This window comes from Saimiri boliviensis, chromosome 15 (assembly GCF_048565385.1).
Source record: "Saimiri boliviensis isolate mSaiBol1 chromosome 15, mSaiBol1.pri, whole genome shotgun sequence".
NCBI classification, from domain to species: Eukaryota; Metazoa; Chordata; class Mammalia; order Primates; family Cebidae; genus Saimiri; species Saimiri boliviensis.
In genome coordinates this window covers 81,710,281-81,852,794 of record NC_133463.1, presented here as the reverse complement: position 1 = coordinate 81,852,794, position 142,514 = coordinate 81,710,281, and the positions used below count along the sequence as shown (strand labels likewise).

The window sequence follows — 142,514 nt, the reverse complement described above, 5'->3', positions numbered from 1 at the left end:
TCACGTCTGTAATCCCAGCACTTTGAGAGGCTGAGGGAGGCAGATCACAAGGTCAGGAGTTCAAGACCAGTCTGACCAAATAGTGAAACACCATCTCTACTAAAAACACAAAAATTAGCTGGGCATCGTGGTGCATGCCTGTAGTCCCAGCTACTTGGGAGGTTGAGACAGAAGAATCTCTTGAACCCAGGAGGTGGAGGTTGCAGTGAGCTGAGATTGTGTTACTTCACTCCAGCCTGGGCAACAAGAGCAAGACTCCATCTCAAAAAATACATATATATTAACATGAAAATAGCAAAAAGTCCAGTTTTCCTCAGGTTTTAAATTTAATTTGCAAATTCATTTAAGCATAGACAATACTTACTTGCAAGAAGTCTCTTGGTCAATGTTGAAATAAACTTAGCTAACTTCAAGCAATATCTTCAGGTAACAACTCAATTTGTTAAATTGTCCCCAATGTTTAAAATGATACAACAAGCAAAGATAGTCAAAATATATGGCACAGCAGATGGGCGTGGTAGCTCATGCCTATAATTCCAGCACTTTAGGGTTAGGAGGATTGCTTGAGTCCATGAGTTCCAGACCAGTCTGAGAAACACGGTAAGACCCTCATCTATATAAAAAATTTTACAAAATTAGCTGGGTTCAAGTCGTTCTCATGCCTCAGCTAGAGGCACATATCACTATGCCCAGCTAATTTTTCTGTTTTTAGTAGAGACGAGGTTTCACCATGTTGGCCAGGCTGATCTTGAACTCCTAACCTCAGGTGATCTGCCTACATCAGCCTCCCAAAGTGCTGGGATTATAGGCATGAGCCACCACGCCCAGTCAAAATCTGGTAAGGTAATAACTAAACTTACAGGTAGAAGGACTCTTGAGTTCTTTTAAACAATGAAACCTAGTACTTTTTCTAATATTGTCTTTAATTTTTTTCAATGAAAAAGCATGTCTAAATTAAATTTCTACTCAGTTACATTTTAAACGGCCACTATGTCAAGAACTTTTTAAAAAAATTACACACAACTCAAATACCAAACATAAGCTGATTTCTTGCACAGTGTTATTTTTGTGATTTATTTTCTAATCTCTCTATATAATTAATTCTAAACTGTCCTAGCGTGAAAAGATAAACAAGTTATATTTAACATCACAAGAGAGTTTCATTCTGAACTCAGGACCTATCAGGCTGAGATTTTCTGCTAGGAGACAGGGTCTAAGGTGTAAGTACAATTTTTTTCTTCATCACAGTTAAGCACAGTCAGTCTTCTCTTTAGTTACTTCTAGTTACTATGACAGCAAGAAACTCCAAGTCCACACATTACAAATAGAACTAGTTTTTGCACCCTTGTCCCTGATCTAAGTTTAGTAATCTAACCCCTCTTACCTTGCAGCACAGACTGCCAATTGTCCTTTCAATGCCAGTTTCCCTCAGCGCATGAGTTCCCAGGATAAAGACTACACTTACCAGCATCCCTTGCAGCTAGGCCACCAGGAGCAGCCTGAGGGATGAAATCTAAGAAGCAGTGTTGTGAGCAATCTGTAAAAAATGTCATGAAAAATAAAGATCATCTTCCTCTCTCTCTTTCTGAGTTCCTGGAATAAAGATTTGATTGCTGGAACTGCAACAGCCTACTTGAACAATGAGGTAAATTTGGGCACGAATAGTATTTATTATTTACTATTGCAAAACAACAAGGTGGATAAACCCTGAGTCCCTGGAACTGTAGAATGCCATACCAGCCACATCTACCAAGACTTATGAAAGGAATAAATGAATTTCTAATTAAGCCACTCTTATTTTGAATTTTCTGCAGCAAATCTAATCCTCATGGCTGTAGACAGTATCACATGATTTGTAGAGATGAAATTCTGAGCCTTTCCTCCCACTCCCCACAGGATTGCTCACTAGTGAGCTGTTCTACTGCTTGGCACCCCTCCCCATGCCTGGCTATAGATCACAGTCCTAAGGCACATTAATAACTTAAATGGTTTTACCTTACTGATATCCAAAATCAGTGGCAGGATATCACATCTCCTAGAACTGGGGACATAGCACCCAATATAACCTCAATGTAGGGTAAGGCCCTACAAGGTTGTGGGGTGTCCCCTATAGCTGTGCTGAGGCACAAGATCCGAGAAATAAAGAGACAGGACACAGAAGGACAAAGAAAGCTCAGCTGGGCTCAGGGGGCCATGGCACTTACAAGCAGAGACAGGCGAGGCCCTGAATGTCCAGAAGCATCTGTATTTATTGGGTATAGGTTAGGGGGCAGGGTAGTGAGGTCATCTTAAGAACAGTGATAGGGTCAAGACAATTACTTGTGCAATAAACAAAGGGTCCACCCCCATTAGGTCACCCAGGCAAGGAAGTGGGCCATGTGCAGCGAAGAGGGTGCAGTGTACAATGTCTCTTATCTAGGGGCAGGCTACTTCTAAGGAATTCTATAGGAGGATGCTTTGAGTAGCAACAGCTGACAAGGTCTACAGCCACCTGCTGACAGCTTCCAGTGATTTCTATAGGAGGATGCTCTGAATCAGCACGGTAGCTAGAGAACTGACAAATTATACAGTCACAAGGTGCCCTCAGATGCTCATGTTTTAAGCCCTCAGATGCTCACGGGATTGCCGGGCTGAGAGCAGCCTTCCACAAGAACTGGACGCAAGGTACTACAACTCCTTTTTCAGGAGGAGACGCTGTTGCTCCAAACCTGCCATGCAGCAGGTATCTTTACGATACTGAATGCTGCTGCCTGGGCCATAGATTCTTGTCCTGGTATAACTGTTTTTCCCTTAAATCATGTTCTGCACCACGTCTGCTCTGGACATTCCTCTGACTATAAGTTGCTTATTCCTTAGATCATGCTCTGCACAATGTCTGCTCTGGACATTCCTCTGACTGTGAACTAAGATATAATTATATATATGTGGAAATAACTGAGTAGTAAGATATTCTTCAGGTACTAATTGTTCTGACTATAAACTAATACATGATTATATATAAAGGATTATATAAAGGAAATAACTGAGTAATAACACTAGAAACTAAGATATTCTTCATGCATTAATTCTGCCTGGGATCTGCTTAGCTCTCCTTCCTCCATGCCCAGATCAGGGTTACCCACACTTCAAGGTAGAATTAGCTGCCTCCAGAATCATTGAATGCGGATCATTCAAGGCAAGAAGCTAACATTATTTTATGTTTTGTGTGAGTTTGCAGTTCAAAATTTGTAAGTCAACACCAGAATATTTGGTAAATCAATACACCTAAAAATAGCTATAGCCGACTTACTGGGCACTTACTTTGTGGCTGGCTCATTTAATACATCAACTTATTGAATTTTGCAACAGCCTTAGACAATTCATTCTAGCATCATCCCCATTTTAAAGACAAGAAAGCTAAAGCTAAAGCAGGCTGGACGCGGTGGCTCACGCCTGTAATCCCAACACTCTGGGATGCAGAGGCAGGTGGATCACCTGAGGTCAGGAGTTTGAGACCAGCCTGTCCAACATGGAGAAACCCCATCTCTACTAAAAATAGAAACTTAACTGGGCATGGTGGTGCATGCCTGTAATCCCAGCTACTTGGGAGGCTGAGACAGAAGAATTGCTTGAACCCGGGAGGCGGAAGTTGCAGCAAGCCAAGATCCTGCCACTGCACTCCAGCCTGGGCAAAAAGACCAAAACTCTGTAAAGAAAGAAAAAGAAAGAAAGAGAGAGAGAGAAAGAAAGAAAGAAAGAAAGAAAGAAAGAAAGAAAGAAAGAGAAAAAGAAAGAAAGAAAGAAGGAAGGAAGGAAGGAAGGAAAGAGAAAGAAAGAAAGAAAGAAAGAAAGAAAGAAAGAAAGAAAGAAAGAAAGAAAGGAGAAAGAAAGAGAGAAAGAAAAGGAGGGAGAGAGGGAGAGAAAGAAAAGGAGGGAGAGAGGGAAAGAAAGAAAAGCTAAGGCTGAGTATCTTGCCCAAGTTCCTACAGTTCTATTGGCAGCTTCATTTAACAAACCACTAAGTGAGAAAAGTACTCCTTTGCCTGGACATTCTCTTTATGATTTTAACTATCAAGAAAAGTGAAAGAAAATGGTTTGAAGATTGAGTCTCAAGGAAAGTTAACCTATTAAACTGTAAGACATCCACGTAAATTCTTTTCCAGGCCTCTTTCCTTTTTTCTTTTTTTGAGATGGAGTATCATTCCGTCACCCAGGTTGGAGTGCAGTGGCACGACCTCAGCTCACGGCAACCTCCACCTCCCAGGTTCAAGCAATTCTCCTGCCTCAGCCTCCTGAGTAGCTGGGACTACAGGCCTGCAGCACCAAGCTCAGCTAATTTTTGTATTTTGTTGTTGTTGTTGTTGTTGTTGTTGTTGTTGTTACAGAGTCTTGCTCTGTCACCCAAGCTAGAGTGCAGTGACGTGATCTCAGCTCACTGCAACCTTCGCCTCCCAGGTTCAAGCAATTCTCCTGCCTCAGCCTCTAAAGTAGCTGGGACAACAGGCATGCATCCACCACTTCTGGCTAATTTTTGTATTTTTAGTAGAGATGGGGTTTCACCATATTGACCAGGCTGGTCTTGAACTCCTGACCTCATGATCCACCCACCTCAGCCTCCCAAAGTGCTGGGATTACAGACGTGAGCCACCGCGCCTGGCCTAAGTTTTGTATTTTTAATAGAATAAGGGTTTCACTACATTGGCCAGGTTGGTCTTAAACTCCTGACCTCAAGCTATCTGCCCCCACAGTCTCCCAAAGTGCTGGGATTATAGGCATGAGCCACCGTGCCCGACCTCTTTTCTTTTTCAACAGCATATATGGATGGTGTCAACTTCATTCTTTTTGAGCATGGAAATCTTATTTCCCAAATTTGGATATTCATGCTTGGTTTCAACTGGGAAAAAAATAATCTGCTCTCCTTTGCAAAAAATAAAGGGAGGGGACAAGCTCACAGTTTTAAGGCTGTCATCATGGGCTCATATTGTTAAAAAGAATCACAGGGCTTCCTTCTCCAGAGAGGTGCAGTTGGCCTGGCAGAATTCTGATACTTGGCAACTCCAAACTGTGTAATCTTCCATTCTCCTTTATAAAACATTTGCGGGGCCAGGCATGGTGGCTCAAGCCTGTAATCCCAGCACTTTGGGAGACCAAGACGGGTGGATCATGAGGTCAAGAGATCGAGACCATCCTAGTCAACATGGTGAAACCCCGTCTCTACTAAAAATACAAAAAATTAGCTGGGCATGGTGGCGTGTGCCTGTAATCCCAGCTACTCAGGAGGCTGAGGCAGGAGAATTGCCTGAACCCAGGAGGCGGAGGTTGTGGTGAGCTGAGATTGAGCCATTGCACTCCAGCCTGGGTAACGAGAGCGAAACTCCGTCTCAAAAAAAAAAAAAAAATTTATGGATATGTTGACAAGCATAACGCATATAAGCAAGATACTAAAATTAATAATGACCATAATTTATTGAGTGCTTACTGAGCATCTGGCACTGAGCTAATAACTTTTTCTATATAATCTTTCTTGAAATGATTGAAATGACTGAGGCAGGCCGAGTGCGGTGGCTCATGCCTGTAATCCCAGCACTTTGGGAGGCAGAGGTGGGCAGATCACCTGAAGCCAGGAGTTCGAGACCAGCCTAACCAACATGGAGAAACCCGGTCTCTACTAAAAGTACAAAATTAGCTGGGCGTGGTGGTGCATGCCTGTAATCCCAGCTACTCAGGAGGCTGAGGCAGGAGAATAGCGTGAACCCGGGAGGCAGAGGTTTTAGTGAGCCAGGATTGATCCACAGCACTCCAGCCAGGGCAACAGAAGTGAGGGAATGTGTTCTCTTTCCGGGTCCACAAGGGAGCATAGTTTTAAGCGCAAGAACTTCCCACCACGCCCCCCTCCCATTTCTCTCCATCCAGGAGATTTAACGGTTTCTGTTTTAATTTTTGTGCCCTGGAAAGAGTCAGAAGTCAATCACTCCAGCGGAAGTTCTAAGGAACTCCTTTCATTGGCCAGAGGTCTTGGGGAAGGTGGGGATTCCTCCCAGGTTAAAAGTCCCCTTCTTCCACACCCCTTTGGAACTCCATGTTTGGACCCCCTTCCATGAACGCTCTCTCGTGGGAACCTGTCTTCCCCTCCTAAACTCCATCTCTCTCCCTCAATTTCCTTCCACCCAGTGTGGAAGCTGACTTTCTCTCTCCTGGATTTTCCCTCTGGAGTCCCCTTCCACCCACTCTTCATGCAAGTTTTCTCTCTTCTCCTTTTTTCTCTTTCTCTACCTAAATTAATCACTTTTCTGCAACACTTTTGGGGTCTGGTATTTATTTTACGAGCGCACTGTGCCATGGTCTCTTCTCCCATTCTTGAGAGAGTGATAGACCAAGAACCTGGAGAAATGTCCTCTCAGGGAAGCTGAGGGCTCCTCTGCCCCCTGAATCCCTACAGAAGGAGACTTCATCTCTCTCTCTCTCTCTTTTTTTTTTTTTTCCTTTTTTTTGAGACGGAGTTTCGCTCTTGTTACCCAGGCTGGAGTGCAATGGCGCAATCACGGCTCACCACAGCCTCCGCCTCCTGGGTTCAGGCAATTCTCCTGCCTCAGCCTCCTGAGTAGCTGGGATTACAGGCACGCACCACCATGCCTAGCTAATTTTTTTTTTTGTATTTTTAGTAGAGACATGGTTTCACTACGTTGACTAGGATGGTCTCGATCTCTTGACCTCGTGATCCACCCGCCTCGGCCTCCCAAAGTGCTGGGATTACAGGCTTGAGCCACCGTGCCCAGCCTGACTCCATCTCAAAAAAGAAAAAAAAAAAAAAAAAAAAGAAAAGTAGATCACTTGGCCGGCACCTCTGGTGAGCTGCTCAAGCACGCCTGTGTGAGCTCAGAGTTCATTCCCAGCCTCTGTGATCTGCAGCTTCCTGTACCAGATAGAGCTGCATTTCAGGTTTCTCTGTCTGATCGCTCACTCATTCTTCCAGGTTAAAGTGCTAATTTTTTAATGTCATGAAAATATGATATAGAACGTTTTTGACCCCTGAAGAGCCCCATAATACATTTTCAAGAATGAGGGTGGTAACCTTGGGATCTTAGACAGATTTAAAATCCAGTAATTGCATTCTGACTGAACAACCTTATTTAGAGGTAAAATCATAGGATTATGATGTCCTTCTATGATTTTACCAGTTGCAAGTTTTCCAGTTGCGAAAACCCTTATTAAGGGCACCTAACCCAGTGTTTTCCATCCTGAAAACAGTTTGTCCAAATGGCAACCCAAGCAGAAGTGCATGCGCACGTGAACACACACACGCACACACACACACGCACACACACACACACACACACAAACACAGAGTTTCAGCCATCTTTGTCTGCAGTTGTGCTTTGAATGTGAGTGTTTTAGTAAATTTCATATGTTGGAACTTGAACCAAGGTGATGGTATTATGAGGTGGGGCCTCTGGGACATGAATAGTCCATGGAGGTGGCGCCTCCTGCATGGGATTCTTGCCCCTACAAAGGGACTTTGGGGAGTGAATGCGTGTCCCTGTGTCCCTTACACCACATGGAGACACAGAACTGTCTCTTTCCTCTCTTCCACAGTATGAGGACATCTAGATGGCACCATCTATGATCCGGAAAGCAGGCCCTTGCCAGATGATGAATTTGTCATTGCCTCACTCTTGCACTTCCCAGCCTCCAGAACTGTGAAAAACCAATTTATGTTGTTTATAAACTACCCAGTCTCGAATACTTTTGTTATAGCAGCAGAAATGAATGAGGATATTCATTGTCTCTTACCTTTTCTCACAGCACCTAGTGCTTCTCCTTTGAAGCATCTTTCATAATGATTATTATTATTGTTGTTTTGAAACAGAGTCTCGTTCCGTCTCACAGGCTGGAGTGCAGTGGCACAATCGTGGCTCACTGCAGCCTTCGCCTCCCAGGTACAAGCGAGTCTCCTCCCTCGGCCTCCTGAGCAGCTGGGATCACAGGTGCCTGCCACTCTGCTTCTTTAATTATTTGTATTTTGCAAAGATGGGGTTTCACCACGTCGGCCAGGCTGGTCTTGAACTCCTGACCTCAGGTGATCAGCCCACCTCAGCCCCACAAAGTGCTGGGATTACAGGCGTGAGTCACTGCACCCAGCCCCATAATGATAATTAATCATTGATTTTGTGATTCTTGGTCTTCTCTTCTAGACTGTCGCCCTCTGAAGCACACACGGTGCCCATCTGGTATGCTGCTTCATGCCCACCATCTAGTCCAGAGACTGCCATACAAACAATCATTCAATGAATACTTGCTAAATTGATTGAGGCAGATGAGTGTCCAATGTGGAACCCCTCAGGTTCCACAGAGCATGGTTGGAAAACACCGCTGTAATGCAACCTTCCCATTGTACCGATGAGAACATTGATGTTAGAGGGAAACCATCCGAAGTCAGCTGGCTGCAAAGTAGCAGAGTGAGGACTTGAAGCTGGAACATGTTAGCAAAATGACTGCCTTGTCCCTTTGGAATTTATGCAGGGATGGCTGAGGACTGGACTGTCTGTGAGTGTGGTCAGCCCAGCCCCTATAGGCATCACAGAAGGGACTTGTTTTAAAAAGGCAGATTCCTGGACTGCACTGCAGGTCTGCCGTTTTAGGCTTTGTGCTGCTCTAACAGACTACCTTAGACTGGGTAATTTCCAAACAACAGAAACGTACTGCCAACAGTTCTGGAGGCTGGGAAGTCCAAGGTCAAGATGCCAGCTTATTTGGTGTCTGGTGAATACCTGCTCTCTGCTTCACTGATGGCACCTGCTAGCTGTGTCCTCACACCAGGAAGGGGTAAATGAGGTCCCTTGGGCCTCATTTATAAGGGAAGTAATTCCATTCTGCTCTCATGATTTCCTCAACTCCTAAAGGCTCCACCTTAATGCTATTGCACTGGGAATCAGTTCTAAACATATGAACTGGAGAAGGACAAAAACATTCAGACCTCAGCATCTACTGAATGAGAATCTCTTGGAAAAGGGGGTCAAGGGTTTATATTAGAATAAGCCTCCTAAAGTCATTCTTGTGCACGTTAAGGTTTGAGAACCAGGATTCTAAGAGTTTCCTGTCTGACTCCAAGAGGTAACTAGAGACTCAGCCAACTGAGATCCTCTGCCTTGGGCCTGACTGAAGAATCACTGACCTGGGGAGTTAGCGATATAGAGTCCTGTCCTTGAAGGAATTATTCATTCCATTAGCCTTTCCTGTGAATCAGCATGTCAACAGGGCCCCATCCTTGGCCCTCTTTGCATTTTCTGAAATATCTCCAGGCAATCTCCTCCACACCTGGCTCCACCATTTGTTGACTGTGAATCCGGTCTGGATCCCAACACCTGAAAAGGCAGTTGCCTGTGGCTGTATGACTTTCTAAAGCATGGCCACAGACTCTTTGCCATTCTTCCCATCAGAAGGAATACAGTTCAATAAAGTGAAGCTGCATTACTTCTGAAGCTAGGCCATAAGAGGCATGTGGCTTTCCCCAGGTTCCCTGAGGAAGCTCCCTCTTAAAATCTAGCTCCCTTGCTATAAGGAGTCCAGGGCATGTTACGGGGCCACATGGACGTGCTCCAGTGGGCAGTCCCTGCTGGGTCCAGCCTCACGTAAGCTCATTCCTGATCCTAGACACAGGCGTGAAGAAGCCTCTGGGTGACTCCTGCGAGTTACCCTGAGCTTCGAGTCTTCCCAGATTTGGTGGGAAGAGACAAGTTATCCCTGCTGAGTATCATCCCGATTTATGACCCACAGATTCCATGACCAAAATGAAATATCAGTTTTATTTCTCCAAATTTTGGGATGGTTTATCAGGCAGGATTAGTAACTAGAACCAGCTGCAACTAAATGGTGCAAAGAAAGCTAAAATGTGACAAGTAAAAATGATACTGCCTCCTCCGTCCTGGCAGATGTCCCGTTCTGGAGATTGCCACCATCCACCGAGTGTCGGTGAGGGCTGTACTTGGGTTGCAAGTAACAAAAATCCTCCATGTGATATCTTAAAGGACTAGGACTAGGGCTGAGTATTGTTGCATATTATTTTTCTTTTGTTTGTGAGACAGAGTCCAATTCTATCACCCAGGCTGGAGTGTAGTGGCATGATCTTGGTTCACTGCAACTTCCGCCTCCCAGGTTCAAGTGATTCTCCTGCCTCAGCCTCCCAAGCAGTTGGGGTTATAGGCATCTGTCAAAATCCTCTGCTAATTTTTTGTATTTTTAGTAGAGACACAGTTTCACCATGTTGGCCAGGCTGGTCTTAAACTCCTGACCTCAAGTGATCCACCCGCCATCAGCCTCCCAAAAGTGCTGGGATTACAGGTGTGAGCCACCGAGCCCAGCTATTGTTGCACATTTTCTTTCACCAGACAAACAAAAGATCCCCAGATAAGATGCTGTTGGCATTGATTCCAATGCTCAAGCATGCCTTCAAGGACAGAAGAGCTTCCTATCTTTTAATCCCGTATTTCTCATGCTGATCTTGCCACAGCAGATGGATGCTACCTCTCCAATACCACATGCGTGTTTAAAACAAAAATTATTCTGTTGCAAGAAAGAAGAGATGGATGCTAGGGGGAAGTATAATTAGAAATACCACTGCTTGCTCTCATAGAAAACAGAAATACAAGCTTCTCCTTCTCCTCTTGCCCCTGACCGATATGGTTGTGATCTATCTATTTCACCTTCTTTGAAACTCACCTACTTCTTTTTACGCTTCTGCTACTTCCTTAGGTCAGAGCCCTGGCAGCTTTTAGATGACTGAAATTACGGTCTCATTGCTCCTTGTCTGGACATATGGCCACAAGGCTGCCTGAGGTGTCTGTCCAGCATGCAAATCGGCCAATGCTCACCATGTAAAATTCTCCGAGAGCTTCTCAAAACAGAGGCAGACTCTGGCTCACAGGGGTCTGCTGGCTTAGGGAGGTGCCACACACACTGGGCTCACACAGCACACTCTGATCTCAGTGAAAGCCCAGGGAACCTGACCCCAGAGGAGGTCTCACTACACCCAGTTGTTACTATATTATAGCACTGCCTGAATGTGGAGAAATAACTGGAAATTTGTCAGGTCCCTGCCAAACAGCGGATTCCCTGAGGCGAGGAACTGTGTCATGCCCACCTGCACGTCTCCAGCACTTAGCACAGTATCTGGCACACAGCAGATGCTCAGAAAGTTTCTGCTGAATGAAGGAAGGAAGGGAGGATCGCACGTGTCCTTCAGGGTCTGTCCATCAAACAGGAAATAGAGCCTGATAAGCACATAACTGGAAAGGAGCAAAGTGGGGACCGACTTTAAGAGAAAACCCAGCAGGGAGAAGGGGAAGGGATGAGGGCTGCACAGGGCCAATGGCAAAGGCCTCATGTTGGGGCAGCCCTTCCACTACCCAGCCCCACTCCTCCACTGCCTTGAGGGGAGCTGTGCACATTAGAAAGGAGAGGATTCGGGTGGTGGAGACTTGTGGTCCATATGCAAAGCCGGGTGGTGGCTCTTCTAGACGGAATGGTGGGTGTTCCATTAACTGATGTGTGTGGAACACAGGTGCAATAGGTATGGCAGGACACTTCCAATATTCATTGTGGTTTTCATTCCCTACAGATCGGGCGTCCCCAAACTACGGCCCTGCGGGCTGCATGCGGCCCCCTGAGGCCATTTATCCGGCCCCCCTGCCGCACTTCAGGAAGGGGCACCTCTTTCATTGGTGGTCAGTGAGAGGAGCACAGTATGTGGTGGCCCTCCAATGGTCTACGGGACAGTGAACTGGCCCACTGTGTAAAACGTTTGGGGACGCCTGCTATAGATGCCCATTTTCCCCATTTCAAACCTGAAGTCAGGCCCGTAATGTTTCCTTGCCTCGAGAACTGCTGCCTTAGGGAACATTAGACGTTGCTGAAGGTCTGGCTTCTTGGAAATCAAACTTAAATCCATTTACATGAAAAAGGGGGATAGGAGTCTGCTTCTGAGAACACCAGAAATAAAAGGATGAAAAGGCTTTCCAGGGCTGGCCATCAGCTGGCGCTACGGAGAATGGAGGCCATCTGCTCAAGAAGTGGGCATGGAGATATCGGTACCCCTGGTTTAGTGGGTTGAATAATGTCCCTGAAATATTCATACTCACCAGAAAACTCAGAATTTGACCTTATCTGGAAGCAGGGTCTTTGCACATGTAATTGGTTAAACAAGTTAAGATGGAGTCATGTAGAAAGGCATGGAACAGTTCCTCTCTGAGTCTCCAGTAGGAACCAACTCTTTCAACATCTTCATTGCAGCCTCCTGAACTGTGAGAAAATACATAGCTGCTGTTTCTGGCCACCCAGTTCGTAGTACTTGGTTATGGCTATCCTAGGAAATACATATATCTGGGCCAGCTGAACCCTAGAAACCATGATCTTTACGGATCTCGCAGACCAGGAAAGTACAGAAGCAGTGAGGATTGCCAGGAGTCAGGGTTTCCTTACACTAGAACCTGAATTAGCCCTCTGGACTTGTATATATCTTGGGGGCTTCACCAGCCCGGCAAGATAGAGATCTCTGCTGATTTTAAGAATGTAACTTATAATTTGACCAGAGCTTCTGGGCTGAGTCATGCCTGCTATTAAAGTGTTTGTAGAGAGGAGTATTGGAGGGAAACAAGTGAGAAACCTACATTGGGACCACACCAAGGAGGAACTTACCTGCTGGACTCAGAACTCTGGACTGACATCCCTAGGCAATGGGAAGCCACAAATGTTTTAAGGGTTTTGAGCTTGGAAATGACTTGAGAGGGGCTTTAGGAAAATTAATCTGACCATCATTATCAAGCGTTTTTCTGCAAGTAACATAATTATGACCTAAAGTGAAGTAAGCAAAATAATTTTATTGACTCACGAAACAAAGTCCAGAATAGACTTCTGTCTGGAATAGGGTGATTAGGACTCTGAACCTAATGTCTTTATTTGGCTTTCTTCATGGGCACAAAGATGTCTCCTAGAGCTACTGTGCTAAAAATGCTCTCTTGTTCATGTCCAGTTAGAAATAAGCTATATCCAGGGCTTACTCTTAGAATTTGTTTTCCCTAGAAGACTCAATATATTTATCTCTTTATCTTGGTGGTCCAAGTAGGGATTAAAGCTACTCATTCCTGAGTCGATTTTTGCCAAAGAGATTAAGATGGGCATGATGGACCGAGACTAATCAGTTGGCTTAGCATAGATTTTGGGTCTAAGACAGTCCGGAGTGACTTAATGATAGAGACACATTACAAGAGAAGTGTCATTAGTCAATTTCATGGTTACACAAACCTCACAGAGTTCACTGTAACACAGCCTCAGGCAGGACCTTCAGGATGTGTTCCAGGGGAAGGCACTGTTACTTTGAGGGATGACAGCTCTATGCATGTTATTGCCCCTGAAGACCTTCCATGGTTCAAGATGTGATGTGAAAGACAAAGATATTGATGACTGATTCTGTGTGGGCCTAAGCTGATGTGGGTGTTTGTGTCTTAATTTTTAACAAAAAAGTTCAAAAAGTAAATAAATAATTTGTAAATAGAAAAAAAAGCTTGTGGAATAAGGATATAAAGAAAATAATTTTAGGCCAGGCGCACTTTGGGATGCTGAGGTGGATGGATTAGGAGTTCGAGACCAGCCTGGCCAACATGGCGAAACTTGACTCTACTAAAAACACAAAAATAGCCAGGCATGGTGGCAGGCACCTATAATCCCAGCTCCTCAGGAGGCTGAGGCAGGAGAATTGCTTGAACCCGGGGGGCAGAGGTTGCAGTAAGCCAAGATGGTGCCACTGCACTCCAGCCTAGGTGAAAGAGGGCAACTGGTCTCAAAAATAATAATAATAATAATAATAATAATGCAGCTGTTCAATGTGTTTGTGTTTTAAGCTAAGTATTATTACAAAAAAGTTAAAAAAAGTATATACAGTAAAAATTGTAACAATAAGCTAGAGTTAATTTATTATTGAAGAAAATCAGTTTTTGTAAATTCAGTGTAGTCCAAGTGTACAGCATTCATAAAGTCTGCAATAGTATATAGTCGCATCCTAGACTTTCACACTCACTCACTCACTCACCTAGAGCAACTTCCAGTTACACAAACTTCGCTTATGTTAAGTGGCCTATACAGGCATACCGTTTTTATCTGTCATGCTGCTTTTCTATGGTACCTTTTCTATGTCGTAGGTTTAGATACATACGTACTTACCATGGAGTGATGACTGCCTACAGTATTCAGTACAATAACACGCTGTACAGCTTTGCAACCTGTGAACAATAGGCTAGACCTCTATAGCCCAGGTGTGCAGTGGGTTTTACCATCTAGGTTTGTGGTAAGTACACTAAGATGTTGACAATGGGATGAAAACACCTAACAACACATTCCTCAGAATGTATTCCCATCACTAATCGACTCATAACTATGTCCATGGTAGGTTGCTTGCTTCGTTTGGTTTTTCCTTCTTTTTTTTTTGCTTTGAAACTTCAGCTCAAAGGTTGTTTTTTAAATCCTGAATTTGCTTTTAGACAGATAATGCACCATGAACTTTCCTCTCTATTAGCGAAAACGTTTAGGTTTTCCGGTCCATATTTTCAAACTTCTTAAGGAGCTTGTTGGAGTCTGAAAAAGTTTCTGCTAAACCCTTCACTGTGAATATTCTTAGGAGTTCTTTTTTTCTTTTTCCTGCAGTTTCTTTTTCTTTTATCTCTTCTTCAGCTATGCACTCCTATTCCAGTTCCAACAGCAACCCATTAGTCAATTCCTCAAGAACCCCCTCTAGGAATTACTCAATGTCATCCTCATCCATACCCAGGTTAAAGTTGTTGGCCATCTCAACCACAGACTTCTTGATTCTTGCAACTTTCTCATCCTTCGCAAAGTCTTTGAAGTTATCAACAAACCTCGAGTGTCTTCTTCCAGGTGCCATGCCTACAGTCCTTGGCGACACACCCCACGCCTAAGCAAGGATCTTGACACTGTTCAGAAATTCGTCAGTGTCTTCTCAGTGTCTTCCTCCACTGCAGTATAAGCCTGGGCAAAAGTCCTCCCTCTTCAGGTAGTAGATCTTAAAAGCTGCTATAACTCCTTGATCCATCGTTTGGATCAAGAAATATCACTTGATCCATCCTTGATCAAGAAATATCACTTGATCTATTGTTTGGATCAAGAAATATCACGGCAGGAAGAAATATCACTTTGATATTGGGATGAAGATCACCAATAAAAAGAGCATGTGTGGGAGCATTATCAACAATAAGCACAATCTTGAAAGGTGGATCATTCTCCAAACAGTCCTTTTCCTTTCCCTGGTACAGCAATGCAGGATAGCATTCTGGAAGAGGAGCTGCATCTGTCATGACTTCTCACTACTCCTGTGGTCCACTGGCAGTATGTGCTTAGTGCTATGCTTGAAGGCCCAGGGGTTCTCACTGCGTCAGGTCACCAAGGGTTTCAGCTGGTAGCCTGCACCATTTCCCCCAAGCAAGACTGTTACCCTGTCCATAAAAGCCTTGAAACCTGACGTTGACTTGGCTTCCTTATGGATAAAAGTCATTTCAGGCATCTCTTTCCAAAATAGGGAGGTTTCATCCATATTGAAGGTTTTCTCTGGCAAGTACATTTCCTCCACAGTCAGCTTATCTACAGTTTCCAAAAATTCTTCAGCTGCCTTCACATCAGCACTCACAGACTCACCACTCACTTTCATATTATATAATAAGAACGATTCTTGGGTCATTTAAACCACCCAGAGCTAGCAGTAAATTCAACATCCTAGTTGAATCCAGCCTTTTCTTTCAACATCACAACTTTCTGTTTTGGCTGGGATCGTCATGGGGCTGGGAGGAATAATACACATGTGTGTCTACTCTTCAATCCGGGTCATAAGAAGTTTCTCTATATCTGGTATAGGCCTTTCTTAAATTGTTGACAGTCTCATTGCCATCAATGAAGCAGATCGTTTAAACTTTTATCACTTTGCTTTTGTTCTCCAAGATCGTAGCTATGATGGAATGCAACCTACGTGCACGGCAAGCAATAATGGTCACCAATTTTCTACCTCCCTGGTCTTTAATCACTTTTAATTTCATTTCCAGGTCAATCACTGATATGGTTTGGCTGTGTCCCCACCCAAATCTCATCTTGAATTGTAGTTCCCATAATCCCTATGTGTCATGGGAAGAACCAGGTGGAGATAATTGAATTATGGGGGCAATTTCCCCCATCCTGTTCTCATGATAATGAGTTAGTTCTCACAAGATCTGATGGTTTTATAAAGGGTTTGTCCCTTCAGTGGGCACTCATTTTTCTCTCTCCTGCTGCCGTGTGAAGAAGGATATGTTTGCTTCCCTTGTGGCGGTGATTGTAAGTTTCCTGAGGCCTCCTCACAGTGCTGAACTGTGAGTCCATTCAACCTCTTTCCTTTATAAACTACCCAGTCTCAGGTATGTCTTTCTTAGCAGTGTGAGAACGGACAAGTACAATTACTCAATGTGGCCTCTCTTTGGCAACATTAGTCATGGATTCTGTATGCTTAGGAACCATGACGAACAAAACCACATGAAATTGAATCAAGCACAAGAGAAAATGGTGCAGTCAGGAAAAAATGAGTTGAATGAGGCCACTGCCAGTATGACACAGAATACGGTTTTATAGTAAACGCTTCGTTTTTATAAGCAGAAGAAGCACACTCTAAAATAACGATTAAAATTATAGTACAGCAGCCAGGTGCGGTGGCTCACACCTGTAATCCCAGCACTTTGTGAGGCCGAGGCGAGTAGCTCACCTGAGGTCAGGAGTTCGAGACCAGCCTGACCAACATGGAGAAACTCCTGTCTCTACTAAAAATACGAACCCGGGCGTATTGGTGCATGCCTGTAATTCCAGCTACACGGGAAGCTGAGGCAGGAGAAGTGCTTCAACCCGGGAGGCAGAGGTACTGATGAGCTGAGATCGTGCTACTGCACTCCAGCCTGAGTGACGAGAGTGAAATTCTGGCTCAAAAAAAAAAAAAGTATAGTACAGTAAATACATAAGCCTGTAACATAGCTGTTTATAGTCATTATCAAGTATTATGTACTGTACATATTATATGTGCCATACTGACAGTGAAGTAAGTTTTTTTTATATAGGCATCACCACAAACACAAGTAATGTATTGAGTTGATATTACGCAGGCTTCGTTACTAGGTGACGGGAATTTATCAGTGCCATCAGAGGGGACTTCTGTCATATACACATTCCTTTGTTGACCAAAACGTCATTATGCAGTGCACGACTGTACATGTGAAGTGTAGGTTACATGGGTTCTGCCAGACAGCTCTGCTAACTCAAATACCTGCCAAGATCCACGTCAGAGGCAAAACCACACCTCCCACATCGCCTCTAACGCAACATCTCCTGGAGGACTGTCCTTCTTCTCGATTGTTCATGGGGGCAGGGCTCAGGCTGCCTGGGCAGGCTATTCAGTGTTAGGTTGGTGATTCATCACCCTGTAGTTGAGGCCTGTCAATCAGATTCCCCTCCCGGAAAAACTAAAGCACCTGGTGGAACCACAGTGGGAAGTGTGGCTGAAAAGATCGTTTCTATAATTGGCACTATGCAGAAAGGCTGGGACCAAAAACATGCAGAAAACTTTAAAGCAGACCCCAGGATTTAGCAAAGAAAGCCTGTGGGCAGGGAGAGAGTAGAGCACAGAGGGAGGGCAGGCAGCGGTGGGGCCGTGAGGGAGGCAGAGACACAGACACAGGTTCGCTCTCTTCCAGCTTCTGTTTTCAGCTTTGGTCTGCACATCTCTACATTAAAACGCTTTTTTTCTAAGGAAACTTGAGCGAGCTCCTCACGGTCCCAAGAGCCCTAAGGAAAACACTGTCTAAAACACAAAACACCATGTGCTGTGCCCAGCACTTCTGAACTCATCTCTGACAAGTGAGGCAACCCTTTTCTTTTCTGCACAATCACCCAGATGGGATCAGAACCCATTAGGATCTTTCCACTCTGCTGTGCCAAGAAAGGGGGTAGGAAACGGATGAAATCAATTTCCTTAACCATCATTACTGAGTGCTTTGCTGGTGCTCCAAAAAGGTAGGAGGTGGCACAATGTGCTAAATCAATGTCAGTGCTCTCTGGGCACCCACTGTGCAGACACTCCCAGTAATGATGATGACTCCTTGTTCTCCGGCAAGGGGTGATGGGAGACACACTCAGGGTGACAAGGAGGAATGCATGCATACACTTCTGATACACAGCCCCTGGAAAGGGTCCTAGGGGGTGTTAAGAGTGCTACTGGCATGGAATGTCACAACTCTGAGAAAAAAAGGGAGAGGGAGAGGCTGTCCCTGTTATCTGGAAAGAAATGTAACAGGAAGGAAGTGGGGCTTTCAGAAAATGTCTTGCCCAGGTTAACCCTTCAGAGATTGGCTAAAGATGCATCTGATGTACAACCTTTTATTCAAATAAGGTGATGATTTATATGTGTTTCACCACAAGGCCAATTAATAAGGAATTTCCATCTCACTATAGAGTCATCCAGGGGAATTTCCAAGACATGGTCCTGAAGCCTTCCTTTAATCCTGAGAACCTTGGTGGGCATTTGAGTTAGCAGAAATGTTGTGGCACAACACATACAACCTACACTATTCACATATATAGTCATACACTGCCTGACATTTTGGTCAATGATGGAGCACATGCACATAAGACAGTGGTCTCAGAATATATTAATGTAGCTGAAAAACTTCTGTCCCTAGTGATTGGAACGTCAGCTCAATGCATTACTCATGTGTTTGTGGTGATCCTGGTCTACACAAACCTACTCCGCTGCCAGTATTGCATATACAATACGTACAGGAAGAACTCGGCCAAAACTGAGCTGCTCTTTGTTCTTGGCTGCAAAGACCCGCGGCTCCTTACTTGCCAAATCTGATCCTCTTTCCATAAAATCGACTCGGATATAGTGGTGTAGTCTTACATGAGCATAGCATTTCCTATTTTTCGAATATGTTCCCATACATTATTTGATCCATACAATAAATAACACTTTTGCCATTTCATCCAAAAACTCTTTATTGGCCCAGATGATATTCCCAGCCACAACTCCGGTGGTAAAAGTCCGGTGCATGTTAGAAGTTCATCTTTGCTGAAAGACGCTGCTGCTGAGGGGACAGTAGCTGATGCAAGTAGAACTCTCTGCCCCCCTCCCCCATGCACACAAGCAATCTGGAGAATACCAGGTGCAGTGCACACCTTGATCTGAGCTTCAGAAACAGTAAAGCCCACAGGATGTGTCCAGGCAGACAAAAGGGGTCACCCCTTCTCTAGAATGGTATCAGAAAGTACCGGTGTCAGGCAAGAGGTCTCAGAGTAAAGCACCTAAAAGACTCCTTATCTTTTCCTTCCTGTTCTAGTAGTTGTTTTTCTCATTCTGTCTCCTCCCCCTTTTAAAAGTCAGTTTCTCTTCTACTTTTCTCATCTCTGAATATCTCTACTTTTCTCTCCCAAGTCCCTGAAGCCTTCCCCAACACCCTAGCCCCCATTCTCTAGGGCAGGCAATTTTTCTGGTGTGGGCAGGAACCCGGAACTGGAGAAACCCACCATCTACACAGCTAATTTAGTACATCTCAAAGACAGTTCCTGCCGGGCGGTGGCTCAGGGCTGCAATCCCAGCACTTTGGGAGGCTGAGGCGAATGGATCACGAGGTCAAGAGATGGAGACTGTCCTGGCCAACATGGTGAAACCCCGTCTCTACAAAAATACAAAAATTAGCTGGGCATGGTGGCGGGCACCTGTAGTCCCAGCTATTCAGGAGGCTGAGGCAGGAGAATCACTTGAACCCAGGAGGTGGAGGTTGCAGTGAGCCGAGATTGAGCCACTGCACTCCAGCCTGGGCGACAGGGCAAGTCTCCGTCTCAAACAACAACAACAACAACAACAACAACAACAAACAGTTCCAAAGGTTCTACATGTACTAATTCACTTACTCATCACCACAACCTCATCAGATAGACACTTCTTAGGCCGGTTCTCACAGGTGAGGAAACAGAGGCACAGAGCCACCTAGGCTGAGAGGGTCAGTCACCAGCCCAAGCTCATACCTCCATTGTATGGCAGTGCAGGATTTGAACCAAAAACTGTGACCCTGCGTGTCCTGGCCTGAACCCCTGTACCACAGCAGCCCTCTGATGAATCAAAGGCTGGGGAGCTCTCCTCCCTTCCACTGCAAAAGGCTGATCTCTCTCCAGCTGGAGCATGAGGCGGTAGAAGGATGCAGTGACCCTAAGGCCAAACGGTGCCTCTTTCCTCTGACATTCCTCGGAAAAGTTGCGAAAGAGGTAGTCTCACTAAGGGGCTAAGAACCATAAAAGCAGATGTACATGACTTGTGTACTTCATTTAGCATCCGAACCCGCTCGGCCATTCAGCAGATAAGTCTCCGCCGCCCCGGCTTCCCGGTGAAAGAGGGAAGGCTAAACAACTGCAAGCCTAATCCGCAAACCCCAAGCACCAGCCTCCGCGTCTGGGAGGAAAAAGCGGCGGCAGGCGAGCCAGGGCAAGGGCTGGGCCAGGGCGGACGGCGGTGCCCGGCTCTGTGGCTCCGAACGCGGTTCTGGACGCCAGTGTCCCCCAGCCCAGCCACGCTCCTCCCTTTCCCCTCCCTAAATCCCACCTCGAGTCCCGCGCCCTTAGAGGAAGTGGGTCGCCAGCAGGGGATCGGGCCCTTCTCCCCACCGTGCCCCCGACTCGAGCTCTTCTGGGCGCTGCCATCCTCTCGGTGCGTGCCAGTCTTCTTTCTGAAACGGACCCCAGTGGCTCCGGCCCGCCCGGGCGCTCTTCCTTAGCCCCGCCAGCTTGAGGGCGGCGTCGGGGGAGCGGGGAGCTCCTCTAGGGGCGCCGATTAGGTCCCCGCGCCGCCGCCGCCGCCGCCGCCTCCGGCGTCTCCCAGGCCCGGCCTGTGCAGAGCCCGCGGCGGTCCACGTGGCTTGGCAGAGCTAAATTCGGCTCGCAGGAAGCCCGGAGCCAGGGGAAAGCCGAGCCGAGCCGGGGAGGGAGGGGGCGAAGGCAGGCGGGGCCGGCAGGGGCGGGCGCTGGGCGGAGGCAGGGGAGGGCCGCGCGCGGGGGAGGCGGCGGCCGGGCTCTGGCGCGCACCCGCTCCCGGCCCGGCCGGCCAGGGAAAGCGGCCCCTCCCCGGTCGCCCCGCCTTTCACTCCCGTTACACTCGAGGGAAGGTGTTCCCGAGCCCGCGTCCACCCTCACCCCGCCTCCCCGCTTTCCCGGCTCCAGTCTCCGCCGGCGGAGCCCACTATGCCAGACAGTTTCGACACTTTGCAAAGACAAAGAGCCCTAGACCGGAGGCAGGAGGAGGAGGAAGAAGAGGAGCGGAGCGAGAAGGAAGAGGCGATGTGAGCCTGGAAGGGGGCGAGTGTCCGGGACACCCACACCGCTTTCTTCTCCTCGGAACCCCCTCATGTCCGAATCCCGGAAACTCCAGCGTGTCTCCAGCCGCGGTGAGTGCGCGTGCGGAGGCGAACCCTGCTCGGGGTGCGCGGGGGCTGCGTCCGCCGGAGTTGGGGCTCCGCAGTTTCCTGTGGGTTCTCGGAGTGGAGGGTTGATTGTCTGGACCCGGGAACTGAAGGAGTGTGGAGGGGACTCAGAGGGTGTGACAGTGGAGGTGGGACTGAAGCCCCTAGGATTCTAGTGGAAGACACTCGTAGGGAAACCCCTTCTTAGCCAGGGCGACCGCCCGGGGCTCTGGGAGAGGAAGAAGGTCGGGGTGGAGTTTCGGGCTTAGGGGTGTTCGGCCGTCTCTGGAGGAGCTGCCTGGAGCTCTGCGGGGAACCTACGCCAAGTCCCGGGCAGCGGTTCCCGAAAGCAGCCCCAGTGACATTGCACCCGGCGCCGGGCTGGGATCTCCCCGGCTGGGGCCGCCCGTGGGAGGAGACCTCGCTGGGTGGCCGGGCTCAGGCGCTCTCGAGCGGATCTGGGGTCACAGCCTGGGACACCGTGGAGGGCGCCAGTGATCTGGACCAGCGGCCGTGGGACAGTATCCGGATCGAGTTCCCCAGTCTGCTGCGAGCAGGCGCAGACCCGGGAGGTGGCTCTTGGTGCCCGGGTCGCCTTCAGCGCGCGCTGCTCCGGACCCGGGGGTGAAGTTGGCACCCGGGACGAGAGAGCTGAACGCGGCGTGGTGGACAGTGGGGGACGCGGGTGGGCCAAGGGGAGCACGGCCGGAGTGGTGTTAGTGGCAACTCCGAACTCCGCATCCGCCCCAACCCCGTTAGGCGACGCAGCTCCCGAGAAATAATCTGACAAAAGTTAGCAACTTGCCTGTTGTCTGTCGCCTGTGTGACCTGCGTGGGGCAGAGCCACCCCTTCTGGGAGCGTACGGGGGAGGGCAGCGGTGACACTGGGGCGAGGCGCCCCGGTGAGGGTACAGTTCGTTTGGAATCGGGACAGTGGCGCAACTTTCAGCTCCTCCTATCTCTGCGCGAGTGTTTGAGCGTGACCTTGCGGGAGGAAACGCGGCTGAACTGAAGATGGGGGTTGAGCCTGCGCCCCTGCTGGGCACAGAGACGCCGTAGCGCGCCTTCATCTGGCCTTGCAGCCGGGTCTCCCGGGAAGCTTGTGGGGATCCTCTGGCTCTGTTCTCGGCCGGAGCCCTGACTCGCTCCTCCCTCCTACGCCAGGGTCCCCGCCGGCCATACCACGCGCGTGCGTTCGGCTCGCTGGTGCGTTCGGCGAGGCGACCCGTGCACGCCCCGAAGCGCGCAAGTGGGTGGGGGCTGGGCAGGTGACTGCGTCTCTTGGGCCCGGCGAGTCCCGCAGAGGGAGACGGCCGTGACCCTGAGGGCAGTGACTAGCTCGTCGCGTCCCCGCAACAGGCATTCGCCTGGCTTTCTCGTGATTCTTCCCGGGCACCCCTGGCCTCTCCCTACTTCTCCCCCTCGCGTGTCCCCATGCCCCTCAAATTTGCAAGGAGCTGGTTCTCTGGGGAGACAGCGAGCGCCCACCCCCGCTCTGCGGCTGGTTGTGTGTGGTGAGAGGAAGAGATGGGAGAAGGAGGCAGGCTAGCCAGCGAGGAAAACGGGGTGAGAAGGGAGCCGGGTTGTCCAGAGGTCTCCAGGGCGCCTGGCACGTAGTAGGTGCTAAGCTGTGTTCCTTGATAAGGCCCCAAGGTGGAAGGTGCTGGCAGGGGCCAGGACACCCCCTTCTTCCCTTCCAGTCTCTAAAATGGAATTCGTATGTATCGGTCAAGCCCTTTGTGCTCTAGACGTGCCTGGAGCACCTACTACGTGCGGGCTCTACTCCTGGCCTGTTCCTAGAAGCTGCGGGCGGAGCTTCCTGGTTTTCTTTCCCTAACGCTGTCCCGGCGCCACGAGGCTTCAAAAAGGCAATGAGCACTGCCCCCTGCCGGCTGTTATGGAAACTGCCGCTTGGCTCCGCGGTGGGAAGGGGCGCGCAGTGCTGGGGTCCCTCCCAGTGCCTTCCTGCACTTCCCCTTCCTGCCCCAAACATCAGGATCCCGGACGACTGTTTTCCAGTTGGCTGAAATGACTGTTCACCACTCCATGCCCCCGGCCTCTACCAAGATCTGGGCACAGCGTGGGGGCCTTTTCTAGTCTCCCGTCTCTCTGTCTCTGTCTCTCTTACTTTGGTCGTGAGACTTAACCTCCTTCAACTCTGGGCGTCTTATTTTCCACATCTTCAAAATGAGGCCAATAATACATTCTCCAAAATACGTTCTGCAGAGTAGACAGTGCGTGGATCTAATACGTACAAGTGAACGTGTGTATATACAGGTAGTTCACATCCTAATGTGTGTATGTACACATGTATGTACACACTCTAATGTGTGTCTATACCTTGAGGGAAGGAGTTCCATCGTACAGTTTTTGCTAAACAAATAAAGAATGAATAGAGGGCTCCTTCTGCCTTTTCAAAATCCCACAAAGCCTGAAATTTGTTTCCCCTGCTTTTTCCTGGGCTGGCATTTGCCGTTTAGGGGTCTGATTGGGCAAGGCCTGGACTTGAGCAGGGTCTTTGTCGCCTACCTCCCTGGCTGGGAGGCCACAGCATCCCCCCCGGGGGGGAGAGAGAAAAACAGGAAGTGTTGCTAGAAGTGATGGTAGAGGGTTTCTTACGGGGGACGGAGGCTGTTCTTCGAGGCTCTGCAACCGCCTGCAGAAGCTGCCTTCTGAGCAGCCTTCCTGCTCACTGAAGACAGGGCTACGTTCTCCCCACTTCCCTGGCGATGTCACCGGCACTCCTGACCCACGCAGAATTAGCCGTCACTGATCTAGGAGCCCTTGTTATGGAGATGACACTGACTGTGAGCTGGTTCCAGGCACTTCTAGGTCTGGGATCTTTGGGGGTAAGGTAGAGCTCTGTCTCTCCTACCCAGCAAGCAGCCCCCAAGCCAGCTCACCACCCAAAAGCTGGCAGCTGACATTGCCCAAGGAGGGTGCCTCTCCCATGTGTGACTCCAAGCCCTCTGGTCAGTTAACCTTGCTTGAATCAGCTCCTGTGTAGAAGGCTGCTGACTCAAAGAGTTTATATTTGGGTAGAGCTTTGGCTGCGGATGGAAACTTGACCCTCACCTTAGGCCCCTCCCACACCACAAAAAGCAACCAGGAAAGCAAAACATAAAATCCACCAGTCATCTTGTAAAGGCTTTCCAGTGAGTTCTGCGTGCCTGTGTGCACACACTCCGCATGCCAGTGAAAGAGCTGACCTGGTTACCAAGAATTCTAGAATAAGACTTACATGCAGCTTCGTTCAGTTGTGCAGCCTCTGTGGAAACTTCAGCATCCCCGCTTGCACACCTGAGGATCTGAGAGCTCTCTTCTGCTGTAGTTTGGTCACAGGAGCCGGAATGGGGCCCTGTGAGAGCCTGCATTCGAGTCCCAGTGCCAGCGCTCAGGCACAGTTCCTTTGCAACTCAACTCCCAAACGATTCCAGGCTCTGGGTCTCGGTTTCACTCTAAAAATGAGAGGCTTGGCCGGTCACAGTGGCTCACACCCGTAATCCCAGCAGTTTGGGAGGCCAAGGTGGGTGGATCATTTGAGGTCAGGAGTTCAAGATCACCTGGCCAACATGATGAAACCCCACCTCTACCAAAAATACAAAAATTAACTGGGTATGGTGGTATGCACATGTAGTCCCAGCTACTCAGGAGGCTGAGGCGGGAGAATCGCTTGAACCCGGGAGGTGGAGGATGCAGTGAGCTGAGACCATGCCATGGCGCTCCAGCCTGGGTGACAGAGTGAGACTTTGTCTCAAAAAAAAAAAAAAAAAGAGTCTGTAGAGTTCTGCTGCCCATCACTGTGGGTCGTCCATTAAAGCTTGTCTTTGTGAAGACAGTCCCTACCTCCACTGCTCCAGCAAGCATCACCCTCAAAACTCTCCCAGTATCACAGACCGCCCTGGCTGGGGGCGGCTGGACTGTCTGCTACCCCATGCCAAGGGCGCCTGACCTCTCACAGAGGGTCAGGACTATTCAGTGTTTACCACACTCCCTTGGCAAAGTCATTTTTCAGCAGTTCTCGACACTAGATGTTGAAAGCAGTCCCAGAAGTTTCAGACTCTGAGGTCACAAATCTGACAGAGCCAGGGTGCCATCTGGGGGGACTGCGCAATGGTACATATTGCAGAAGGAACCCCAGTGACCTCACTAGGGCCTGTTTACTTCCCATCTACAAGCTAAACATGACCTTAGAAGTCAGTTTGGTCAACCCTTTCACTTTAATGCAAAATATCGAAGCTCAGAGGGGAAGTCACTAGACTGTAAAATCCGGGGTTTATTGATTATTTGGTCTTGGTGGTAGTGGTGGTGGTTGGATTGTTTTGGTTTTGATTGAGCCAGCATTTATTGGGAACTTATTACCTTCTAGGAGCACCATGCAAGGTGCTGAGATACAGATAGGAAAGAATACTTGGTCCTTGTTCCCTGCTGTCCTAGAGGTCACAGTGCCCTGGGGAGGGTGACAAGGTCATACCCAGTCAGGCTGCTCATGGAAATACACAGGTGCTAAAAATTAGCCTGTAATCACAGCTACTCGGGAGGCTGAGGCAGGCAAATCACTTGAATCCGGGAGGCAGAGGTTGCAGTAAGCCAAGATCTCGCCATTGCACTCCAGCCTGGGGGACAAGAGCGAGTCTTAAGTCTCAAAAACAAAACAAAACAAAAAGAAATATACAAGTGTTAAGCAAAATGAGAACAGAGAAGGGAAAAGTTCCCTCCACCTTGAGGGACCCACAGAGGGCATTCTAGAGATGGGTGAGTCAGACTGCGAGAGAGCAAAGGTATCTTCTTGAATACATTCAATATCGAAGCGTCTAGTGCCCTGTGTGTGCAAAAAAAACAATAATGATAAAGTAAATAAAATAAATACATAGATTGGCTGTAAGCCTGTTCCGCATAGTTCTGAAGAGTTAAGGGCACTGAGAATTCTAGAGGTTCAGTGCTTTGGCCCCGTTTCCCTCCGAATATCCTGATCTCTGGTTTGTTTGTGTGGGACGAATCGTTGCCCCCAGCCAGCCTTCAAGCATTGGAATGCGCGTGTATAAAACAGAGTGAGGCCCAGCGTGGTGACTCACACCTGTAATCCCAGCACTTTGGGAGGCTGAGGCAGGCAGGTCATGAAGTCAGGTGATCGAGACCATCCTGGCTAACACGGTGAAACCGGTCTCTACTGAAAATACAAAAAATTAGTTGGGCGTGGTGGCACGTGCCTGTAGTCCCAGCTACTTGGGAGGCTGAGGCAGGAGAATGGCTTGAACCCCGGAGGCAGAGGTTGCAGTGAGCTGAGATGCCACTGCACTCCAGCCTGGGCAATACAGCGAGAATCAGTCAAAAAACCCAAACAAACAAAAAACACCCAGAGAGTGTCTGCTTTGCGTCTGCTTTTTCTAAAAATAATAATAATAATAATAAAACTTAGTGCTTTATTATGAATGCTTGTCCGTATACTTTATCTCAGATTTTAATAGTTAATTTGGGAGGGTGTGTTTAACATGGCAGGTGTGGGGTAGGAGAAAGCGCCCAGGTTTTCAGGGGGACGCTACTCTATGAGCTGACTGGGTGAGCTGGACATGTCCCCGCACCAGGTTTGAGGTGCATGTGGGTGATCAGGGGCCCCGGGAGGATGAAGGGAGGTGATTCTGGGGAGAGTTGTGCATGTGGGAGGCCCAGAGCCTCCCCGATTCCAGTTGCGTTTAGTCTGTTTATAAGAGAAAGTGATTGCATGGGGCACTCCTCAGGACAGAGCCCGTGGGAAATGGAGGAGTTGACTGAAGGCAGGAAGTTTTGCAAAACTCCTGGAAAAACACTTGAAGTCAGAGGAGGCTGAGTTTTAAGTAAAATGGTTTGCAAATGATCCCCCTGGAAGCCGCAAGGTCTAATGACAGTGTTGAGGGTAGTGTGTGCCTCTCATTCCTAAGAGTTGTGTCAAACTTTTGACTTCTTTGTCCCTAGGGCAGGACTCAGAATTACTAATGAGCCAGAACCCTGACCTAAGAAGCCACACAAAGCACTGTTATTTGGAGAAGGAACGCAGGAGGGGAGTGGGGGCAGCGTACGATGGTCGGGGTGCCCAGCATCATGAACCCGGCTGCCTCGTGGGGGCCCTTCCTGTGTGGCCTGGCTGGCCAGCAGGGATGGGACTTGTGTCAAAGTTCAAGGCACCTGCAGTGGATGCTGTTGTGGTTCCCACCAAGGACAACTGTTAGAGAGGGCTCTGGAGTCAGGGTGTTTTCTACACCGCCAGGGAAATCCCTGCAGGGAATCCGCTGGCCAAGGACACAGAACTCCTGGGCCCTGGCCCTGACCCATCTGCTCCTGGCTGGGGACCTTGGGCACATCGTTTAACCTCTTTGACCCTTCAGTTCCTCAATTAGGAGACTGTAGTATCAATTCCCACTCCCTCTATCACAGGAGACTCAGGAGGACCCCATAAAATGAAGCGCAGGAACATGCCTTATTGACGAGAATTTTAGCAGCATCTACTTTTCATTGCTTAGTGTACGTCCAGCAGTGCAGAGTATTTTGAACAATTTATTCTGGGGTTCAGCAGGAAGCATTGAATGGAAGGTTTGAATAAAGCTGTTTCCAGAGATGGTGCCAGCGTTTAGAGAAGTCGGCAAGGGATGGTCTATCGCCTAGGCCCGGTTACCACCCCCAGGAGAAGTGGCATGGTGGGGGATGGGATAGGATAACTGGAATAGCATTGCAGTAGTTGCCAGAAGCCTCTGGAAGAGAGACCACAGGCCCCTTCCTCAACCTGGCAGGGCAGGAGCCAGGAGGATCAACCCTGCAACCTTGCTGTCCTCTGGCCTGACCTTCGCAATCCTGTGCCACCAAGAGCTGAGCCCACCCACCAGCTGAGGGCAAGGAGCTCCTTGATGGAGCTCCCAGAGCAGGGCAAGATGGGGGTGCATTAAGAGCAGGTCTGAAGGGCACATTGAGGACACACACACACACACACACACACACACACACACACACACAGCTCTCATCTCGTTTGATTCTGCAACAGCTGGGGGTGGGGAGGGGGTAGCCACAAGATTTACCAGTTGGCAGGTAAGATGCCCAGGAACTGGAGGGTAACCCCCTTGCCTAAAGCCACAGAGCTGGTAGGAGCCCACATTTTAACCCACTTTGTTTTATCAGCCCTACTAAAGTAAAAGCATCAGTTGTAAGATGTCACGAAGCCCCTTAAATTGTTATCAGTGGCATCTTAATGAGAAACAGAATAGTTTAAGTGTGAAGGTTTGCCAGGGTTTCAAACGGTGGTTTATTACTCATTCAGTGACCAAATTACTGACCTTTTCTGTGTCTCATCTTCCTCTTCTGTCATGAAAGCACACTTTGTACAGTTGATGTGAAAAATGAAACAAGTTTATTCAGTAAAGGTCTCTCAACAAATGTTAGTTTTGATTCCTGAGAAGGTCAGGATTTAGAAAGGGCCATGTGGGGTGTGTGGTGCTCCAATGTGGCCTTTTAACCTAGTCAGCCTTCAAATAATAGGATTTCAATATTCGTATGTTAAAAGTTCCTTCCTTCCTTCCTTCCTTTCTATTTTGAGGATGTTTGGATCATTTCTTTGACTCTGTGTGTGTGTGTGTGTGTGTGTGTGTGTGTGTGTGTGTGTGTTTTCTCTTTAAAACACATGAAAATGCCAAAGGATAAAATAACAACAAATTTAAAGACCTACATTAGCTTTATTTTGATTCTAGAATTGGGCAACACTTCGTTTCACAATACGGAGTAAGTTTTCCAGTGAGCTGAGCAGAGGAGGTTGGCTTTATAAACAGAAGGACTGAAGAAACCAGAAGCAATGAACTAAGAGTGTACTCGTTCCATTTAGACAGAACCTAGAAAAACAACTGATTAGTTAACATCCAGTGACTTTAGGCTGCTTCTTTTTTGCTAAGGATTAAAGCCAAGGGAACTTCACGGTCATACTGATTGACAGTTTAATCCCGCCTATTTGGGGAAATTGACTCTCTCCTGATTTCTTAGGAAGTCAGATGACAACTTAGTTTTGTTGATGGCTGTTGTAAAACCTCGGTGCTTGTCTGCTTAGTTTAAAAGAAAATAAACAAGAGACACACAGCAAAGGAGATGCATTGTGGAGCAATTTATTGCAAAAGAGGCAGGGTATTCTGAAAGTGACGTGCCGAATAGACAGTACGCTCTGAGAGAGTATGCAGGGCTGGCTGCTTGCGAGGATGGGACAGCATTGACTTACTGGGGGACTCCCTTTACTGGGGCCTTACAGGGTTATTCATAAGGAAGTTGGAAGAGGTGTTACTACTAAGCATGTTCTGGGTGGTCCTCTGGGTGCACATGGGCAGTAGCTGTACATGCTTGCTCGTACGTCATGTCTCATTCACATCTGAAATCTCCACCCAGGGGTGTGTGTGTGTATGTGTGTGTGTTTGAGATGGAGTCTCGTTCTTTCGCCAGGCTGGAGTGCAGTGACACGATCTCTGCTCACTGCAGAGATCCTGTGTTCAAGCAATTATCCTGCCTCAGCCTCCCGAGTAGCTGGGACTACAGACACCCGCCACCACGCCCAGATAATTTTTGTAATTTATGTAGAGACAGGGTTTCGCCATGTTGGCCAGGATGGTCTCAAATGCCTGACCTCGTGATCCACCCGCCCCAGCCTCCCACAATGCTGGGATCACAGGCGTGATGTGTTTTTTCCCTATTTTAATGAGCAAAGCTTCAGTCTGAGAACAGGTAAAATCAAAATGTACATTCTCTTATGGGGGAATTCCTTACTGGAGATAGCCTGGCTTGAATGAAGTGGACTACAGTGTGAATGCAGGGGCTTGTTGTGTTGACCTTCGGGTCGCCATATCATGGTTGCCACGTCCCTCGGACATGGTTCCCTTTTGGACGGCCCATCCTGCCTCATTGTGGGCTTGGGGACCTGGAACTTTAGCGTGGGTAACTCCATTTTGATTTGCAGTCTGGCCTGTTGGGGCCTAGTGCAGAAACTTGGTCCAAAACAACGGCTTTCTGTAATTTTTACTGAACAAAGCTTATCTAATCATGTATGATTCGAAAACCCTTAAGGCAGTATAAAATATGACTTAAAAATTACTTGCAATAATTCAGAAAAGTTGAGAAGAAAAGAACATTAGTTCTAGATTATTTGGCAGAATTAAAAAGGGGGTTGCAGGTGACTTTTGGAAAGTACACATTAAGGTGTGCAAGTAAAGTACTTTCTCTGAATTTAATTAGCTACATTACGAAAGAAAAGATCAAGCCCAGATAGGTAGCAATGTAATAGATTTTGCTATGTTAAAAAAAAAAAAATCCATTGAATCCACGGTGAACTAAAACACCAGAGTGGCTAAAAATTCCCTTCATGCCTATTTACTTAGCAGAGAGCTCTTGAGAAAAACCTAACCAATAAACCTCAAGCAAAGCAAATCCAGCTACTTCTCTAGCTGAGAGGGTGGAATGACTCCAACATATTGTTTCAAAACGCTGAAAACAAGCCCACATAACAAACAAAAATCCACCTAATTGAGCATTTACCTTTTTGGAAATAAAAGGCCCAATGGAAAAATAAATAAATAAAAACCCTTTTCTTAGATTCTTAGAAGACTAGACTGGAGCCCAAAATAAATCCCCTGAGTTTGGCCAAGTAATAAAGGGCTCCATTCTCCTTCCCTTCCTTTAGCACACTGGAGACCTAATAAGGGCAAAGAATTCCCGGTGGTCAAGAACTCAAACACGTAAAACAACCCAGCAGCATCCACAGACACCAGCATCCACAGCCCTGATCCGACTTGGCCCTCAGTTCAACTGTTCCGAGAGTCTTCCTGATTTTGCAAATAGAGATGTGGATTCAGGCCAGGTGCAGTGAGTAGCTCGTGCCTGTAATCCCAGAACTTTGGGAGGCCGAGGTGGGTGAATCACTGAGGTCAAGAGATTGAGACCATCCTGGCCAACATGGTGAAACCCTGTCTCTACTAAAAATACAGAAATTAGCTGGGGGTGGTGGTGCACACCTGTAGTCCTAGCTACTTGGGAGGCTGAGGCAGGAGAATCACTTGAACCCAAGAGGCGGAGGTTGCAGTGAGCCAAGATTGCACCATGGTACTCCAGCCTGGTGACAGAGTGAGACTTCCTGTCAGAAAAAAAAAAAAAAAATATATATATATATATATATATATATGGATTCAAAGGGGAGAAGTGACTTATTGGCCAAGTTCACATGAAGCCCTGCCTCCAGATCTTCTATGTGTCTGAAATTGTCATTTATACTTGGTGGGTCTCTCTTTTTATTTTTATTTTTGGAGACAGTGTCTCGCTCTGTTGCCCAGGCTGGAGTGCAGTGGTGTGATCTTGGCTCACTGCAACTTCCGCCTGCTGAGCTCCCACCTCCTGAGTAGCTGGGACTACAGGTATACGCCACTGCAGATCACTCTTGGTGAAGGAATAAGCCTTGCAGTTCTGACACGCTGGTCCTTGGTGTATGCCTTTAGAGCCCCTATCAGCTTTCCCACTCTGAACTCTAGAGAGGTATGCAGCGCAGTGAGGTCAGCCTCTGCTCAAGTGTCTGGGAAATGGCAGATCCAGGTCTCGAGCCCTGGTAACGCTACAACCTCACTGCCTCCACCTCACCTCCGTGTGTCCTCCCTCCTTGGCTGAGCCTGAGAACACTGGCTAAAACAACAACGTAAATCTAAGTCTCTACGTCCTCATTAGATCCTAGACTAAGCTGATGGAGCCCAAATTATCAGCACCACAACATAACGTAACACATAACGTAATGCAACCAACAAGACCACCATTTACGGTTCGTCTAAAATAGGAGTGAACCAGAAGCAGAAGCTGACTTGGCCAAGAACCGGCTTTAGCATTAGGTAGTCAGAGAGCTCAGCTGCCACCTGAGAGGCTGGGGGGAGGCAGTGGAGGGTTCTGACGGTGAGACCCAGGTATGTGAGTCTCAGTGGACTCTCCAGAATGCTCAAGGAATTCATGGCACTCAGAGACATACAGTTGGGGGGTTTGCCCATTGTTTAGTTATTTTGCATGTAAATCTTCTTGCAAAGGTGGGAATCAGCTACTAAGGAGATGGAGTCAAAGTCAAGCAACAGAGGCCAGAGGGGAGGAAAATCCTCCAGACAGTCTGGGGACAGGGGATCCTGTTTGTACATTTTCGGGGGCAAACTGATTACCTGGCAGCAAACAAAAAGGTGGCTCCAGGCAAACCTTGAGTGAGGCTTCACAGAAAATAATTTCAGTTGATTGCATTTTCTAGAAAACTTTGAGTTTAACTGTGTATTCTACATGAAAGGCTATCTGGTGCTGTCTGCCCGGGACCTACCAGCAGCGCTTCCACCTGGGCTGGGCCGGATTGCCTGCTTTCTCTCATGAGAGTTTCTCATTCATTTTATAGGAGATCCTAGTCTTCATAGTGACTCTCTGTAAAATGCATGTTTTCACTTTTTTCTTAATCTCATTGTATAGATGTGGAAGCTGAGGTTCAGAGAGGTTAAGTCACTTAACCGAGATCCCTTAGCAAGAAAGTGGCAGAACCAGGATTTATGAGCACGGCATTTCTGTCCGATGCCTGAGACCGATGCTATGTAATTCCCAGGTTGTCCCATATCCCAGGCTCAGTGGAGACTCTGGAAGGGAAGGGAAGCTTCTTTAAGGTTCAGATAGGAAACTGGTCATACCAGGTGCCTGGCCCCCAGCCCAGTGCACAAGATGTGCCGTGAGGTGGCCGTGAACCCGTGCTCTGTAACATCCTTTTGGGCAGTTCCTGACCTTTCTCCACCTGGTGCTTTCCAGGTCTCACACCAGCAGCTTCACTCTCCCAAAGGCTCGGGCTCTGAGTCTCCTTCCTGATTCCCCATCACTGAGTGGGTCCATGGGTTTATTTAGCCTGCTGCCGTCTGGCTTTTTTTTCTTGTAAGCTGCTCAATTCGTAATCATTTATTACACAGCAATAGATAATACACATGAAATGCAAATACTTTTTCTGTTATAAGTTGTCCTGTTGATGGGAGGGATGGTATTTCGTGTGCGTTTTTTATAAAACTGATGCATAGTCATTGTACATATTTATGGGGTACATAGTGAGTTTCCATACATGCAAGGCAGAGTGATCCAGTCAGGGTAATTTGCATATTCATCACCTCAGACATTCATCATTTGTGTTGGGAACATTCAAAATCCTCTCTTCTCGCTACTTGAAAATATATTAGAAATTCTTGTTAACTGTATGCCAATAGAACACCAGCACCTATTCCTCCTTATCTGTAATTTTGTATTCTTTAACTGCTCCGCGTCCATCCCTGCCTGGCTGCTTTCAAGAACTCATCTTTGTGGCTTGCTGGTAGAAATTGAATTCGAAGAGCCCCAAGTTGCCTGGGGATTGAGGGAGGCAATGAGCCACTTTGAGCCTGCCGGGGGTTTGGAGAAAGGACTGAGCAGAAACGTTAAGGCTAAGTTTGCAATCAGGCATGTAAACTTAGCCAGCTCCCTAGCTAGGTGGGTGCCTCTTGGGGGCAACCTGCTTCACGTAAAACGAATCATCGGCGTCGCTGTTGCAACCTTGGAAAATTCCCTCCTAATAACATCTTCACAATGGAGAGAAAGGTTTGTTGTTGTTCTTCGTACTTGAAAACGCTGTTAATCCTACCACCTGGTGGAGAGTTTGATGAATAAAGACTGTTGCTCAGGAAACATATTAGCTGCCACGAACAGGAATGTCTTTGTGGGGAGTATTACCGGTTGTTTCTAAAGCATAATCTTATGTTTTAAAATTCAGTCTTTTGCCAAAAAAAGAAAAAAAAAGGAAATTAAAGTGAAGGGTAGAGATTAGGCAGACAGTACCGCTGTTCTTTCTCTCACCACCTCATGGAAACTTCAAGTGGAAAACACACGTTTCAGAGTGAGCTGAAGAACTGGCTGCAACCTAAAGCCTGCTGCTATTTTTCTGTGTCTACCTGTGACATGGAACAAACTGAGCTCAGCAAACATGATCCTTGGACCACTGTAAGTCATTGCTTAACAACAACGATAGGTCCTTGGAAATTGTGAGTTCAAGGGAAACAACATAAAGAAAACTGATTTCACCATAGGGTAATTGATATAAACAAGGGTTAAGTTTCTCTGTTATATTTATGTTTATAAAAACATCACCTAGCTGGGTGCAGTGGCTCACACCTGTAATCCAGCATTTTGGGAGGCTGAGGTGGGAGGATCACCTGAGCTTAGGAGTTCAAAAGACCAGCCTGACCAACATGAAGAAACCCCATCTCTACCAAAAAATACGAAAAATTAGCTGGGCGTCATGGTGTATGCCTGTAATCCCAGCTGCTCAGGAGGCTGAGGCAGGAGAATCACTTGAATCCAGGAGGCAGAGGATGCAATGAGCAAAGATCGTGCCATTGCACTCCAGCCTGGGCAACAAGAGTGAAACTCCAAAAAAAAAAAAAGCGTAAGAAAGAAAGGAAAGAGGAAGGAGGGAAGGAAGGAAGGAAGGAAGGAAGGAAGGAAAAGAAAAAAAAAGAAAAGAAAAGAGAAGAAGAGAAGAAAACCCATCACCAAACTTCTAAATGAAGGCCCAAAACGGCTTTGCAGGTGGTCAGAGCCTGTCTCAGTGGCTCAGGGCACACACACACACCCCACCTCCAAACATACACACAAAACCACACTCACTTGCCCTGGGACCATATAAACACAAGTTCACCTGACATGCACAGCTTTTTGGAGTGTGGGAAACCAGAGTACCTGGAGAAGAGCCATGAGTACACGGGGAAAACTTGCAAACTCTCCACACACAGTGGTCCTGGCCAGGAACCCATCTTTTTCTCGTCAATGTTATAATGAAATGGTGTTATTGGAAGACCTGCTGCATAGGATTTTATAAATTAAACTGATATTTATGCAATGTCAGAAATCCAAACAAGTAGAATAAAAGCATGCTGGCTGTGGAGACAGTTTTGAATATCAGAATACTTCTGCACTGTCAGAAACCTGCCTTGGATGGCGGAAAGGGGGTTTTCTCCTTTTTTCTGGCCACGATGTCATAAACTTTAGTCACCATTACTTGCAAGAGGTGGGGGAGTATGGTGTGTTGATTGAATAATTAGTTACAGAGGTTGCATATTTAAATAGCGTCAAAGAATTATAAAATGTTAACATTTGCAAAGAGTCTTAGCAGTGACCTTATTCAACCTTCTTTTACTGAAAGATTTTAATTATCCACCTACTGAGTCATTCATTGATTCCTTGATTCACTCAATAAAAGTTTTAGCTCTGGCTGGGTGTGGTGGCTCATGCCTGTAATCCCAGCACTTAAGGAGGCTGAGGCGGGTGGATCACCTGAGGCCAGGAGTTCGAGACCAGCCTGGCCAACATGGCGAAACCCCTGCCTCTACTAAAAATATAAAAATTAGCTGGACGTGGCAGTGGGTGCTTGTCATCCCAGCTATTTGGGAGGCTGAGGTAGGAGAATTGCTTGAACCTGGGAGGTGGAGGTTGCAGTGAGCCAACATCACATCATTGCACTCCAGCCTGGGCAACAAGAGTAAAACTCTTTCTCAAAACAAAACAAAACAAAACAAAACAAAACAACTAGCTCTGCCACTGCCTAACTGCATGTCCTTGAGCAAACTGCTGAACATCTCTGTACCTCCATTTCCTCATCCATAAAATCTGGATAATAATAGGTCCTACCTCCCCGGAGGCAGTAAATAAGCATTCAGTGAGTTTATACTTGGAAAGTCCTTGGAAGAGTCCTTGTGAGAGGTATGCCGTGGCTAACACATCATCATCATCAATTACATTCTTTTTTTTTTTTTTGTACTTGAATGCCATTTATTTCTTCTTCTTCTTTTTTAAATCTATATTTTTTATTTATTTATTTATTTTTATTATATTTTATGTTTTGGGGTACATGTGAAGAACATGCAAGCTTGTTGCATAGGTACACACGGGGCAGTGTGATTTGCTGCCTTCCTCCCCTTCACCTATATCTGACATTTCTCCCCATGCTATCTCTCCCCAACTCCCCACCCCCCCGTCCCTTCCCCATTTCCCCCCAACAGACCCCAGTGTGTAGTGCTCCCCTCCCTGTGTCCACTGGACAGGGAAAATGTGGTACATATACACCATGGAATATTATGCAGCCATCAAAAACGATGAGTTTGTGTCCTTTGTAGGGACGTGGATGAACCTGGAAACCATCATTTTCAGCAAACTGACACAAGAGCAGAAAATCAAACACCGCATGTTCTCACTCATAGGCGAGTGTTGAACAATGAGAACACATCAGTTACATTCTTATTCTGCCTCCCTCGGGCAGCAGTTTTCCTCACTGAGATTCTACCATGTGGTTGTCCTGTACCTGCTTGGTCACTCCCAGTGCTAGGGAGCTCCGTGCCCCACACTGGCTTTTTGACGTCTGGGCAGCTTTGTGGTTTAGAAGGCTCTTTCCCATTCAAAGCTTCCAACCAGAGAGAGCTTCCTGGAGCGGGTGGCAGGGTGGTGCTTTGTGGAGCCATCTAAATTTAAGGATGGGAAAGTTGTCTGGGCTATAAAGCCAGAGTGTCATTGCTGGACATCAGAGGCAGAAGAGACATACCTAAGATTTTAACCATGAGAGATTTTAGCCTGAAGACCCCAACCTCTTTATTTCACAGCTGAGAAGACAGCTCAGACAGGGCCTGGCTGGTGCGATGGCTGTCTATCATCAGGCAGACCCTGGATAAGAGGCCAGCCCATGGGGCGATGCTGCCAAGGCCTGCATTGCCACTCAGTTCTCCTCTGGTCCTGTGTCCTCCTGAACCAGAGCAGACAGAAGAGCAGCTGGGACCGTGGGTGCCAGGTCTCCTATGAGGACCCCATGGTGGCAGGCCTTGGTTGATAGATAATTTCCCCTGTATTTACACCACAGTCTCCTCTCTCCCTTCAGACCTCAAGCTTCTATTGTCTTTTGTGAATTCTAGCACCTGCCTCCCCTCTTTTCCTTCCTGAGGTTCTGCCCAGAAAATACCACATACTGGTCATTCTAGACCCATTCATTGCCTGAGCAGGGCTTGGAGCTCACTGGTGCTATCAGTGTTTTACAGCTGAGAAGGCAGGCTTGCTGAAGTTGGCCATTGCCCGAAGGTCTCCCAGGTTGGGAGAATCGAGGTGGGGGGCTGTCACGTAACCCTCTCCACCATGTCACAATGTTCCCTTCTAACACATGCAAGCATGTTGTACAACGCCTGAGACTCAGTGTGTCTGGTCTCCCTGCCTGCATTAAGAGCGCCTCTGCCAACCTCCCTCCCACTTTCCTCCACTTCGTTTTATTATTTAACAGACCAAAAGAACAAAATGTGCCCCCTCCACCGCACCATATTTCAAAGGGCTATAAATAGGACAGTTAGTGGTGGCACTCTGGGTCACATTTGCCAGGGACAGACTTTATATGATGTCAGCCGTGTCCTTGGGTCCAAGGGTTCCATGGTTAATAGTTTCTTTCTCCCTTCCTTTCTGTTTTTGTTTCTTCTTTTCCTCCCTCTGTTTCTTCTTTGTTTTCTTTAACCTGAAAGTCTTGCTTAAAAGTACATAGTTATGCAGCCTTCATGAGGTGAGGCTGCCTAGAAGACAAACAGGTCCACGTTTCACAATTTCTCCCAGATCCGAGAAAGGAACGTGACTCTGAGCAGACAGAACAATGCATGCTGAGCCCAGAGGACAGCTGTACAGCCTGCCAGCATCTCACTCCTCTGAAAGCAAATTCAGTCCATCCAAGAGCAAGACCAGGGGACTGTCTCCTGTCTAGGAGGCTAAGGCCAGGGGGAGGAGACAGGCTCTGGAGTCACCAGGCCGGCGGTTGATCAGTGGTGAGATCTGAGGCAAGTGACTTCCATGTCGGAGCCCAGTGTCACGCATTGTGCTCCGGGGGTGACAGCAACGCATCATCCTGGGTGAGGGTTGAGATTTTAAAACAAAGCAGGAGTTGGTTGGGAACAGCCCCAGAGAAGAGACGGCCTTCAAGCTGGGACTGGGAAGATGGTGGGCCCTTCTGACAGCAGCAGTGAGCTGAAGAGAGCACCCCGTGGAGGAACCCACTGCCCGAGCCAGGCACCTGCCCACTCCTGTGACTGGAGGGAAGAGGTGGGAAAAAGGGCAACATGGAGACCCCAGTTGGGTGGGTCCTAAATGGCTTGATCCTTTCAGTAATGAGGTGCAAGCAAGGTTCCTTTTCCTTCCTGCAGAACAGGATTTCATCAGACCCCTGATGTTTTAGGAAAATCATGTGGCCCGGGTTCACAGTGGCTGGAAGGGCAGGACCGAATGTCCCATGGATGGTACGGGCGGGAGTTGCTGTGAGCTGCATTTGGAGTGTTTGCTCTAATGTGAGAATTGGTGACTTCATCTCTGGGGTTTGAGAACAGATTGCACCACGGTGCTGAGAAACTACACACAGGAAGTGACTTGGAGATTTTCAGCCTGGTGGCTGAGAGAACTGGGGAGCCACAGATGACAGGAGGGAGTGGAGCCACAGAAATACGCGCCAGGGAAGTGTGCTGTTCCTCCCATTACAGACCTACCGGATCTGAGATGAGGGAGATGAACTAAAGCCCAGCCAGGCTGAGATGGGTGAAGAAAAAACCAAGGCAGAGGTGTGGCACTCAGTTCAATTCTGGAAAGACTGAGCAGTCCCCTGTGGAGGTGGCCTGCTTCTTCCCCAGGCAGCATGGACACAGGCAGGAAATTCCTTCCTTTCCCTTGTCTTCCCAGCCCTCAGGGTGAAGTGGAAAAACCCAGGTAGGCCAGATGCAGTGGCTCACGCCTGTAATCCCAGCACTTTGCAAGGCCGAGGCGGGCAGATCACAAGGTCAGGAGATAGAGACCATTCTGGCCAACATGGTGAAATCCCACCTCTACTAAAAATACAAAAAAAAAATTAGCTGGGTGTGGTGGCGCATGCCTGTAATCCCCACTACTCAGAAGGCTGAGGCACAAGAATTGCTTGAACCTGGGAGGCGGAGGTTGCAGTGAGCCGAGATTGCACCACTGCATTCCAGCCTGGCAACAGAGCGAGACGCCATCTCAAATAAATAAATAAATGAACCAAATAGATAGCTGGACCAGCACTTGGGAGGAAAGCACGTGTTCAATTAAAGTTTCTCCAATCTGAATTAGACCCGCAGTAGCAAGTGTGAAGAGGAGGAGGAGGCGATGGCCCAGGAGAAGGTACCCCCGCCTGCTCACGCTGAGCTGGTCCTGGGCAGTCAGTGTGGTCCTAGCCTTCTTGACAGTTGACATCCTTCATCTCATGGACTAAGGATGAGAAAGGCCCCATCTCCTTTGATTCACAGTTCTCACTCTCCAGCCTTCAGCCCCTCACCTGCCTGCGCCTCTACCTCTCACTGTCAAGGGTAGAATTTTGGAACACCATTGTCAGAGGGTCAGTGGAATGGATCCACCCCCACCCCTGCGGTGTAAACGTGGCTCATTCATGTCATTTGCTGCAAGGGAGCCTGGGGTCGGGGCAGCCAGAGAGCAGACAGATGGTCATGTGCATTCAGATGTCTTCCAGAGTAGCCTGGTGACTTTCAGCAGGTGATTGCAGACTCTGAAAAATAGGTCTAGAATTTAACTCATGCTCATGGTTGCAAAATTAAGTTTTGGAAAAGTACCTGGCACGTAGTAGGAGCTCAACAATGAGGAGTGGTCCTATTCCCTGAAGACAGAAATCCTCCACCTTTGATGAGAATCGGAAGCCGCTGTACGGCCCTGATGGGGTGCCTCTTGTGGAAGGACCCCAGTCCCAGGGCACTCAGTGCACAGTCTGCAGAAGCACTAAGGCCCCGGACTCCTCTCTGTACTCTTCTCCCTTGTGTGTCTTGCTCCTGACCCCCTTAGCACCCTGCCCACTGGGTCCTTCTGGACCCTCACTGTGGGGCCTCTTAGATTTCCCCAACCTATGTTGTGAACTTTGTTCTAGGACCTGATGTCCAAGCTGTTGGCCATCTCTAGTTTAGTCCTAAGATGGACCCCTAAAGGTGGCACAGGTTGCCTGTGGACCTGTTCACTGCATGATCCTAATCACAGCTGATGTTTTCTGAGGGCCCCATGCTTTATACTAAGTGCCCTCAGATGGTAACAGAAAGGATACTTGCTACCACTTCTTGACAAGCATACCAGGCACTGTGCTGGGCTCCTGTGTACGTTTTCTCATTCATTCTCATAACTCCATGAGGTCAGGGACTTTTATTATTGCCATCATCAAAAGAGGAGACCCAGGTGCTGAGTGATGAGATAACTTGCCCAAGATCCTGGTCAGTCGATGGTACAGCCATTGGCCAAGTCATTATTGTGTTTGTTCCTTATGAACAGCAGGCAAAGTGAAGTGCTCATCCTCGTCTTCCCTCTTCATGACCATCATCAGCATTTCCGCGTTACAGATGAGAAAACTTCCAGAGGCACACGGGCAAGGCTGGTGAAGCAGGAGCTGGGATCTAGGGGTTTGGATGTTGGGGTACAGGAACTCATCCTGGGGTTGAAGGTGGAGAGAGCCCAAAGTTGGTTGTCTCATTTCTGCTCATGTTCTGGTTTCACTGAGTCTCCTCACTGCCCATGTGGTACTTAGAGCTGTTGACAGCAGAGCAGAGTGGAGCAGGGTGGGCTTTTTATGCAAACAGGGGTCATGAACTGGGGTGCACAAAGGGTTGGATGGTGTGTGCTTTAAGGTCATGTCAACCCTGGTGCTGTCTCTGAATTTGAACTCAGTATCCTTTGAGGACAAAGGGACATTGTGTTAGAGACAGATGTGGCTTTGAGTCTCATCTCTGCCAATTTCTAGCTGTGTGGCCTTGGGCAAATTATACTCTTTTAGAATCTTAATTTCCACATCTGTGAAATGGGAGTATAACTACCAGCCCCAGAGGACTGCTGTGAAATTGAATGAAGTCATGCACATGAGATGCTTTGCAGGCTGTTGGCTTCATTGTCCATACTCAACTCATGGTTGCTATTGTTGATGGTAATAGCTCTTCCATTGAAGCAGCCAGACCTCAGCAATTAGCCTTCAAATTCAGAAATGCACTTCATTATGAGGAATCCTGTGTGTTGAGCTCCTTTCAGAGAGAGAGAGGTTATTTACTTACTCATTTTTAAAATTTTTGAGACGGAGTTGTTCTCTATTGCCCAGGCTGGAGTGCAATGACACGATCTCAGCTCACTGTAACCTCTGCCTCCCAGTTTTAGGTGATTCTCTTGCCTCAGCCTCCTGAGTAGCTGGGATTACAGGTGTGTGCCACCATATCCAGCTAATTTTTGTATTTTTTATAGAGATAAGGTTTCACCATGTTAGCCAGGCTGGTCTCGGACTCCTGACCTAGTGATCCACCCACCTTGGCCTCCCAAAGTGCTGGGATTACAGGCATAAGCCACTGTGCACAGCCAAGAGAGAGGTTATAAGTGAGAACAGCTTTCCTAGCCTAACAAGTGCATGTACTTCCTGCCCAAAGTTCTCACTTTTACTTTCAGATCAGCTGAATTGGCCTTCTGAGTCCCTGGGTCTCCATAGAGGGTAATGCCACCACACCCAAAGGGGCTGCACCCTCTGAATGTCACTGCTCAGTTTGCTCACACGCCGGCCTGAGCCATATCATTCCTGGTTCACACCCGGAATTTCTGCCCGGAAACCTGGTTCTCGACACGCAGCCCAGCCAACAGCTCTGCTGTGGCTTTCCGGCACTTACACCAGATGTTTCTCAGTCCTCTTCCCATTCCTCACTCGCCTCTGTGTCTGCTCTTGCACTTTCCTACTTCTGGGTCAACTGTCCCGTTTGCAAACTGCTCCGGTCAGCCTCTCTCAGTCCTGATCTCATTCTCCATCAATGTCATGTTCCAGATGGAATCTAGATTAAGAAACCACCCACTTGCACATTCATGATCCTCCCCTGGACACAGTGGTGTGGTTCCTTGCTGGTGGACCTGTGTTCTCTCTACTTATGCAGTGGGCTTTTCTAGGACAGAGCCCAAAAGCATACTGTTGTCTCCAGCAGGGAGGAACACAGTGCTTGGCATAGCCCAGGCCAAGGCTGAGACAATGCTGATGGGAAGTAAACTGTGTTAGTCCCAGAGTTTACAATAGAGTAGAGTTAGGAATTAGTTTATTATTCAGGCTTCAACCTTTATCAGTCACATGACCTTGAGCAAGTTACTTAATCTCCTCTAGGCTGCCTTGACTCATCTTCAAAATGATGAAAATAATAGGACACACATTCAAGGACGATTGTGAAGATTAACTGAGCTTTTGAGTATTAAAGGGCTTAGTTTAGCAAATGCCAGTAAGTATTTTAAAAATGTTATCTGTTATTACTACTGCTAGTTTAAGTGTTATCTGTTATTGCTATTACTGGCATCAAAGTGATTTCATGTCGTTTTATATTCACTTTTTTTTTTTTTTGAGACAGAGTTTTGCTCTTGTTACCCAGGCTGGAGTGCAATGGTGTGATCTTGGCTCACCGCAACCTCCACCTCCCAGGTTCAAGTGATTCTCCTGCCTCGACATCCTGAGTAGCTGGAATTAGAGGCATGCACCACCACACCTGGCTAATTTTGTATTTTTATTAGAGATGGGTTTCTCCATGTTGGTCAGTCTGGTCTCGAACTCCTGACGTCAGGTGAGCCGTCCACCTTGGCCTCCCAAAGTGTTGGGATTACAGGCGTGAGCCGCCGCACCCAGTCCAGTATTCACTTATTTTTTAGCAGAGCCCTGCGAAATAGTTGAAGCAGAGACAGTTCCATTTTATCAAAGAGTTAAGTAAAACTCAGAGAAAGGCTGCTTTTCTAAAATCACACAGCTTGACTTGACCAGTCTCCCCTGGGGCACACCTAGAAGCAGGCCACACTGTTTTGGGTGGAACATGCCTTGCCCACAGGCCTCAGAAATGATCCCTGTAATTAAAAAATGCAGAAATGGTATTCAGCCAGACCCAGTGGTAACAGTTATTCAGACGAGTATTCGCGTGGAGAGGAAAGGCTATGATATATTAAGCAAACTGGCCCTGCCCTCCAGGAGTGGTGTCAAGCTTCACTTGTAGTTTGCTGCCCTACTCCAGGAGACACAAAACTGGAGAACACAGTCTCTTATGAGTTATTGTATTATATTATGCAGTAGAAAGGAGCCTCAGGTGGCATGGGGGGGCTATGGACAGCAGAAGCGCTGATATGGGCCAAGAAATCATGATTTATGGATTCAGGACAGGAGGAATGAGAGCATAACTGTGATTTGTTTGACTGGAATTTGTCCCAATCTGTGCTCTAGCTGGAGTAGGTAGACATTTTTCTTGCTTCCAAGTCTCCTGGTTTAAGCCTGGCAGTTCCCTGCTTAGCTCCTAGATTGGTGCTAGTGGCTACCGGTTGGATGGATGGAAAGGAAAGGGGTGAATGGGCTGGAGTAGGATGAAAGTGATCAGTTTGGTATTGGGAAGAATACTGACCCCCAAGTCTGAGGCCCTCTGCCTGTGGTCCAGCTGCACTGCTCTCCACTGTTCATAGAGGAGCCACTCTCTTGGCCCTGGTTTCCTCCTTTGTGGTCTCGGAGAGTCACAGGACCTTTTTGGAACCTCTCCAAAAATGGGGACACTTTCCGATTTGTCTTTCTTGTATGGCTGGTGTGTATGAACACACTTCACAGATGTTTCAGCGGTAAGAGTTTAGTTGTTGCTCTTAACTGGAAGTAACCTTGGAAGGGTGGGGAAATGGGGATTCAATATAGAAAGAGGCATGACAGCAGAACACGAGTGAGAGAGAACTGGGACATGGCTCCTGTTAAAACCAAAAGGTAAAGAAAGGGTAAGGAGCTCATCAGGCTGTTCCTGGGATCTGGGGCAGAAAGACAGTGGAATGATTGCCTTTCCTCTCCTTGAACATGCCAGTGCTGCATCAGAGAAGCTAAGAAGCCAAGGCTGTGGAGGGGAAGCCTCGCGTGGGGTGCAGTTCTAGTTTTTAAGATAAGCCTCCAGGTTGCAAACTTGTCAGCTGGGATTTGGAATCCAATGCAATTGCCAACTTATTTTTTTTCAAAGCCTGCTTAAGACCAATGAAAGAATTGGTTCAGGATGTGAGGCATTGCTTCAAGAAGAGGCTTAGGCTTTAACTGAAGATCACACTTAGCCACAGGTGCCAGGCTATAGAGTCAGAGGCTTCATTCAGAGCAGGGCTCCATGTTTAATCTGATTCATACATTACCCCCTTCTATCTTATGGCATAGAACAGTTACAGTTTATATCCTGACACAGGCATGTATACATGCAGGTTTTTATATTATGAGGATTATCAACTATTTAGTAATGTAACATACCTAAGGCTCAAACTTAGTAATAAGCTTCTGCACAGCCATAAATCAGCCAGATACTAACTGATTCTCTGAGATTTATCTGGTTGTTCACCCATTTATTCATGGATTTACTGATCATTATTTAGTGCATCTGAGAGCCAGTGGGGGTGAGAGTGGGGAAATCTAGTGATAAGTAAAACACAGCCCCACTTCCCTACCTCTGAGAGGCTCATTCTAGCGAAAGCAACCAACGGTAGGATTGAGGTGATGCCTAGTGCTTAGTAAATTCTTGCTAAGTGGAAAAATGAATGAATGCACACGTGAATGGAGCCATGGGTGCTTCAAGGTAAGGCCCTAGCCCAGCTTCAAGTTTGGAAGGGGGTGTGTCAAAGAAAACATCTTAGCAATGTGATACCTATGTTGTTTTGGTCACTCTCTCATTCAAGAAATAGGAATAGAATTTCTCCCACATCCTGGTGGTGTGTAGGGCAGACATGCCCTTACCTTTATGGAGTTAACATGGTGTGATCATACTTTGTAGGAATGCAAAGAACACTGGAAATTTAGAGGGGCAAGGCCCAGCCTCATCCCCAGAGACAGTGAATATGTCTCTGGGAAGTGCTGTCTACACTGAAATCTGAAGGATGAGTAGAAAATACAGAGGGAATGGCGAATGTGTGAGCCAGGGATGCAAGGGAGGGAGGCCGGAGTTACACTTTGCAGCGATCCCCTGGCTGCTGCTAAGAGAGGGAGATGGCATTAGAGGCGATGGCTATTGCAAAACTGACTAGGAGGTGGTGCCAGTGAGCATTGTGCCTTAATTCTCATTTCTGAAAAGAAAGAGTTTCCTTCCTATATCTTTCCAAGACCCTGAGCCCTAACTGTGCTGACTCTGGTCACGTTCATGTATCTTCCATGTAAACATCCTGCCCCCATCAGTAGGTGCCAAATAGAATATGTTTATAGTCAATGCCACACATGGTTTCCAGAGCCAGGCAAATGCCTTTAGACAACTCTGGGCTCAGTCAGTTGCTGAACGCTGCTGTTTCTCCCTCTAAAAGAGCTCTTGAATCTCCCACTCCTCCTTTTGACCAGGGCTCTGCCCTCTGGCCCTCATTATCTCCTGATGGTCACCAACTCAACAGGGGTTGAACTTTCTTCCTAACACACAAGTTTATCCTCATATATCACCATTGCCAGCAGTATAAAGATACCTCAGTGGTTCTATCAGTCAGCTTTCACTGTGTAACAAACGGCACCAAACCTTAGTGCCTTAAAACAGTAGATATTTACGATTTCTGTGGGTGGATGGTCTGGTCTGCACAGCTTGTGTTGGGCTGATTGCATGTGCTGGCCCATCCACACCCCTGGGGGCTGAGCTGGGGTGCCTCAGCCTCTCTCCACGTTGTCTGTCATCCTCCAGGGGGCTACCTCAGGCTTGCTAATGTGGCAGAAAAATGATTTCCTGCAGCAGCTGGGCATGGTTGCTCATCCTCAGGAGCTTGAGACCAGCCCTGGCAACACAGCCAGACCCTACATAAAATAAAAATAATTATCCTGGTGTGGTGGCATGAGCCTGTAGTTCCAGCTACTTGGGAGTCTTAGAGGGAGGATCGCTTGAGCCTGGGAGGTCGAGGCTGCAGTGAGTGGTTGTCATGCCACTGCCCCTCCAGCCTGGGCAACTGAGTGAGACCCCATATCAGAAAACAAAAAACAAACAAACAAACAAAAAGAAGAATGATTTCCAGCAGCAAGAGAGAGGAACTCTTAGGCATAAGCACTTTTAAAACCTTTATCTGTGTCACCTTTGCTATTGTACCATTGGCTAAAGCAAGTCTCGTGACCAAACTACGATTTCCTCCATGCTGGGAAGGGAGGCAAAGCCACACCGCGGAGTGTGCGTGCAGGTGGCCTGAGCAAATTGGGGCCATTTCTACAGCAATGGTTTGAGGGATTGAATGGAGACGTTTCCTGTGTGGTCTCTTCTCTGCCACATACTGCTTTTGTCCTACTGGACAGGTTCACTCGTAAGCTCTCGAAGCCTCAGCTGCCCATCCATACAATGGGGATAGTCCTTGGGACCACCTCAGTGATTTCATGAGAGCATCAGGTAAGAAAACTGAGCATCTGCGCATCTCCCGGTGCTTGGGGCCCAGTAAGAGCGGAGAGTTTCTGTGCTGTTCTTAACGCCAGATGAAGTCTCTCTTTTCTTTCTCCCTGAGACAGAATCTGGCTCTGTCACCCAAGCTGGAGTGCAGTGGTGTGATCCCAGCTACTGCAACCTCATCTCTCAGGTATAAGAGATTCTCCTGCCTCAGACTCCCAAGTCCCTGAGACTATAGGCACGCACCATGTGCCAGCATACATGGCTAATTTTTGCATTTTTAGTAGATACAAGGTTTCACCATGTTGGCCAGGCTGGTTTTGAACTCCTGACCTCAAGTGATCCACCTGCCTTGGCTTCCCAAAGGGCTGAAATGACAGGTGTGAGATGCACCCAGCCAGAGAAAGTCTTCAGAAGCCCTTTCCTATGTGGCATCAGACTGGTTTATCCTAACCCTGACATCACATTTTCATATTCATGTCTTACATATTTCTTTTTCTTTACCCTGTGTTTTGTGTTTTTACTAAACAGCACCTCCTTTGTTTAAGGAGCAGCTAAAAATATCATCTCCTCTTCAAATTCTTCTTCCATACTGAGTTGGTCATTTCTCTCTCTCTATTTTTTATTTTTTAGAAAAGAAAAAAAAACTTAATCTGGCATTAAGAACAGCACAGAAACTCTCAGTTCTGTCTCCCAGGTTGGAATGCAGTGGCACGTTCTTGGCTCACTGTAACCTCCACCTCCTGGGTTCAAGTGATTCTCCTGCCTCAGCCTCCCGAGTAGCTTGGATTTACAGGTGTGCACCACCACGCCTGGCTAATTTTTGTATTTTTAGTAAAGACTGGGTTTCATCATGTTGGCCAGGCTGGTCACGAACTCCTGACCTCAAGTGATCTGCCTGCCTTGGCCTCCCAAAGTGCTGAGATTACAGGAACCCAGCCCCTCTGTATCACATTGCCCTGAATTGTTTGTGTATTTTTCTGTTTTCTCCCAGTGTGAACTCCCTCAGGAGGGGAGTTGTGAGTTACTCACCTTCCTATCCTGGTGTGTGGCTCTGTGCATGGAACAGAATAGGAGTTTGTTTAACAGATAGCGCTATATAAATAAGTGGGTGTGAGTGGAATAAGTGTTTGAATATCTTTTCCTTATCTTGAGTCATCCTAAAAAGGCAGAGGATGGACTAAGTGTCAAAACTAACTTAAACTTTTCTCCTCTTCCCTTCCAGCTGGTACCATTTTCAGATTTCATCTTCCTTAACGGGAAATGTCAAGGAGAGGAAATTAACATCTTCAAGAGCTGCAGTGAGCAAACGCTGTGAGCTTGGGCCAGGGTAATTCCATTTGGGGACCAGAGGTGGACAGTCACTCAGCCTATGGAGGTAAGTGACAAATCTCTCCCCAGCATGAGTGAGATGTGCTGTCTTTTCTGTTTTGTTTTGTTTTGTTTTTTTCCCCCATTGATTATGTTCCATGGAGGATATGGAAGTTATTCTCCTGTTTCTTGGTGTCTGAAATATGTCCTGCTTGCCTAGAAATGTGCTATTAAGAGGAGTTCCCATGGAAGGGGAATACAGTGTCCCTCAGGAGAAAGATGCAAACAGAGTATCTAGCAGCCTTTCTTTTCCTTAAGTGGAGAGCTTTCTGAGCTCTCATGAACAATGGTAAGTAAAAACCTGGATTCAAACATCCTTTGATGACAAGTGCCTGTCATCCTGAAGAAGGACTGTCATAACACTCCAGTGTGTGTTAGAGCAAGTGTCAGCACACTGTGGCCTGTGGGACAGGTCTGGCCCAGCCTGTCTGTAAATAAAGCTTCACTGGTACCCTGCCATGCTCATTTGTTCAGGTGTCATGTATGGTGTATGGGTGTTTTCACACTGTGACAGCCCCATTGAGTCATTACCATAGAGACCATGTAGCTGTGAAGCCTCACATATTTATTCCCTGGTCCTTAACAGAAAGGTGTTACAACCTCTGGTCTACAGCTTAGCTGTCCACACAGAGCCACTCCAAATGGAGATATTGAAATTGTAATTAAAATGAACCAATATGAAAAATTAAGTCCTCAGTCACATCACATTTGATGTGCTTAGTAGCCACGTGTTGCTTATGGGTACCCATGGATAGTGCAGATAGAGGACATTTTTAGCAGTGCAGAGTTAGCTTGGGCAAAATTGACATCACCCTGGATGTGTCACTTCACTCTGCTGGTCTCTAACCCAGCTTGGGCATGATTGCAATCATTGCAGAAGAAGGAATGTTGATGTCTGTGAGTGTGTATAGCTATTTTCTGTACGATTATTGGCATATTGGCAAGGACCCCCCCCCCCCCACTCTCGTATAAGAATGAAGTAACTTTTCAAATTTCTTTGGGAGCCATCTTCTGGTCTCTGTATGTGACTCCATGTAAAACAAATCCACTTGGACCTTGAGGTTTACTGGTTTTATTTATACAAGTAGATATGGATGTGAGCTCGAGCTCTTCTGGGATCACAGGTAGGTCAAGGGCCATGTGGGGCCTCCTCTAAAGGGTAAGAAACAATAGTTTCCATGTTCCCAAGGGGTAAATATATGGGCAAGAGTGATAAGAAACAAGGAGAGGAAGAAAATGAGCTGAAGATATGGCATTCATGAGTCTTAGACTAATGAGGAAGAATGGAGACAAAAGACAATATGTTTCCTGGCTATGGTCGTAGGTTTACTCTGAAAGAACATGTTGAACAAAGTCATGATGCTTGGGAATGTACCACATCTCAGAATTGTGCTGAACACAGGCAGTGCTATACAGTAGACAGGTAGGGTGGAGCCCTGGACCCGGAGCTAGGCTCGCTATCTTAGATGGAACAAGACTGGGGCCATGGCAGGAGGTTCTCCTTGGTGCATTAGCCAGTGCAAGTGGGAATAACAAGGGCTGATCATTGAGGTGAACAGTTTGTTTGGAAGAGACCCAAGAACATAGAAGAGACTCAAGATGGTCAACAGGTCTGGGCAAAGGCCCCAGGTTTAGCATTTAGAAGTCGGACTTTCTTATCTTTGGGTTACCCAAGCACAAGCAAGAGCAAAGCAGAGACTCCACTGATGAGAACAGACCCAACTGATATGTATTCTACACATCTAGATGTGAAACGGCTCCCTGCCTCTTTCTTCTGGTTGGTCTTCAAGCACCTCACCATTACAGAGGAGTGCTGCATGCATTTTAAGCAGGCATTTCTATAACCTTCAAACAACGGAGTTTAATGCAGATATGAAGTAATTATAAGTAACACAAATAATAGTATTCATGTTTTAGTTCTTTCTTAGAACCAAGCACATCAAGAATGATGCTAATGATGCTAATGATAATAGTGATAATATTTTTTGTCCATTTTCAGCTTATTGTGTGCCAGGTGCACTGTTCTACTAATAATTATTATCATTATTACTACTAATAATTATTATAGCTTTAAATTATTGGGCACATACAATGTACAAAGTAATATATTGATTTTTTTCTCAATCTCATGAACCCAGAGCATTCTTTTCCATTTTTAATTTTTTAAAATTGTTTTATTTTTATATAAATGCAAATTTATAGGAAAGTTATAAGAACAGCCAACAAATTCCTGAACTCCCTTCATCCAGGTTTTTAAATGTTCACATTTTATTATGTTTATTTTTTCTTTTTTCTCTACCTTTTTTCCTGAAATCATAAAGTTGCATCTTAGAATACAATTTTCTAAGTCAGAAACTTAACATTGATTTGAACTATTATCTAACCTTCTGATTTCTTATTCAGATTTCACCAGTTGCCCCAGATAAATTCCTTCATAGCAAAAGAAAAGCCACTTGGCATGTATCTTTCTTGGAAAACTTTCTTAATCTTTTATTTCAACATGTTAACCTTTTTGACAAGTTCAGGCCAGTTATTTGAGAGAATGCCCTCAATTTTGGCTCCTCTGATGTTTCCTTGTGATTAGATTGGCAGGACTAGCCCAGAGATGATGTGTCCTTTTAAGCACGTTGTATCAAGAGGCACCGGTGTGGTTCTCTCCCATTACTGGTGATGTTAGCTTGGAACTCTCAGTTAAGGTGGTGTCTTCCAGGCATCTCCACTGCAAAGTTACTGTTTCATCTTTGCAATTAATAAGCATCTTATGGGGAGACGCTCTGAGATTGTGTAGATATCTGATTAGTCCTCAGTCTGTCAGCCATTAGTTTTAGGATCTCTTGACGATTCTTGCCTGAATAGGTTTATTATTATCATATTTGCCAAATGGTGATTTTTCTAATTTCACTGTTTTATTTTTCATGTATTTGTTGGTTTCCCACTATAAAGAAGGAAATTTCTTCCTTTGTTATCTTTTTTTTTTTTTTTTGAGACGGAGGAGTCACTGTCAGCCAGGCTAGAGTGCAGTGGTACTATCTTGATCTTGGCTCACTGCAACCTCTATCTCCCGGGTTCAAGCAGTTCTCCTGCCTTAGCCTTGCAAGTAGCTGGAATTATGGGCATTCGCCACCATGCCCAGCCAATTTTTGTATTTTTAGTAGAGATGGGATTTCACCATGTTGGCCCCACTGGTCTTGAACTCCTGACCTCAAGTGATCTGCCTGCCTTGGCTTCCCAAAGTGCTGGGATTACAGGTGTGAGCCACCGCACCTGGCCCTTCCTTTCTTTATGTAAGTGTGGACGCATGGATTTTAACTTTATTCAGTAAGTTGCAGTCTTCTGTTATCATTAGTCATTTTGATATTTATGTTGCCCCAAATCTGTCCACTAGGGCCTGGCTCCGGTCTCTGACATTTCTCCGTTGTAATTTGAGCGCTGCTTCCTTGCTGCTGCAGGAAGATATTCTAGCCTCATCTTGTACTCTCCTCACCTCAGCAGTGCAATCAACATAGGTATGAATTTAGAAACCAAGATCTGGCCGGGCGCGGTGGCTCAAGCCTGTAATCCCAGCACTTTGGGAGGCCGAGGCGGGTGGATCATGAGGTCAAGAGATCGAGACCATCCTGGTCAACATGGTGAAACCCCGTCTCTACTAAAACAAAATACTAAAAATTAGCTGGGCATGGTGGCGCGTGCCTGTAATCCTAGCTACTCAGGAGGCTGAGGCAGGAGAATTGCCTGAACCCAGGAGGCGGAGGTTGTGGTGAGCCGAGATCGCGCCATTGCACTCCAGCCTGGGCAACAAGAGCGAAACTCCGTCTCAAAAAAAAAAAAGAAACCAAGATCTGGCCGCTGGGTGTGGCATTGCTTCTAGCAGACACAACTGGGGTGTGTGTGTGTGGTGTGTCACACAGATACCCACCTTTATATACATACATATGCACATTCACATGTACATCCATACATCATTCAGATTATTTTCAAATTGATGTATCTGTATATTAAAATCACCTTTGAGTTCACACTAATGATGCTAGAACATTCTGGAAATTCACGTCTATCTGAAGAATGCTGAACAGTCATCCTCTCACTCTCAGCGCCACCACCAATGACTGTTCAGGCCCAGTTTCAGACTCTTTTCCTTTCTGTTACTTCTGACATCAACTTAGTGGCCGAAGTACAGATGAGCAAACTGAGACCCCGGAAAGCTAAATCACTTGTGCAAAGTTATACAGCTGGTAAGGCAGCAAGCTTATAGCGAGCACCTGTTTGCCCCTTGGCTTTTGATCAAAAGGCCTAGGGAGACACCTCTGTCTCAGGACAGAGCTACCCTGCTGACAGCAGCGTCTGGCCCTCACAGTGCAGGCCAGCCAAAGCATGCAGACCACGTGTATGGTCTGCGCCACTCAGATGGAGTCCTGTTAGGAGGTGTGTTCGGGGGCACTTGGTGCTGTGTCAGTTCCATGCAGGAGAGAGAGTTTCTGTGGGGGATGTGGGGCTGCCGTCCTGTCCTCGTGAGGACCTTGATCAGGTTGAGGGTGTGATCACAGAACCAGGCCTCTCTGCAGAGGGAGCATTTCCTCTCTCGCAGGGTGGTTTCCTTGGAGAGCCGCTTAAGTGTGGAGGCCTTAACTTAAACACTTTCGTATTGCCAGCTCCTGGCAAACATGCAGAATGTGTACTAGATAAATGCTGATTTCAGGCAGGCATTGACAAACATTTCTGAGCTTCTTCTGTCCCAGGCACTGCTCTAATCAGACAAAGATCCTAGCTAGGGGTGAGGAAGAGGAAGAGATCCACAGTAAAAAAAACAAAACAAAAAAATTAAAAATACATATATATGGTATGGGCAGGGGCTCCTCGGGCAGGGCATAGCATGGATGTGGTGGTCAGGGAGGGTCTCTTCCAGGCAGGAAATGTTTCTAGAACTAAGTCCCATGACTGAAAGGAGAACGCAAACAGGGAGATGAGAAGGAGAGCAGGGTCTGTTGATCAAAAGACAGGCAGGGACTGATTCAGTCCTGTTCAGGGGCTGTGGCCTCCCCCTAGAGAACCAGGCCGCTTCCTTCTGGGCAGTGTCACTTGGGCAGACACTCTCCCTTGGAGCTAAAGCATTTCCTCCAACAACAAAACATTATCAGCTGGCCCAGAGGCCGCCTGCAGGCCAAGGCACTCCGATTAGATAAGAGGACATCCTGCTAGTCATCAGCTATGCTGATGGGCAGCAGCGAGGCGCTGTTGGAATTTCCGTTGCTGATAACCTTTAAGAAAACAGCAGCAATGGCAGAAACAGGGTTTGTTTGGGGTGAGAGGTGGCGGAGACTTGGGAGCACTCTGGAGTATCTGAAAGGCTGATGGGGAGAGTAGGATTAGCGGATTAATGTGTAGAGGGTGATTTTGAGGATGGATCCAAGGGGCATAAGAGAAACGAAGAGGGAGAGAGCTTCTCATTAAGGCTGTTTTTCCTTTCTTTTTATTTATTCATTCATTTAGCAAATACTCACTGAGTGCCTTCCAGCTCACTGGACTTGACTCAGCACTGGAGGTAAAACAGATGAAAGTTATGTCCTCAAAATGTGAATAACTTATTTATTTCCTTATTTTATTTTCTTATTTATTTTGAGACAGAGTCTCATTCTGGCACCCTGGCTGGAGTGCAGTGATGCCGCCATCACGGCTCAGTGCAGCCTTGACCTCCCGGTCTCAAGCAATCCTCCTGCTTCAGCCTCCTGAGTTGCTGGAATATAAGCACGTGCCACCATGCCTGGCTAATTTTTATATATTTTTTGTAGAGATGGGTTTCACTATGCTGCCCAGGCTGGTCTGGAACTACTGGGCTCAAGCGATTCACCTGCCTCAGCCTCCCAAATTGTTGGGATTTCAGGTATGAGGCACTATACGTGGCTGACGATAATAATTTAACGGGAGAAACAAACCAATTAATAAATCAGTGGTATGTTTAGGTGCAGTTCTGGTTCTGTGGGTTCTGAAGCTTATACGGTTTGGGAGTCCTCTTTAAGGAAAAATAATGCAAAGTTATGATTTTAAAATAAAATGCAAGCCCTAGATAAGTGGGGTGCAGCCGAGGGGCTGGCGCTTCAGCTTTCTGGACGTGCCCTGGTTCTTTGCCGGGTTTGCGAGCTGCACTGTCAGCCAGAGTGCCTTCTCTTAGTGCCCCCTGGGTGAGCTGGCCACAAGGGGACCTGGGAATCCTGGTGCTCCGTGGTACAGTGAACTTACGTGCCTTCTGGATCCTCTGAGTCCTTGCGCTTGGGCTCAGGGAATAGGGCTAAAGAACTCTGTTCTTGGTTCCGCTGGGATTTTCAAAGGCACGTTCCTGCACAGTTCCGCAGGCTGACCTGTGATCCCACTTCAGGAACTGCTTTCTCAGGAATCAGCTGAGCTCCAGGAGTCCTGGGGCGGGTGGAGTGTTTGTGAGCACTCTCGCAGGGCTGGCTGTGGCTCTTCAGCCTTTCTAACAACCCCCCACATCTAGATTTCACCCCACAGCTTCCCTGAGAGCCAGCTGCTGTCATTCCCTTTCTTACTGAGACCCAGGCACAGACTGGTTAAGTCATTTACAGTCTCACAGCTAATAAGTGGGGGGCTGTGCTTTGAAGACTTACAGAGTCTCCAGAGCCAGCTAATAAGTGGGGGCGGGGTCTGCGCTTTGAAGACTTAACTTGTCTCCAGAGCCTAGTGTACTTGCTGCCTCCCCGTCATCCTCACTGCCTAATTCCTTTAAGCAATATGCTAGATATACACACAATGTCAAGATTAAGAGATGGGCTAAATCCAGTACAGCCGCAGAATGGAATAATATGTGTTTGAGCCACACAAGAAGGTTTTAACCAGGACAGTGGAATGCTCTGATTTTAGGTGTGAAAGTGGGATGTCTAATTCCGAATACACAGAGAAAGGAATACCAAGTGCTAACAGTGCTTGAATTGTCTCTCAGCCTTTTGCACCCTCTCCTGGCCAGCTATCACAGGTTCACTCACTCACATGTGCATTCAATAGTGTTTTGTTTTGTTCTGTTTGAGACCGAGTTTCGCTCTGTTGCCTGGTCTGGAGTGCAATGGTGCAATCTCAGCTCACTGCAACCTCCACCTTCCAGGTTCAAGCGATTCTCCTATCTCAGCCTCCCAAGTAGTTGGAATTACAGGTATGTGCCATCATGCCCAGCTAATTTTTGTATTTCTAGTAGAGATGGGGTTTCACCATGTTGGCCACTTGTGACCTCTGGTGTCCCCCCGCCTCAGCCTCCCAAAGTGTTGGGATTACAGGCATGAGCCGTCATGCCCCACCATTCAATAGATTTTATTTATCCAGTGTCTTTTACATGCTGAGTACTGGGGATATAGCAGCAAACAACAGAAATATGGTTTCTGCTGTCATGGAACTTAGTCTGGCCTGCCGTTTGCTCCTTCTGCCTGTTTTCTCTAGAAAAAAAGAGAGAAACAGCACAGCCCCCCACTTATTAGCTGTGAGACTGTAAATGACTTAACCAGTCTGTGCCTGGGTCTCAGTAAGAAAGGGAATGACAGCAGCTGGCTCTCAGGGAAGCTGTAGGGTGAAATCTAGATGTGGGGGGTTGTTAGAAAGGCTGAAGAGCCACAGCCAGCCCTGCAAGAGTGCTCACAAACACTCCACCCGCCCCAGGACTCCTGGAGCTCAGCTGATTCCTGAGAATGCAGTTCCTGAAGTGGGATCACAGGTCAGCCTTTGAAAATCCCAGCAGAACCAAGAACAGATTTCTTTAGCTTTCACTAGAGAGATCTTTGGGAAGCCCTCCAGGGTTCCCCAGTGCCCTCAAACCCAGCGCCTCCCTGCCCTTATTGTCTTCTGTATAAAATGGGCCAGAAGACACATAGACCTTGCAGAGTGTAGCTCTTCTCAGCTGTTGGCGAGTGGCTTTGCAGTCACGACTTTCATCATTACCTTCTTCTAGAAAGGTCGGGCACCTGACAGCTGAAACCATGGCAGCTGGCAACAAACAGAAAGTGCCTTCCCTGGGCACTCAGAGATCCAAGACAGCTGGGCCCTGGGTTTGTAGGAACAAGATTCCAGATGCCTCTGCTGCTTGCCAGCCTCGTGACCTTCATTCATGCAGAGCCTTGTTTTCTTGATTTCATGGGGCCAATCTCGGCCCCCAGGGGAGAAGGATGCTAAAGGGAGGTGAAATCTGTGGAGGGTTCCAGAGAATGGGCCTGCAGTTCTGCAAACCTGGTGCCTCTCCCAGATGCTTTTCTCCAGAAACTATGGTTTTCTGGAGAAAACCTTGGCGCTTGGGCGGTGTGGTGTTAGGATGCTGGCTGGGTTTCCTCCACAGTTCCTGGCTCTTTCTGCCTCCACAGTTCCTGGCTCTTTCGTTATAGCCTTTTGTGATAATATTGGGTGTGGCAGCCTCAGGACACAGAATCTCTCCAAATTTCTCCTGCCCTCCTTCCCCTGCCCTAACACAGGACTCTAATCTTTCCCTGCCTTTCTCATTGTGGGTCTTGAGATCCTCCCTAGAGAGGTTCCTGCGCTGTACCCCGGATGAAGGAATGCTGGTGTCAGGAAACGTCCATAAAACCCTAGAGGGCTGGGTTGGAAGAGCTTCCAGATAGCTGAACACTGGAGGTTCCTGGAGGGGGCACGTCCCTTCCCCCACACCTTGCCCCATGCATCTCTTTATCTGTATCATTTACACCAGTAAATATATTTTCCCAAGTTCTGTGAGCCATTCTAGCAAATAATCAAACCCAGAAAGGGGTCATGGGAGCCCAACTTGAAGCCAATTGGTCAGAAGCTGCAGAGGCCCCGACTTGAGGCTTGTGTTTGGGCTAGGAGTTCGGGGCAGTCTTGGGGAGCGAACCCTCAACCTGTGGGATCTGACACTGTCTCCAGGTAGATGGTGTTGGAATTAAATTGGAGGATGCCCAGCTGGTGTCCACTGCATAGTGTGTAGGGAAGAATCCCCACACGTGTGGGTACAGAAGTGTCCTGCCTTGACTGTTAGGTTGTGAGAGCAGAGGATGAGCAGTGTTTGAGAGGTTTTATGAAACAGATGGGAATAACACCTCCTGAGACTTGGTTTCCCCATCTGTAAAAAAGGAAGTAATAATAGTACCCACCTGTGAGGGTTCTGTGAGGATTATATGACATGAGGACTCAAAAAGCTGGGTAATGTGTCTGGCCCGTACTGAAAGTTGAGTAATTAACAGGTGCATTTATTTGTTTGTTTGTTTGTTTATTTATTTATTTATTTATTTATTTGAGATGGAGTCTTGCTCTGTCACCCAGGAGTGCAACAGTGCAGTCTTGGCTCACTGCAACTTCTGCCTCCCGGCTGCAAGCAATTCTCCTGCCTCAGCCTCCTGAGTAGCTCAGATTATAGGAGCCCGCCACTATGCCCGGCTAATTGTTGTACTTTTAGTAGAGACAGGATTTCACCATGTTGGCCAGGTTGGTCTCGAACTCCTGACCTCGTGATCTGCCCACCTCAGCCTCCCAAAGTGCTGGGATTATAGGCCTGAGCCACCGCACCCTGTGACAGGTGCATTTATCACTACGGTTCCTCGCTGAGCCCGTGATAAGTGAGCCTGTGGCAGGACATGAGTGAGCTGCAAGAACAGGAGCCGGGCCTCCCGTCCGCCAGCTCGGGAGGCTGTCTGGCTGCAGCAGAGACATTCTTCCCAGAAAGAAGGGGCTTTCCATGGTGAACCACTGTGGCCAGGCCCAGAGGCCTTTACAATGCCAAAGTCCCAGGAAGAAAGGGGCCGCTAGAAGGATGGAAGTTTTCTATGTGCTTCTAAAAGTCAACCTATAGATAGATCCCTTCTCAGAAGACTAATTTTTATTCCAGTCATGCCCATCTGTAAGCATCTGGGCATTTATAGATAACCTTTGTTCCTGAAGGGCATCAGGGTATGTCCTTCCTCCTTTCAATGCCTGCAATGCTTACTGTCCTGGAACAGAGTCCACAGTGCAGGAAGGACAAGGCTCACCATGGTCAGGGCCCCACCAAGACCCCCTGCCTCATCTCTGCTCTCTTATCCCACCCCACCCCACCTTCTGCTAATCAGATTCATCGTCACAGTATGCACCCTGAATACAGACGACCTGGGTTCAAAACACACTTCTGCTTCTTTCACCACCCTGGATACAGTATCTTCTCTTGATCTCAGTTTCCTCATCTGCAAAATGGACATAACAGATAACAACAGCACCAACCTCCAGGATTGAATGAGTTAATGCAGGCATCCCTTGGAGATATCTTAGGCTTGGTTCCAGGCCACTACAATAAAGATCATAGTAAAGCAAGTCACACAAATCGTTTTGGTTTCCCAGTGCATATAAAAGTTATATTGACACTATACTGTACCGTAGTCTATGAAGTGTGCAGTAGCATTATGTCTAAAACAACAGGGTACATACCTTAACGTAAAAATACTTTTTTTGGCCGGGCATGCTGGCTTATGCTCCTAGCACTTTGGAAGGCTGAGGCGGGCAGATTGCTTGAGGCCAGGAGTTCCAAACCAGCTTGGGCAACATAGCGAAATTCACCCTCTACAAAAAATGTTAAAACATTAGCCAGGAGTGGGGGTGCATATGCTTCTGTGGTCCTAGTTACTTGGGAAACTGAGGCCAGAAGTTCAAGGCTACAGGGCGCTATGATCACAGCTGGACAGAATGAGACCCTGTTTCTAAAAACAAAAATAACTTTATGGCTAACACATGCTAACAGAATGAGCACATGCTGTTGGCGAAATGGTGCCAGTAGACTTGCTCAGCGCAGGGTTGCCACAAACCTTCAATCGGTGAAAAAAACAAAAACCAAAAAAGCCCGCAGCACAGCATCTGCGAAGAATGATTAAATGGAGTATGCCTATGTATGTGAAAGTGCTTAGAACCATGCTAGACACAGCAATCTCTAACAACCAGTACTCTATGGAGAATATGTAGCTAAAGATGTGGTCGTGGACCTAGATATAGATGTAACGTGGATGTAGCCTGGGCTCGTCACTGCAGGTAAAGTACCTGCCGTGTCTGCAGGACTTGGTTTGTGAGGTTTGCACATGCTCTTCTCGACCTGGAATGCCCCTCTCCTGCTTTCCTGGGGAGCCCTCCCTTCTCCACACTCAACTCTAGCTTTATCTCTTCTGGAACTCCTCCTTCCCATCTCCACTCCATCCTCGGCGGCAGGACTTCTCACTCTGCAGCCCTTAAACTCCCTGCCTATGTCTGCCTTCCTTTTCCTGACCACACTGTCTCGTGGGGAAGGGCCCGCGTGCCTGTCCATTTCCCCTGCTGCACTGGGAGCCACGTAAGCAGTGGTAGCCTGTACTTCATTCTTTACTGGACTCACAGAGCATCCTCCGGGCCAGGTACGACTTTGCCTCACCCGCACCGAGACTGGTGCTCTGAAGGCTGGTGCTGTGTGTCCATTTGTCTCAGCCACGCAGAACCAACCCAGCTGCTCGTTTGATAAACATGATGACCGGCTAGCCGGCCACGCTGCTGGGCTGGACACATGCCTGGGCCCCTTGGGGACTACTTCTCTCTTCTTTAGCTCCTCCCACTTGCCTCCAGCCTTTGGAGAACTGGAAATGGGCAGACCCCATGTCTGTAGGCTCCTGGTTCTTTCACTTTCCGACCCGCGCCTTCTCTGCATTCCATGCAGGCCAGAATACAGAATACCTGCTGTTTGCAATTCTGCCTCCGATTAACGTAGGCAAACACACCCTGCCGAAATATCCCACAGCCCTTTCTGATATGGATGGCATGGGGCAGAGGAGGAAGCAGACATGAGTGAACCCAAAGCCAGCCTGTCTGAAATCCGTTTGGCAAGCATGTGTGCTGCTCTGTATCCAATGCCTGTGCAGGGAAGTCACTTCACCATTTTGCTCAATGGCAGTGGAAAAAGTGGCATTCATGTAAAACACTTTCTCAGAGTCTCTAAACATATCATTTGTGCTGGAGGATTGGCTGTCAGAAAAAGAGGAAGAAGGGAAGGCCTTTGGGTCTGGGGAGATGATTTGCTTATTCTGTGAGTTGAATAGAATGGAATTGGCTGTCTGTACTTTGCAAGCTCAACAGATGGTCAGTCACTTAACTGGAAAGTCCTTGGGGGCGGGGCCCATCTATTTCCCCATCGAATTCCCAGTACTTGAGTGGAGGAGAGCTCACTCAGGGAGTGTTATGGGATTGCCCAGAACAATTATGCTATATGGTTGTATTATACTCATATTTCATCAAGAGGAAGTGCCATATTTAAGTACCCTTCTCTCCCTGTTGCTGCGTATTTGCGTATCTTATATATCAGTGTACATCATCATCACAAACAGCACTGTGTTGCTTTTAGCATTTTCTGTCATTTGAACTATATCCTCACAATAAATTCCCAGGAGAGAGATACTGACAAGGCTCTGAATGTTCTTGCCACCTGCTACCCATGTGACTTTGCTGTGAAATTAGGAGCGGAAGGAAGGGAGATTGGGGAACAAGAGCTGGAAGTGGACCCCTATTGAGGTGGGACAGGGACGAGTGCAAAGGCCAGGAGACAGCCACAGTGGGATTGTTCAACGGGCGAGTGGATCTGCCTGCAGCGGGGCCCAGAGTGCGGGTCAGGGAGGAATGAGGAGCTGGGAGAGATGTAGGCACGGATGAAGGGACCAGAAGTGCGGACAGAGGAACTCACTCCTGATAGGAGAGAAAGCCCATTCTCATGCCTCTCACTTCTTGGGGGCTAATGTGCAGTGAATTGGTGGGGAGTGGGGTGAGCTCTCACCAGTGTGGAGGCTGCTCTAGAGCCCATGCCTGCCTAGAGCCCATGGCTCACCTCAAGTCTATTTGAAAAATTAGGGTGTTGGTAATTCAGAGGGGAAAAATAGCACATACAAGGATCATGGAATCCTGGGTGTCTGCATTCTCTCTGGTCCCCAGGGTGCCACGTAGTTAAGGAATTTTACACAACTCTGAGGAATTCTGTGGGTCTCCATGGAATTCAGAGTGCCATTGGACTGCCAGGGGTTGGGGGTGGGACTAGAATGGGCACATTCCATGGAAATCCAGGAATTCCCGGAATTCCAGCATCCAGTGGAAATTCAGAGAACCATGGCTCCCAAGTAATTCCTCTGAAGGAAACATAGTCAAGAAAGGCAAATTAACATACAGCCGCTCCTTCAGCTCCAGCCTGGCACTTAGTTAGTTCCATAGTCGTTTGAATGAATGCATATGGGAAGGAGTGAGTGACGCAGAAGGTATCCCTCCAAAGCTATGCTTCCCATCCTCAAATAATCTCCCCCTCCACACTGGGGAGGGGCATGTGACTGTGCCAGCACCTGTGGAACCTTCTGGCATTTTGTAGGTGAGGGCTAAGGATGCTATAGATCCTGCACTAGGGCTGGAAGAGCAGTTCTGGCAAATTGCTAAACATACGCTCCTCAGGACACCACTGGACGTTCGGTACTGAGGAACAGCAGAACATGGTGTCACACAAGCCATCCCAAACTTTTTGCTCTTGGGGCTGACCTCTTCATGCAATTACTATACATTGTAATTAGCTACAAGTAGCTTTTGTTTTCATGGCTTTTTTCTGTTAATATGTATCATATTCTATATTAAAATTGAAGAATTATTTAAATATTTAGTACTTCATTTGAAAAATAACAATAATGAATCTATCTTACGGTAATATAAATGACTTTTTTGGGGGGGGAGACAGAGTCTTGCTCTGTCACCCAGGTTGGAGTGCAGTGGTACAATCTCAGCCCACTGAAACCTCTGCCTCTCAGGTTCAAGTGATTCTCTTGCCATAGCTGGGATTACAGGCACCCACCACCATGCCCTGCTACTTTCTGTAATTTTTTTAGTAGAGACAGGGTTTCACCATGTTGGTCAGATTGGTCTCAAACTCCTGACCTCAGGAGATCCACATGCCTCGGCCTCCCAAAGTGCTGGGATTACAGATGTGGGCCACTGCGCCTGTCCCATAAATGACATTTTCATGAAAAATAACTACTTACCCAAACAACAAAAAAAGAAGCGTGGTATTATTTTACAGATCCCTTTACAATCTGGCTCAAGGGCAAACAGCTGGGTTTTCATCTCTGCCTCTGTATTCAGTCTTTTGTGAAATTAGACGTCATTTGCCTCTGGGGAGCTCTATTGTACATGCAGGAGAGAATGAGAGTGAAAGAGTAAATGAAGCCTTCGGCTCATTATGAAAATGGCTTTGACATCATGCATTCCCCAGAAGGGTCTCAGTGACCCACAGAGATCCCTAAAACATCGTTTTGAGAACCACAATCCACAGTACGGGGGTTAAGAACATGGCTTTCCTTTTTTTATGTTTTTTAATTTTTAAGTTTCAAGATATAAGTGCAGAATGTGTAGGTTTGTTACGTAGGTATGCACGTGCCATGGTGGTTTGCTGCACCTGTCAACCGCCATCTAGGTTTTCAGTACGCATTAGCCATTTGTCCTAATGCTCTCCCTCCCCTTGTCCCCCACCCACTGACGTGTGCTGTCCCGCTCCCTGTGTCCATGTGTTTTCACTGGAGAAGAACGTGACTTTTCAGGCAGGCTGCCTAGGGTCAGGGAGGTGGTGGGGAGGAATTGTGTTCTGGATCCACTTGCAGCCGGTTGAGTTACCATAGACAAGAGATTTCACTTCTCTGTACCTCGCTTTCTCTGTAAAATGGGGTAATAGTACCTACTCATGGGATTATTGTAAGAGTTACATTAGTTCATATGATAAAGCTCTTAGAACAGCCAGGTACATATTAAATGCCATATAGGTTATGTATCTGTAGCTACACACACATATCACATGCACACATACTATACACATATATATGTATATATGCATACATGCATAATGCATATATACTACATACGTGTATATAATGCATGTGTACTATATATTCATGTATATTTATGCTATGTATATTACATGTACTAAAACCAATTAAAATATCACAAATGTTACTACAGCAAAAGTCACACATTTCACATCATTTCTAAAAGTATGAATGTGGGGCTTGGTGCAGTGGCTCACACCTGTAATCTTAAGACTTTGGGAGGCTGAGGCGGGCAGATCACCTGAGGTCAGGAGTTTGAGACCAACCTGAGCAATGTGGAGAAACCCTGCCTCTACTAAAAATGCAAAAATTAGCCAGGCATGGTAGCATATGCCTGTAATCCCAGCTACTTGGGAGGCTGAGGCAGGAGAATCGCTTGAACCCAGGAAGTGGTGGTTGCGGTGAGCTGAGATTGCGCCATCACACTCCAACCTGGGCAACAAGAGCAAAACTCTGACTCAAAATAAATAAATAAAATAAAATAAAAATACGAATGCATAAGAGCCATTTCTTAAGGCAGCTTTTCTATCCCCCACTAAGAGTGGGACAACCACCACCGTGTTTAGGGTGCTGCAGAGTATAATCACAAATGTAGGAGACCAGATACAGATCAGCCGCTGGGGCTCCGGGAGTCTGTGGCCCTCTGCTCTCACCTTTGTGTCCCTGGAGCTCTGGATTAAGTGCTTTGTGAGAACTGCTGACCATGCTCCTCCTCTTCTCTTCCTCCCTTTGCTGATGAAGCAACTGTCTTCCTTTCTGCCTGATGGAGAACATCTGGCTCCAGGCACTGCAGAAATCAAAGAAGGACCCCATGATGCTGACCCCAGGATGTTCCCTGGAACCACAGGCTGCTCTTCCTCTCACACAGGATGCTTTTCCTGAAATGCTTTTTTTCTGGAAGCTCTCCGTGTGAACTTTACAAAGGCATGCACATTCCCTCAGCCTTTGAAAACACACATAGGTTCAAGAACAACAACAAAATCCTTGGGGTAGGTGATCTGAGCACAGCATCGGAGTGTGCTAAGAAGGCATCAGGGGCCAGGCGAGGTGGCACATGCCTGTAATCCCAGCACTTTGGGAGGCCAAGGTCGGTGGATCACCTGAGGTCAGGAGTTCAAAACCAGCCTGGCCAACAGGGGGAAACTGTCTCTACTAAAAATACAAAAATTAGCCAGGCCATACCCACGCTTGTAATCCCAGCTACTCAGGAGGCTAAGGAGGGATAATTGCTTGAACCCAGGCAGCAGAGGTTGCAGTGAGCTGAGATGGCATCATTGCACTCCAGCCTGGGCAAGAGGAGCAAAACTCCAACTCAAAAAAAAAAAGACACTGCCTCCTTATCTTCCGAGTGCCTGCTGTGGGCGAAGTCCTCAGTGCGATGCTCATGTGGAAGCATTCTGAATAGGACAAGACCCACCGTGTCATCCCCCTGCTCTAGTTTATTCATTAATTCAGTTAATAAATGCCAATATAATGCCTCCAAGGGCTGGGCAGGTTCAGAGAGCTGGAGACACTTCCGTAAACTAACAAGGAAAAATTCCTCATGAAACCTACAGTTCAGTCGGGGAGACTTCTGCTAAATAACGAAGTTCACACACGAGAGATTCTATGATGCATAGGAGGACAGGTGCTAGAAAAGCGGGGGCTGGGGACTGGGGAGCACCGGCAGCAGAGGGCCCGGGGTCAGCCACACTGAGAAGAGAAAGATGAGCAGAGACTTGAGGAACGCAAGAACTTTGTCCACCTGGGTGTCTGGGGGACCGCTCTCGAGTGGAGGTCAGAGCCATGCCTGGTGAGTCAGGAATCGAGAATCTGGGAGTCTGGGTGGTGCATGAGGGGCACGGATGAGTGAGATGGGATGGGGGCGGCCAGACTGGAGGGGCTCTTGTTGAGCTTTGGTGACATGGCAATCCTCCAAAGTGACACGGCGCCTCCCCCCGAACTGCCTGTTGCTGACTTCCTAGGCTTCTTTGCCTAGGTGGCTCTTCTGGGTCGCCTAAATGGCTCTTCTGTGTCACCTAGGTGGCTCTTCTAGGCCACCCCAGAGCCCACCATGGGGCCTGGAGCCCCCCCTTTAGGTCCCCTGATATTCCACATCCAGCTCTCACCTGGCATCCTCACCTTCCAGTGGGAGTTCATCTGTCTGCCTGTCTGCCTCCCCTATTAACTGGGCCTTTTGACTTTCCATCTCACCGTATGGGACAGCTGGCAAGTCCTGAGTTTTATGACCTTTCTCGGTAGCAGCACCTCCGACCTCTAAGTTCCTAAGGCCCATCGCTCTCCTTCATCAGAACTGCCACATTCTCTCGCCCAATTTCTGCTTGGCATTTGCCTGACACATTCCTTCACTAGATGCCAAATTCCAGAGGGCGCGGACCAAGTCAGCCTCCATCTGCATCACCTTGAGCACTGTGGCAAGAGGGCTAGAAAGGCTGTCCCATCGGTGGGAGGAGGACCCATCACCACAGGGACCGGCCCACAAGCCAGGTATGCCTGGCCCTGCCCAGCTCTCTGCCAGTCTCCTTTGTATGCTCTGCTCGGTCACCGCTGGTTCGCTTCGTCTCACCTGTGCTGCATTTCTGTACCAGCTTGTTAGTTGCAAAGCCCCCATGTGTCTTAGCACAGGCCGATTCCTCTACCAGAAATGCCATTTTTCTATTTCTTCATCTAGCAAGTGCATTTACTGGCCCTTACTAACTTATCGGAAGGACCATCTCCATCGGGAAGCTGATGCCCTGTTTTGTGACATGTTCTCATCTGGTCACATTGGACTGCAAATACTAGGCCCTGGGGTGGAGAGGGCAAAGGCGGTCCTGCCCATGGGGCCCTAAATCGCCTAGATCCAGGGGCAACAAATGTTTTCTCTGCAAAGGGCCAGGCAGTAATTATTTTAGGTTTTGTGGGCCAAATCGTATCTCTTATGACTGTCGAATTTTGCTGTTGTAGCATAAAGCAGCCGCAAACAAAACGTAAACGAATGTGAATGTATTTGTGTTTCATAAAACTTCATTTACAAAAACAGGTGAGAAGGCCAGCTTTGGCTCATGGGCTGTCATTCACTGACCCCTGGTCTTGAGTCAGTGTCGGCTGTAGAGGGAAACAGCTTGTATAGCTCAAAGTACTTACTAATTGCTAATTACCAGTGTTCCCAGCACTGGACAGACTTCCAGGGACAGACTATCCCACAGTCAGCATTGTGCCCTCAAATTCGAGCACAGCGCCTGACACAGGGTAGGCTCCTAGGATGTGTGAATAAAGTAATAAGCAAGTTAATGGCACTTCTATGGGTACTGGGCTTAGCAATCCAGGCTCAGCCCTGCTCCTTCCCCACAGCCACAAAATGCTGGCAAGGGGCTTGGTGTGGTCTCCAGGGGCCCTGGGAGTGAAACTAAATAGGGTCCTCCAAGTGCACCATTTCTGGGTAATTTTAATGGGCTCTTGATGAGGATGGGCTCAGTCCTCTAGGGTGGCCAGGGCCCAAATGGATTGACTTCAGGGAGCTATGATGCGAGCTGGGACAGGTGGAGACTTTGAGGGGTGGGACGCCCCAGCAAGCAAGCCATTTCTTCTTTCTTCGAGATCTTCTCTGGCTCTGCGTGGCCCATGGTCTGAGTCCTGGCGTATAGTTCTCCAGTGTCTAGGATGAGCCAAGCCTTATTCTAAGGGTGGCACACACAAGATCTCATTTAGTCATCACGACAACCCAGGTGGTGGATATTACCGTTATCCTCATTTTACACAGGGTAAACTGAGTCACAGATATGTGCCTTGCCTGAGGTCACACCGTAGCTTCTGGCAAATTGGGATTTGAACCTGGCAATCTGATACCAGGGTCCTGGCTCATAACCATCATTCTAAGCTCACATGCAGCATAAAGGATTCAGACCCACAGGGACCAAGAGTGGACACTTCCCTCCCCACCACCTCAACCCCTTTCCTTCCGACGCTGACACTGTTGCATATAGAACTAAAGTAACTTGCCCAAGACCATGTGGCATTAGTAGAGGCAGGATTTGAAGCTGGGTGATTCAATTTCCAGTTCAATGCTTTCTCCTCAAGCCCAAGCCCCTCTTTTGGCTTGGCACCTATAGGCAAACAGAGGCAAAGTCTCTCCCCTCTTTCTCTCTGCCTCCCCTCCCCTCTGAGTAGAACCTCTCATCTTACCCTTTGTTAAGGAGCAGCCCCTTCACAAAGAAGTGACAATATAAACTTGCACAAACTTAACCTTCGTTAGCATGGATGAGTGCCCTGGGCCTGGAATCAGCCAGATCAGGGATCAGGTGGGCTTGGCAACTCTACTCACCTCTCTGACCCTCTGTTTTCTCATCTGGTGCCTCAGGGTACAAGGCCTGACTTGGCTGAGTTGTTCTGAGAGCTGAGTACAGTGATGTCTCCGTGTCTGCCTATCACAGAGCCCTTGGCCTTCAGCAAATGCGGTTTCCTGTCCTGCTTCCTTATCTCTCCCCACAGCTCCCTCGCCCACTCTGCCCCAGGAACAACAGTGCACCCCACCCACTGTACTCAGCTGGAAAACTTCATCCAGTGACCTCCCTTCTAAGCAACCACTCTGACGTCACCTTGTGCAACATTCTAGGTCCATCCAGGAAGCCACGCCAGGCTATTTCTACCCCAGGCACTGTGGAAGCTCATTTTTTTTCTTCTTGCCCTGTAATTGCAGGGTTTTACAGTGGTTTCTCTGTTGCCTCAAAGTCCCAGAATTCCTTTTGTTTCTCTCTGACACATAATTGTATCTCAGGAACCCACAAGCCATTAGGTCCCTGACCCTCAGTGGATGGCTTTTGCTATGGAGACAGACGTCTAGATCAAAAGAAAGCTGCTGGCTGTTTGGAGCCAACTATTTGATTAGGAAAAACCTTTCATGAGGCCTGTACATGGATTTTGTGGTTCTGGATGGTTGGAGAGACTTAGGAGTCTTCATGAACTTTTCAACCTCTCCTCTTTTTGATGTAGAATTCTCTGCAGGAGCCAAGGTCTCAGACTCTGGCTGCGGAATGAGTGTGGTAGAATGACAGAAGAGAGTGGGGCCTCTTGTGTCCGGGAGACACAGGGATGGGTAGAGTTGTCATGTTTGCAAAGGTAGGCATCCTTAACTCCTGAGCTTTCCTGAATGCAGGCTGCCTGGAGCCTGACCCAGCTTTCCTAATTCATGGCTACCTTTGTGAGCTGAAAGAATTGTCAGTGATGGCAGCAATCACTGGCAGCAATTGTCTGGAGCAGCTGCTGTGGGAATGTCAGCTGCAGCAGGGGAGGCATAGCTTGGGCTGCACGTTCCACAGAGCTGGCAGGGGCCAGGAACAGGTGGAAGCCCCACCTTCTACCAAGTTGACAGGGCAGGAGCCCTGAGCCCCTGGGCACAGCTCTGGAGCCAGACATCCCTGTGCTCTTGGGGGCCCAGGAAGTCCCCCTGCCATGCAGGCTTTTAAGTGCCTGCTCCTGCTCCCTGGCCTCTCCCCGTTCCCAGTGCTCACTCTGATTTTGGAACAAAGTTGAAGCTGAGCCCAGGTGCTGTTGCAACCCAGCTGGGTGTGCATGCGCTCTGGGTGGGGCTGACATGCCAGACCCCTGCCACATCAGCCCCTCCAGACTTTGGACACAGGAGGGAAGCCAAGAGGGGACTGAGGGAAGCTCAGCGTGGGCCTGCAGGTGCTCCTCAGCACACACACAACTTGGGTGCTGTGGATGGCATGTTGATGGTGGCAGGAGGAAGACAGGCTCCCGGGTGGAAAGAGGCAGGTTCCAGGTGAAACACCACCTTCAAGCCACGGATGGCCTAAAGCCTATGGCCAGGCTGCCACTTCCAGGTGGAGTCTGTGTCCTAGAGTAAGAACTTATGGTGCTTATCCCAGCCCAGTCATGGTCACCCATGGACCAATCAGCATGCACTTCCCCCCTTCTGAGCCCATAAAATTCCTGGACTCTCTCCGACACACAAACATCAGGACTACCAGCTCTGGGAAGGAGCTGGCCACTCTGGGTCTTCTCAGATGTTTGGGATGACATAACTGCAGAAAAGAGCTACCCACTATGTGTCTCCTGGTGAGAGCTAGACATTCACTGGGACAACATGCCTGTAGAAAGGCTACTCACTACAGGTCAACTGAAAGCTATTCTGTCACTCAATGAGGCTGCTCTCCACCTTGCTCACCCTCCAGCTAGCCATGTACCTCATTCTTCCTGGACATGGGACAAGAACTCAGGACCCACCGACTGGTGGGACTGAAAGGGCTGTAACACATACAGGGCTGAAACACGCCTTCCTTTCCCCACTCATCACATTGCAGGTGAGAAGAAGGAGAGAAGAGCTGTGGCCCTTTGGGGAGTCCAAAGCTAGGGGCTCTTCAAGCCAGGGCTATGATACCCTCTCTGGGGCTCTGCAGTTTCTGGTGTCTCCAAGCTTTCAGGTGCCACCATATTTCCCTAGAACCTTTCTAGATGTGTCATTTAGGAATGTGGCAGCTGTCTTGCTTCATCATCCAGACATGGGTCCAGACACGGGTGCCTGCAGCAGAAGTTGTATGTGGTACATCTGGTCCAGCCAGAGCCTCACATGGTGCTGGCACATTTGCCAGTACCTGGAACTGCCCATCCCACCACAGCAACCAGCATGCCTGACTACGAGCAGTGGCCAGACCCTGCACTCACTCACCCACACACCCCTTGCTGCTCTGCACCCGGCTTGCCTTTAGCAGGCATTGGATCTAGGCTGGTAGTGCAAACTGAGTACAACCTACTGGGTCGAATGGGTGTAATTAGCCCAGCAGGCATGAGCAATACTCAGGTAGAAGGCGCTGCTGGCCACAGATGTTTCTGGGTGGCAAAGCAACAGCCCAAGGATCCTGTGACATCAGGATCTGCTCACCTGCAAAATGCTGGTCTCACCTGGAGTTGTAGTGTTTCCCGGTGGTCAAGAGCTCTGTCTCTGGGGAACAATGCCTGGGTTTGTGTCCTGGCTCTGCCACCTTCTAGCTGGGAGACTTGGACAAGTTCTTAACCTCTTTGTGTTTTACATTTTCATCTGGAAAATTGGAATAATAATAGCTCATTCAGTCTTCATTAAAAGTTTAATAGGTAGGTTTTTAAATTATTGTTCCAGGCTTTGCTTGAGCTGAGAGGGCCAGCCAGAGTTAATGTATAGGAGCAATTGAGCAGAGAGAGTCTATTGGTCAGTTGTTGCTGTGTAACAAAACCATGAAATGGCATAAGAGCATTCATTTAGATTTCATGGGTCTGTGGGTCACATGTGGTGGTTCTGGCTTAGTATTTGAGTTGAGTTGGCCCTGACTGGAGGGTCATAGGCTGCCTGAAGCATGTTTTTCTTATAATGGAGGTCAGAAGCTCCCCAAAGGACAGGTGTGCAAAGCTCTTACAATTGTGGATCCGAACTGGCATCGTGGCACTTCTCCCCACATTCCATTGGCTAAAGCATGTCACAACAGCCAGAGGGTGAAAAAATACACTTCCACTTCCAAGAGACAAGGGCCAGGGCTAGAGTCCCCTAGTCTCATCTCCTGTGGCTCCCATACCCAGCCTTCTGCCAGTCCGCTTGTACTTGTTCTCCAGCAAGCAGCTCAGCAGACATTTCCAAGTGGTCACAAATCTGGTACCTGGGGATGCTGCTGACCTCTTGCAGGCCTCCAAGAAGGTCCTGAGAGTCCCAAGAGGGTTTACTTTACTCACAGAGCAGGACAAGTGACCATTCCACCTGCAATGAGGCCCTTCTAAATGCTCTGCAGGAACTCCTGATGCATCCTTGCAGTGCCCCTTTGAAGTAGCTGCCAGTTTAAGCATCACCATCTTCACTTTACAGAGGAAATAAAGGCACAGAGAGGTTGAGTGACTTGCCTGAGGGTGCTCAGCAAAGAGTGGGCAGAACCAGATTGAGGCTCAGGTGGCTTGGCTGTGGAGTCCTTGTACTGCTTCTGGGGGTGGAGAAAGCAAGAGCTGCACACCTCTGTGATTTCTGCTAGGACAGAGACATGCATGGGGGTGTGGTAGTGTCTGTTTGTGAATGGGGACCTGGATCCTCCAGTCGCCCATGTGCTCTGTGGTGTTTGGGAGACTCAGCACCCCCCACGGAAGAGTTAGGACCCACTTCCCCTGCTCCCAGAAGCCATGCACTTTCCCTCTCAGCAGGGCAGAAGGGAGAGGCCCTTTGCTGGGGCAGGTGGGAGCAACAGAGCACAGCCCCATCTGTTTGAAATTAGAAGTGAATTGAGCACAGTTGTCCAGAAACTCCATGAAGTTTAGAAACGCTGTGCCGAATGTCTCCCCCAGCAAAGCTGTCTCTCCTTGAGCGATTTCATCCCTGTTTCTTCCTCCCAGTGCTCATTTTCCCAGTACCTTCTCTGCCCTGGGCTCTGGGGACAGAGACCATGAGACCAGCCCCTTCCCTTGCCTGGCGAGGGTGGTGGAGGCACACCGGGAGACCCGAGAGGGATTGTGCTCCAGGGAGGACAGTGGTGACAAAATAACGACAGTAACCAGTGTGTCCATTTGGTGTGTGCTTGTGGGGTGCCACATGCTTAACACTTTGCCCCTTAGCCTAGTGTTATGTTTGTCTTCAGTTTTTGGATGAAACCCAGGCTCCCAGGGGTTAACTAGTGAGAGTTAACCTGTGGCCACTGGGTGACTCTACTGGATGTGAACGTAGGCCTTTCTATGCCAGCACTGCAGCCCCCTGGACCAGCTGGGGTACAAGGTAAGGTACTATGAGAGTCAGATCAGAAGACTTGAGGTCCCAGTTGCTGCTTTGCCCCACACAGGCTGTGTGGCCTCAGGCAAGTCAGTTGACCTCTCTGAGCCTCAGACCTTCAGCTATGACTTGGAATTGCAACATATTCCCAGAGGGCTAGAGGTCAAACCACACTGTGCCTGCGAAGGGGTTTGAAGTAAAGCAGGGAACTTTCTGTGCCTGAGGAGCCTCAGCATCTAGGGACAATGTCCTGAGCCCCCATTCCAGGGAAACCATTTGTAACTTTTTTTTAGATTTTTTAAAAATGTGGCTGGGTCTTCATTTTTCTATATCCTCTGGTCTTCCCTTCCTGCTAGTTTTCTATATTGTTTCCTATTTTTTCTCTGCTTTGGGCATATGCTTCTAGAAATAAAATTTAAAATCGTAGATGGCTCTCCCATTCTATACAGCGCTGAGGAGTGTTCAGGTCAAAGACTGCTGGGAGATATTCCACCCAGAGTTCGGGTTGCTGGAGAAGACGTTAAAGGCACCACCATTTTTTTTTTTTTTTTGAGTTGAAGTCTTGCTCTGTTGCCCAGGCTGAAGTGCAATGGCACCATCTCAGCTCGGTGCAACCTCCAACCTCCCAGGTTCCAGCAATTATCTTCCTCAGCCTTCTGAGTAGCTGGGATTACAGGCGCCTGTCACCGTGCCCAGCTAATTTTTGTATTTTTAGTAGAATGGGGTTTCACCATCTTGGACAGACTGGTCTTGAACTCCTGACCTCGTGATCTGTCTGCCTTGGCCTCCCAAAGTACTGGGATTTCAGGCGTGAGCCACTGTGCCCAGCTAGCACCACCTTTTTTAAGGGTTGTTCGTTTGTTTGTTTGGAAGTTTCATTTTAGAATAGAAAAGTAACCCATGACCACGGAAACAAATCCTGAAAGCAGAGAAAAGTATAAAGGCCAAAACAAAAACAGCAAATCCACAGAAACCACCTCTCCCAGAAAGTACCTTTCTTAGTAGGTTATAGTGTTTTGTTTCACGGTATTTTGGTTCCTCTAGGTTAAAATATACTAAAAGTGGAATTATGATTCTGAAATTCTTTGTGTATTTTTTTTCCAATTTAACAGTGTAGCAGATATTCCTCCATGTTATTTAAAATTCTTCTTGAGCATTATTGATGATTGAGAAATTTCTGTCCTGTAACAGATATTTGAATATATCATGATTATTTAATGATTTCCTTAATGTGGAGCATGCAGGAGGAGCTCTCTAACGTTTTGCTATTAAAAATAACATGATTGGCCGGGCACGGTGGCTCATGCCTATAATCCCTGCACTTTGGGAAACTGAGGCAGGGGGATCACCTGAGGTCAGGATTTTGAGACCAGCATGGCCAACATGGCAAAACCTCATCCCTACTAACAATACAAAAATTAGCTGGATGTGGTGATGCACACTTGTAATCCCAGCTACTTAGGAGGCTGAGGCATGAGAGTTGCTTGAAACTTGGAGGCGGAGGTTGCAGTGAGCTGGGATTGTGCCATTGCACTCCAGCCTGGGCGGCACAGTGAGACTTTGTCTCAAAAAAATACACACACAAAGAAAAACATGCTAAACATCTTTGAGCACAGAACTGCACATCTGCACATTGAGCCATTTCCTGGAATAGATTCCTAAACGGGGAATTACGTATGAGGTAGAAGCAGAGAGCACTTTTTGAGGCTTTCGATGCCTCCAGCGAGTGTCCTTTTGTTCTAGACTGGAGGCTGTGGTGGGGTGGGCTGTTAGAGACCCTGCTTCCCTTCAGGGGGCTCATGTTTCTGCTGAACAGGAATCCAAACCCATGAACTCCTGATTCAGGAAAGGTCCTAGGTGGGCCCATACCCAATGTCTTTTCTTGGTGACTTGTAGGATGCAATAGGAGTCCTGATGATCTAAATTGTTTCACTCGAAACTGGGACAAATAGGAACGTTTTGAAGGCAGAAGTGTCAAGACGCAGAAACATCTGTGGTGCCAGAAGAGGGGGCTACCTCCAGCAAGATGGAATTCGCCATGGACTATACACCAAGCAGCGTGTGGGCTGCGTACACCACGCCCCGCTGCGCACTGTCACAGCTCCAGCCCCTCCTCTGCGTTCTTTCCTATAGGCTGACCCCTACACGCTCATTTCTTCACATAGTCTCTGTCTCCTCTAGAATTTCAGCTCCCTTCATCCGTTTTGTTCCCTGCTGTAGGCTTAGCCCCCAAAACATTACCTGACTCATTGCAGCTGCTCAGTAACCTGTGCAGGCTGAAAGAATGATGAGTGGGGAAAATTGTAAGGCCCTGCTCAGAGGTCCCAAATATGATGCTTGGAAGTAACTATACTTGCCTGCATTCCTTTATTGGGTTCTTTTTGCTTATTTTGTTTTGCTTTTGAGACACAGTCTCACTCTTTCGCCCAGGCTGGAGTGCACTGGTGCGATATCAGCTCCCTGCAGCCTCCGCCTCCCAGGTTCCAGCAATTCTCATGCCTCAGCCTCCCGAGTAGCTGGGATTACAGGCAAGTGCCACCGTGCCCTGCCAATTTTTGTATTTATTTAGTATAGATGGAGTTTCACTGTGTTGGTCAGGCTGGTTTCGAACTCCTGACCTCAAGTGATCCACCCACCTCGGCCTCCCAAAACGCTGGTGTTACAGGTGTGAGCTCCTGAGCCTGGCCTCCTTCACTGAGTTCTTAATGTGTGCCTGGCATGTATCTCTCAGACACCTCCCAGGTAATTCTGTTATGGATAAGGTGACTGCTGTCATCCCGTTTATTTCCTGACTCCCACCAGCTTGACGTTATAATAGAACATTTCCCCTATGCTATTTTAAATTCTTGGTGAAACAGAATTTTTCTTCCTTTAACATACATAAGAGCATTCTAGAATTTTCTCAATAGCTTGCCCAGCTTTAGTATTTGCCCGGGAATGGGACTGCTGGAGCTTAGGGTGTGCCTGTGTGTAACTTGCCCCTGTACGGCCAGGGGCACTTAGTGTGGCTAATGAGTCCACACTATCACTGGCAGGGCACGAGGCCCCGCGTCTGCACATGCCTGCCAGCACCTGGCATCACAGTGCCTTCTTGGCATCACAGTGCTCCTAATTTTTGCCAGGCTAATAGGTGCCAAGGATGTCTCATTCTGTTTTCATTTGTGTTTCTGATTTCTAATGAGGCCCTAGACCTCCATGCCTGCCCTGCCTGCCCTCAGCCAGGCCCCTCCGTCCTGCCTGTCCCTACCCCACCCTGACCTCTGTGTCTCTTCTGCTTACCCTTCAGAATTTAGCATAGACAGACATTTAACGCCTCTGAGAGGCTCTAGTCTCAGGCCTCCTCTCGTCCTTCCATGGGCTGCCCTTGTGGAAAGCAGGCTGAGGTCATGGTTACAAATTCTCCTCCAGAGCCTTGCACTGCTGGGATCAGAATCTGCTCCAGCACCTATAGGCTGTGTGGCCTTAACCAAGGGCCTTCACCTCTCTGAGCCTCAGCTCCTTACTTGCAAGCTGCAGATTTAAAATAGCACTTCCTGGAAGACTTTTCTTGAGAATTAGGTGGGATAATTTATTCAAAGCGTTTGGTGCATTGTGTGGCTGAGCACACGGTAGCTTTCCGGTTTTAGAGTTCCTGCAGTCCTTCCTTGTCACTGTTTACCTGACCAGCCTCCAAGCCTAGAAGGCCCCTGGATGGGGCTGTGCTTGCTGCATCTTTGCATTCCCAGTCTGCAGCAGTGCTGAGCAAACCTGAAGTCATTGACCAATTGGCATGTGTCAGTCTCACTGGAGAAGATTCAAGAGTCAAATGAGGGGTTGGTCCAGATATCCTTTTAAAAGCCTTTTCCAACCCTGAAATTTTCTGATCAGGAAATTACCAAGGAAAAAGTTCTTGCACGGTCCTTTCTAAGGTTCCTAAGTGGGGTGTTTATTACACGTAGCAGGTAATTACAGGAGGCTGCAGCCACAGCAGAGCGCTTCACACGGCTGGTGGCTGATGGGTGCATTTTGGAGACTGTCATCTTTGTCCTGACTGGGGGAGTGGAATCCTGGCAGAGGCGGGGCCTCTCCCTTAGCAGGGCAGTGGAAGGTAGCCCTATAGAACCCAGCCTCAAGCTGGTCAGTCCTCCACTGACTACTCCAGGGGATGGCAGGCAGCATCTGGTGGCATGTGAATATCAGACAAGTCATGGACAGTAGGAGCAGCAGAAGCTGTTGGAACACTTAGCCCAGAAGTCAGTTTCATATATCCCCAGGGGCCATGTGGGTAACACAAATGTAGAAACATCTGGGCAAGACATCAGAGAGCAGTGGGGTCTGCAGTGAATTGTAAAACTGACCAGGTACCAAGCAAAGGAGAAGGCTGCCGCTCAGCCCCTGTATGGCCAGGGGAGCCTAGTGTGGCTGACAGTGTGAGCCCAGGGTTCCTGGATCTTCCCCCTCCTTCTCTAAAGGTAGTCAGAACTCTAGATTTTTAGGTAAGACTTGCCGATTATTGTAGCTAATTTGAAGTTTTGTCTTACTCTCTAGTGAAGGCAAAATAAATAAATAAATAAAAATGCCTGTGGGCAACTGTTTTCATACCTCTGATTTAGCCCAATATTTGACAGGTTGGGAAACTGAGGCTCAGCAGTTAAGGACTTTCCAGAAGTCCCCAGGGAGTTAGTGACCGACATAAAGTGCACAAGTCTGGGCTGGGCACCGTGGCTCAGGCCTGTAGTCCCAGCACTTTGGGAGGCCGATGTGGGCAGATCACTTGAGGTCAGGAGTTGGAGACCAGCCTGGCCAACATGGTGAAACCCTGTCTTTACTAAGAATACAAAATTAGCCTAGTGGGTTGGCACGTACCTGTAGTCCCAGCTATTCGGGAGGCTGTGGCAGGAGAATCACTTGAACCCTGGAGGTGGAGGTTGCAGTGAGCCGAGATTGCACCACTGCAACAGAGCAAGACTTTGTCTCCAAAAAAAAAAAAAAAAAAAAAATAGTGCACAAGGCTGAGTGTGTTGCCCACCGGCTTGGTGAGTTCTTCCCCAGCACCTTATTTCAAGGCAGGAACTAAAGCTTAGGGAAGTAAAGGGACTTGCTCAAGGTCACACAGCTTGAAACAGCAGGATCCAGAGAAGGGCTGGGGTTGCTGGCCCTCATCCATGGGACTGTCCCGCCACTGTGTTACTGAAAATGTCCCCATCATGGTTTCAGTAAAGCCCTAACCAGGAACTTGGCACAGGGCAAAATCTGACCTGCCAACCAGAAGGAAAACAGCTCTCATGCCAGTGGGCAGGAAGCTGCCAAGGTGCTACTTCTGCCCAGGGAAAGTGGTTTGTATGTTTGCTGAACTAACATGTTCACCCTCAATGTGCAGAGATCAACTCTGTCTCTTTCTGAAGGGTCCCTCCAGCTGGACGCCTGGAGTCTGATTTAACGATGCTACTCTTGCCCTTGACCTGGTGTTCTTAGAGAGCCTGCCTGTAAAATCTCATCATCAGTGAGGGATGTTGATTATTCTTTGTGATCAGCCACTTGACTTAGGAAATGAACCTGGGCTTAGAGTTATGAGGGCTGTAAGCGGTCCCAGCTTGCAGGGTTTTAGCTATGACATTGGGCTGGCCACTTTTATAATTACTGCCCTGCCAGCCTCACAGAGCTACTGTGAGACTCCGGTTGAATGGATGGATCTAAATTGCCAAGAAAACTGCTAGAGAAATGTAAACTGGTTTGGGACTTAAATTCCTCCTCCCTGAAGGACGACAGTTGAGCTGGAACAGGAATGACAGGAGGAAGCCAGAAAATTCAGCAGGTGCAAAGGCCGTGGGGCAGAAATGAGCTTAGAGATTCAAGAACGGATGGGGAGTGTATTCGTCCGTTCTGGTAAAGGACTGGGGAGTGTGTTTCTAGGTTCTTGTATTCGTCCTTGTAAAGGATTGCCTGAGGCTGAGTAATTTATAAATAAATGAGGTTTATTTGGCTCACAGTTCTGCAGGCTGTACAAAAAGCATGGCACTGGCATCTGCTTTTTGTGAGGACCTCAGGAGGCTTCAAGTTGTGGCAGAAGAAGGGGAGCTGGCATGCCCCTTGGAGAGAGAGGGAGCGAGAGAGAGGGGAGAGTGCTGATGATAAATATTGGTCATATTATACCTTCGAGGCATAGCAGGGAGGAGCAATAGCCTATTACCCCCCTTAAAGACATAAGGCCTAGCATGGTGGCTCATGCCTAGAATCCCGGCACTTTGGGAGGCTGAGGCAGGTGGATCACCTGAGATCAGGGGTTCAAGACCAGCCTGGCGGGCTTAGTAGAAACCCCGTCTCTACTAAAGTGCAGAAGTTAGCCGGGTAGTGGGCGCCTGTAGTCCCAGCTGCTTGGAAGGCTGAGGCAGCAGAATCACTTGAACCTGAGAGGCAGGAGGCAGAAGTTGCAGTTAGCCGAGATTGCACCACTGTACTCCAGCCTGGGCAACAGAGCAAGACGCTGTCTTAAAAAAAAAAAGAAAAAGACATAATAAAAGCTAACATAATATTTATATAAATAGACGGCATTTGGTAATTATGATTTATCATAATTGAATGAGTTGAAATCATTTGTTTTGGTTTAAACTGATTACCAATTCAATTCATTCTAACTCCTTTTGGGCTCAGTCATAGGCTAGGCCTGGGATTAAAATGATAATTAGTATGACAGCTGTGCTAATTGTTAATTTTAGGTTGCTTGTCTAGAAAACTCATGGCAAGGGTAATAGGAGGAAGATTTCTAGGTCGAAGAGGAGAAATGTAATAGCTACTAGGAAAAACTTGATGGAAAAGGGGAGGCGGCCAGAGCCTATTGGGCCAAAACCGAATTCGGAGGGGCTCTTTTAACCATGAGAACCCTGGAGAACTAGCAGAATGAGAACTCACTCATTGCCCCAAGGGCAGCGCCAAGCCATTCATGAAGGATTTGCTTCCATGACCCAGACGCCTCCCACAAGGCCCCGCCTCCAAAACTGGGGATCACATTTTAAGGTGAGATTTGCAGGGGACAGAGATCCAAATGATATCCAGAGCTGACATGACTGAAACAGAGTAAGGGAGAAGGCAGAAGCACAAAGCAGAGAGGGCCCCAGATCCTGCCAGGAGCAGGGCACGGGCCCAGGAGGCTGCCTGGGGCATGGCGTGGGAGGGCGCTCTCCTGCAAGATGGCAGCGAAGACCTCGTTCCTAGAGGCAGGCCTTTCCGCTAAGCCCGGGACCATGACAGGAGAGCAGAGAGGTCCAGAAAATGAAGAAGCTGGCAGAGGGTGGGGGAGGTGGATCACCCCAAAGACAGCAAGAAGGGAGGCGCAGGTCATCTGGGCTGTGGAGTATGAGTAGGGTTTGTCTGGGCAGAGAGAGGGAGATGGGCTCTCCAGAGGGCTTGGCATCAGCCGGGGTGTACGGGGAGATATATGAAAATGTACGGTATTGCTTCCCTCCCGCCTTGGAAGCTGTGGGTGCCCCACAGGATTGAACTGAAGATCTAGAACCCTGGATGGGAAAGGCCAGGGACCCAGGAGACTCAAGGGTCTCAGCAGGCAGACCCATGCCATATCTAGATCCCCACCTTCCCCACCTAGTGCCCCGGGATGGCAGGATACCCCCTTCCATGTAGCCTTGCTTATTTGCTTGGAAGTCAAGCCCCAGAATGGAATCTCATTGCCCAAGAATGCAGGAGTACCAGGAGCTTCTAGGGAGCCCTTGCTTCCGTCATGGGAGGGCAGCCTGTGCATTTACCATCCCACAAAGAGAGCATGCGGTGGAGTTGAGGCATTCTGCAGGAAAGGACTGGTGGCTGTGAGATGGGAGCAGAGGATCCCATGGGAGCAGGACAACGCCAGCCTGCCCTCACCCTCGTGATTCCTGCCTGTTCCATTCTCGTCCACGGCATGGAAGGAGCTCCTGTCCCAGGTTCCTTGCTGAAGATATGATGGGGAGTAAATAGCTGTGACACTGGTCCACTCTGAGCTCCTGTAGGGATCCTGAAACCAGAAGGAACAGTACCCACTACCCGTGGCCAGTGAGCTTGCTGTACTGGGTGGGAAATGGTCCTGTGAAGAATGAACTAGGGGTGGGGCATTGGTGTTAATCTTAGATCCTCATGAGTAAGACAGGACCTATCTTTGTCATCTGTGTTGCTTGGATTACTAGTGAAGTAGAATTGCTCTTTGTAGCCTATTGGTCGTGTGTGTTCCTTCAATATTGATTTGCCTTTTATCTACTATTTTAAAAATGTGTGTTGTGTGGGTTTGTGATCACTTTGCAAGAGCTCTTTGTGTTTATTATGGATAGTAGCCAGGTGCCCAACGTGGGCTGAATGGATGCTTCCTGGTTTGCCATTTATTTTGTACTGTCATTCAAGGCATTTAATCTCTTAGCACAGGGGTCAAAAACGTTTTCTTTTTTTTTTTTCCTGAGACAGAGTCTTGCTCTATTGCCCAGGCTGGAGTGCAGTGACGTGATCTCAGCTCACTGCAACCTCTGCCTCCCAGGTTCAAGAAATTCTCCTACTTTTGCCCTTCCAAGCAGCTGGGATTATACAGGTGTGAGCCACCATGCCTGGCTATTTTTTTTTTTTTTTAATAGAGACAGGATTTCACCATGTTGACCAGGCTGGTCTTGAACTCCTGACCCTGTGATCCACCCACCTCAAACTCCCAAAGTGCTCGTATTACAGGCATGAGACACTGCACCTGGCCAAAAACTTTTTCTAGAAGGAATCAGATAGTAAATATTTTGGGCTTTGAGAGCCATGCCGTCTCGATTCCATCTACCTGACTGTGCCATCACAGCACAAGAGCAGCCGTGGACACTGTACACAGACGTTCACATTTCTGATGTGTTCAGTCTTTTCTTCTATATAAATATGGGGGGCCTTCCCACTCCAAAATTAAATAAAAGAAAAACAAAAAACTAGAGGAAAGGAAAGGTACTCCAAAGTGTGTACGTGTAAGTCCCCGGCACTGATGAGCACTGACGGAAGACGTGCTGGCGTCAACTTGGATCTCGGTAGGTCTTTAGTCCCCAGGAGAAGAGGCGAGAGTGGGCACTGCTGCAGGCAGGGGCAGGTCACAAGTCAAGGTCGAGGCATCCAGGCCTGGGGGGAACTCTTCAAGCGGCTGGAGTTGGGGGTGGCATTGCAGAGGGGCCTCCCGTCGTCCTGTGCCTCTCTTCTGATCTTTATTCTCTCCACTTTGATGACTGTGTTCTCAGAGGACACTGGGCCCACTGTGTCTTGAGAGACGTGCTCAGCCAACCACTTGGTCTTTGTCAGTCCCAGTGTGACACCAAGTGAAGACACTGCCCCCCCCCCCCCCCAAATTCCTTCCATGGAAGCATCAGACCTCTTCCTCCCCTCCCCTCCAACCTGGACCTTCCCAGGGACTGGGTTGTCAGGTCCGATCTTAAGGAATCACACGGGAATTTTACACTTAGCTCCTTTACCCTTTTCTTTTAATTGCTGTTTCAAAGATGTTCTTAAACCCACTGCTGTATTTAAGATAATTTTCCTATCCTATAACTTTTAATGATAAACTCAAAACCCCAACTGGTTTTGCAAAGGGTTTTCTGAGTGTGAGAGGGTCAGATGGGAGTTCCCCCGCCCCCCACCCCGTCTCCCCACCTTCAGCTTGTTCTCATGACATACTGGAGAAACAGGCTTGGGCCCGGACCAACCCTGTGCAGACTCACAGACGCACAAATGGCTATGGGACCTGGGACAGGCCCTTGGCCTTTCAGTGGCCTCTGAGACAAGGGTATGTGTGATGGTTAATACTGAGTGTCAACTCGATTGGATTGAAGTATACAGTATTGTTCCTGGGTGTCTTTGAGGGTGTTACCAAAGGAGATTCGCCTTTGAGTCAGTGGAGTGGGAGAGGCAGAACCGTCCTCAATCTGAGTGGGCACCATCTAAGCAGCTGCCAGCGAGGCTAGGATAAAGCAGGCAGAAGAACATGGAAGGACTAGACTGGTTTAGTCTTCCAGCCTCCATCTTTCTCCCATGCTGGATGCTTCCTGCCCTTGAACATCGGACTCCAAGTTCTTCAGCTTTTGGACTCTTGGACCTTCACCAGGGGCTCTCGGGCCTTTGGCCACATGCTGAAGGCTGTGCTGTCAGCTTCTGTTCTTTTGAGGTTTTGGGTCTAGGACTGATCCACCACTGGCTTCTTTGCTCCTCAACTTGCAGACGGCGTATCATGGGACTTTACGTTGTGATGGTGTGAGTCAATTCTCCTTAATAAACTCCTCTTTAAATATGCATCTATCCTATTAGTCCTGTCCCTCTAGAGAACCCTAACAGAGTATGTGACTCGAAAGGTTCTGTAGTGAAGGTGGAGTGCGGCGACTAGGTAGTGTGTGTTGACGTGACATGTTGGCGCCGCTCCAGAGCCTGGTGACCTAGGTTTGGGTTACTGACTTTGCTGCCTACTAGCTGTGTAACCTGGAACAAGTGACTTCACCTCTTTGTGCTTGCATAAATATGGGGTGATGATAAGGCACCTAATAATAGATTGTTTGGAAGATTGAATGGCTTCATCCATATTAAGTGTCTAAAAGAGTGCACATCTAAATAGTTAGGAAATGTTAGCTACTGTAGGCCAAGTGCCAGTCACATAGTAGGTGTTCAATAAATACAACCACCCTTCTGTTATTAGATGTGCTGGAACAATTTTGTGATACTAGTCTTTGCTACTTTTGCAAGGACTGCAGATTTAATACCTATCTGCCTCCCAGTAAGCACTGTTAATTAAAGCCCCCAAGCCCAGATAACCTTGCTTTTCTGTCCTTAGCAAGCTTTGGCTTGATAAGAATTTTCAAAATGTGTTTGTTGATCTTTTAAAACCCCTGAGATGAGTATTTACTGCCAAAATGTGCAAATGTATCACAAGGATTTAATTTGGGCACTAGATAATGCTGGAGATTTAAAGAAGGAAAATGACGAGGTTTTCGCCTCTTTGCCCTCTATCTGCTATGGCTACGAGCAATTCTGTTTATCATTTAAAATCCTATTTGAAAAGGTCACTGGTTATTTGCATGAATCATACAGTGTGAGGACTTAGAAAAAAAGGGCCAAAGATTGGCTGCCACAGACGCCTGCTTCATTCTCTGTCCTTCCCCTCGATGGAGTTTGCTCTGAGTCTCTGCTGTTCTCAGCTTGTGGTGGCTGTCACAGGTAGACGAGACCCACTGGATTTGGGCACCTGATGCTGTCAGTAATTACGAGAAGACCAGATACTGCTCAGAGTATGCATGGAGTTTGTAAGTCCACTTGCAATTGGGCTGGTGCAACTGAGAAGGAGTGCTTTAAATTGTATTCCATTTTAATTAATTAGCTAATTATTTTAATTAATTAGCGAATTATTTTAATTAATTCGCTAACTTAGTGTCACTAATTAGTTAATGAGTACAACTGAAGAACTGCATTTTAAACTGAAAATTTCAATCCACTCCCATGTTTTGCAGTCCCATTTTACAAAAGAGAAGACGGAGGGTCCAGATGCCTTAGCACTGGTTTAGAATTGCCCGGCATGGACCCAGCGGACCTACTCTCTTCAGATAGATGCGGGCTCTTTCTGAAAGCTCACTCTGCCTGAGTTCCTCTCTAACGGTGTGAGCGGTATTCTCTGAGCCTCCTGTAGCCCGCATTGCACGTGATGTGAGGTGAAGGGGTGATGGTCTATTTACTGGCCTCGTATCTCACAGGTGCCTGCACACTGTGCCCAGAGACGCACTTTGGGAAGTGAAGCTGGTGTTCAAAAGGCCACTCATTGGCTTATTCCTGAGGATTTATCTTCAGGTGTTTAAACTCTTTTTTGAAAGGCCTGACCTGGGAAGTCCACTGAGGACAGGTGTGTGGTGCAGTTTCGTAGGGACAGAGGCAAACCAGGAGAATTTTCTAGAGAGAAGTGTGAAGAGCCATTCTTCAGAGTAATTTTTTTTTTAAGATGGAGTTTCATTCTTGTTACCCAGGCTGGAGTGCCATGGAGCAATCTCAGCTCACTGCAACCTCTGCCTCCTGGGTTCAAGCAATTGTCCTGCCTCAGCCTCCCAAGTAGCTGGGATTACAGGTGCGTGCCACCAAGCCTGGCTAATTTTTTGTATTTTTAGGAGAGACAGTGTTTCACCATGTTGGCCAGGCTGGTCTCAAACTCCAGACAGCAGGTGATCCACCCACCCCGGCCTCCCAAAGTGCTGGGATTACAGGCATGAGCCACTTCGCCTGGCCAGAACTTTCCCAGTGATGGAAATGTTTGATATCTGTGCCATCCAGTTCAGTAGCCGCTCACTGCATGAGGCTACTAAGCGCTTGAAATTTGGCTCATGCAACTGAGGAACTGTGCTTTAAATTTCATTCAATTTTAGTTAATTTGCTAATTATTTTAATGAATAGTTTAGTTAGTAGCACTAATTAGTTAATTAATGAGTGCATCTGAGGAACTGCATTTTAAACTTTGATTTTAATTGGAAATAGTCACCTGAGGCTAGTCACTGCAAATAACTGTGACAAGGCTGAGATGTCTCACTACTTGCAGGCTGACAAATTAGCCTGCTGACAGATGCTGGCAGAAGACAGGAGCTTCCTGGATCCGAGACAAGGGACTTCGTTACTCAGCACAACAGGCAGCCAACTTGAGTTTCATACTTGCATCATTTCTGCTTGCCTGCAAGTCCCATGGGATTTTGTGCAAACGCATTTACCATTATCTGCACTGTTTTGTATGATGCACAGGGTTTCAGAGAAAGGGACTATATATTTCACTCAGCATTGTATCTCCTGTATCCCAAAGAGGACCTGGCACATTCTAGGGACCCAACGAGTCCTTACGAAATGACCAGTGGCTCTGGTTTCTCACAAAAGCCAAGAGTCTGGACCCAGTGGTTGTTGAGGATCCTCTCTGCTCTTGACGAAGGTCTCTGAACTTGAGCGAGTGCCCTACTTCTGAGGTCGTCTCTTCCTTATAGTCACTGGGCAGACCAGCCTCACACAAGGATCCCAGTTCCCTCCCCGCAGAGCCTGAGGCTGGGATTCCGTGCATGTGGATTGCAGAGGAAGTATTCCAGGGAAAGGGTGGCGGACACAGAGCTAAGCCAGGGAGCTGCTGAGCAGGGTTGTGCTCCGAGCTAGAGTCAACCTTCAGCCGGATCCCATAGCCAACCCAGAACACAAACTGCACCATGACCCTGTGCCACAAACCTGAAAGTTTGGCCTTGACCCAGGGACATTTGGGAGCCTCAGAAGATTATAGGCAGCAGAAAGGAAAGACAAGAATCCAAGAATTTCCACGTAAGAAACGTGTTCTGGACTCGAGTCCAGGGAGTTTGGTGTTTGAATCAGACTCCAGGTGACAGTAAGGAAGAGAAATGAGTGTGCCTCCATTGCCGTTGGGGAAAGATAAATTTTTCAACTCTGGTACTTATCATCAGCAGGGGAAATCAAAGGAAAAGGCAAAGGAGGCCAGCCCTGTGTAAGCCCACGTGGCTCCCTCATTGTCTGTGGACTGCCTGGGGTGTGGGGCGTGAGAGGGTGGGTACCTCTCTATGGAGGCAGCTCCTGTGTAGCCAGAGGCAGTTCTCTGGATCAAGGGACAGCTGTGAGCTGCCAGCAGCCAATAGTCACAGCAGCTGAAGGGTGTCGTCCCAGCCAGAAGAGGCCCTGGGCAGAGTGCCAGCAGCATCTACTCTGTAGGGACCCAACACCTTCCAGGTAGCCTGATCCCAGCTAAGAAAACAAAAACCTGAAACCTGCCTTTCCAGGCGAAGTGGCTCCGAGGGTCACCGGGCGTAATTTGCTACCTAAGGAAAGTCCAGCGGTTCGTGATTACCATCCCCTGCCCCTCCACACTGCTCAGGTTTCCTGCTCATCCTCTGGGCCAGCCTGGAAAAGAAAGAAGCAATGGGTCTTCTTTTCTTCATGTCCCCACAGTGTGCCAGGAACTCTTCAAGAAACTCAGCCTATATTATCTCATCTAAAAATTTCCCAGCAACCCCGAGGGATGGGCCTTATAATGCCCGTGCCTGCCAGGTGGAAGCTGTGGCTGGCAGAGATGAAATACCTTCCCGGGGCCACACAGCTACGAATAGCAGTGCCAGGACTCAAAGCCAACCCTCCGGGGCCAAAGCCTAAGCTCTTCCCTGCCATCTCCACGAGCGTGGGTGCGGGAGAAGAGGCATCACGAGACTGTGTCTTTCTGGTCTTTCTCTTTCTCCAAGAAGCCGCACAAAGCACTGCAGGACTTCAGGGAGCAAAGAGGAAAGTCAGGGAACCCTTTTCTGTGGCTTCCCCTACTGATGAGTGGTGGAGTTGAAGATACGCGTCTTTCCCCAACAGCATGGAGGCACACCCATTTCTCTTCCTTACTGTCACCTGGAGTCTGATTCAAACACCAAACTCCCTGGACTCCAGAGTCCAGAACATGTTTCTTATGTGGAATTCTTGGATTCCTGTCTTTCCTTCCTGCTGCCTATAATCTTCCGAGGCTCCCAAATGTCTCTGGGTCAAGGCCCAACTTGTACACCTGGGTTTCGAGCTCCCTCTGCAGTTCACCAAGTTTTTTTCAACCAATCCTATCTCTGAAGGTTGCCCATCGTGTCTCCCACTGCAATACAAAGGAGATCTGCCGTTTATTTGCTCAGTACCTAAAAATATTAGCTCTTATTTTGGGAGCTCTTGCCACATGCCCAAGCTAGGTGGATCACTTTGTATGTGTTGTCTTGTGTGAGCCTCACAAGGACCCCATCAGGTCAGTCCTGTTGTTCTCGTCTTACAGATGAAAAGCTGGAACTCAGTGAGGAACAATAACCCAGGAGGAGTAGAACGAGGATTAATCCAAGTCAGTCTGGCCCAGACCCTGTGCGCTCTCCTTCTCGGTCAGTGCTCTCCATTAGAACTTTCCCAGTGATGAAATGCTCTATGTCATTACTGTCCAGGTCAGTAGCCACTAGCCACATGAGACTGTTAAGCAATTAAAATGTGGCTGGTGCTCCTAAGGAACTATGTGCTCGCCTTCTGTCAACTGCCTCGTGATTCACCGGAGGACTCAAACATCCATTTTCTGATCACCTCATTTATGCCAGGAATTGGGAGAGGTTGCTAAAGGAGAAAGAAAGCAAATGAGGCACTGTCATTGCAGGGGATGCCCAGTCATGATAATGTGGGGCCCATGATTGGTGTTGTCTTGTGTGAACCTCACAAGGACCTCATCAGGTCAGCCCTGTTGTTTTCATCTTACAGATGAAAAACTGGAACTCAGTGAGATACACCGAAAAAAAATTTTTTTCAATTTTAATTAATTCAGTTGATTTGATTAGTGGGTTCATTAATTAATGAGTGTGGCTGAGGACTTGTATTTTAAATTTAAAATATGTTTAATTAGAAATAGTGGCTGAGTACAGTGGCTCATGCCTGTAATCCCAGCACTTTGGGAGGCTGAGGCAGGCAGATCACGAGGTCAGGAGTTCGAGACTAGCCTGGCCGACGTGGTGAAATGCCGTCTCTACTAAAAATACAAAAAACTAGCTGGGCATGGTGGCATGCACATGTAATCCCAGCTACTCGGGAGGCTGGGACAGGAGAATCGCTTAAACCCAGGAGGCAGAGGTTGTAGTGAGCTGAGATCGCACCACTGTACTCCAGCCTGGGCAATGGAGGGAGACTCCATCTTAAAAAAAAAAAAAAAAAAAAAAAAAAAAAAAAAAATAGTTGTAGTCATTTGGCCTTCAGCAAGGTGCTTTACCACATTGTGCCTCGGCTTCCTCATCTGCAAAATGGGGATGATAATTACAGCCTTGCGTTCATTTGCTAAAGCTACCATAACAAAATATCATAAACTCAGTGGCTTAAACAACTGAATTTTATTTTCTCGCAGATTGGATGCTGGAAGCCCAAGATTAAGGTGTCATCAGGGTTGGTTTCTGATGAGGGCTGTCTTTCTGGCTTGCAAATGCTGCTTTCTCATTTGTCCTCACGCGGCTTTCTTCTGTGCATGTGTAGATAGTGCCTTCTGGTCTCTCTCTCTCTCTCTCTCTCTCTCTCTTTTAAATAAAGACATCAGTTCTAGCAGATTAGGGTCCACCATTACAGCCTCATTTAACCTTGTTACCCTCCTAAAGGCCTTATCTCCAAATCCAGTCATCTTGACGGTTAAGGCATCCACATGTGAATTTGGTGGTGGTGTGGGGCACAGGTCAGTCCATAGCAAGGGCCAATTCTTCAGGACTGCTGTGATGATTTCAGTGGGTTGGGGTGAGTGTGGAATAAAAGCCAGGCTGCTCTTAGTGCCCTGGTGGTAGCAGCCCCACATTATCATGATTGGGCATCCCCTGCAATGACAGTGCCTCATTTGCTTTCTTTCTCCTTTGGCAACCTCTCCCAATTCCTGGCATAAATGAGGTGGTCAGGAAATGGATGTTTGAGTCCCCCAGTGAGTCACGAGGCAGTTGACAGAAGGCGAGCAGGGCGTGAGGTGCCCTGGGCTGCACTCCCTGCTGTGTTGCTGACCTGCTTGGTGACTTTGTCCAAGTCACTGTCTTCTGCCAGCCAGGATGCAACTCATTAAGACAAAGCTTGCTTTGCCAGTGGAATCTCAGGAGATTTCATTTCCTCATGGCCTTTTGTGGCCATTCCTAAGTATTGGGTAGTGCTCAGAGTTGATTGAGAGAGATTGTTTTTGTTTTTGTTTTTGAGACGGAATTTCACTCTTGTGCAATGGTATGATCTCAGCTCACTGCAACCTCTGCCTCCTGGGTTTAAGCGATTCTCCTGCCTCAGCCTCCTAAGTAGCTGGGATTACAGTTGCCCTCCACCACATCTGGCTCATTTTTGTATTTTTGGCAGAGATGGCTTTCACCATGTTGGCCAGGCTGGTGTTAGAACTCCTGACCTCAATTGATCCGCCCACCTCAGTCTTCCAAAGTGCTGGGATTACAGGCATAAGCCACCTCACCCAGCCAGAGAGATTTTTTTTTTTTTTTTTTACAGAAAAGTTCTTATAGACTCCAAACTGACAGTACTTCTCCAAACCCCCTCCCACAGCTACTGCTCCCACCCCAGGAGAGCACCTGATGACCCTGCCGGATAGGGCTGGGCTGGACAGGCATAGGAGAACTTATTCTCACTGTCCGTCTCTGGGGCAGTTTCTGGGTCATGCCTAGGAGCCTGAGTGTCTTCCTGCTCTTGAGTAACCACCCACAGACATGGAACCACCGAGGCTTGGGGCGACCTCTTGGGATTCCATGGCAACACTGAGAAACCCCATGTTGATTTTTCCATCCTCGCTCATGTTACCTTTCCCACATCTGGCCTTGCTTAGGAAGATAGATGTCTGAGGCCGTTTGTTTAGCAGAGAGCTCTGTTAGCTGGGGAGGGACAGATTAAAGGCCGTGGGGACAGCCACGCCTGTGCAAGCCCCCTCGCCTGGTGTGGCTCAGCCCAGCAGCATTGGGAAGGAGAGTACCAGGCGTTAGTTCTTGACATCCTCCCAGCTCACTGCTAATTCATGATTCGTATGCTGACTAATTCAGTGCATTTTTGACTCCCTCAGTCTCAACTTCCTCGTGAGGGAAACAGGAACAAAGAGACCTTTTACGAAAAGTGCAGCATCTGGCCTGGAGAAGATGACGATGATGATGATAGCTCAGCCCCTAGGGGAGCACTGATGACATGCCAGACATGCTTTAATCACTTTATATAGTCATTGAGCCTCTTAATCTTCTTGGCAACCCTAGGAGGTGGGCACGATTCTTTTTTCTTTACAGATGAGGAAACTGAGGCACAGTGAAGGGAAGTGACTCCTGGCAGGATGCACAGCCAGTGAATGACGGAGCTGGGCATTGGACCAGGCTGTCTTGCTCCGTAGCCCTGGCCCGCATCACTGCCCTCCGCCCAGCTGACATTAGTTATGCGAAGCTGTGTCTCCACAACCTTCCCTGCAGCGCTGGGGAGAAGGGACGCACACAGCAGATGTTGCTTGTTCTGAAAAGTTCTTTAGTTTTAATTAAACAAAAAAAGTCTCTTTCAAGTTGTTAACCTGGAGAGTCAGAGGCAGGGCAGCCCCACCCCGAGCACCTCCTCCCTCCTTCGGCCCCCGTGGGCCTCCCGGTGATATTAATGTCCAAGGGCCTCGGAGTCATGCATTATTGATGGGGCATGGGTGTACCGTGAGGAAAGGGTGAGAAAGAGGCCCAGGTGGTCTTGATGGCTCAGAATCTTCTTTTTATCCCTGTCCCTGGTGGGAAAGTGCATTTCAGTTGACAGGAGCAAAAGCAGCTGTGACCAAGCTGCTGCCAGCCGTGGGTGGGGCATGATCATGTGTTATTGCCCTCTGCTGAGCACCTTCCTCTCATTCAGGATTTAGGAAGACAATGGCAACACCACTTCTCTGATCTTGAGTCTTAGATTCACGTCTCTCCGCTCCTTCACAAAATGCCTAGCTGTCTGTTTCCTGCCAGTGAGAAGAATATGTGACTCCGAACTACCTCCGGCCCTGCCCAATGAGATCTGTGACCTGTCCCCAGCCCTGTTGTGGGTGCACACACTGCCTTCGGGATGGGGGTGGGGTAAGAACAGGCTTTGACCTGCAGACCTGGGTTCCAGTCCCCATTCTGCCCTTGCTCTCCTTGGGACACTGAGCTGCTCGACCTCCAAGCTTGGGTTTCCTCCTGTGTGTGATGGCGAGGCTGGAGCTACTCCAAGGGACTGGCTGAGGCTAAATAATACATGTGAAAGGCCTTAACCCAGTGCCGGGCACACAACAGGTCTCAGAGAAAGGGTGTGCTATCCTCTCATTTTCTGTCTACCCTACCCACCCTCATCCTTCAGGGTTTCGGCAAGAGCTCCTGGACCTGACCTGTGACTCATTCCTCCCCTCTCCTGTTATTTTGCATGTTGGTTGAAACTCTTTGGGGGTAGGCTCTCCAAATTCAGCATTTTACAACAGGAAGTGGTCTTAGAGATCATGCAGTTCAGAGCTTTCTGTTTGCAGTTTGGGACAGGAAGCTTCTGCACTTATTAGGTGACCGTCTTCTCTTCGCACGCTGAGAGGCTTGAAAGGGCTCAGAGGCTTCACGTGAGCACTTAACATTCACTGTGTATATCTGAGCCAACAGGGGACAGAAACTGTCTAATGGATCCCCAGGCCCTCTCCCCATGGTAAGTTTCCTGAGTATTTTCTTCTGTTTTTCAGATGAAGAAGCTGAAGCTCAGAGAGGTTAAGAGACTCCACTGAGGTCACATAGCCGGTAAGTGGCAGAGCTGGGATTCGAACTCAGCTCTCTTTGACTCCAGAACCTATGTTCTAAATTGCCTTGCTTTCTTTGCCTTAAAAAGAGGAAAACTGCGACTTTGTTTTCTGTTTTGATGGTGCTCACACGGATTCCTGGATTGAAGGGAAAGGGCCCCTGGGTCCAAGAATTCAGAAGGGTGGTAGCATTTGAAAAAAAACAGTCCCATCCCCAGTGGGTGCCGTGGCCGGGACAAACCCAGAGCTTCAGCACACCTGGGTTCAGGATCGAGTCCACCATGGCCGGCAGGGGCCTGGGTCCATTCTCCCAGGAAGGTTGCTCTGTGGCTCCACAATCTCTAGGAACCAGACTCCCGGGACCCCACAGTGGGGCCAGGTGCATCCTGGTGAGCTGTGTGCCCCACATCCTGCCTCAGCCACAGAGGAGCCGGCAGGCGGGATGCAACCTCACTCAGCACCGCTCTGGATGGCTGTATAGTTACATGGTGTGGTTTTGTAGTATTTTTGGTTTTGTTGTTTTTGCAAAAGCCAAAGGAAGTTTGTGGGCCGAGTTCTAACTTCCCTTCTTTGAGGACAGTTGATCTTCTCGGTCACGTGCAAGCAGAGCTCAGCTAGGAAAAAAAACAAACCTCCAAACATGAGGTCCACGGATCAGAGGACACCTGCACTAGCTATGGCCCTGTCTGTTCACGGGCAGGGCTCATTGGAAGTTCCGTTATAATCATCCCATTTTCCAGATGAGGGCACTGAGCCCAGAAACAACCACACCCGCACCTCTCCGGAGGCGCACATCAGAATGAATCTTTGCTCCCTGAGTGCTGAGCGCTTTGCTGTTGCACAGCGCTCTCTTCCTGCTGTCCCCAGATACCCGTTGAGGGCCTACTACTCCTCCGAGCTGGGACACAGCAGTCAGGGAGTCACATGAATCGCCTGCCTCCTGGCGGGAAAGTCAGAGAGACAGATGTTCATCCCAAGGTCGCACACTAGTTCCTGATGAAGGCTGTGAAGGCGAACGCCACAGAATAAGTGGCAGAGACAGTGATGCTATTTTAGGGTGACTAGGGATGGCTTCTCCAAGGAGAGCATTTGGGCAGAACCATGAATGCAGTGAGTGAGAAAGCCGTATGGATGCTGGAATAGGAACAGTTTTTGTAGAGGGAACAGCAGGTACAAAGGCCCTGAGGCAGGGAGTGTGCCTGGTGTACCATTACGCTCTTTGATTTTGATTGTCTGGGTGTTTGCCCCCCCACCTCCGCCACCATCACAGTGCCTGCTCCCTTCTAGTATCCCTTCCTTAGTCAACTCCAAGTGTCCGCAAGAGTGTGGCAGTGGGGTGAGGGTTGTGTAGCAAGAAAAATCAAACAGAATTGCATGGGGCAGAAGAAAGGTGTATCTGTAATAGGAAACTACCTGTCTTAATCCTTAATCCTCTTCACGCAATTTCTGTCTTTGGTGGAGTTTGCAGTGGTTTCATCTTCTTGCTTTGTATGTATTCTCAAAATGCCTTCTTTAACTAGGGCTGTGAGTTCTCAGCACACTGCAGTCCCGTCTTGCCAGGCCCGTCTTTCCAAGCAGAGCAGGAGCCCGGATTCAAAAACCACAGAAATAGGAGAAGAAATTGTTTTGGAAACTACACTGCTGACCTAGGGCTGAGCTCAGGAAGGGAGGTGCAGCAGGCAGAGTCTGGGGCCCAGGTAAGGGTGCAGAGGCTAACAGACCTCTGTCTTGGCACAGCCATTAGGCTCAGGCCCCTGTCTGTGGATTCAGGTTCTCTCCTTCATCACAGGGTGGTATTGGTGCCAGCTAAGTTCCTAGGGGAGCAGCTCATAGGGGTGAGTGTGCTGAAAGAGACATGCTGAGGAGTTAGGAACCACAGATTCTCTATGACTCCGTTTTCTGTCTTGATTTTGCTCACACATATTTGTGAGTTGATAAAAAGAACTCGGAAAAGGGGTGGTATTTGGGGAAAAACAGTCCCATCCCCCATGGGTGCCTGGCCTGGACAACCCAGAGCATCAGCTCATCTACATTCAAGATCGAGCCCATTATGGCCAGCAGAGGCCCAGACCCCGCCTCCCGGGAAGGTTGCTCCAAGGCTCCAGGCTCTCTAGGAACCAGACCTCTGGGCCCCGCAGCAGGGCCAGGTATCTTCTTATGTGCTGTGGTCTCATCTCTGTGGCACTTCAGTCAGTGTACAACCTTGGGCAAGTCACACCCCCTCCCTGAGACTCAGTAAATGGAACAGAAAGGTATGTCATCTGTGTGCTCCTCTGTGATCTGGAAATGCTACAGCCTTCGCCTCAAAGGTAGATAACATCCAGGTATAGGGACAGGGGCTTCTGTCAGCATCCCTTGGATTTTGTAGACCCCCTGGCTCTTAGCAAAGAGATGCCCTAGGAAGGGTGGCAGTACCTTGGTGGTCCCGTCTTGGACATTCACACCAGAGCCTCGGCATATTTTTACCTCTCCTTGACCGGAGACCCGTGGCTGCAGGACCAGAAACTCATTTCCAGATGCAGCAGAATGTCTCTCTTTCCTCAGGGCTCAGAGGAATTTATTAAGCCTTGCATTAACTGAATCTTACTCTGCTGGAAAAATAATACTCAGAAGGCAATTCTGTCTGGTTACTGCCTGTAAGCTCCTGAAGGGTTCTCGTAAGAAAGGCTCAAAAAGCTCCTGCGCTGTGAGACTCAGAGCCCAGCCCTGTACCTTCCCTCCAAGGACCAGGCAGCTCAGTGGTTGACCAGCAAGCCCATCATCATTCAGCATCATTGGGTTATCCATCTGTCTGTCTATCAGTGAGGCAAGTGCTTATGAGGGCCTGGGGCAAGGTGCATGTACCACGAGTACTAAGACTAAATCAGACACAGCATGTGCCATCCACAGCAGTTCAGGCTCAAGCTGACCGCTTTCTCTATTTGGTAAAACTCCAGAGAGTTTTAAACTTTATTACTCACAGTTCAAAAGCAGCGTGAGCTTTTGTATCAGCTCCCCTTCACCCCCAGGTGTCATGGCATGCAGGCAGAGGGCCCATAGAGATGCCTGCACATGCAATGGTTACGATATTGGACAGGAACAATGGGCTTCAGAGATCCACCATTTGGTAACAGACAGCAAGCATGCCAGCTTTTTGTCGCAGAGGGAGACACTGTCTATTGCATGTCTCAGTGTGGGTTGCTGCAAACACAACCCAGGTGCAAGGCAGTCAGAGCCTTGCATTCTTTGTCTACCCAGCAAGATGTGTAGGAATGCAGGAAACTCATGGAGGAGCATTTCCAAGCAATGCATCAGCCTTGCAAAAATCTGGATTTGAATCCTGTGTCTAGCAACTAAGCGCAAAATTGGGTAAATTGCAATTACTGGACTTCTCTTAGCCTCAGTTTTCTCTTCTATAAAATGGGGATAATGCCTACTTACCAGGTGGTTGTGAAAGGCAGTGTAGGATCATTCTGGGAACACAGTAGGGAACTAAGAAAGCCCTTGAGTTCAGGAAACTTAGTTGCATGGGGAGTCTTTCCAGCTATATGTAAGTACGCAATGTCAGCTAGTCATGCGTGTGGAAAATGTTGGAAACAGATGCTCAGTGCTGCAAAGAAAAATCAGCACTGAGACAAAGGATCTCTCAGCAAGGCAATCTTTACTTTCCGCAGAAAAAGTGCTCTTGTTAGCCATCTTGCCACAAGAGTACAATGAACAAAGGAAAAGTAGACGTATTTATCTTTTACGCATTTGGGGTCGTCCTTACTGCTGTGTCTGATCTCTGTTGGCTGGAGGCAGACTGCACAATCTAAAACTAAAACTTGATTGGCTAACAACTTAAAACTTTTCTAAACAGGTAAAAGCAATGGAGAACAAAAAGAAAGTTTAAGTAAGGAAGGGGCATAGGCTGTGAGCTGGGATGTGACTGTGAGCACGTCCAGCACAGATATCTTGGTTAAATTACAGGGACATAGAGTGTACTACGTGCTTGTGAGCATGTGCAACAGCTACACAGGATAGGGCTTAACAAAGAATCACTGGTGAAAAGCAAGAAGGCTTTGAAGAAAATCTTTAAAAGAGACCATTATTTCTAACATTTGCTATTATTATTCTTTAACAAGAAAAGAAACTTTGAAGAAGAACTCTTCTGCTTCCCACAGAAAAGAATAGTTAAAATGCAGCGGGTGATACACATCAGGGCTCAGGGACAATTTCTGTAAGGTGTTGCCATGTGACCCAGCATCCTGAATCATAGTAGTAAGGAGTGACCTTACTACCTGTGGGAAGAGCGTTCCTGGCAGCTCAGGTAGCCTGTGTGTACATTCTGTGCCTGGCCTGCTTGAGGGATAGCGTGGAGGCTGACGTTGCTCCATGGAGTGAGCAAGGAAAAGGCATGGAAAATGGAATCAGAGGGTAGGCAGGGACCAGTTCCTGTAGGATCTTGCAGGCCTTGATGAGAGCCTTGGATTACATTGCGGGTGTGGAGGGAATCCGCTGGAGGCTTCAGGTAGGTGGAAGCATGAGCAGCATACGGCATGCAGGAGGGCGGGAGAGGGTGCAAGGTCTGGGGTTTGCTTTTATCCTGCTGCTACTAACAGATTAGCCTGTTAGTGTTTCATGGATCCTGGCAGAAGACATGAGATTCCTGGGTCAGGTGTGTTGTAAAGTGGGTATGATCTCACTGCTTTTTGTCCACAAAGCCTGAGCTCAGAGCGAGCTTTTCGGAGTTTGAAACCTTAGAAGCTGAGCCTCAGTCAACAAATAGGAATGAGATTCTTGGAACAGATTCCAGGGCACAGCGTGTCAGAAGGCTCTTGCTCTCTCTCAGCCTGCATGTCCTACCTGTAAAATAGGAAGAACATTGCTTCCCAGGCATATTGTGGGGGGCCTTGTAAATAGAAATGGAATCTGAAGACCCTGTGTTGCTTCTCTGCATTCATAAGAGAAATCAAATTCTTCCTAGTAATACATCCTTCTAAGTTTTTTATTATCCCTTTCTTCACTGAGAAGCTGTTAATGTTTGCTCTGTAGCTCTAGTGCACAACACACACACTCAGACATGCTTGCAAAATCTGCCTGCCAGTGTCTTCCTGGATAAAGGGTAGTGGTCACTCAGGGGAGAAGGAAAGAGAAGAAGGTGAAAGGAGTTAGAACCCCATAGGGGTAAGAGAAAATAGATAGGGTGGCCTCTCTTCTTTGTTTCTGATACAGAGTCTTGCTCTGTCACTCAGCCTGGAGTGTAGTGACGTGATTTTGGCTCACTGCAACCTCTGCCTCCCGGGTTCCAGTGTTTCTTCTGCCTCAGCCTCCTGAGTATCTTGGACTACAGGTGTGTGCCACCACACCTGGCTAACTTTTTATATTTTTCGTAGTGACAGTGTTTCACCATATTGACCAGGCTGGGCTTGAACTCCTGACCTTATGATCCTCCCACCTGGTCCTCCCAAAGTGCTGGGATTATAGGTGTGAGCCGCCTTGCCCAACCAGGGTGGCCTCTCTTTCGATCACGTTCCTCCCACCCCATGCTGTACATCTGAAGGTAGCTAAGGCTTACACACAGTGTCCCCCATATGCGAACTCATGTGCACCCTCCACCCACCCCAGGATGCTCAAAGACAAGGATGTGCACTTGTTGTGGTTGAGGAAGGTTTTGTGAAGTCAGCCAGCTGACCAAGCATGCGAGCTGGAATTGAGATGGAGGCCGCTAGCCAGTGCTGGGCACATCCTGCCATCCCCATCCCTAGACCTCCTGCCCTTCTATCTTCGTTTCTCTCCAAGACCCAAGGAGTACAGCCGGCTTTGGCAAGGCCCACCTCCTGTCACTGGATTGTGGGAGGAGATAAAATGACACTTGTGTGTTTTAAAGTTGAGCAGAACAAGATGTTTTTAAAATGCTGTGTTCTCTATGTGGGAGGCCTTCTAATGCGCAGCTGGAGACAAAGTGTCCGGTCCTCCCACCTCTGGGAGGTCCCAGAAAGAACTGCAGAGTGGGATGGGAGGCACACGTTCAGTGCTGGGGGCCCACCTGGTGGCCAGCTCAGACAGAGCTGGGACAGAGGGCCCCTGCCTCCAACATCTCTGGCCATGAGGTGTTTGACATTCCCAGCAGTCATTCGGCACAGCTCAGTTGACTCTCCTGCCAGAGTCGCCTCCTCATTGGACAGAGGGTGAGAAGCACTTGTGATCACTTTGTGGGGAGGGTGGGGTTGTAGGACTGAGTGGAGAACTCTGCCTGCAGCATGGACACTTCCCCAGGTGGGGCATGGTCTCCATCCAGAGAGACCAGCTGAGGCCAAGAGGTAGATTCTTAGCAGGAAGAGCTGGGCCTCTGGAGCTGGGCTGCTTGGATCACCTTTTGTTCTGTTCTGTTCTCTTCTGTTCTGTTCTGTTCTGTTCTGTTCTGTTCTGTTCTGTTCTGTTCTGTTGTTTGGTTCCATTCTGTTCTATTTATTTTATTTTTCTGAGACAGAGTTTTGCTCTGTCAGCCAGGCTGGAGTGCCATGGTGCCATCTTGGCTCAGTGCAGCCTTCACCTCCCAGGTTCAAGCAATTCTCATGTCTCAGCCTCCCAAGTAGCTGGGACTACAGGCACATGCCACTACATCCAGATAATTTTTATACTTTTAGTAGAGACACGGTTTCACCATGTTGGCCAGGCTGGTCTCGAACTTCTGACCTCAAGTGATCCACCCGCCTTGACTTCCCAAAGTGAAGGATTATAGGCGTGAGCCACTGCACCTAGCCCCATTTCTTCACTTTGAAAGGGAATGTATCACCCCTTGGTAAAGCTGTTGAGGTCAACCAAGCAACCTTAGAGAAGTGCCGACTCGGTGTCTGGCACAGAGTTGGTGCACTTTAGGGACAGGACCCAGTGCTTTCTTCCCCAGCCATCTTCAGGACTCACCAGCTGTGGGTGCACATGGGGAGGCATCAATACTAGTTATTTCACTCTCTCCGTGGTCCACGCCTCCTGCCCCCCAGGGACAGGCTCCGGGAATGCCTCCTGGTCAGAACTGGCCCCCATTCTCCTACCTGCTTGCTGGGCCTCTGCTGGCCCAAGCTGCCCAGTGTCCCTTCTTATCTTCTGTCCTGAGTCTTATCAGGGCTGCCAGGCCTCGGCTGCTCTGAACGTGCCCTGGCCCCATGGTGCTGACCTTGCCCATCTACTCTGGCCGCCCACGCTCTTGGTCCTCCCCGTGGACAGCTTGGCAGTCCCTTGTCAAGAGTGCAAGGTCTCCCTCCTTTCCTGAGTGCTGGGCCCTTTATGATGAGAGCTACCCTTCCTCTCCTCTGGTGCCCAGAGGCGGGGGTGTGGCTGGGCCTGGGCCAGGGCAGTTTAATCCTGTGACCCCAGTGGACACCGTGACACCCCTCCAAACTTCGGTGTCTGGGGATGGTTCATGCCAAACGCCTGCTGTTGCCTGATGCTCCCACCCACCCAAGAGCCCTGGAGGGTGCTGCACACCTCGCCATTGTAGCAGCTGGGTTGAGAATGCGATCTTAATCCCTATTGTGGATGCCGCTAGAGCTTACCCCTCACCTCCTTCAGGCACCTCCTGGATGCCCCTGAAAATCGTTAGCATTCAAATATTTCCATGAAGTCAGGGACTAGGGAGAAAGGTGCCTATTTAAGCCACATGTCCGACTTTGTGAATCTCAGTTCGAGAGCGGCTGCACCTCTAGTCTTTCCTTTCTGCTGAGGGTTTTAGAACCAGTGACAGACACCTGAGGGCAAGTGAAAGGGGCATTAGGAGCTCTGAATTGTCTCTTCTTTATCAGACTTCGGCACCAACCAGAGTGGGGGGAACCCTTTCTTCTGGGACAGTGTGAGCCTGGGCGCGTGTATAGTGCAACCCCTTGAGTTCCCGGTCACATTACAAGCTTCTAATGTCATCTGGATGTCCTCGAACTCCAAATTTAGCACTCCTCCATCCACACACGTAAGAAGATTTGTGGATTTACATTCTTTCTGTGAGGCTGTGAATATGAAAACATACTCGCCTCCTTCTCATGTGACCCTAATCCTGTTAATCGTGCTTCTCTGGGGCACTTCTCCACACTACCTTCTCTGAGCCACTATTTGTGCTTCAGGGGAATCTTTTTTTCCCCAAGTCCCCAGCAAAGGAACAAGCAAGAGGCACTAAGCTGCAAAGAGGGAGATTTGTAAGCACATCGAAGGGCTCTCCCAGCCCGCTGGCCCTCCTGGGCTGTGGGGGAAATGGGCAGGAATCCATGCAGAAAGGAGGAAGGGCACAGACTCCCAAGGAAACAGGCTTCCCAAGTCACCTTTGTGGAGTCTGGGCCACTCTCTAGACTCCCACAGGGTGTCCTGTGGCCCCTCTCCAGTCCAGCTGCCATGTGCCAGTTGCTGTCACTACTGTCTGCTGCTCACAAGCCAGCCGGGCTCCCCCTTGCCTTCAGTCCCCAAGTCCACGTTCCTCAGGACTGCCACGATGCAGCTCCACCCGCAGCAGCCACTCTGAAGGGCGCCCCGTTTTCGATAACCATACCACTGCCGCCATCATCACCACCATGTGCATTTTGGGCACAGGCCTGGTTTACCCTCCCCCTCCGCCCTCCTCCCTCAGTGCTAAGCCCCCTGTCTCCACCGCCACCTGCTTCACACAGCCTCCCTCTCCCTTTGGTTGTCATTTACCTGCCTCTTGTGGATCACGAAGGCGCTTGGCGTCATGTCCTGGGAGGTACTGGTTCCTCGTGAGCAGATTTATGTGTGTGAACTGCCCTGGCCTGGGTCCTGGAGCTGGCCTAGTCTATGGCTTCACTATCTAGCCATGAAGATATGCACACCGCCAGCTGTGTTCTTGAAGCATTGCAGGCATGCTCGCGTACCTGGGTGAGAGGAATGGCAGTGGAGCCTGGAAGAGCAGGCTCAGGAAATCAGCCCTCACCCTCCCTAGCCACGTGACCCGGAGTAAGCTACTGGCGCCCAAGGGCCTCAGCATCCCCATCTGTAAAATGGGATTATGGTGTCATAGGACAGCTCATAGGACCTGGAGCTGCCCATTTCCCACTCTAGCTAGCCTCTAAAAAGCTGCAGTAGCCTCTCAGAGCCCAACTTCCTTCTGCGCCGGAAGAGCAGATGCCTGCCTGAGGAGCCACTGGGCACTCTAGCCAGGCAACCACACAAAGGAAATGTGTTAGATATGCATGGGTCAGGCGTGCACAGATAAGGTGGGGATGTGGCAGAGATGGGGAGGAGAAGCAGACCAGAGGCCACTAGATCTAGCTAGATATTTCATGGGCTTTTGTCTGCAGGATTATAAAACAATGAGGATTCTTTGATATTTAAGCCCAGCAGGAGTCAGAGAACAACAGGCAAGGACAGAGCAGATCAAACCCCAAGAGGGGCTCAGGAGTGGGTGGTGGTCAAACCACAGGCACTGATTGGAGCAGCCATGGGCGGGCTAAAGGGACCTTGCCCTCTGGCTCTGCTGGTGTTGATTACATTTCTATGGGAGGGGCTGGTGCTGTCATCAGGGAGCCTGGGGGACAGGCTGCTTGGGGTGTCCCCCTGATGGCACCTGGAATGTGTGGAGCTTGGCTGAGAGGTGCAAGGGAGCTCCTGGTGCCACCTCTGCCAAAGACGCTATCGTCTCGAGCCTGACAACGAAGCATCCCAATGGGTGAGTGCCTCAGCGGAGTTGGAGCAGAGTTTGGGAGGATTCCAGCGAGAGCAGCTACCCAAGGTGGAGCGGAGGCCAGGGCTCGGGGCGTCCAGCTGCCCCACACGCTTCTCGTAAATCCTCTGAGGTGGCCAGCGCCTGCTCCGGGAGCAGCTTGGGTGGTCTCTGGTGTTGCGGGGGGAGGCTGGGCTTTCCGTGGGGCACAGCTCCTGGGCACTCATTGCTTAGATCACACTGTCGGCTGTGCCCCTTGGAGTTAGGTCTGTGGGGTCACCTGGACTGGTCATAGTACTGGCGGGATGCAGATGATGCATTCAGAGTGGGCGGTGGCGGGGAGCTGAGTTCAAAGGTGATTCACAAGGTGGTGGTGTAGCGTGGGAAACCCCAAGTGTGGTGCAGTCCCTGGGGCTGGAAATGATGGGGGTGTTTCCAAACCTAGGGCTGAGGGGGACAAGAGGACAGAGACTTCCTGAGACCCCACGACACAGCAAGTATGTGGATGGGGCCATCTGACAGCAACAAGAGGCCTCCAGCCCTTGGCTGTCCCGCAGGGAGGGCACCATGGCAGTCACTGCCTGTCCTGAGTCCCCTCTCTCTCTCTGGCCTTCCTCCAGGGCTTCCCGTGGCTCCCAGGAGGTTGTCCAGAGCTTATTGGGCCACTAGACCTTGCCTGGCCCGTCCCTGCCGGGCAGCGCCACTGCAATCTTTTACTCCACTTGACGTTCTTTCTTTCGGTTCCTTGGACTGACCTCCTGTCCACACAGGCCTTTGCACCTGTAGCTTCCCCTGCTGGGGAGGCTCCCACACCCCCTCACCCCTCACCTGTCCACCCTGTGGACCCTGGGCCACTACCGCTTCCCCCAGACACCCACCAGCCCCTCCCATGCAAGGAGGCTGTCTTGCCAGGCAGGGCTCTCCGGAGGAGCAGAGCCTATCCCGTATTTGTGTTTGTATATTAAGAGATTCAACTTTCAGAACTGGCTCAGGCAGCTGTGGGGGCTGCCAAGTTCAAAATCTGGTGGGCAACTCAGAAGGCTGGAAACCCAGGCAGGACTTTGTTTCTCTGTTTCAATCTTTTTTTTTTTTTTTTTTTTTTTTTTGAGACGGAGTTTCGCTCTTGTTACCCAGGCTGGAGTGCAATGGCGCGATCTCGGCTCACCGCAACCTCCGCCTCCTGGGTTCAGGCAATTCTCCTGCCTCAGCCTCCCGAGTAGCTGGGATTACAGGCACGCGCCACCATGCCCAGCTAATTTTTTGTATTTTTAGTAGAGACGGGGTTTCACCATGTTGACCAGGATGGTCTCGATCTCTCGACCTCGTGATCCACCCGCCTCGGCCTCCCAAAGTGCTGGGATTACAGGCTTGAGCCACCGCGCCTGGCCATCTGTTTCAATCTTGAGGCAGAATTTCTTCTTTTCCAGGGAACCTCAGTTTTTGCTTTTAAGGCCTTCAACTGATTGGATGAGGTCCACCTGCAGTCATCTCCTTTACTGAACGTTCCCTGATGGCAGCACTTCACCACGTGTGCACATTACCCTCCCCGAAACACCTAGACAAGTGTCTGACCAAAGTGCTGGACACCATGGCCTAGCCAAGCTGGCTCATTACATTTATGTATTTACTTAGAGATAAGTCTCACTACCCCAGGCTGGAGTATGATCATGGCTCACTGCAGCCTTGAATTCCTGGGCTCAAGTGATCCTCCTGCCTCGGCATCCACGTAGCTGGGATTACAGGTATGAGTCACATGCCTGTGCTGACACATTAAATCCAATCATCACAGCTGGTCTTTTGTGTGATTCCTTAATAATCTCAGTCTCTGTCCCACCCTGTGATGTCAGGTTTTCAGTGAGCAAAGATGAAGATCATTCTGCTTTCTCTTTCTCTCTCTCTCTCTCTCTTTTTTTTTTTTTTTTTTTTTTTTTTTTGAGAGGGTATCTTGCTCTGTCGCCTAGACTAGAGTGCAGTGGTGTGACCTCTGCCTCCCTGGTTCAAGCAATCCTCCTGCCTCAGCCTCCCGAGTGGCTGGGACTACGTTATGGGCACCTGCCACCATGCCCAGCTAATTTGTTTGTATTTTTAGAGACAGGGTTTCACCATGTTGGCCAGGCTGGTCTCGAACTCCTGACCTCAAGTGATCCACCCGCCTTGGCCTCCCAAAGTGCTGCAATTACAGGCATGAGCCACCGAACCCCACCATTCTACGTTGTTTAACCATTGTTTTGTCCAGCACTGGACAGTGACTGCTAGATGGCAGGTGCCCGGTGAGTAGCTGTCACATGAAGGAATGAAAGCAAGAGAGAGAATCCACAAATGACGTGGCAGTGTCCAGGTCAGAGATGCTGCCAAGACAAAGTGAGTTGCTGTATGTAAAGTGTCTGCATGGAGTAGGCGTGAAACTCACGCATGCCATTTCATCTTCATTTTCAACGCCGCCTTCTGCTATCCACACGCACACACGTGCAGTGATGAATTTCTCAGCGGAATGATGATTCCCATAGGTAGCATTTTCCTAATATTAATATTAATGTTGAATATTCTTTTGTGAGGGTGAGGAATTGTTCTAAGTACTTCATATATATCTAAACCCATAGCATTGATTCCAATGTGTGTTAAATATTCAAGATTATTAGTAACATGATTGTATGGCACAGTGGCTCATGCCTGTAATCCCAGCACTTTGGGAGGCCGAGGTGGGGAGATCACAAGATCGGGAGTTCAAGACCAGCCTGGCCAACAGAGTAAAAGCCTGTCTCTACTGAAAATACAAAAATTAGCCGGACGTGGTGGCGCGTGCCTGTAGTCCCAGCTACTTGGGAGCCTGAGGCAGGAGAATCGCTTGAACCTGGGAGGCAGAGGTTGTGGTGAGCCAAGATTATACCACTGCACTCCAGCCCGGGCAACAGGCTCGGAAAACAAAGTAAGTGACTTCCAGGACGAACCAACTCTCCACTGATTTGTTCACTTAGCTGAGTCTAGGTGAGCAGGGCTGGTATCATTGTCCCATTTACAAATGATGAGCTGACTGGCCCAGGCTCCTGAGGTGGCCAAAGTCACCCTGTGCTCCATGGCTGCTGTCCTGGGGTGGGGGCGGGGGGTGTTCCCTTCTCTCCTGGGAGGCACAGGGAGTCTCAGCACAGCACAGTTGCTGGCTGGCTTCATTCAGCAGTTTTTAATTGATAGAAGTTTTTAACCGATAGAAGGAAAGAAACCTCCCCCCAGTCCTGCCACGGACAGGGAGCTCGTTGTCACCTGTTTACCTTGCAGGGGCCAGGGTCTCCTCTCAGGTCCCGCCTCACTGTGGCCCTGCTTCTCTTGGACGATGTTCTCTGGTGGGAAATGGGACTGGCTGCCCTCACGGCTGATCCTTCCTGACCTGGGGGAGGAGAGTGGCGTCGAGTGGGTCCAGGTCTGGCTCGGCCATGAGAGCACAGCTGCCAGCTTCAGGGTGACTCAGAGCGGGTGGAGCTGAGCCGGAAGGAGCCGACCAGGGAGAAAACAAAACATAAGAAAGGAGGGCTCAGGCTTGCCCCTGCCGGGCCCTGAGCTGCGCCATTCGCAAACCCCGCCCAGCGCTCACGCTGCCACCATGGAGTGGGGATGGGCCAGCCCCTCTTCCACAGCTCAAGTGCCCAGGAGGCCCAGGACAGGGACAGACCTCAGCCTGGCGCCATCCATTTCACACCAGTAGTTGTTTGAAGTCGAGATTCTGCATTGGCCAGAATCCCAACTTCACAACTTCTGGCTGAGGGCTTTGGGTAGTTGGCTTGACCACTAAAGGCCTGTGTCCCGGCTCTGAAAGATGGAGTAATACCCAATACCCTCATCAGGAGCTTGTTGTGGGCCCAGCCAATGTGCCCCGGTGTTGTGCTTAGCACAGAGTGCAGCAAAGAGACAGGTGATGGTAGGTGTCCTCAGTGTTGATACATCACTGCTTTATGCAGTCACCTCAAGCAAGGACGGTTTTCAGCCCCTGCTTTATAGTTGATAAACTTGAAGCTCAGCGGCTCATATAACTTCCCAGGGCTCACAGCAAATAGCTCCCCACCCCTTGTGGCAGCAACTAAACCAAGTCCTGACCTCCTCTCCTCCCCAAAGTTCCACCCTCTCTCTGTTCAGTTGCAGCCCATGACACCTCCTAAGATCCTTCCCTGGGAATGGGAGGAATACCCACTCCAGGGCAGCCACCCTGTAGAACGGAGCAGGTTCCGTCTAAGGAGCCAGGTGTGCCTTTGGTTTTGGGCTCTGGTTTTCTTTAGCTCTGGTGGACTTTTGCTGTGTATCCTGGGACAAGTCACTTCCCATTTCTGAGCCCAGCTTGCACATCTGTGGAATGAAGTGAAGCGGCAGCTTGAAGCAGAAGGATTTGAGGCAGGGATCCGGGTACTTGTGAAGCTCCTGGAAGGGCAGGGAGAATGGCACTATCCAGGAGATAATACCCTGCAGGTAATGCCCTCCGGGGTTTTGGCTGCAATGCTTCAGGTTGAGGCCCACAGGCCATAGAGCTTCAGAAAGTCAGGGCAGAATCTGCAGTGGCCCTCAGCCTGGAGGTGGAAGGAGGCTGGTTCTGGAGTCCAGGTTCTGGGGCAGCCACACAGCAGCTTCTACCGCTCTGGGAGGTAGGAAGGCTTCTGCCTCGCCCACCTGCCATCCCAACTATCACTGGTCAGATCTCTACCATTTCCAGAGCACTATGAACAGCGATGCTGGGAAATGCAGTTCCTAGGCTTCCAGCCCCTGCAGTACAGGGGAAGCACACAGCAGTGTGGGATCAAACCCTCACTCCTATAGATGGTGGCCAGAATAGGAACCCCTGCTAGCAGCAAGAAACAGGATGCCCTGAGCCCTGGAAGGCAGGCAGGGTAGATGCAACTCTGAATAGGGTTTTTGAGACATGTGGATTGCCGATACCACTCTAGCTTCTAGCCTCATTCATTGATCATAGGTGCAAGTTCGTTGAGTTCTCCTTAAATGTTTCTGAACAGTCTCCCATCACAATTCCTAGTATGTGATCACCAGGGAACAGGGAGGGTTAAGGACATCAGCAAAGAGAAGGCCTCATCACCCAGTGTGTGCAGTATAGGGCCAGGAGTACCCTTAGCGGCAGGGAGATGGACAGGTGGCAGGAATCCTGGGGCAGGGGCAGGCCTCCTAAAGCCCGGCAAGGCTTCCAAGCAGGCGCCTCCAGCTCTGACTCACTTGGCCCAGGTTTCTTATTAGCCTGATTCTCCGAATAAGGGATTAAAGTGGATCTCAGACACACCCCCTTGTAATAACACAGGGGCACAAGGGACGGTGCTGGGAGGGTTCCATATGGAAGTTCCACACTCTCAGCTTCCAGGGACAGCATCTTCTTCCTGGGGACCCATGCCTAGCACAGAGTATGTAGGAAACGGGCGAAGGAAGGGAGGAGGAAAGAAACATTTAGACATTGATCCCAAAGAAACAGAAGATCTGGTCCAAGTTGGCTCTGCCATCTCTTGGTTGTTTCAACTCAATTCACGCGCCTGCCCTCTCTCAGCCTCAGTCTCCTTGTCTGTAAGTTGACAGCGAAGGTAACTCCGATGTATTGAGCATCTGTTAAATGTGAAGCATTTATGCACTTCATCCTCATGTGTCCCTTTGAAGAGATGTGATTTTCCCCATCTTGCTGGTGCAGGCCCTGAGCCTGATGGGGTAGATCCCCTTACCCAAGACCTCTCAGCTAGGAGGTAGGAGATTCAGGATTCCAACCCAGATATGGCTGACCCCCAATACCCGTATTCTGTTCACCACTCAGTGAACGGGGCTGCTGAAAGGGTCAAATGGATGGCAGCTGTAACCGTTTTGGCAACTGTAAAAAACAATGCAAAAAACGAGATGACCCCCAATTCAAGACTGGCACTCAGAGGCTGTGAGGGTGGCCAGGCTTTCCTGCGGATGTGTACATCTCGGATACTTTAGAAGACAATGCACCTGTGTTTCTAAGCATGTGGGACAAAAGACTGATTGGAGAGTGGAAAATCAGAGCTATCAGAGCAACTTTGAGGAAACTTCTCTTGGGGAAGGTCAAAGCTGCTTGCAAACAGGTGGGCCTGATCCTGTACATCAGCCTCTGGGTCCAGTTGCCTCCTGACTCAGCATGGTTATTGCTGAGTCTTCTGGGCCTAGGAGCCCCTGGGAATCCTGACCTTTTCCCCAGTGTATTAGGACCTCCTAAGGTCTTGGGAGGTCTTGGCCGCAGGAGTAGACATGTGGTCTTTTAAATAACCCTGCCAGTAGGACAGGCGGAGGGTTCTGCTGGACTTCTTTTTTTTTTTTTTTTTTTTTCAAATGAGGAGCTTGAAGCCTAATAGGGAAAGACAGAATTGACCTTTGTGGTGCATCTACTCTGTGGCAGGAACTGAGCTGGTTACTTCTTTTGTTCTATAGCAACTCTTCGTGCGAGCATTTTTCTTTCTTTCTTTTTTTTTTTTTTTTTTTTTTTTGAGATGGAGTTTCACTTGTTGCTCAGGCTGAAGTGCAGTGATGTGATCTTGACTCAACATAACCTCCACCTCCCAGGTTCAAGTGATTCTCCTGCCTCAGCCTCCCAAGTAGCTGGGATTACAGGTGCATACCACCACACCTGGCTAATTTTTGTATTTTTAGTCGAGACAAAGTTTCACCGTGTTGGCCAGGCTGGTCTCGAACTCCTGATCTCAAATGATCCACCCACCTCAAGTGACTGGCCTCCCGAAGTGCTGGGATTACAAGCATGAGCCACTGCGCCCAGCCTGTGTGAGCATTTTTAATCCTATTTTGTAGATTCAGGAACCAAGGATCAGAGAGGGCAACTGCCTTGCCCATGAATACACAGCCAGGAATGGGAAGAGTCAGGATTTGAATTCAGGTCTGTCTGTGCCTTTGTCGTTGTTGTTATTGTTCAGACAACTGTTGGCCATGATCCACTAGCAAATTCTTCCCAAAACCAGAATAAATGGGTTCCAAGCATCCGGTGACCCGGCCAGGGCTGGAAAGCAGTTTAGGAAGGAGTCATTCTTCTTACTAGAAGGTTAGAGGGCCATGAAGTATCCAAGATTTACTGGTCGGGTCTTACTTGGTCCTACCCTGTACCCATACTTGAAGGTAGCCAGCCAGGATCCCAAAGGCCGAGACATGGGAGGATCTGTTTCATGGGAAGTCCCCGGATGTGTTGCACCAGAAGTCATCCACCGTCTGTGCAGAGCTGGCCTGGGAGCAGGACATTCTGACATAAAGTAAAAGCAGATGCAGTGGGGCCCTTGGACGGGGCAGGGAGGGGGTGGCTGCCATGGCTGCAGCTGCAACTTTCCAGCCTGCAAACCTGCCCCTTCCTCCCACCATCTGCACACTTGGCTGGTGTGAGGACGTTTGCCTCGGCACCTCTGGGGCCTTCCTGGGCTCCACCCTCGTCTCCAAATTTGCCAAGCCCCTGACACATACAGGCAACCACCCCAAGAACAGGAACAAGGAAAGGCAAAGGAAGGAGGCTGTGACGCCGACTTCAGGCAATGGCAGAAGCTTGTACCAGATCTTTTCTCCCCCTGAGAACTGTAAAAGCTGGAAGAACTGGAAGTCCAACTCTTGGAAGACATTAGAGACCAGCTAAGGCAGCCAGCACTTGAGGCACGAAGACCCCTGAGAGAAGGGAAACAAATTGAGGCCAACCCAATATTCCCTGCTCCTTTTCTGCACGAGGTAAGTGCTGATGTGTGCAGAGGGTTCAGAGGGCAAGAAGAGAGCAGCGGTTCAGAGTTTGGCAGTCTCAGATGCAAGGCGGAGAAGCAAAACAGAGACAGGTAGGTAGGTCGAGGGAGTGAGTGAGTTCAGGACCGCTAAGTCAACCAAAACGCAAGGAATCAAGAACCTAGAGCAAAAGGAACCACAAAGAAAAAAACATGTGCTCATGCCTTTTAAAATTTTCCTTTCAAGGCATTTGCCAGCACTTAAGTTTCATGGATCCAGAGTCTATGAAACCAAACAGAAAACACCAGATGAAAAGTTAAAAAGACCGGGCATGGTGGCTCATTCCTGTGACCCCAGCACTTCAGGAAGCCAAGGCGAGGATCGCCTGAGGTTAGGAGTTTGAGACCAGTCTGACCAACATAGAGAAATCCCGTCTCAACTAAAAATACAAAATTAGCCGCATGTGGTGGTGCACACCTGTAGCCCCAGCTACTCGGGAGGCTGAGGCAGGAGAATTGCTTGAACCTGGCAGGTGGAGGTTGCTGTGAGCCACGATCAGGCCACTGCATTCCAGCCTGGGCAGCAGAGTGAGACTCTCCAAAAAAAGAAAAAAAAGAAAAAAGAGAGAAAGAAAGAAAGAAAGGAAAGAAAGAAAGAGAGCTAGAGAAGAAAAAAGAAAAGCTAAACTAAGCTTATGGTGCTCGCATAGTACAGGGGAGACAGAAGTTGAAGAGAGGAGTCTGTAAGGAAGAGTCACCCTGATAGGCATCTCACTTTACTCGTTGAAAATGGCTGTGCCCCAGGGCAAGAGCAAACCAGAAATAGAACAGTGTTCATGAAAAGTGAAACACAGCTCCAGTTAGAACTGTGTTTCCAACTGGAAAGTCATGTGCCTCTTCTGTACCTGCTCGTCAGGAGACAGCCAGTCCTCTCTGAAGGAGGACAGCCTCATCCAGAGCCTCTGCATTTTTGTCATACACAGTATGAACAGCAACCAGGCCTGCCAAGGACAAACCCAAATAACCAAAGAAAGAGAGCAACCAAGAAAACAGACGATAGAAGTAGACCCACATTTCCCCAGTATCACAGGATATCCAATGCGGGCTTTAAGGTGGCTGTGCTGAGTAATTGCACAGAAATAGACAACGAAATGGAGAAATTCACCAGGAAAGTAGAACCTGTCAAAAAATTAGGTGGAAATTCTAGAACTGAAAGATACCACTGAAATGAAGAACTTAATGCATAATTCAAATAGAGAAGGCACAGCAAGAAGGGAGGGTGAACACAGTAGTATTCAACATAAGAATCTGTAAAAATGACGGTAAACCAAGTCCAGAGAAGTTATGAGAAAGGAAATAGGGAAGATGAGAACAGGTATTGATGAAATTGAATGATGAGCCATGGCTACATAGAAAGCCACAGGAGAAGGCAGATGTCTGGCTTTGCCACCATCTGTGTGACGATGGATAAGTCACTTGCCTTCTCTGGATTTTAGTTTCTTTTATTTCAGGGAGACAAGCCTAAGGGTTACCCTCCTCACCCAGGGACTTGGGGATCACATGGGGCAAAGTTGTGGCTGCTCTGTGTTGAAAGCATCAACTTTGCTGACAGCCTGCAAGGTTCGCCCAGGCATTTCTCTGGTGATCATAGTTCCAGGGGCTGTGTGAAGGGCTGGGAGGGCATCCCAGCCTCTGATGCATATTTACTACCATCCTGTTCAGCAGGCATTTACTACAGACTCAAAACTCTGTGTGCTTCACTCATTTGGTTTTCTAGGAATTTCACACAGTTCCCTCAGTCTCTGGTCATTGCTCCTCAACTCCCCATTGCCAGAGAAGTTTATCTTCATTACGAACCCTTCTTAGGGAAATTCTTACTTTCTGGTCCTCAAAAGGGTGCTGACATTTGTCAGTTTTTGCTGGTGACACTGCTCAGCTCTGTCGTGTGCAGATGCTTCGTGCTTCCTCGTATTGAGTATGTGGCTGGGAAATGACTGCCATTCGGCACAGGACAGGGAGCCGGCCTCCCTCCTTCCCCATCCTTCCCTGCTCCCTCTCTTCTTTCTCCTTGTTCTGGGAGGCCAAGCCTCCCCCACCACACACTTGGCATGCAGAGATCTTTGGTCTGTGGCATGTTGATCCAGGTTTCATTTCTGGGAGCCAGGGCTGGCATTCCCCCATGCCTGCAGGCTGCCCCACACTTGCTAGAGCACAGAGAAGACATGTGGTCCTTGTTTCTCCCCTGGAGCCAGGAAAAGGGTGGAGCAGTGATTTTGCTTTTCCACCGCAGTTTTATCTAGGGCTTTGGAAAGTGCTAAATGATACCATCTCAGAAACCTCTGCTGGTTATGGGGAGTGCCCTGGCCTTGGAGGTGTGGCTGCAGGATGCCCCAGAGGAGAGGAGGCTGTCAACAGTCTCTGCCCCACCTCTCGCCCAACCCCTGGCATCAGCCTACAGTGTTAATATCTCTCACGCAGAGGTAGGACATTGTAGGGAAACTGACCTCTCAGCCAGAGTCTTGCTTGGTCAACACGATTCCATAGTCATCTATTTCAGGCCTAGTGCTGTGGCTTACGCCTGTAATCCCAGCACTTCGTGAGGCTGAGGTGGGCCTCAGGATCACCTAGGTCAGGAGTTTGAGGCAAGTCTGACCAGCATGGCAAAACCCCATCTCTAAAAATACAAAAATTAGCAGGCATGGTGGTAGATGCTTGTAATCCCGGCTACTCAGGAGGCTGAGGCAGGAGAATTGCTTGAACCCTGAAGATGGTGGTTGCTGTGAGCCAAGACCCTGCCACTGCACTCTAGCCTGGGCAACAAGAGTGAAACTCCGTCTCAAAAATGAAACAAAACAAAACAGTCATCTATTTCAGGGAACTCATCTCTGCCCTGGCATTAGGGGTACAGAGGCACTAAGGGCATGGGTGTCCTAGGCCTCGCTCATTATAAAGGCAAATGTAGTAAGACTATGGCCCTCCTCTGCTCAGCTCCACCACCGGGTTTCCATGTCACCCAGAGAAAATTTAGTCTTGGCTGTGACTTCTCCGGCCCAACACACTCTCACCCCAGCTGCATGCCCAGATTCCCTCTCACCCCCACCCACTCCTCTCCTCCACCCTGTGTCTGATCCTTCCATACTGACCTCCTTTTTCCAAAGGCTCTGGGGCGCTACTGATGCCTGGGAGGCCTCTACCATAGATCCTTTTACAAGGCACTCCAACCACCTTGTCCAGGGCCGGGAGATCGCAAGGACCAGCAAATATGCAGTCAGTGAATGAGATGCATGGACACACCTTGGTGGGCTGACGGCCCGAGGAAAGAGCAGAATCTGTGTTATCAATCCCAGTTTCCCGTTGAAGGGATGGTTTTGAAGGGCTAGGTGACTTGTTCATGGTCACGCAGTGAGCAGAGTGGGACAGGCTGCTGAGAATCAAAATCTTCTGACTTGGAGTCTGTATTTGCTCAGATCTTGCTCTGAACTGCTGGCCGTCATGTTTCCCTTCATTTGTTTCTGGGTTCCTTCATGCCCCACGCCTCCACTGAGCATTGAGTGTGTGCACAGGTGACAGGGCCACCACCATAGTGAGGCTGAGCTTCCATCCTCACCTTGTTCCCAGTCCAGGGAGGAGAAAGATGAGTGAAGAGTGAAGACAGAGTACAGTCAGGACATCGGGGGGCCAGAAGAAAGATGAGTGAAGAGTGAAGACAGAGTACAGCCAGGACATCGGGGAGCCAGGACCCCTAACTCGCCTCAGGAGTGGGCAAGGCTTTCTCCAGGAGGCAGTACCAGCTGAGCCCTAGAGAACTAGTAAGAACCATCGGCCAAGCAGGGTGGAGTGGTTTTCTGGACAGTGGGGACAGCCTGAGCTGGGGCACAGAGGTAGAAGCAACTATGACCTGTGGGTCACTCATGTTGCTTCAGGGTACAAATTATCTGCTTTACCCCATACAGGGGATTTATTCTCTCATGTAACTGAAAAGTCAAGATGTGGAGGGGAGAGGGGCTGCAGGTTGAACCGGATCAGGGCTTTAGCAGCATTTGTTTGGGCCATTCAGTTCTAGTCTCTTCTACACAAGCTAGCAACATAGCCAGCAGGATATTCCACATGTGAACAACAAGCCAGCCAGAACAAGAGAAAGTTTCTTTCCTCCCTTCCAAAGTTTGACTGGATGATTTAAGGCAAATGCCCAACCCTGGATCAATTACCGGGCAAGTAAGAGGTGGGAACCCTCCGCCAGTCAAGTGAACTGAGAGCCTGCCTGAGATGATACAGAAGTTATTCTTACTCAAATTACAGAGCTGCTCCTTGATGGGGGCAGGCGGGGAGAGAATTGGATGGGACGCCTGTGGACACCACTAGGTTATAAACAAAATCTAGGATGTCGTGAAAAGTGAAAAATGGAGCATAGGCCGGATAAAAATGGCATTGCCAACTGAGCTGCAGAGCTCAGACTTCATCTTCCATACATTGGGCTTCTAGTTTGGGAAGCCGTAGGGGGCTGCACCCCATGCATGTTGAGCTAGATGTCTCCAGAAAGTCACTGTGGATTTTATCTGGTTTTTGAGCTCAGACTTATCCTCCCTGTGTTGGGCTTCTAGTTCAGGAAGTGGTAAGTTGCACCCAACACATCTTGAGCCCTGGATGGTTCCAGATAGACACTGTGGATTTAATATGGTTTTTGAGCTGCCCCCTTTTTACCGAAAGGTGATCAATCTCCCTTCAACTTCAATTTTCCTGGAAAAAAAAATACCCTTCTGTTGACTCTCTATACCTTGAGGATGGGGAAGAATTGATCAGACAAATAGAGGTGGAGGAAGCATTCCAGCCTTCCAAGCAAAGACCAAAGAGGTTGTGCTCCAGTGCAGAGGCGTAACCGCAGTGGTACCAGACAGAAATCCCAAGGTGTCAGTGAGATCCGGGGGGTGGGGTGGTCTCTGATGGGCATTTGAGAAGTACACATTTACTTTCTTCCAAAGAATACTCACCCCTTGCTCTGTATCCCTCCAGCCGTAGTAATCTGAAGACCAATTAACAAGACAGGTGTCAACTCCAGGGCAGAGCCCCACAACCCCTGTTCCTGATCCTCCAACCCCTCCAGATACAAGGAATCAGAGGACTGTGGATTTGGACTGAGATCCTGCTTCTTCCTTCCCTTAGACAAGCCATCTAACCTTTTTGAGTCTCGATTTCATCCAAGACAAAAACAGAAACTAGTATCTAGCTGGCAGTGTCTTCTGAGGATTATCTGAGGAGCTAGGTGTGTGTGAATATATCGTCCTGTCAGCTCTCAGTGGACCACCAAAGAATATTGATTCATTCATATGTTGAAGAAGGAATTAAAATTTCGCAATGGCCTAATCAACACCAGAAGCCCAGCATACATCATTTTATCTCATTTTTATAACCATTCTGTAAGTAGGGTGTTAGTATCCCACTTTACCGAAGGAGAAATTGAGGGGTAGGAAGGTTGGATAACCTTCCCAAGCCTCCATGTCTGGGAAATCAGAACTTGAACCGGGTCTAAAGCCCCTTCTATGGAACTGAGGCCAGTTGGCAGAGCTTGAATGTCCAGGTCGGAGGAAACCTGGGCCACTCTCTAAGCATACCATTGTTGTTGTGCTTGTTGCTGAAATCCAAAATCTGGAAGAGAATGGAGGAGAAAGAAAGGCAAGTCACATGCATTTAACAATCCCTGTATATATTGTACTACATGTGTCATGAGCTCATTTGACAAATGTTTGTTGAGTGTGTCAATGTGCTAGGTTCTGGTTGTTGGAAACACGGAGGGGACACCTTCTGCACCCCATAGTAACCTTGCAAAGAGATGATAACATCCATTGTATGCACGCACTGAGGCTCACGAAGGTAGATAAACCATCCAGAGCCACCGGCCAGGTTGGCATGACACCAGAAGGAAGACCACAGAATGCGTCCTGGTGGAGATGTGGAGACAAACGTTTTTATAGCAGGGTCACAGAATCTCACTCTGTTTTCTTCCTCCTTTTCTCTGCAGATGACAGACAACCTTCTGTGCCTTCATCAAGCTGGTCGTGTAACCGCCATGTCTCTGGCGACAGCATGGGAAAGACAAAGCCCTAATTAAGGATCATCAGAAACCACAGTTGGAGGACGACGGCAGAGATAGCTTCCCTCCCCACTGTAACAAGACCCTTCCTTCGAGGTCCCCACTCCTGAGGGACCCTGGACTGTCACAGAGGTTAATTACCCCTTAGCTTCTTTGAATGGGAAAGGAAATCACTGGATAAAGCTTCATCAGGAGACTTTATCAGCTCTTGAAGGATTGCAGAAGAATAGGCTACTTTATTTTCTGAAAAGGTAAATAGATGCAAGCAAAGCCAACACGCCACTAATGGCCTTCATCTGCCACACAGCGGTGTCTGGGACACACTGGGGGTCGTCCCCCAGTGGGAGTGAAGTCGAGTTTAACGGCCCTTGAGTCCTCCCTTGGAATTCCTGCCATTCCTTCTGATCGAGCCGCCACCTCTGGGATTTTTCTTCGGTATTTCTCCTCTCTTAGGAGGGAGTTCCTTTCACCCATTGCAGGGAGGCCGCCATCAGGACAGTGAAGATGGTGACCCTGCGGAAGAGGACCCTGAAAGTGCTCACCTTCCTCGTGCTCTTCATCTTCCTCACCTCCTTCTTCCTGAACTACTCCCACACCATGGTGGCCACCACCTGGTTCCCCAAGCAGATGGTCCTGGAGCTCTCCGAGAATCTGAGGAGGCTGATCAAGCACAGGCCCTGCACCTGCACCCACTGCGTCGGGCAGCGCAAGCTCTCGGCCTGGTTCGATGAGAGGTTCAACCAGGCGGTGCAGCCGCTGCTGACCGCCCAGAACGCGCTCCTGGAGGACGACACCTACCGGTGGTGGCTGGTGAGACGCTGCCTGAGAGCAGGGTCTGGACTGAGAGGGGGGTCTGGGCTGAGAGTGGGCAGTCTGGACTGAGAGTGGGGTGTCTGGGCTGAGAAGAGGCATCTGGACTGAGAGTAGGGGCTCTGGACTGAGAGTGGGGGGTCTGGGCTGATAATGGGGATCTGGACTGAGAGTAGGGGATCTGGGCTGAGAGTGAGAGGTCTGGACTGAGAATGGGGTGTCTGGGCTGAGAAGGGGCATCTGGGCTGAGACTGGGGTGTCTGGGCCGAAAAGGGGGTCTGGACTGAGAGTGGGGGGTCTGGGCTGAGAGTGAGGGGTCTGGACTGAGAATGGGGTGTCTGGGCTGAGAAGGGGCATCTGGGCTGAGACTGGGGTGTCTGGGCTGAGAAGGGGATCTGGACTGAGAGTGGGGGTTCTGGGCTGAGAATGAGTGACCTGGGCTGAGAAGGGAGGGTCTACACTGAGAGTGGGGAGTCTGGGCTGAGATTGGAGGTCTGGACTGAGAGTAGGGGATCTGGGCTGAGAGTGAGGGGTCTAGACTGAGAGTGGGGAGTCTGAGCTGAGAGTGAGGATGTAATAGTGAGAGTGAGGCGCTCCTGTAGTTAAATACTCAGCCCCTGTGTACACCTGGGGCCCGGCTAGATTGCAGAAGAATAGGCTACTTTGCAGAAGAATAGGCTAATGCTAGGCATTTAGCAGGATTCAGATAATTGTCCAACACTATTTATTGAGGATCTGTTATATCTAAGTCAGAGCAGGAAGCACAGCCTTAGTTTCCCGTGGCTGCCGTAACAAATGCCTGCACGCTCAAGGCTCAAAACACCAGCAGGGCACCCTCTCGCAGCTTTAGAGGCCAGAGTCTGAAATCAAGTTATGGGCAGGCTTGGTTCCTCCTGGAGGCTCTAAGGGGGAAGCTGCCCCACTCCTGGCTCCTGCTGGCTGCCGGCAGCGCTGGGCGTTCCTGGGCTCAGGGCTGTGACAGTCCAGCTTCGGCCTCCACTTCTACAGGGCCTTCCTCCCTGTGTCACATTGTGCCTCAGCTGCCCCTCTCCTTATCTTAAGAGGATACCTGTTATCAGGTTTAGGGCCTACCCTGAATCCAGGTTGATTTCATGCAGAGATTCTCAACAATTTCACCTGCAGAGGCTCCCTTTTTCCAGATGTCATCATGTTCACAGATTCTGGTGACTAGCCCTTGAACTTATCTTTTGGGGAGCCACTATTTCACCCAGTGCCGCTACTGAAATGCAAAGAGAGAGAGAGAGAGAGAGAGAGAGATCCTTATTCTCATGGAATTTTATTTTGGCTGGGAGGGGAAGATAAGAAATAAACAAGGTAGGCTCACACGGAAGTGCTGTGAAGAAAGATCAAATGAGGTTTCTAATAGAAACTTAGAGGGGGCTTCTGTAAATGGGTCACCAGGGAGGTCTCTGGGACAGCAGGACTCAAGTGGAGACCCCCAGGTAGAGAAGGCAGCAGCTGCGAGAAGGGCGGGACCATGCTGCAGGTTCCTGGGACCGCGAGTGTCCGAGCCCCAGCGTGGCCTCTGCTGGATGTGCTGGGGAGTGGAGGAGCTCCGCATGTCTGGGGGCTGTGAATCAGGGGAGGTGCAGTGAGACAAGGCCTGAGAGTCAGCAAGACCCAGGTGAGGACTCTGGGATGTCTTGTAAGTGCAATAGGAAGTCACTGTAGAATTTTTACAGGGAGATTCATGATCTGTAAAAAATGACTTGTCATTTAAAAGGTCATTCCCATTGTTAAATGCAAAACAGATTGAAGAAGAGCAAGATGCATGTGTTCATTTCTTATTTATTGAGCACCTACTATATGCCAAGCACTACTACATTGAAATGGAAAAGATAATCTTTCTTTTCCTGGGTTGCAGGAGTGATGGGGAGAAAAGGGAAAACAAGCGACCTCAAGCCAGGATGAGAGGCGCTGTGCAGGAAGTGGGCGCAGGAGATAGGTCTCTATGCCCAACTTTCCTTGGAAAGTGGAGTTATTACAGAAGGCTTCCCACAAGAGGTGATGGCCAAGCTCATCATGAAAGATTTAGAGAGGTTATCCAGGTAGATTCTGGAGGAAGGACCCTCCAGGCACTCAAGGAGCTTATGGTCTATTTGAAATGAACTGAAAATGGGTGAGATTTCGAAGGGTCGAAAGCCCTGGGCTATGAATCCAAAGGCCTGGCTGAGTCCTGGTTTGCTCATGCGTGTTGAGCACTGCTGTGTGCAGGTCCTGGGGCGGGCTCTGGGGAGGTGACAGAACCAGGCAGGTACGGTCTTTTCTCTTGCAAAGATCCAAGGGTCTAGTGGAGGAGGCAGTGAGCCAGGCTTGGTAAGGGTTAGGGTCCGCTCTCAGCCTCGGCTCTGCAGACTCGTGGGGCTGGATCAGCCTCAGTCACTGGCCTGTCCTGTGCATTGCAGGGTGTTTAGCGGCATCCCCGGCCTCTACCCACTAGATGCCAGCAGTGCCCCGTCCCCAATTACGGCAGCCAAAGTGTCTCCAGACATTGTGAGGCATAAGCAAAGTCACCCTCACTTGAGAACCAGCAGGGTGGGGAAGGACCGCACAGATGGCAGAGGTCACTTCACCCACATCCCATCCTTTCTCTGGACCTGATTCCCCCTGTAGCAGCAGTTGCTGGGACCACATTAGGTCCAGACTTCGCTTCAGAGCCTGGAGCCTGTGATATTCAGCGTCACCATGGGATTCTGGTTACAAAGGCCTTTTGGGGACAACAGGGTGCGACACAGCCTGGATGTAAACCAAACAGGAAGAGACCCTGCATCGCAGCGTCTGGCTTCTTTGGCTAATCATCATATTCATATTTTCAAGGTCCATCTATGTTGTAACCTATTTCAGAATTTTCTTTTTATGGCTAAATAATATCCCATGGTATGTCTGGAACACATTGTGTCTGTTCATCCATCGCTGGACACTGGCTTGCTGCCAGCTCTTGTCTATTATGGAAATGCTGCTCTGAACATGGGTATACCGATATACCAGCTGGACCAAGGGTGGGAGTAAGACACAGCTAGAAGGCTTCCGCTATTTTTCTCTTTCAAGCTGTGCTGCACAAGGGGATGGGGGCGCCTTTCAGAGAGAGGGGAGCCCCCAGGGAGGAGCAGGCTGGAGAAACACTGATGGGTTCCGCTTGGACATGTGGATTTGGAGGGACCTGTGGGGCCGGGTGTGGCTGGATTACCCAAGTGGCTTCAGCAGTACCTGGCACATAGTAGGTGCTCAGTAAACACTTGCAGAATACATGAATGAGCTCTTTAGTTCTTGAGTAACCCAGAGTCTCCTCGAAGGCAGAAGTGGAGGCAACTGTGTATGAGCCGTCTCCATCTCCAGGGTCCCGGCAGAGAAAAGGGTGAACAGGAGGCTCCAGCAAACAACAGCAGTTGGCTCAGGGACCCTGCTGCCAGGAAGCTGGAGTCACAAAGCCAGGTTGACCACCCTCTGTCCTCCGCCCACAGAGGCTCCAGCGAGAGAAGAAACCCAATAACTTGAACGACACCATCAAGGAGCTGTTCCGAGTGGTGCCTGGGAATGTGGACCCCCTGCTGGAGAAGCGGTCGGTGGGCTGCCGGCGCTGTGCCGTTGTGGGCAACTCGGGCAACCTGAGAGAGTCTGCGTACGGGCCTGAGATAGACAGTCACGACTTTGTGCTCAGGTAAGTGCCAGGCCCTCTCCCACGCTCACCATGCGGTACCCAGAGGCCCCTTGGAGCTGCAGGAAGCATCTTGGCTCATGCTTAGAAAGACAAGTTTCAGTCCTGGTGTCTCTGGACTTACCCAGGGGCCCCGGGCTCCACGCTGCACCTCCTGGGCCTCAGTTTCCCCATCTCTGCCTTGCAGGATGGGAATGGACTAGAAGGACCTTTGTGTGCAGAGAGGAGACCACACACAGGAAGTCCCCCATTGTTGGGAGGTCCCACATTGTTGGGAGCTTGAAACCTGGAGGCCTGGAAAGAGGGCAGAAATGATGTGAAGACTCGTATTTTATCTTCAAAATTCATCCCCATTTTGCCAGGCATGGTGGCTTATACTTACAATCCCAGTACTTTGGGAGGCCAAAGTGGGCAGATCATCTGAGGTCAGGAGTTCGAGACCAGCCTGACCAACATGGGAAATCCCGTCTCTATTAAAAATGCAAAAAAATTAGCCAGGCATGGTAGTGTGTACCTGTAGTCCCTGCTACTCAGGAGGCTGAGGCAGGAGAATCTCTTGAACTCAGGAGGGAGAGGTTGCAGTGAGCTGAGATCATGCCATTGCACTCCAGCCTGGGCGACAGAAAGAGATTCTGTCTCAAAAAACAAAAAAACAACAACAAAACCCAGTGATCCCCATTTTGTAATCTAGGCCATAAGAAAACCGCATCTTCTATGTAAAATACATTTTACATGGCCAAGTGAAATAGATACTCCAGGAAGATGCCCCAAGTCTGTCCTGGGTCTCTTGCCATTCCCACCACACCAGTCACAAGTGCTCCTGCTGAGAAGCGTGGCCTTCTAGAATAGTGTCTCCTGTCTGTGATTCCTGACTTTAGTCCTTAGACCTGCCTCTCGAAGCCTCAGTGTACCAAGTGTCCCATGGGAATGTCCATGATCAGGATCGGAGTTGGGTTTCCTTGACTGTAAAAGCAGGCTGTGGAAATACAGCGAGTGCTCGACTTACGACCACGGAACGGTCGTAACACGAGTTGGTCGTAAGTTGAGTAGGCTATATGTACAGTTGAAATGGTGCACGCGGAGATGGTAGTGCTGCCAGAAGCTGGTCCGCACTGTCGTACGCCCAGCTGGGCAACGTTTGCGCTGCCAGACGCGGAGCAGTCGTGGCTAGCGATTGTGGTCGTAAAGTCAAATGGTTTTAAGTTGCATAGGTCGTAAGTCGATCAATACCTGTAATAGCCTTTGGATGAGATTGTCCATGACAGGCGGCAGTAATGGTGATAGCTAGACTCTCTTGAGGTCATGAAAGAGAGAAAAGTAGCAGAAGCCTAGCTGTGTCTTCATTGTCTCTGTTTTACAGATGAGGAAACCGAGGCCTGGGAAAGGCAGGTGATGCCCCTGAGGTCACAGCAGGCTGGTGGAGCCCAGGCTCTCTGAGGTCGGGTGCCCATGCTACACGACTCAGCTCTCCCGCCTTCTCCCCACAGGATGAACAGGGCGCCCACGGCAGGGTTTGAGGCTGACGTCGGGACCAAGACCACCCACCATCTGGTGTACCCTGAGAGCTTCCGCGAGCTGGGGGACAATGTCAGCATGGTCCTGGTGCCCTTCAAGACCATCGACTTGGAGTGGGTGGTGAGCGCCACCACCACGGGCGCCATTTCCCAGTGAGTCCCCTGAGGCCCCGCCTCGCTGCTCCGCCCCCTGCAGTGGCGCCCTGTCCTGCCACCCTGCTGTGTTGTCTGTCCACCAGGGTGCCTCCCCTCCCGCAGCCTCCCCCGACACACACAAACCCAGTTCCCGTGGCCACCTCCCCGACTATTCCAACTCTCCCCTGTCCCCACCCCATCACTTAACAAACCACAAGCTTTAGTGTCCTCCTGCTAACAATTCCTGAAGGGACCTCCACATGCCCTGGAGACTCTCCAGGAAGGGAGCCTCCACTAGGAAGGGTCGCACCTGTGGTTCTGCCTCCCTTTATTTCTGAAGTGCACCCTCACAGTAGCAGCACCTAGCTTTTCTTCTTTGTCTTTTTATTTTTTTCATTTTTTGTGGAGAACGAGGTCTCACTATATTGTCCAGGTAGGTCTCGAACTCCTGGGCTCGAGCTATCCTCCTGCCTCTGCCTCCCTAAGAGCTGGGGTTACAGGCGTGAGCCACCACGCCCGGCAGCACCTCGCTTTTCAAGTTTCCGTGAGCCTAGCCCGGTGCGGGTTGCAGGATGGGGAGTGGGGTGCAGGTGCAGCCTGGGCTCCTCCTCCGGGCAGGCGGTGCTGAGCAAGGTGGCTGTGGCTTCCCTGACGGTCAGGAGCCTCGTTTCCTGAGCAGGCACCGTACAGGGCACTCAGCACAAGGAATCACAGTTCATCCCCACAATAACCGTTATCATGAGCTCCATTCTCCCAGGGAGGACTCTGGAGCTTGGCCAAGCACTTTGCCCAGGGTTGAACCCACAGCTCCCGTGCTCTCATCTGACCCTTACTGAAGGAAAGTGCTTTGATATCCAGAATTCCACAGGCCGTCTTAACTTCGGCCAGGTTTCCTAGGAACAGGGCCAGAGTGAATCCCAGCCCCAGGACTTGGGTGCCGGAGACTGTGGGGCTCTGTGCCCTCAGGAGACCAGGAGTGAGGGAGGCAGCCGGGCCAGGGTGGGGTGGGGTGGGAGCCAGGCTCGGATGTGGCTCAGCTGAAGTCTCCACCCGGAGCATGAATCGCACCTGTGGGACCAGCTGTGACACCTTTGCGCTGGGCGTGCACGCAACCGCGCAGGTGATAAATGGGCAGCGAGGGCCTCCCCAGCCAGGTTCCCAGCAGCTGGGCAGGGCACTCTGGCCCTGAGAGGCTGAGGCACCCCAAACCCCACTCCTCTCCTTCAGGCTGTGCTTGGAGCAACTCTTCCTCACCTTTTGGGGGAATGGGGCCCAAACCCAGCAGGACATCCTCAAATTAGGCAAGGCTGCCCTCTTGTGTCTCTCGGGGGTTGCTGTGGGTAGAAACCTGACTAGGGTAGGGAGGTGCAGTCCCTGAGGGAAGGAGCCCGGGGCAGGAGGGGCCACTCTGCTTGATTTTCCAGCTGCTACCCCCAGAGCTGTGCTTCCAAGTTCCTGGGCCGGCCCCTTCCTGTTAACCAGCTTCTCTTTCTCCAACCGCAGCACCTACGTCCCGGTCCCTGCGAAGATCAGAGTGAAACAGGATAAGGTGAGTGGAGGCCCAGGCCCCTCTGCTCTGAGTTCAGTCTTCCTTGTCTAAGTCTCTGCTCTATAGCACAGGATTGAGTTTCAAGACAGCCCTGAGATCCCTAGACCGCTGGAGGGTAGCATCTCCCACTTAGTGACCTGCCTAGGGGAAGAAGTCAAACACTGGGAGAGATTCTCAAACTGGGGTCTCCCGGGCCAGCAGCATCACCCGTGAGCTTGTCACAGAGGCAAATCCTAAGGCCCATCTCGAACCTGCTGAACCTGTCTCGAATCTGAAACCCTGATTACCCCGGTTTCTGGCCTTTAACAAGTTCTCCGGGACGCCCTATGCATGCCGCGGTTTGTGAATTATTCTCAAAGCCAGGGCCTCGCCTCCTGCCTCTCCGAGTCTTTCCATGTCGGCATCTTCCCCTGCAGGCCCCTGATGTGGGGTTGGCCAAGAGATAAGCAAAGAGCAGAAGAAGGAGGGGAGTGAGGTGCCCATCATACTGGCCCTTCGCATACATGATCAAACACAGGCTCAGGGAGGTCAGGAAACTTCCCGGAGACACACAGCTAGTTCTGGATAAGCCTAGAACTGAAGACACCCTGTGCCTCCAGCATCTTGCTCTTTGCATTGGGTTGTGCTGCTTCAGGGAAGAAGCCACTTACGTGTCTCTGTAGGGTGGGGCTGGTGGAAGGGACAGCCTCCTAGAGATGGTAGGAGGCCACACTGAGAGGTGAATGGTGCACCAGAGACCCGCGTAATCCAGGCTTGCAGTCCATTCCTAGGCAATGGAGTTTGGCTTTCTGGACATGCACGCCCTCTCCAGCCTGACAAGTCCCTTTCACTGTCCTCAAGGCAGGCTTTGGGTAGTGGAACCAAGCAGGGCCTGATACCGGCCCCCTCCCAGCCCAGCCACTGCTGGCTGGGGTATGCGACACTGAGCAAGTCACTTCGCCTCTCTGATCCTCAGTTCCCTTATCTGTAGTATGAAGAGAGGGAAACCTGGGACTTGGGGTCATTTGAAGGACTGGCAATGATTCCAGCCATTACCAGGTGGCTTGACGTGTGTCTTCACTCGTTGACAGTGTCCGCTCGCACTGCGCGCTGTTCCCTGGCGCCCCATCCTCCTGAGCAGTCTCCCATCCCGTTCCCTGGCCTCCCTGGATTATTCTAGGTGTCAGCTCCGTGATCGTCCTCACACGGTCCTCCGTCGTTGCTCTTCATAGCACCTATCAGCTCAGCATCTCTGTCTTAGTGTGTGGATGAGTGTCCGTCTTTCCTACAAGCGCAGAAGCCCGAGTGCCAGGCTGGCTGGGCTGTGTGACTTGCTCAGTGTCACACAGCCCAGCCAGCAGTGGCTGAGCTGGGAGGGGGCCGGTATCAGGCCTGGCCTTGGTTCCATCAGGCCCACTGCAGTGTCTCCATGGCCAAGACAGCGTGTGCATCTGATGGGCGCTCGTGTCCTTTGCTGCTGGAACTCACTAGGGCCATGTCTTCCCCTCCCCACAGATCCTGATCTACCATCCGGCCTTCATCAAGTATGTCTTCGACAACTGGCTGCAAGGCCACGGGCGGTACCCGTCCACCGGCATCCTCTCCGTCATCTTCTCAATGCACGTCTGCGATGAGGTATGCCGCCCTCCCCTTGCCCGCCAGTCTGCTTAGAGGACGGAACTCAGCAGCCTGTGTTCCCAGTCTCTGACAGGGCTTGCAATGTGTGTCTCCCAGGTGTTTTAGGGAGTCACACTGCTCTATGAGAAAGTTCTCAAGAGCAAGAGCTCTGGCATATTACGTGTGAGTGCCCACGACCATGGCGGTAGAAGCTCAGGTCTAGCAGCAGATTCAGGATACAAGAGTTGATCCTCATGGTGAGAGTTGTCTAAGGCCATGGTTCTCAATCCCACTCGCTCCTTAGAATCATCTGTGGGTCTGAGTTCCAGCCCCCGGCAACATCCTGGCCCAGTTTTGCCAGAACTAATGGGAGCAAGGCACCCAGGGGTTCCAGTCTCTACCAAGGTTGAAACCAGTGATCTCAAGAAACACGCATTTCCCCTTCACCGTCCTTCGCTGTCCACCACACTGTGTTCGAGTTTCCACTGATGCTCTGACAGGCTCGCTGCCACCCCAGGGAGAGGAGCAGGAGGGCAGGTCACACAGCCCCCACTTCCTCCGTGACCCTGGGTTCAGGCAGGGCCCTCCCGTGTCCCTTCGTGTCTCATTCAGCCCAGCTCCAGCCCCACCCTGCATGGTGCCTGGTGGAAACCCCAGGAAGGGGTCAGAGGCATTGTAAGGCAGGTTCCTGGTCTCAGCCCCGCCCTGGTGTTCCCAGGTAAAAACGTGGGTGCCCCTGTCATCTCCCCACGCCGCCAGCCAGCTGGTCTCAGAGCCCTTCCATCGCTCTCACCTGTTTGGCACTCATGTCCCTGCTCTGGTGTGAGCCTGTGTCCATGTTGCGTTTCCTGAGAAAGCCACATGTGACATGGAGCTGTCCCCTGCCCCCTCTCTGTCCCCACCCCTCCAGTCTGTCCTCCATGCTGCAGCCCAGGTAGCACATGCTCTCCCCGGAACCCTCCATGTGGCTGCTTCTGGTCATTTTGTACTCATTTTCCAAGACCCGACCCAAATGCCACCTCCTCTGAAGAGCTTCCTCAGACCTCTCAGGGGGGCGCCTCCCTCCTCCGTGCTGTGGGAGCTCTGAATTTAGCTCCAGTTCCAACAAGGACCGCTCAGTCAGTGACTCCCATAGGTTACAAGCTCCAAGGCTGCTTACCCCAGCAGCGGCCCAGCGGGCATCTGATGAGGTCTGCCTGGACTTAAATACAGCCAGCAGCGTGCTTGGCTCAGAATAAATCCACAGTGTTTGTCATGTGTGTGAGGGCGCCTGGACCACGTGAGTGTCGGCCTCAGAGAAGAAAGGGATCAGCCCTGCCTTCTGCCTCATTTCAATCATGGTTCTTGGACCCATTTTCCAGATGAGTAAAGTGACGCTCAAACAAGTGATTTCACATGCCCGGGGCACCGTGGAGTGGCAGAGCTGGGATTTGGGGCCATTTGCTTGGCTCCAAAGCCCTGCCTTCCTTCCACTCTCCTCCATTCTATTCCCTCCTTCCCTCTATAGCTCCTCAATCCTGGGAGAACAGGGTGCATTTGCTGCAGAGGTGAGACCCAGGCCCCTGAGGCCACCCACATGCAGTAATCCCTCAGGGCGCCTTCTGACACTGGACTTGAGTTTTACTTAACTCGAATTTATTCACCAAGCCTCTGACAGTTGCAGGAATCTAGAGAAGGGTTAACGAAGGGTTAATCTGCACCCTTGGAAATGCTGTTTGTGGTCCTGTGGGATTCCAGGAACGCAGGCAGGCTTCCTTTCTCAGAGGCGCCGCCAGCAGCCCTGCTGTCTGGTTCTCACCTGTGCTCTGCCCCCACAGGTGGACTTGTACGGCTTCGGGGCAGACAGCAAAGGGAACTGGCACCACTACTGGGAGAACAACCCGTCCGCCGGCGCTTTTCGTAAGACGGGGGTGCACGACGCAGACTTTGAGTCTAACGTGACGGCCACCTTGGCCTCCATCAATAAAATCCGGATCTTCAAGGGGAGATGACGCAGCGAAGGGTTGAGGATGGACACACCGTCACGCCTCTGCGTTTCCAGCCCAGCACCTTGCCGGAGCCATTCCAACCCGGAGCTTGGAGGGCCAGCCTCAGCTATGTGCCCGGGCGCCGCCGGCAGCCTCTTGCACCCAGCTGTTGGCAGCATCTACTCAGCAAGGTCACTGAGCTCTGCCAGCATGGCAGGGCACGTCTCAGAACCTGTCTTGGGCGGGGACAACGTTCCCCCGCTGCTGCCCCAGAGCTGGGGAAATGCTGGGAAAGGTTCAACCTCCACACACTAAAATCACTTTGGCTCCTGGGGCGGGCTTGGGGAACACAGGTGGAAGACATCCCTATTCCGAGAGACAGGATGGTTTTCCAATGAAGGTGGGCAGAGACTTGAGTGGCAGTTACCTCCAGCACAGGGACAAGCCGGCGGTGTTGGCGCTAGGGGCAAGATGCTGCCCTTTTTGCACGAAGCCTGGCCTCTTGCTTGGCATGATAACCCTGTCATCTTCTTCCCAAAGCTCATTTATGAGCCACCAGATGCTCCTACCCCAAAGATTTTCACAGAAACTTGAAGCCAGGTGCCATGGCTCACACCTGTAATCCCAGCATTTTGGGAGGCCAAGGTGGGAGGATTGCTTTGAGTCCAGGAGTTCAAGACCAGCCTGGGCAACATCGTGAGGCTTCTGTATCTACAAAAATAAAAGATAAAAAAAAAAAAAAATTAGCCAGGCATGGTGGCACACACTTATACCCCCAGCTACTAGGGAGGCTGAGGAGGAAGGATCTCTTGTGCCTAGGAGGTCAAGGCTGCAGTAAGTTGTGATTACACCATTGCACTCCAGCCTGAGCAACAAAGTGAGACCCTGTCTCTGAAAAGCAAAAGAAAGAAAAAATAACAACTTGGTGCCATGTTTCTGACTCCTACAGATGCCTCTTCTTACGCAGATGTTCCTCTGAGTAGCCAGTCTCGTGGTTCCAATCGTGGCGAGAGCGAATCTGACCACTCCCATGTGCCTTTGTATTTGGGGAAGAAACACATGCATTGGCTGAAATGAGGCAAGAGCTCCCACTTGGGAAAAGGGACCTGCACCAGCGGCCCCACTTGCTCTGTAGCTGGGATCATCTCTTCCGGTTTCCTGAGCCAGCACCTGAATTGGAACAGAGCTCTGAGGATACTCAGCACCACCCACGAGCGCGTCATACATTCTCCTTCTCAGACTGTTCAGTATGGTGCCCATAACCTCCAAGGCCACACAGGAGGCCTCCAGCAGCATTTTCCCCCAGGGCCTGAGCTCAGGGTCAGGTCCCTGCTGGCCATCTTGAGGCTGTCACTGGGGTCTGGGCTAGGGACATCCCAGAAATTGTGACTGGCACATACCTCATCTTCTCATTCCCCAGCTACTCTCTTTTCCTCGTTAGCCTTCCTGATTATTTATTGATGTTTTTTTTTTAATTCAACTGACATTGTTTGCACCCTGGCTCTGCTGGTGGTGCCGGTGTTTTAGTGAAGTTTGCCTCACCCAGTAGCTGGGAAATGGGGGAGCTAATGGAGTTTTGTAGGAGTCCTCGGACTTGGAATATTGGGGCATCGAGGGTTTGGATGGTTTGTGGAATGTCCACAGCATCCTCGTGTTCTAACCCAACCTTCCTTCTTCCTGTTGTGGACTTGGATTCATTCTCAGGCTCGGAGTCTCCAAAACTCCGTGAAAGCTTATTGCTGCTGGGTGGAGAGTGGAGAGCGACAGGCATGCAGGGACAGTGATGGTTGGCTCCAGTTACTAATGTTTAAGCAGAAAAACCACTTTTCTTGCTGAAAATCTCTCTGAAAAGGCTGCTGCTGCTTTGAGGGGGCGTGATCTTTTCCTGGTGGTGTGAAGGAGGCAGGGGGGCCTGTGCTCCCAGGCTCAGGGGACCCCCTCTGCACACTCGGAGGGAGGAGCTGGAGGGTATCAGTCCTGGGTCACAGGCGGCTTCAGGCCATTCACAAGAGTCCCTGGAAGTTGCATGCCAAGTTTTTTTTTATCCCTGAATCTCTTCATATGAGCATTTTTTCTGGAGAGAGGTTCCATAGCTTTTACTAAGTTCTCAAAGGTTCAGAATGTGGAATGTGTTAGACAAACAAAAAAAACCTGTTTCAGCTTTAAAATCCTCCAAACTTTACGACTTTTTTTTTTTTCCTGAGAAAGGCTGGTAAGTTGCTGAGTCATCATTCAGAACATGCATACTCGAAGGGCAGAGCTCACAGCTGTATATGACCTGAAAGAACTCAGCAAACGTTTATTGAGTGGCTGAGTAACCCCAGGGACGGACTCTAGATAATCAGATACTGATACAGAGAGCGATGCTGTCTCCTGAACTCTTCCAGCAAACCTCTGAAAACAAGTAAAAGGAAACCAAAAGCTGAGTCTATATAGGGATGACAGGCTCAGGCTGAGCAATTGACTTCTCTGGGTTTTGCTGTGGAAGAACAGTTTCCTCAAAATGAAGATGTGTCTGTCTGAGCCAGACGCTGCCTGGGTCAGTCATCTGGCCTCCATCTGTCCCCCCTCCCTCCCACTAGGATGGTCAAGCTGTGAGACCTCTTCCAGCCTCCAAACCCACCTCTCCCATTTTACTGATGAGAAAATCAAGGCCACATTGCAGCCGGGTGGGGGGAGGTGAAGAGTGACAGGCACAGAGGACAGTAATTGTTGACTCTAGTTACTGATGTTTAATCAGAAAAAAAACCGTTTTCCTGTTGAGCACATTTACTAAAAGGCTGCTGCTGGACTGGGAGGTGTGGCCTTTTCCTGGTGGGGTGTGAACGAGGAAGTGACAGGCAGTCGTGAACTGTCTGGGACAGATAGCGCAAGTCAGAGTTTGAGCAAAAATAAGGTGTTACTGGCGCTATGTTTAAATTGTCTGGAGATGGGCTTTCCCCGTGAGTCTCCGTTCAGCATCTCAGAAAAGTGTCACCGGAATGGGGTGCCTGAGTCTCCCGTGCTAGCTTAGCACCGAGCTCTGTCCGCAGGCTGCCAGGGTGGCCTCGTCTCTGCCTTCTCACACCCTCCAGTGCAGGAGAACGAATTTCTCTTTCCCATGGCCCAGCAGACATCTCATATGTTTCATTGGCTTAGCAGTGGGCACTTAATGGAATAAAAGCAAGTTGTTGCGGCCAGATTTAAATGCACCCGTTTGGCTTAAACCAGCTGGAACTCATACCTGGGGTGCAGGTGGCTGGGAATTAGACAAGAGTGTATGTCAGACAAAGGGCACCATGCATGCTGTCAGCAGGAGAAGCAGGAGCACTCGTATTGGGCAGGCAGTGGCAGGGGGCTCCCTCAGGCTCCTGAATCCCAGCTTATGGCTCTTTCTACTCCAGGCAGAGTTCCTTGGAGACCAGCCCTGAGCTCACGCAGGAAGCAGAGGGGTCCCTGAGTTCAGGCAGGGAGCAGAGGGGTCCCTGCCTGCAGCACCCGGAGCTGAACCTGAAGCTAGAAAGACAGGCTGACGAACCAGCCCATGAGGTCTCCCCTGTGAGTCAGGGCTCTGATTTGCTATAGCTAGAGCTACATGCACCTCCCTTCCCCTCAGCCACTTTTTACGGGAGAAAGGAGGGCAGATTTGTATCCTCTGGCTCTGCAGGGATCCTGGGCTGGAAGAAAGTTGATAAATGGATGAATCCCTTTTAAAACTCTGGCTTTTCCAAGCATCATTCAGCAAAGCATTTGGCTAGGCTTAGAGAAGAAAGCCAGGTATGAGAAAATAGAATGTAAAATAGGAAGAAAAGAAGGTGGAAAGGGCAGTTAAGATCTGGGTGATCCTTCAGGGAAAGGGCTGGTTGAGAGGCTTAGATGGAGTACCATTCTCTGCTGTGGCCAGAAGGCGGTGCTAGAGGCTGGTCCCACCTGGATGTGACTCTGGTCTCTTGGCAAAGGTGTACTTAAACCACAGAGAACATTCAGAACGGGAATGTTTGCTCTTAAGTAGTCTGAAAACAAGTGAAAGGGAAACCAAGAGAACTCACTCACCCTCACCTGGCTAGGATCAAAAAGACTTTGTGCAGGGAAGCCCAAGCTCCGAGGGGCCACAGTCCAGCTAAAGATGACGGGACACCAGCCACGCACCATCAGGAACCAGCACCTGTCCTCGACCCTAAGAAGAGCCCCAGGGGTATCATTATATCCATCATGGACATGTGGTTTGCAGCAAATGTGGCTCCGTGCCACCAGGATCATCCTGCGCTGTGGACTGGGCTAGCCAGTTTTGAGATGGAGTCCACCTCCCTCTTTGTGTTTGTCGTAAAAACACCAGCTCCTGCACCCCTGGGTTGCTACCTGACACCTGTGCAAAGACAAGAAGGAAGACTTCGAAGAAAAGGCAGAGACAGGCAAGGCAGCACCTCACAGCTTGTCAGTATCAGGGCATTACCGACTTTTTTTTTTCTCACCAAAAGAGCACTGAATTTCCTAGGGGCAGTGAGCCACCTTTACACCTCCTGTTCTCCCTCCCAGCCCATCAGGTGCCCCCATCACGCAGCCTCATCACTCAGCTTCTTCCTAGTACAAAACTGCCATAGGTTGCACGTCCTGAGCTGTGGGACGTCAGCTTTAACCCTAGCCTCTGTCAGCGCCTCCCCTCCAGCCCCCTGCCCCTTAGGGTGATCGTGGGTTCCTCCCCTTCCTCCTGCACAGTCACTTCCCTTCACCGAATTCCCCTCAAAGCCAAAGTTTCTTGAGCACTTTTTCTTCTGTGCAGTCTTGTGTGTGTGGCTCTTGGTGTTTTAAAAGTTGCTTTTTATTCCCCCTCACCGCCCCACTCCTCTCCGTGTCGTTGCGAAGCTGAGCACTGGTTGGGATGCATTTGAATGACGTTAGCAAGACCCTGCTTTCCTCAACCCCGGCTCTGTTTTATTTATTGTTGAATATTTCCAACGATCCAAATCAAAGAGAATAAAAGGAAGAGCTATTTTATTGTTTGGGTGTGTTTGCTGTCTTTCTGCAAGGGTCATGCATTTACGCTGCCTTCAGCACTCCAGCTCAGAGGGCCTCCTGGGTTGGTGTCCCCACTGCTGAATCCCCAGAATTCGGCAGACCCGAGCAGAGCCCTAGTGTCGGTCTTGGAGAGGCCTCTTCTCAAGCCCAGGCGTGCTGTTCCCTGCTGTGTGACAGGCCTAAGGTCTCTGAACCTCAGCTGCCTGCCTCATGGATCAAATGGGCATGACAGCACTGACCATCAGAGGGATGTGAGATTAAAAACAAAAGCTCACGCCTGTAATCACAGCTCTTTGGGAGGCCAAGGCGGGTGAATCACAGAGTAAGGAGATAGAGACCATCTGGCTAACGCAGTGAAACTCCGTCTCCACTAAAAATACAAAAACTTTCCGGGTGTGGTGGCATGTGCCTGTAGTCCCAGCTACTCGGGAGGCTCAGGCTGGATAATCGCTTGAATCTAGGAGGCGGAGGGTGCAGTAAGCCGAAATCTCGCCACTGCACTCCAGCCTGGGCGACAGAGCAGGACTCCGTATAAAAAAATAATAAAAATAAAAAAGCATCTCAAAGGGGCCAGCAGACACGCACCAGCTGCTTGAAAGTTTGCTGAGTGTATTCGCCCTGGCCAGGGCCTGATGTGGGCAGGGCTAGTGTCTGTCTTTCCCCAAAAGAGGAAACAGACCTCTGTTCCCTCTGTTCCTGACAGAGACGGGCATACCCAGAAATGGACATGAGTCTGGTCCGAAGTTGACACTAATCTCCCTTTAAGAAAATACATGCAGAAACCCAATGTTGGGAGCCTGTAATATAAAGTCAGTATAAACAGTAACCAGGCCTCCCGGTTTGTATGGCACACGGCATCTCCCTGGGCGTGATCTTCAACTCCGGGAACAGCCCAGCGGGCTGGGGCATGGCTGAGGGCAGAGGTGGGTTGACAGCAAGGCGCCTCTCTCCAGTCCCGGGCCTCCTGTCCGCCCTGCCGCCTGCCCATGACTCTGCTTAGCAAAGACGTTTCCGGAGTTATTTGAGACTCTGGCTATGGGGACCTTCGGAGGGCAGCCCCCAGAGAAAGGACGGGCAGAGATACAGGTGCCCAGAGCCAGGCCGCCCGGGGTCCCACCTATTAGCTGTGTGGGTCTGAGCAAGTGACTTCACCGCTCTGGTCTCCTGATTGATGAAGTTGGGATGATGTTATATCTAAATACACGTAGAGGATTAAATGAGTTACACACAAAAGGCTCACAACGACAATGTTAATTATTAGTACATCAGACACGGGAGTGGAGACGAAGCTGTCTGCAAGACTGAAACGAACGGCCAGGTTCTACTGGGGAGCCGGGTCTGTTTCCCTCCCCCCCATCCCCCCTGCGCTGTCCTGCTCCTGCCCCCGCCGCGGGCCTTCATGCTGCCCTGTATCTTCCCCACGTTGTTTCCTCAACTGTAGAGTCCCCTTTCCTCCCTGCCCCATCACGTCTCTGTCCTCTCCCTACAGGGCCCTGCCGTCACCTGGCGTTAACACGCCCTCCCACCCCTCCGTTCTATTGGAGACACGGCCTCCCCCAAATTCGCTCCTGGTTGGCCTCACGTTACACCTACAATGTGGACCAGAAGCCACGAGATGGCGCGATGTTGCAGTCGGACCGCCGCGCGCTTTGTCACCGCAGCGCTGCAGGGTTCCAGTGCCTGGCCGCGCGCGCATCACACCCTGGTCTCAGGCCAGAGCCATGGCCAGGGAAATAAATCGTCAGGGTCCTCCTTGGAGAGCCCTGAAGGTCTAAAGGCATTCCTCCAGGGCGCCCCGGCACCTGCCTGGATGCTGCCACCACAGCCAAGGCCCATCTGCACCCCGCCCCTCCCCCAAATGCGCATCCTCCCAAGATTTGGCCGGGGAGCCCTGGGAAGTCCTAGGAATACCCCCGAGGCTGCTCCAAACGCACGCTTGGCCGTCAGCAAAAAGTGAAGGGACTAAAAAGAAGTTCCCAAGTGGGACTTTCCGATTTCCTCTTCACTTTCCCGGGATGTGTAATGTGCAGAGGGACTGGAATGAGAGTGTGGCCACCCTGTTGGCTCGTTCTCTAGATTCAGCCATGGCTAGCGTTTCCCGTTCATGCCCGGTCATCTTTTTTTTCTCTCTGGTTGCCAATGACCCAGTGACCAGGGATGAGCCTGAGGCCCCCGCTTTGCCCCTGACTGTGGGTGAGCACCTCCCAGGCCCGGCCTGACCAGTGTCCCCCTGCAGGGTAGGGGTGGGAGGTGGTGGGAGGGCCCTGTCCTCCAGCGGCCAGTCACGGGGGCCTCCCCGCTTGTCCTCCTACTGCCATTGGCAGGTAGTTTATTCACACAGGATTTACTGAATGCCACAAAAGGAAATTGTCCGTGTACCCTCAGAGGCTCCTCCTCACTAGGGGACAGAGGCCATCTGAGGCAAGCCAGGAGACCGATGTCCTAGGAGACCTGGAGAGGAAATACCTACTGATTCTCTAGACCTTCCGCGTCTGCGGGGGAGGGGCCCGTCTCTGCTGCTTCAGTTGCTGCATTCAAGAACTCTGGGGGTCAGGTTCAAACACTTGCAGGATATCACCCTGATGACATTCCCTGAACAAGTGATGGTAACAATGTATTCCTCTGCCCCGCCCTGTCTCCCTCAGATGCCTGCCCTGGGCCTTTCCATTCTTGGAGAACAAGGCGAAACCTTGTCCACGTGTCAGATTCAAAGCCCTCCTCGTCATTTTCAGCTGAAACTTGAGGTCCTTGGTGTCAATGAATTCCATGTTACCTGCTTCTCAGAGATGCCGCTGTTAGTGCCCCCACCCCACCCCCCGCTATCTCGTTACTGCCCCATCCCCTCTATCTTGTTAGTGTCCCCGTCTCCCGGTATCTTTTTTTTTTTTTTTTTTTTGAGACGGAGTTTCGCTCTTGTTACCCAGGCTGGAGTGCAATGGCGCGATCTCGGCTCACCGCAACCTCTGCCTCCTGGGTTCAGGCAATTCTCCTGCCTCAGCCTCCTGAGTAGCTGGGATTACAGGCATGTGCTACCATGCCCAGCTCATTTTTTGGATTTTTAGTAGAAACGGGGTTTCACCATGTTGACCAGGATGGTCTCGATCTCTTTGACCTCGTGATCCACCCGCCACGGCCTCCCAAAGTGCTGGGATTACAGGCTCGAGTCACCGCACCCGGCCGCTATCTTGTTAGTGCCCCCGTCCCCCCCCATCTTGTTAGTGCCCCCGTCCCCCGCTATCTTGTTAGTGCCCCCGTCCCCCATCTTGTTAGTGCCCCGTCCCCTGCTATCTTGTTAGTGCCCCCGTCCCCTGCTATCTTGTTAGTGCCCCGTCCCCCGCTATCTTGTTAGTGCCCCGTCCCCCGCTATCTTGTTAGTGCCCCCACCCCCCCATCTTGTTAGTGCCCCCATCCCCCGCTATCTTGTTAGTGCCCCCGTCCCCCCTCTATCTTGTGACCACTGGACTCCAATCCTACTGCTGTAGACCGAATGGTGCCACCCACCCCCCGTGCATATGTTGAAGCCCTAAGACCCTGTTGGGGTAGTATTTGTTGATAGGGCCTTTGGGAGGTTATTAGGCTGTGAGGAAGTGATGGGGGTTCCTATGATCAGGTTATAAGGGACCCCATAGACTTCTTTGCCATGTGAGGCCACAGTGAAAGGCACCCATCTGCAGCCAGGAGGAGGGGCCTCCTGAGAACCCAACCATGCTGACTCCCTGATCCCAGACTTCCAGCCGCCGGAACTGTGAGAAGATACATTTCTGTTTAAGTCACTGATCTATGGTGTTTTTTAATGGTAGCCCAAGCTGACTCACACGCCCCCACTAACACTGCCACCATTTCACATGCTGGGGGACCTCAGACAGGCAAGGAACCCGGCCTCTTAAGTTTCCCCCCTCAAAATATAGAAGTCATAGTAATACCTGCCCTGAGAGCTTGCTGTAAGGGGTAGACTAATGACCCATGTCTGCCAAGGTGGGACACAAACGAGCGGGCCACACATGGCGGTCAGGGAGTGAGCTGGGTGCAGGGAACCGTCTTCTCCCTCTCCCCAACTACCCAGGACCCTGTAGAGGTGTCCCCCTAAACCCCCTGAGGACATCAGGTCCGTCCTCTTCTGCTTCCCTTGGACCTGCACCTGCAGTTGGAAAACACTCAGCGGACTGGTCCGACCCTGGGCCCTCAGCACAGCCACCGCTGAGCTCAGCACTGAAAAGCAAAGGCTTCCTGTTTTCTGGGCCCCCATGTGACTGCATGTGGCTCACCTTCCAGGCCGACGGGGCTGCTGCATATATATATCCAAACAAAGAGGAGGCTTTGTATGGATATAGAAAGTCAGTGCAATTGGGTGAGATAACAAAAAGGGATATTTTGCTGCAATTCTGAGCCAAATGCTCCAATTCAGCTTCCCTCAGAACACAGTTAGCTGCGAGTGGTTCCTGAATCAACCCCCACCCCACCCCCAATTAGCTCAGAGCCCATGCTGAGGGTGATGAGATTGAGGCCCTAAGACCGCAGCCACTTGGAGACAGATCTGGGCCTTGTCAGGCTATAGATCACGAAGCCCTGGGTCTAGATGGGGCCTGCAGTGGGTTGAATGAGATGGTCCAAGGAGCAACACACAGGAGCGGAGGTTAGAAGCAGCAGGCCGGGGGCACAGGTCTCTGGCTTCGTGGTGCCTCTGAGGCTGCAGCAAGGTCGCTTCAAGGAGACTGAGGCCTCGATCGGGTAACGCCTGTCCCCAAAGTTGGTGAAGTGGCACCATGCATGGCCTGGGTGACAGCAGGCTCTCTTTGGGATGGAGGTGGAAACTAGGCTGGAATGGCCTAAGAGTTACAAAGCCCCATGTATACAAAGCAAGTAGGACACTCCGGCGGTGTGCCAGCAGAGGGAGAGGGAAGGGCGCTGCAGGGCGGCCCCAGGGTTAAAGGGGAAGGGCACATATTTGAGGAAGCATGCTTTGTCTAGCAGCAGAGACTGCCGCGGACTTCAATGCTGCCCAGAAGGAGCCAGTGGAGAGAGGAATTTGGAGCAGGGCCCCGCCCACCTCCATCACAAGAGGAGAGTGAGGGGCCTGGGTGGGGACCCAGGCAGGGGCAGACAGCTTTAGCGGCATGAAGCTGAGGCCATTGCCATCTGACAGCTTCAATTTCCCCTAGAGCTGGGGAGATAAAGTGCTGAGCTGAGGCAGAGGCAGGAGGAGAGAACAATTGAGGAACCTTTTTTTCCCATGGGCTGCGGGCCATCGGAGCAAACGACGGCGAGGACAGGCAGCTGGAGGCTGGGGTGGAGGGCTGGGTTCAAGTTAGAGAGGCCTCATCTGTGCAGTCAGGTGCCTTTGCTCAGCAGCTGCCTGGGTTCAGAGATGGAGGTGGGCTGCTGGCCTCCACGTGGGAGTGGAAGCTGAGTGAAAGAGGAAAGGCAGGAGAAGATTTCTGCAGGTGTCAGGACACAGGGTCTTCCCAGGAACCACCTGGGGGCTGCGTGGCCTGGACTTGAGGAATGCAAACAGCCGTTGCACAATGGCCCAGTTCCCGGGGATGGAGGGGCCCAGGGAGAGACGGTGCGAGACATCCAGGGTCTCGGAGGGTAAGGGCTGCACGTGAGCTCCACGGGGACACCAGAGTCATGAAAGATAAGGGCATAGGTTGGGAAGAAACACCCTCACCGATCTGCACAGTCCACCATGAGTGAGGGAATGAGGCAGAAGATGGTGGGTGCTGGAGACAGGAAATTCGGAGCAGCATGGGGCAGAGAAGGGTCCTAAACACCCACTTAGGCCACAGAAGATGCAGCCCTCACCCCACCACTGCTGTGGTAGCCGAACAAGGGAGCTGTGGGTTTGGATGTTGGCAGGGAACGGAATTGTGGGTCCCGGGAGCCCCCAGGTTCATTGCACTTGTTGGGGAAGAGCCTGCCCCTTTGCAGGCATGGGGGCTCCCTGGGGTGCCATGGTGCTGAACACCTCCTGGCATATGGGGGCCCCTAGGCAGCTATCAGAACTTACTCTTCTGAGCCCTCGGGAGGGTGTCCCTGTAGAGCCAATTGCCATGGAAAGTGAGATGTCCTGGGGGCTTCTTCACATCCACAGATATCCAGACCCAGCTTCCAGTGAGTACCTAAGCTTTCTGAGAACTCTCTCTCCCTGGGTTTTGTAAGTTTGGGATGGGCTTTCCTGAAACTATGCCCAAAATAGGGAACAATCATTTGCATAGATTTGGAGGTGGCTGGAAGTTTCTTCCCTTTGTCAGCTACCCAAGGGGAGGGTATGACTGGGTCATGGACACCGGCAGCCCCCCGCAGCCAAAGACCAGGGTGCACAGACAGACCCTCTCTGCAAAGCAGGAACAGTGATTCCAGGGGTGCCTGCCTCACAGGACTGTGATAAGCAAATGTGCTTTATATTTCGCCTGGGAAATACACACTGAGGCCCCCGGGGGCTGGAGATGCAGAGACGGGCAAGACAAGGTCTCTGTCACCAGAGGGTAAGAGTTAATAGGGAGACAGTCAGGGAGCCAGACAGAGGCAACACCCATGAAAAAAACGGAGCTTGTTAATAATGACTGTGGTTGGTTCCCGTTCACACGCTGGCGACGCGGGCTGAGTGCTTTACCTACATTAAGCTCATTTAATCCTTCAACAATCCTGCCAAGAGGCACTGCTCTCTCAAGAGGGGAATTTAAGGAGGAAACTGAGCCGCACTCAAGGAGGTTAAGTGACTTGCCAGGGAGTTAGGGATGTAGCCAGAACTTAAATGGCAAGGGCTGGGGTTCCTGAGTCCTGAGTAAAGATGACAAGCGCGCCATACCCCCAAGGGGTGTGGGGACAGGGGACGGGACGGTGTCGTCCCAGAGCAAAGCACTTTGGAGATGTGGCTGGCTCATTGCCACAGAGCTGGCCCAGCCCAAGGGCCAGAAGGTTTATTCATTCAGACCTTGGCCAAGAGCGCCTGGTGATGGTGGCCACCAGAGGGCGCAAAGGACCCACCTTCCAGCATGTTCTTTCAACACGGGGTTTGGCTGGGACCCAGACACCAGCTGCAAATCTCGAGGCAAAAGCCACACACCTACGTGTAAGGCCAGAACCGAAAAGAACTTGATCTTACATGGAACAAGGACAACACCTTCCAGATGAGGAGATTGTTATCTCTGTCATCCAGCTAAGAAAACAAATTAAGAGAAGAAGTCTGTGTCCAGCTGGAAAATGTCAAAGGCCCAAGCAAGGGTGAGTGTCTGACCAGCATCCCAAGGCTTCCCGGGGCCACACCGCGCCACCGGCTCCTCCCTGCCCAGACCTGCAGACCTTGGTGCTTCGACTTGGCCTCCCTCTCCCACCCCCTCTCAGCTGTGTGACCAGTGGGGAAATCCTGATGTCTTTGAAACTTAGTTTCTTAATCTATAAAATGGGTATAAAGTGACAGGGTATATATTAAGCATATGGCAGGCAGCCTTTTCTGAGTCCTTTCTGTGTGCCAGGCATTTCACACGCTTTTTCTTGTCGAATTCTCACGACAACCCTCGTGAATGACACGGTGGTGGTATGCTCGTGGAAGATCTGAGCCACAGAAACCGTTAGTCATTCTCCTGTAGCCACACAGTTCATGACTGATCAACCGGGATTGAAAACCAGGTCTGACTGTGTCTCTGTCAGGACAGAAGAGGCTGCAGCTACGATACTGATAAACCCCCAAATCCCAACAACCTGAAATGGAACAACAAGGGTTTCTTTATTGCTGCGTCAAAGTCTGATGGACGTTGCAGTCTCCTGTGTGAGCTCTGCCTGTGGCGGCTCAGGCTGCCCAGCTGTTTTCATCTTGGGGTATTGCCAGGTTCAGCTTCAGCACATGCCCTTCAAGGTCACACACAAAGGGAGGAGGAGATCACGATGGCTTGCTGTATCCTAGCTCGCCAATGGAGTCGATACGCATCGCTTTCATTCAGGGTCTGGAGCCAGAACCAGCTACATTGTTCAATCAACGCTGCAAGCAAACTGGGAGGTGCCGGGAGCCTCTGGAACAGTGGAGGGGCACTCACCAGCTCCTCTCATGCTTTTCCTCCACAGCACAGGCCTGGCCTTGGAGCCGGCTGGTGAGAGGCTCCTGCTGCTTCCCCTGTCAGTGCTGAGCGGACACAGGCCGAGGGCTCCATTCTGCAGGCTCAGTGGAATGGACAGACCCAGGCAGACCCCCGGCAGGAACTCCAGGGGACAGGAGCACTGGGATCAAGGCTGTTCACCCCAGTCTCAGTCCCTGCCTCCTGCCATCTGAAAGGTTGGTGTGCTGGGGAAGAGCTGGGTGTGCTCTTGGTGGCCGCTGGTTCCTTCTGCGAAAGCCTGTTCCCACTGCAGACTCTCCGGGATGGCCAGGCTGCTGTCTCCTGGGGAAGTGAGCTCTGTCCTCAGAGCTGCACAGGCAAAGGCTGGAGAGCTGCTTTTTGGAGATGCTATACAGCAATTTGGGCATCAGGGAAGACATGATGGAAAGAGAGCAGGTTCTGCTAATTAATCCAGGCCATTCGTTGTCCTGCGGAGAGGTGGCTGCTTCCCTACACTGGCTTCTGGTGCCTCCGTTTCCTAATCTGTACATTAGAGGGCTTGGAAGAAATCGATCAGTCTCACATTTTTTTTGCCTAATTGCTCACTTCCCAGCATAGTTACAAAGAAGTTCACTGAGAGTAGAAACGTAGTTCATTTTCCCCTTCTGAATGTCCAGCACCTAACACAATGCCAGGTACAGAGTAGGTGTGCAAATTAAAATCCTGTTGATTGACTAGCAGGCCTTTTGGAGATTTTTCTATCTACATAGAATGAAAGCTGACATACGCTGAGTATTTCACATGTTCCAGCCGATACTTGGTGTTTGCACGAGGTCACACATCTGCTTCTCACTTGACCCTGGGGACAGGGACTCTCCCTGACATGCATGTTTTGCAGAAGAGAAAACTAGTGCTCTGCGAGGTGGACCACCTCACCCAGGGTTCATGGCTCAGCAGCCATCACCCTGAATGTGAACCCGGCAGTCAGGCTCAAAGCCTGCATTCCAAACCGCACCCTTGCAGCGTCCCTGAAACAGCCATGGCACGTGCCCTCAAGATACCTGATGCTGTGTTAGCCCAGCAGAGATTGAGCTCCTCAAGAAAATGTGCCCGAAGTGCTGTGAGCCCTGGCTAATGACTACTCACACTGCATCCCCCTCAAGGTTGGAGGGTCGGGGACTTTCAGCTTTGCTCCAGAGGCACCTCAGAGGTGGCCCCAGTCAGCGGGTTTGTCACCAAGGAGCCAGCCCTGTCCAGGGAATACCAGGAGATGCCAGAAGCTTATTTTGGCCAGGAGCACTGAGCAGCCCCAGGAGGAAGAGTGTTGCAGGTAACAGTGTGAGTGCTCACGCAGCTCAGAGACGACAGTGTGGTCACACCAACCTGGGTGCTGAGGGTACAATAGGAGTTTACCAAAAAGAGAAAATGGGGGAATGGCCAGGTGCCCTCCAATGACTTCCAGGACATGCCTCTGTCCTCGTTTGCCTTTTGCTTATCTGATTCCTTCTCAAGCACTTTGCAGGTTCCCAGCCGCCACCCTGCACGCCCCAAGACTCCATCCTTGGTCCACTTCTACAACCCACAGTCACACCACGCACCTCCTGGCCATGGGTGCCACAGCTCCCCACTTTCCTCTCTTTCCTTACTCGAGTCCCCACATCTGTAATCTTCTGAACAGCGTCCCTTAAATGTCTGAAAGCCCTCAGCAGCCACAGGCCCACGCCACCATCCTCATTTTCCCTGCTCCCTTGCCCTTGCTCCATGGGCCTCTGTTACGGGAACACTGGCCCCCCAGTATGCCAGGCAGAGGCCAGCTCACTATCCTGGGTGCCCCCCCCCTCTCATTCTCCACGGCTGTCCTATCACCAAACTCTGTCTGTTCTCCTTCTGTAATCTCTTTTGCTCAAACCCAGTCTTCTCCCCAACCCCCTTCCCTCAGCTCTAGTTTAGATTATTATTGTCCAGTGAGACTATATCAAGGACCTACTAACTACAGATTCCCTTTTCTGCTACTTATCTTACCATGTTCCAATCCATTCTCTACACGGTGTACAGATGAATCTATCTAAAAACCAAATCTGATTGTATCTGTCAGCTATTTGCCATGGTAATACTGTGTAACAAACTGAGACTAGTGACCCGAGAAGGCTGTGCTCCAGGGGTTAGCTCACTTACACTTACCTTCAGCCTGCAGGGGCATCCACATCTTGTCTACTCATCACTCTTGGCCCAGAACATCCACAGGAGTCAGCAGCACAAGGAAACAAGTCCCACTGCTAAAGCACATTTAAACCTTTGTGTTACGTCTTCTAAAATCAGATGAGCTGAAGAAAATCCCATGATGAGACGTGAAAGATAACCACCAGTTCTCTGACATTTCTCCCATCGAGAGTGTGCCTTCAGATTCCCTTGAATCTGCACAAGCTCCTTTGACTGCTTCAATAAATACAAAATGGCAAAGAAGCCTATGTCAGTTATGGGTTCAGGCCTTAAGAGTCAGGAAGCTTCTACCTTCTGTTTCTGGGGACACTTACTCTTGAGATATGGCCATGACAGTGTAAGGAAGCTCCAGCAGCCCCATGGAGAGGGCCTTATCGACAGGAATCAAGGCCAATACCAACTCACCAACCACGCGAGGTGTCATGTTGGAAGAGTATTCTCCAGTCTCTGTTAAGCCGCTCTGACTGCTATCATGTGGAACAGAGGTGAATCACGCCCACCAAGACCTATCCTAATGGCAAATTTGTGAGCTGGGTAAATTAGTTTTTTAGTTTGACTTGGTTTGTTCTTTTTTTGAGCTCCTAAGGTTTGGAGTAGTTTGTTACATAGCAATGGATATCTAGAAAATATAGCTAAGCCCAATGTCAGTGATGAGGAAAGACTCTCTTTGCACTAGGAAGCCAGGGCAAGGGTAAAGCCATACCTCGTTACAAGGGAGCAAACACTGGGGCCCCTCGTTTAACTTACTGCGTGACTGTGTGGTTCATCTGCTGAAACTTTTACCGGCTTCTCCATCAAGACAAAGACCAAGAGTTGCATACTCCTAGTGGGAATGTGAATTAGGACAGCCGTTATGGAAAATAGTAAGACAGTTCCTCAAAAAATCAAAAACAGAACTACCATATGATCCAGCAATACCACTACTGCATATATATCCAAAAGCAATGAATATATTGCAGGATCCCACAGAGATATCTGTACCTCCATATCTATTTCGGCACTATTCACAGAAGCCAAGATATGGAATCAACCGAAGTGTCCACTGGTGGGTGAACGTGCATCGAAAATATGGTACATATTCAAAATGGAATACCAGTCAGCCTTTAAAAAGAAGGCAGTCATGTAACTTATGACAATATGGATAAACCCTAGAGGATATTACGGTAAGTGAAATAAGCCAACCAGAGGAAAACAAATACCAAGTGATCTCACTCATATGCAGAATCTAAAAAAGTTGAAGTCATAGAGGCAGTGACTAGAATGGTTGTCAGAAACTAAGGGTGAGGTTGAATAGAGGCGTTGGTCAAAAGATACCGTGACATGGTAAAAGGCCCCATAAAACTGCATACCTCAACCATACCTCGAAACTGCACTCTACGACCCAAATGTGATAAGTAATTAAGGACTGTAATTTCCACCCTACCCAGACAATGTGTAAACAAATGCTAACCTTGACTCTTGTGAACCACTTAAGTAGCAATCTGAATATCCAAAGTCCCCTGGCCCTCAGAATACCCAGAGCCCCTCACCCTCATCTCCACCCAGAAGGTG

At 49.6% G+C, this 142,514-nt stretch overlaps 1 protein-coding gene and 1 long non-coding RNA gene across 8 annotated transcripts; one reads left to right on the top strand and one right to left on the bottom strand.

Moving 5' to 3' along the window:
- The first annotated feature begins 21,110 nt into the window (after positions 1-21,110).
- ST3GAL1 (ST3 beta-galactoside alpha-2,3-sialyltransferase 1) lies at positions 21,111-130,694 on the top strand. 7 transcript variants are annotated; one of them, XM_074387168.1, is made up of 10 exons: positions 21,111-21,482; positions 48,132-48,284; positions 86,604-86,703; positions 91,017-91,071; positions 114,397-115,278; positions 118,761-118,957; positions 120,442-120,621; positions 122,107-122,152; positions 123,647-123,766; positions 125,566-130,694. In XM_074387168.1, the coding sequence occupies exons 5-10, from the start codon at positions 114,973-114,975 to the stop codon at positions 125,737-125,739; spliced, it is 1,023 nt and encodes a 340-aa protein (XP_074243269.1). In that variant the 5' UTR covers positions 21,111-21,482; positions 48,132-48,284; positions 86,604-86,703; positions 91,017-91,071; positions 114,397-114,972; the 3' UTR covers positions 125,740-130,694. The 7 variants fall into 7 exon arrangements, with proteins under 7 accessions (XP_074243269.1, XP_074243270.1, XP_074243268.1 ...); XM_074387169.1 differs by lacking the exon at positions 86,604-86,703 and adding an exon at positions 46,822-46,912; XM_074387167.1 differs by lacking the exon at positions 86,604-86,703.
- Positions 62,289-67,535, bottom strand: LOC141581502 (uncharacterized). The gene is made up of 3 exons (XR_012514190.1): positions 67,424-67,535; positions 63,774-63,907; positions 62,289-62,422 (listed from the first exon to the last, which is right to left on the bottom strand). It is a non-coding gene; the product is annotated as an uncharacterized LOC141581502 (long non-coding RNA).
- Positions 130,695-142,514: the final 11,820 nt, after the last annotated feature.

Coding starts and splice junctions, on each gene's coding strand:
- ST3GAL1 (XM_074387167.1), top strand. CDS start 114,973: ATGGTGACCCTGCGGAAGAGGACCCTGAAAGTGCTCACCTTCCTCGTG. Junction 120,622..122,106: donor ACCACGGGCGCCATTTCCCA/GTGAGTCCCCTG, acceptor CTCCAACCGCAG/CACCTACGTCCCGGTCCCTG. Junction 122,153..123,646: donor TCAGAGTGAAACAGGATAAG/GTGAGTGGAGGC, acceptor CCCTCCCCACAG/ATCCTGATCTACCATCCGGC.